General features: G+C 41.6%; 2 protein-coding genes and 3 long non-coding RNA genes across 6 annotated transcripts; 2 read left to right on the forward strand and 3 right to left on the reverse strand.

Moving 5' to 3' along the window:
- The first annotated feature begins 22,712 nt into the window (after positions 1-22,712).
- On the forward strand, positions 22,713-26,826 carry LOC121688775. The gene is made up of 3 exons (XR_006024686.1): positions 22,713-26,166; positions 26,331-26,503; positions 26,736-26,826. It is a non-coding gene; the product is annotated as an uncharacterized LOC121688775 (long non-coding RNA).
- Positions 26,827-49,399: 22,573 nt separating this feature from the next.
- LOC121688774 lies at positions 49,400-51,643 on the forward strand. The gene is made up of 2 exons (XR_006024685.1): positions 49,400-49,461; positions 49,889-51,643. It is a non-coding gene; the product is annotated as an uncharacterized LOC121688774 (long non-coding RNA).
- Positions 51,644-55,738: 4,095 nt separating this feature from the next.
- LOC121688245 lies at positions 55,739-62,829 on the reverse strand. The gene is made up of 6 exons (XR_006024533.1): positions 62,481-62,829; positions 61,193-61,273; positions 60,849-60,881; positions 59,668-59,815; positions 58,365-58,629; positions 55,739-56,171 (listed from the first exon to the last, which is right to left on the reverse strand). It is a non-coding gene; the product is annotated as an uncharacterized LOC121688245 (long non-coding RNA).
- A 2,439-nt stretch (positions 62,830-65,268) lies between these two features.
- On the reverse strand, positions 65,269-99,994 carry plod2 (procollagen-lysine, 2-oxoglutarate 5-dioxygenase 2). Of its 2 annotated transcripts, XM_042067711.1 has the most exons (20): positions 99,522-99,994; positions 88,002-88,093; positions 87,606-87,742; positions 85,681-85,844; positions 81,029-81,141; positions 80,673-80,736; positions 80,339-80,436; positions 78,472-78,573; positions 76,424-76,549; positions 75,982-76,103; positions 74,872-74,976; positions 73,607-73,732; positions 72,810-72,951; positions 71,839-71,901; positions 70,050-70,163; positions 69,746-69,811; positions 69,330-69,434; positions 68,575-68,721; positions 67,801-67,926; positions 65,269-66,308 (listed from the first exon to the last, which is right to left on the reverse strand). In XM_042067711.1, exons 1-20 carry the CDS (start codon positions 99,616-99,618, stop codon positions 66,153-66,155), a joined length of 2,265 nt encoding a protein of 754 aa, XP_041923645.1. In that variant the 5' UTR covers positions 99,619-99,994; the 3' UTR covers positions 65,269-66,152. The 2 variants fall into 2 exon arrangements, with proteins under 2 accessions (XP_041923645.1, XP_041923647.1); XM_042067713.1 differs by lacking the exon at positions 71,839-71,901 and having other exon boundaries at positions 99,522-99,991.
- A 12,016-nt stretch (positions 99,995-112,010) lies between these two features.
- Positions 112,011-131,051, reverse strand: si:ch73-206p6.1 (phospholipid scramblase 1). The gene is made up of 7 exons (XM_042068515.1): positions 130,978-131,051; positions 130,463-130,548; positions 130,279-130,321; positions 122,238-122,458; positions 121,364-121,525; positions 113,423-113,581; positions 112,011-113,274 (listed from the first exon to the last, which is right to left on the reverse strand). The coding sequence occupies exons 2-7, from the start codon at positions 130,529-130,531 to the stop codon at positions 113,242-113,244; spliced, it is 687 nt and encodes a 228-aa protein (XP_041924449.1). The 5' UTR covers positions 130,532-130,548; positions 130,978-131,051; the 3' UTR covers positions 112,011-113,241.
- Between the last annotated feature and the right edge of the window lie 13,128 nt (positions 131,052-144,179).

Raw genomic sequence — 144,179 nt, forward strand, 5'->3', positions numbered from 1 at the left:
CCATGATTCATAGCCTGCACATCGTCAAATCAGACAGATGGAAGAGCTCATGGGATACACAATGAGTCAGTCAGTAGTTTTTATTCCTCTCTTTCTTTCCCTCCCTCCCTCTCTCTCTCCCTCCTTCCGTCCCTCCCTCCCTCCCTCTCTCTCTCTCTAGCTGTCTATCTCTATTTTTTTGGCTCCTTCCCCCACTGTCTTCAGCTCAGCCAGTCTATCACTCCATCTACTTTTTTGCGTTCTTCCTTTCTTTGTCTCTTGTATGCATGCCATGAAGGCTGTGTATCCTGAGTCAACACTTTCTCTTTGTTTCAGGAACATACTGTATATCCTTTCCCCTACCTTTCCCCTCTCGTTATGACTGGGCACCAGACCCCACTAATTGGCTACTATAATTGAAGATGCTGCATATGATACAGGGAGTTGGGCATTAGCCTAATCAGGCCCCTGGTGACTTTCATGTGCATGGAGGACTCTTCAGGGTTTTTTTTAATAATGCAAGAGATTTAAATGAGATGACAAGAAACACAGCATTGTATAGAAGACAAAAACAAGTGCAAGATACGCTGTGGCTCTGGCTATGTGCTTGTGTGCATGCATGTGTATGGCTTTGTGGGTGTGCGTTTGTGGGTGTCCTCTTTGAATCGACCCTCACACCTAAAGCAGCCATTCCTACCATTGTGTGGCATCAACTCAAGGTTGAGAGGAGCCTGGACAAAAGCCCGCTGGACAAAAGACCTTCCGCCGTGCACAAACCAATCTTGCGCATAGTGTATCAGTTTGTGATTCACAGTGACACATGTCTCTGGAAGAGCCTTCACCAAAGCATACATTCACCTCCATCTCTCTTTCTCTCTCTCTCTCTCTCTCTCACACACACATTTCAGTATATTTTTGCTACCCACATTGTCCTAACTCTATAGTATATTCAGAGACCTTGGGTCCAACCTATAGTGTCCTCTTTCCTTCCTAATGGAGACTATTCCTTTTACCAGAGCTTGCACCTACTGCAGACAGATGCCTTCTCTCTTGTTGGACTCATTTAATGACTCTACCCTCCCACGCTGCTAGCCAACCCTTTCATGCCCCCCCCCCCGCTTCTCTCAACCCCACCCTCCTCCACCTCTCCCTGGCAAAAACCTGCTGAAACACTTCATCAGACCCCCGCTACCACCCACTCAAGCCCCACCCCACCACCACCCATCCCCAGACTCCCTCATTTGATGAATACCCTGCGAGGCTGGCGAAAGGTTAGCTGTTATTAGCAATCAGGCCCATCACTCCCCGACAGCCAGCTCAGCGCCAGACCTCAGCGAGGATTGAGGAAGCGCCGTGGCGACCGCCAGATTAACGCCGAGAGAGGGGGAGTCGTCCGCCACCGACGTCGGCTTGATGGGCTTGTCGCTTGGCGACAGAAAAAGTAAACACACTAAACGCTACGACAGACATTAATATTCATGCAGTCGTTGGCGGGCCCGTCGGTGGTGTAGTCCATGAAGCAGGTTAAACGGACACTCAGGTGTTTGATTAAGGTGAGATGAGAGGGTGTGCTGTGTTTTTCACCTCTCCTCTGCCCTCCCTCTCTCTCTCTCTCTCTCTGTTATTGATGATTGTTGCGTGCATGCTGACAAGCATCAATGCACATACAATACGATAGTAGCTGTAGGCACGATTGACAGTCCACTGCTATGAGCGAGACAAGGCTTATCACCGAGTGGTGACAAATCCAATCCAAAGAAGATGAAAACAAAAATGCTCCTCGGTGTGTCTTCAGGGCGTCTTTATGGCCAGTGTCCGATTCTGCAGCACAGCAGGGCAACTAAACTTGGTAAATAAAACTTGCTGTCCTTCTTGGTAAATAAAACTTTGCTGTCCTTCACTTTTGTGGAGAACTTCATAAATTATTATCTGAGGTCTCCACTCCTGGCTACAAATCCACCTGTGAAACCTCCAAGAGAATAACGATAATAACACCACATGCTTTTTCCCCCATTTGAAGTTGACAGGAACCGTCACTCCCTTTGATAAGGACATCTCTGTAATTCAGGAGCAGGAGTTTAGCGAGGCCAGCTTTTCATCTAGAGACAAAGTTACTGCCTGATTCAATCTTGGGTGAGGAATTATTGACAAGCTGTGGCTATCTCGCCAAAGGACAAGGCTACAGGTTTCCCGAGTCCTATACCTGAGATTCACACTTCTCTGTCAGACCCCTGCCAAGATAACACAGACACCATAAAAAGGCAGACAATTGATAAGAGCAACACTATGTTGTTATCCATGTAATAGGCATGGAGGTAGGCCACATTGATCGATGGTGGCCTCCGCTGTAATTCAGCTTGGAGGTGGTTACTGTCAGCTCTGGTGCAATCATATCAAAATGTCATTGAGTCCGGGGGGATCAGCCGCTCATGTAATTCAATTTATGGCCAAAGAAATCAATCATCACCAGCACCAAATCTATTGCTTTGACATGAAAAGAATTGGCAGTATGTCAGGGTTAAGATCCATGAAATCTCTCTTTGTGTAATTTCCCTGGCTCCACAGCTGGGGGTTCCTATGAAAGATTTTGTTTCTTGGATTGATTTCAGTTAGACATATCACAGATGGATCATTATGCCCCCCCGCCCCCACCTTCATTTTTTCACTCCTTGCTATCATCACACACACACTGGATCAGTCAATTTTCTGGACATATTTTCTGTCACTTTTCTTATACTTCCATGCAGGCAAAATTGTTTTTCTTTTCTTCATATTTCCTTATCAAACCTTTTACCAGCAGTTCAACACAGGCAGTCAGTGCCTTGTCCTGTGTTATGAGGAAGTGTCTCTTACGACCCCCCCTCCCCGCAATCTGTGCCGTTTTTGTGTGAACAGAATTTTGATCACACTCGGCACACAATGTTTAAGAGCCAACACGGTCGACTTCTCTGTGCTGGTGTCACAACCTGACAAAGTCATTTTGAGACATAAACTTCCCTCCCCCTGAACTACTTCTGAAGCCACACAATAATTGGATTTCGTAAGGGGCGAGAGAAAAGTGAATCAATATGCCCATATCGACATAAAAGGATTCATAACAAGTTTAGTATTTTTTAATCTTCGGAGTCTTTGAGTGGAGGGGGGGGGGGGGGGGGGGGGACGAAAAGTCTGAAATGAGATGGCCAGCAGAAGTCATCATCAAAGGCCAACTACCACTTCAAACATGAAATCTGTGCTTCCAGATGTCTGCAAAATCAGACCCCAAAATGAAAAAGTAATTGATTTGCATCAAATGTATTATTTTGGAGTTATAGGTATTGTGTTAACCCATGTTCTCTGTTATTATCATCAAGTCAGTTTCTCCTAAACTCTACAACAATGTGCAGAAAATACCTGTGAGTCCAACTGTTTGGCATGCAAGTATTTTTTAGAAAGCAGGTGTCAGTTTGGCATATTCACACTTTGATATTTCAAACAACACAGCTGCCTCTTTCATCATTCTGATCTCCATGGTAACATGAGAAACAGGATATGATGTTTGCATGAAAGGTGGCATCTGCTGAATTGATTTAGAAGTTGTTCAATGCCACGAAGATCCAAACATTGCTCAGTCATTCTGCAAGGATTATACATCATTAGACTACTCTTCTGCCAGAATACTGATACTCTCCAGTTTCACAAGAAAATGAATTATATAAATATACCATAAACACTTCTACTGAGCGCTTGAGGCACAGTCATTAAGAATTTCACTTAAGCTTTGCTTGTGTACAAAGTCTATCCCTAATCTCCTAGTTCAGGTGCTAATAGTGAAGAAGAGGCTCCAAGCAGGTTAAAAACTCCACAGATTCCTTCTGCCCCTGTATTGGCATCACTGCTAAGTGAGACTAACAACGGCAGTTACACCACAGACAGCTGATTTGATCACTCAAGATACAGTAACAGGCACCTTCATAAGTAGCCTACTGGTGTTTCTGCAAGGCTGAGGGAGAGCCTTACCATCTGTTTTATTATGATGCATGGCAAAAATATTACTGAGATATCAAGATCAATGGAATAAAATATTAATTAGCCTAGCTTATCATATAAAAAGATCACTCACACTGGCTCAGAATTCACATGGCACAGTGGGTAGGAAAGCTGAAAGCATAAGAATTTGATTTGTGAAAAGAGTTATCTGACTCTATTACAATACACATATTTAGGATGCAAGTGCTAGTACCGGAAAGCACATTTACTGAAAAAATGTGTGAAACTAGGGATCAGACAGGATATTTTTCTTCTCCGATAGGCATGTTGTCACTGAAGGTTTGCTTGCTTCACTGACATCCCTTTAATTGAGCTCTCATGGTCCTGTGTTGCGTTTGGCTGGAATAACACCAGAGCACACCACTCTGAAACTAATTTGAAAAGGGTTGGCAGGCTCTCTGCTGTGCTGTGTGCAGCAGTTGCTAGGCAGCAAGAAAAACATTTAGACATGACAGCCAACGCCATCATTTTCATCTGTGACTGTGCCACCAGAATCAGTCATATTCACCTCTTATACTTTTGTGATAATTCGGGTTTGGTGTGTTTGCTCAGGTAGAGTGACGTCCGTGTCCCTCTTGGCCTCTCACAAAGTGAAATCCCTTATTTCCTTATGTCTTTGTACAGTTAACACATACAGTAAGCTAAGTTGACATCGAGTGGAAATCACAGGAAACTTCTGTAGCTGTAAAGAAGCCTGGGCTAGTTGAAGCCTAGCATTGTTTTGGTTTAGTTGGAAGTATTATATCAACAGCCCCAAGTTGCTCCGTGGACAATGGCCCTTGTAATATAACTGACATATGTAAGTCCCTTTGGATAAAAGCATCTGCTAAATGAATAAATGTTATAGTGAGGTGACTGATTTCATGACCATTTTGCAGAACATCTGTGGTATAAATTATCAGACAGTCTGCATGAGACGATATCAAATATTTTCTGGCGAACCTGCGGTTTAAACTCTGTCATGATCTTGCCTGCCTCTGTGGTGGAGAAAGGGACTAGCCTTAGGCTTGCCAGAGAGCTGTGGCTAAGGTCATGAGGTCATCACTCTCAGTTTCTGCAAACTGGAGTGCCTCAAGGTTAGCAGATTCAAGTCTTTCATCATACTAGCACATTAGCAGGAACGTGTCCAGGGTGTATAATATTAAGGGAAGCTCTTGCCTAAATCCTAAAGTTTGTTTTTCGGTACACTCTCAAGAACTGGAATGAATGTCTAAATGATTCCACTGATGTATCCTTCAAGGTCATCTGAAAAAAACATAAGAGGATTTTCCAACCAATTATTGCTTTGGGATTACTGTTAGGCAGAGTGCTGGATCTTTGTCTGAAATGTTAGTGCTCTTGACAGTTTTCTGCTCTGCTCATTATCAATATCATTCTATTTATTTGTGTTTCTATTTTGATTTCATTTCCTCATGATCATTATCGCTGTGAGCAGACTAGCTCAACTCTACTATACTTGACAATAGATGACAGAGGATTTCAGCTTGGCAATGTTGCTAAAGATTCGCTCATCACATTGGGTCAATCTCAGTTGAAGAGGAAAGAAAAAAGTCTGTACTGGCCCATCTAGTTGTCGAGGGCTGTGGTTTGAAGGACATTTCAGTGGGAGTAACTCCTGAACAAATTTAGGAGGAGGGCTGTGCCGAAAGACCTTCAATCACCACAAGATTTTCAGCACAATTTTCAATCAGACCAGGGACATAAGGGCCCCTCTGACATCAAGCTTCAGCAATAAAGTACCATTCCAGAGCCACCCAGCCCAAAAGAGCCTTGCTTTGGAGTGTGTCCTCAACTGATATTCCTGTCTCCAAGTCTCTCTCAAGCAGGCACTCTGCACACACCAACAGCAAATCTGATGGCCACAACCTCTGAAGGATCAGAGCATCAGATTGAGTTTGACTGTGGCAGGAATCCAAATTTGGATTTAAGCATGGTAACAGTCCCTGAGGTCAAGTTCAACTTAAGCCCAGTACTTATGGATTGCTGATGCTTAAATCCAGAGTTAGCCTACTTGTGGATTGGTCTAATTCATGGTCTAATTAATATTAGTAATAGAACCATAATGTAAAATATTGCTGGTATAATTTCACCTGACTTTGCCCTTCAATGCCTTTTTTAAAGATCCTCTAACTTTGCATAGTCATAAATAGAAAATGCCCCAAAACCAAGAAAAGATATTAACGTAAAACACAGCCTCTGAGGCTCACAAAGGGCCTCTGCGTTCCCTCATAACCTCTTCATTTTCGGCGGTCCAGTTACATTTTAGGAGTTGGCCCCAGCGCAGCAAAATAAATGCTGTAAACACATCTTTATGAATGAATAAATTCGCCACCACAGACACCGGACCAGCAGCCGCTGTTAATAAACTGATTCACTGTGTAATACTCCCTCTCGGGCACGGGCAGACCTTTTTAATGCCTCCTGTTTATGTTTTGCTGTTCTCCCAGCGAAGCAGCCAGACGGAGCCATCCGAGGCAGAGGAAGAATTATGCTCCCTTTGATTTTATGGAATTTACGGAGCTTTTTGTCTCTTTTTTTTGGGGGGGGGGGGGGGGTTATTTTTTCCAGGCTTCGGCAGAACTTCCGCGGAAAGGGAGAGAAGGAGGAGCAGACAGGGATGGCACAGGCTTCCTCAGGCAGCCCTGATTAGGGCCCTTATGGTGCATATCTGTGACTATGGAGGAGCGTAAATCGGGGCTGCAGGGAGGAGTGATGGCAACCCTTTTGCCCCTCAGGAGAGTAGCCAGGATCACACTTAAGTGTGGTTATGACAAATGGCTGGCTCTCCCCCTGTTTTGTGTATGTGTGATTGAAACCGCTTAGCGGCAGAATTTTGCTGACCGAGGCAATTCTGTCAGGAGAGGCCGGCTCTGAGGAAATATTCAGAACTGTCCAAGAGCTCTGTTCTTGCTCTGCTGTAACAAATGGGAGAATGGAAAGACTATCTCTCAGCAAACATGTACTCTCGCACATTAGACGTCTCTGCCAGTGTCTGGAAAGGGTTTATGTATTTAAGGTTTTGACCACCAGAGCACAGAGAGCTAGTTTGTATTCACAATCATACAGAATAGCACAATGAAGCAGTATGCAAACTGTGGAAGAAAAGAAGAATGATAGATAAAGTTGACATATATTCTCAACTACAATGAAGTACAATCAAGCGGTATGCAAACTGCAGAAGAAAAGAGGAATTATAGACAGAAGTTTACATATTTTTTGAAGACCAGAAGATGAGCTTATACAAGAACACACCATTTCTCTCTCTGTCTCTGAAACACATATACACACATGCGCACACACACACACACACACAATAAGGAAACCACAAATATGGATGATTATGTGCAAACAGGATAGGATAGCATAGAAGTTCCTTTGGTTTAGGAGTGATTTAGTATGCAAATAGCAATCTGCAGCCTAGCGCTACTACTGCCACCATCTGTTAGTCTGAGTCACCGTACCCCCAGAGGGCATGGTGAGGAAGGGCCACAACAGTGACCAGGGAGGAGTCCTCACACCGCAGCAGCAGTGGCCAGGGAGGAGTCCTCACACCGCAGCAGCAGCAGCAGTGGCTGTCCACATGTTCCAGCTAGCCACCAGATACATAACATTACAGTGAGGCGTTGCTGACCAAGGTGCTGATAAACAGTGTGAGTATGTAGGAGAGGAGCTTTTTTTGATACGAGTGAGTGAGTGAGTGAGTGAGTGAGTGAGTGACTAATTCGGGGTTCACTGTGAGGCCTTGCTAATTATTGTATTTCATACTCTATTACACCCAAATCGAAATGGAAACAGGACAAAAATGACTGTGGAATAGGCAAAAAGTGGCAAGGGGAGACCATGGTAGACCTAAGAAACACCCATGAGATTATCTCAACACACTTGTTTGATTAACAAAAAAAACAAAAACTAACTATGTAGGGGCAAAACAGTTACTCCTTGTTCTGCCTTGTGGGGAAGGGCAGAAATAAAGGCTTCTTATTTCGTATGCGCTCTCTCAAATCACTTATCCTTAGTAATCTCCACTCCCAGACAGGTCCCATGGCTCATTAAAAGGTAGCGAAAGGATTGAGAGGGAAGGACACTTGCCATTCTGGTTGTTCAATTTTTATGAGACTGTTTCACAACCAGAACTAAAAAGCCTTGATGCAAATATATGTGGGTTTTTTTTTATTACTTTATCAGTGGACTGCATATAAATATTAGAAGTCATGGTAATTTCTGGGCATCCATAGCACACAATTCCACACAATAAAGCCTTGAGATGTTGAATTCAAGGCACAAGAGCATGGAAGAGAATAATGTTCTTTACTATTCATTTTTTTTTGGGGGGGTGTGAGTTGAGGCCTTTTCTATGGCTTTAATGCCACCTCATGCAGTGCTGTTGGCGTACTTCGAGCTCCTGCAAATTAAATGTTGCTGTCGATACCAATAACAGCAATTTGAAAGCGTATTGAGACAACATCTGCCATGCCAGTTGGAGTTACATGAATATTTCAGGCAGGATTTACTCTGTTAATGGATGAGATCAAAATTACATGCAACCATGTGCTATGCATGAAGTGAGAGCTTAGCTACATGATATCGCTAACTCAAGAAAAGGCTATGCATTTTGTAGACATCGGTGTGTGTGGGTTGTGTGTTTTGGTATTGTTTACAGTATTTCTGTATCTTTTGTCAGTGGACAAGCACACACACACACACAAACCTCAACTGCTGATGGAAGGAGACAGACATAAATAACCATAACAAACTGAATACCATAATTATATCACATGGATAAAAACATCGCAGATTTGAGACATAATCATAACTAAGAATTGCAAGATTTGAGACATAATCATAACTAAGAATTGCAATTGTGGCATACTGTTACTGTTTGTGTGCATTTACTGCTTGAAGGACCAGGGAGGCCATACATACACACATCATTTCTGAAAGCCTGTCAGTAATTAGATTATGATGGAAAATGATTCATGTCCATTGTGTTCAGATACAGATCTGTTCATGCTTCATGGTTATATCTTGGACAAAAAGACTCCCTTTACAAAATTATATTTAATGAATACTCTAGCCACACTGGTTTGTATTTCTCAATTGTCATGTATAATGTGCCTCAATTTCTCCTTAATCAGCGCAGCCAATTGCAATAGCCTCTGACCATACTGAACATCCAATATGGAGTTTTTGCACAGAAAACGAGATAACATACATATATGTTTATATATATATATATATATATATATATATATATATATATATATATATATATATATATATATATATATATATATATATTCAACCTGTTTAGTCCAGATTTCTAGGCAGAGTAATACCATCTTACCATCTACTGTAACATGCACTGCAATGACAGAAATGTACACAGGTTATGGCAATTTCAGTTAATTCAGTGAAAGTCTTTTGTGTCTTTTGTCACACATGTGTATTGAATGTATCACTGGAGTGGATGGATCTGAACATGTACCAATGACAATTCTATCAGGCATAACTAGTTCAGCGACAACATGAGCCTAAGACTGTCTAAAGCCATCCTTTCTTTATAGCTAACATATTACATTATACAGGGTGTGTCACTTTAACATTAACATCTTTTTTATTAGTTGAACAATTCCTCTTTCCTACTCTGTATGATTAGCCTTAAGCCATACCCAAGTAGCCTTAATCGAGGTAATGTTTAATTACGATTTATTTTGTTATTGAATTCGTAGGCTGGGATTCCTCTCGGTAACAATTACGTTTAAAGGTAGCCTAGCCTCCTGCTTTTTCAGAAGGGGCGGCAGTCAGGCTACTGAGAGAGCGATGTACAGTGGCAGAGCGATGCACAGTGGCTGAAAGTGGTACTAAAGCTTCACGCAGCTTCACGCCTCGTAATGCGTGACTGAAGTGGCCATTTGAAAGCGATGCCCATTACATTCACTCCCTTTCAAGACAATAACATAACTCAAGTTTGCTTCATTTTGTGGTATGCCAAAGAAAGTTAATGAAGCCAAAAAATGGCATTGACAAATGAGTGATAGATGTTTACTGGCATAGTTGGTACCATGGTACCATATTGGTATATAATATTTCAAAGGCCTTGCCCCAAGATGTTTGCCATTTCAGGATTCGAAACCAGTTATGAATGGTGTTTCTCTGTTGGTTTACTTTTTGTGTTTGTGTGTATGTGTACTGTATGTGTGTGTGTTAGAGGTGGTAGAAATGTACCATCTATCTTGGTTTTCAGGTCTACAGCAAAAAAGTGTTTTAAGGTCAAGCAATTAAAACAGTTTCAGGAACTCAAGAGTGTTACTTTAATGGTGACAACCGACTTATTATAGAGTCTTTGATTAATCTCTGTGTGTTCAGAAGCGAGAGAGATAAATTGGGCCTGTTGGACTGTTAGCACTGGTTGGGTGTTACTTACAAGCAATTGACCTAATTTACCCTGTATATTTGCTAGCACTTTCTCAACAATTATTTCCCCCCTGCAATGCTATGGATCTCCATATGTGGTCTAGCCTCATCCTAAAGTGTTGGAAAGATTTCACAAATCACATTTGTACCGGTACAAGTAAAGTAACACAAGTAAACTATCTCCTCTCCCCTCATTTTTTCATCTGTTTTTAATGAAGTCCACTTAAAAAAAATAGTAATTCTCTACTTGGACGCAGTACATTACCACTGTCCATTTTGAATAATGTATGCATGGTATCTCTCATCTTGGTTAATTGGAAATCTCTATTATGGAAATACCAACACACAGCCCCCACAATGGCAATCTGTTTCTGCTGAGCAACAACAAGTTTATCATTGGCGTCCGTATCCTTGACGGCTATGAAAACCCAGTAAATTTCACTGCCTCGTTGTGTCATCTTGATAGCTTTTGTGTTGGGCTGTTTCTATTTTTTCCATCCACTCGCTGAGATTAATTGCCTCAGCGTCGCCGGCTGACAACAGCGTTTATGAGAGGGAGGAACACTCAAGTGAAATGCCTGTATTTCAGGAAAACACTATTCTTCCTGCCTCTTTATCTCTCTCATCCCACCTTTCTCTCTCTCTACCTCTCTCTCTCTTTCTCTCTACCTCTCTCTCTCTACCACCCTCTCCTTCATTTCATCCTGCTGCTGAAATCTGATACGCTCCTGTGAGACATAGCCATTTCCAGCTTTGGCTCCTGCAACGTAAAGCAGACAGACCAATAGAAGATCCATAAAATCCCTCTTGAAGATCTTGGGAAGCCCTCCAGCAACCCTTATTTGTTTATTGTTTATTTTGTTTATTTGTTCATAATTTTTTGTCACAACTTACATCCTTATCTTTAGTTGTGGGGTGAAACACTCAAAGGAAGGGTCAAATGATACAGTGGCAGATCTTGGTATATGTTACAAATTATGTATTTGCCAAAAGCTCCATGTGCCCATCATTATGCTTACAACCGATATAGGAATTCTCAATGTGATCTCACTGTTGGTTATCAGCAGCAATGAGCTGCCCTCCCCTCATCAAACCACAGAGCTCTGTCCGTCTCTGAAGGCTTTGAACACAGGGAGGTGCAGGTGGCTCCCCGATTGATTTGCCAGTGCTGCCCGGCGCCAGGCGGGCTCCCAGGCCCCGGCTGGATTAGTTCCCCTCTGCTTCCCTCCTCCTCACCACCGAGAACACCATCACAGCGCCTCTTTATTATCAAAGAAACCGGGAAAGAATGCGCTCAGAAGCTCTCAGAGAAAGTGAGAGAGAGAGAAGGAGAGGGAGAGAGAGAAGATGCTAGTGCCGGGTATAAGTGGACTTTTCACACTGTTGTGGTGTGGCATGTGAGAATCGTTCATGAAATAAGTGAAGGGGTTTAATCCAATATGGTCTGAAGGCCACTCTGTAGAAATCTTATCTCCAATCCTTATCCTTACTCACTTTTTCCCCAATGATAAGGCCTTGGCTCAGATGACACTATTTTTTGCTCGTGTACTGTATCTCAGGTGGATGGATATTTAAAATGCAGACAGGGACTCAGGGACAAGCCACTTTCTAGCTGGACAGGGAAACAAGTGATGCTTGCCTACAAAAATGTAGACAAATCGACCCCCCCCCCCCCCCCCCCCCCCCCGTTTCCACCCTTTCACTCTGTCTCAAGGTGATTCATTTATCAGTCCATTCTGAGTAGAGAGAGAGCTCATCCTTTTCTTGGCTTCAGAAAGCCAAGAGGTAATTCTTTGTGTGAATAGAGGCCCTTTCAGTGGTCAATGACTTTTCCCTTAGCATTGTCACAGCAGTGAGGTAACAAGGGAAAAGACAGACACGAGAGGGTGAACATGAACAAAAGAAGAAAGAAAAGAAAGAAAAAAGAAATGAGTGAAACGAAAGCCTTTCTGCACTAAAGGATCCCTCACCTGAAAATGAAGGTTTTTGGTCCAGGCTCAGCTGCTCTGTGTTTAACAGACAGTCAAGGCAGACACAAGTTCATTTGATGGACAATTGATCAGCATCTGACCTCTCCACTTGTTAGGTGTGAGGAGAAAGCGCGCTTGCCCCAGTCTACTGTTTGAGTTCAAGCCCTGAGACTAGCAAACTTCACCGATAATGCCTCTCATGGAAACAACTCTCCAAAGCTTTCTACAACAATGCCTGCCCAGCTATCTGATACCCCACAGGGTTTATCAAGATAGAGAAAACACTTTATCATTGACCAGCGCCTTAAACAATGGCCGCTCGGTGAGTTTGATATTTTTCTGGCCGCCTGGCTCGGATTGCTCCTTGTGTCTCTGTCTGTGCGAAGCATGGCCCTCTGGGAACTGTAACCTCTTCTCTACTGAGAGGTTATTATGAACAAAACACCGGCAGAAGTGACATTTATAAGGCACAAAGAGTGAGCTGAAAGAGACCAATTCGGTTCTAGTTTGGCTTGCCTCAGGGCCTCGCAACGTGTTTGTCTCTCCAGGCAGTCGGTGGCGTGAGAGCGGGAGATTAGTAGGTCTTGGAGGGGACGCTGGCGTCTGGTGATGCTCTTGGGTGTGCTCTCATGTGACCCCCCCCCCTCCCACACACACACACACACACACACCACCACTACCCTCTAGCACATTCGGCGTGGCAGCACAGAATCAACCTTGGGAGAATCCTTCACGTTCTATTTTGCGCCGCAGTCTATGGCCAGGCCGGCCGCAGTCATCCATCTTACCTGTTGGGTCAGAGACAGAGAAAGGTTGCTCGCAGACAGTTGTAGGGCCATTAATCTGTGATGTCATCAGCACACTCCGTGACCTTCCACAAGGATGCTTAAAACATGATCCCCAGCACAGTCCATTATCATTCACTTTTCCATTTTATGGTCAACATTACCATTATAATGTTTGATAATTTCAACCAAGTAATTGTAGTATCTCATTTGAAGGATCATTTACATCATCACAATACTCAGGATGAAAACATTTTTGTGGTTTTTAGTCTGACAATCATCTGATTTTATTGAGATATAAGATTAACACATGGCTCATTGCCCATGCATATTGAAACAAATAATTTGTTTTCAAAGTGCTTTGAGAATAAGGACTTTGAGTGTGTAGAATATGCTGTTAAATCTGGCTTACATCAAATAACTTTACAGAAACTATGCCCATTACTGGAACAGCCTCTTCCTCTACAATATGTCACATGCCACCCACCCTCTACCTCTCTCTCTCCTCCTCCTGGGTTGTTTACCTTTCCCCTTGCTCCTTCTTCCCCTCAGTAATGTCACCCATCCACCAGATGAAACAGATTCATGCGTTTGTGTTGATTCACATTCTTACGCAGACTAAAATTCTGGAGGCAGATGCTTCTCAAACCCGGCCAACCCGACGCTGTTTATCTTTCCCGTTTAGCCCAGCTTTGAAGCCTCGGTGGTATTCTGGCACCCTGCTGATGAAAGAGATTGTGCAGGTCTCTCCTCCTAATGAACTTCCATTATTATTAAATGATGTTTGCGATTTATGACCTAGTTTACACCCAATGAATGGCTCAGGCATACCTAATCCACTAAGTCAATTACAGCTATAACTAGAGCAGTCATTAGTTATGAAGTTGGAGTGGGGCATAAGGCATCTTGGCAAGGTGTCTCAGCTCCCGTGTGTGGCTCAATGCTGCCACTGTGTGGTGTGGTGTGGTATGACTATTTTCTTCAAAATGTGAAATACACCTACAATATTATAATGTCTGGCATATTCAATTGCATTGGTGGTTTTATATATATATATATATATTGGTGGTATATTATATATATATCCAAATGTAATTATGTAACTCAGTCAAAAAAAATTATAAACAAGTATGCACTATAAAGGCCATTTTGTATACGGGTTTTGTTTCATTTGAATGATTGATCTGTATATCTTTCAAAAAACAGTACCTAATTCTTTTTAGTTGTCAAAATGTCAGACAAACCACTTATGCAGGCCTAATTTGCTGCAACCTTTTTGTAAAAAAAGTAAAACCACTAGATGGTGACAATCACATAGCACAGTTAAGGGTGTTCACAGGGCACAGTTGTCAGCAGTCCAGCACAGAGGGATAGACATTCTGAATAGAAGTATTAAAAAAAACTTTTATGAGATGATGAATATAGTCTTCTGGTAAGACTTCCTTGTATAAATAAACTTCCCCATGAATAGTACTTGTGTATGTGTTCAGATTCAGCTGGATAAGAAATAAAAGTGCATTATGTATTGTATATGAGGTATAATCTCAGTATCTTAAACTCACAATTATCCCCAGATGGGTGTGTACGTGTTCAGCCCAGAACTAGAACTAGGGTTCCTTTTGGTCTGTGGTAGGTAACTGGACTGGATACCCAGAGTTAGGACTTTTTGTTTTCATGGGAAATACGCATAGCCACTGAACCAGGACAGAATGGTTCGTACAGACATTTAAGTCATTACTCAAACAGGTGTCACTTCAAATATCCGGTTGTTGACTCAAGGCACCTGCCAAATATAGATGATCTTTGATACCCAGAAACATTCAGGACATATTTAGTCTACACTCTAAAAAGGGATCCAAAATAGCTCTCTTCGCCCCGGGAATAGCGCTGCTTCTATGAGGACGGCTGTATCTCCTCACCACCATGTTTACAGGAAAGTGACACCTTGTGGATGTTGGTCTGTGCTGGGAGCTATGAGTTAGGGTGCAGGTGTTTGGGTAAACCTGCGTAGCTCTCATAAGCCCTCAGGACAGGACAAGCGGCTGCAGCTGATATTTTAAACTAAACAAACTCACCATTCATAACATCTTCCATCCTGGCTACCCTCCAAACACACACACACACACACACACATCCAGAAGACCTCCTTCAGGCCTCAGGCTGGGAGAAAGTATACAATGAGGAGAATTTGGTTACGACATAAATACACCCTCTGTTTATCAGGCCCCTTCATGTAATACAATTATCACTGCGCAAGACAGGTTTAAATGACTGCAGTGTTTCGTGAAATAAAATTATCTCTGCACAAGGCAAGGTAAATGACTGCACTGCTTACCGAGGTGCCACAACTAATTCACACTAAATGGTTTACTGAACATGAAATGAAATATCACTGACATGTTATGCATCTAATTTCTTGCTTTCATTTGTGTGAAATGCAGATGTCGGAAGATTGACAGATATCAAGCCAGATTATGCTCCAGCTGATTTATAGATACCACTAATGGAATTCTGTCTACACGGAGTTAGTGAAGTCAAGCAGTGACATCATGTTGTGTCTGGTTTGCCTGTGTGTGTCGTGTTGCACTCTGCCAGACCAGCAGTGAGTGCCAGAGAGTGCATTAGCCTTATTAGAGCCTTTCCCCCATAGGCTTTGATGACGTCTCCTTGTGTGTGTGTGTGGAGTGAGTGTGTGAGACGAAATACGAAGCAGCCATCCGGGAAACTGGCGGCAGATGTCTTCTCGGAGCGCTGGAGATGACAGACTCTATTAGGAGAGCCGGCTTGATCCCACGTGGAAAAGGAGGAGATCCACTCTCTTCTGGAAGGACAGGGTCTGTCTCTGATTTCTTGCGTGGGGGTTTAATATCACTGACACCTTCCATTCATCATGTATCACAGACTCTAATCCTTTTAGATTCATTTTAGATTCAAGAAAAATAAATCCTCGGTGTCTTTCTCTCTTACACACTCTCTCTCTCTCTCTTCCACAGAAACTGGTGCAGCTGTTGCCTTGTCTTTTCTGTGATGCCAAAGTGGAAATGTTATGTGTCCAGCAGCTGTTAGAGCTATGCCGTAAATATGTGTAATATTTTTCAGCCCACAGGGGAAGGGAGTGTGAATAAGGCCCTAAGGGTGATTTCTACTCGCTGCTTGCATCAGTGAAGCATGCCACATATGGGGAATAATTCATCGTTTCTCTCATTCTCCGTCTATCTATCTGCCTGTCTTTCTGTCTGTCTGTCTCTCTTCCCCTCTCTCTCTCTCTCGTGCGCTCTCTCTCTCTCTCTTTGAAACACACACTCACCCGCTTGTACAACCACACAGAAATCTCTGTCTGGTGATGAATCTGTCTGGGGAAACCTGAGCGATGAGTCCTTTTTGTGTTTATTGCTTCCGCAGCCTTAGCCGACCGCACGGCACGTGCAGGAGTCATTACAGGAGTGCGAGGAGATGCTGTCACCCTAACCAGCACGTCATTTCTGATCCCTTCTCTCCTTCGTTCTTTTCCCCAACTGTCTGTCCGTGTTTTTTTTCTCTTCTTTCTCTACTCCCTCTTGTTTGTTTGCGGCACAAACTTTTCCCATCATGCCCTGTGCTTCGGTTGCACGACGTCGCCTGGCACACTCCAGCCGCACACGCACAACTCCCTGACCCCTGACATGGTCAGAGGTTTACCCGTTTACACCCAGTGCCATTTCACGCATCATAAGCAGCCGTGCCCACTGCTTGGCTGAGCAAATCCCAGAGAGAGATCTCGGGTGCGGAGCGATGCGGACGCTGCCGCCGCCACTTGCTGTTTTGCTCTGCTTCTCATTTATCCACCCAGAGTCAGACTAACCGAAAACACTCACAAAAGGCACTTGTAACTCACAAAAGGCACTTGTAAAAATATTTTTGGGCTGACATATTTGTTTGCCCATAGATTTTGAGTTCAGTGTCGAGCTGTGTGATGAGTGTCCCAAACAGCAGTGTGTGAGTAGTCACATGTGTCACGGGTTTGAATTAAGGGTAATGAGTAAAGCCACAGTGTGTTACTGTAGCTGTATACCAACAACCTCCTTAACTACATGATAGACTACTCTATTAGTGTATTCCAACTTGGCCTGTTCTAGTGTGATCTGGTTTTGTTTTTGCATGTTAGGGACATTTTATGTGACAAGAAACATCTAATATGACTATGAATTCAGTTGCATATGGTAATTCATAACTCTAAAGCATGTTTAGGTGATTTCATTATGTATTTATGTACAGACTATACTTATATTGCTTCTATTTCTATGGCAGTCAGATTTGCTGTTTGTTAGCATTGGCACGTCCACTAAAACATCAGGATTTCATGGAGCCCTAAATGCTTTGTTTTCAGTGTTCAAACACTCCAGTATTAGACTGTTATTTATCATTGCTTGATATATCCAACAGATGTTTATCGTAAGTAGAAATAAAGTATCAGATTTTGGGCTCTCTAACATTAATGACTCATTCTTGAATAGCTGCACTCCACCCAACGCTTTCATGAAGAATGTCCAGAATGCAAGGAGCACAATCTCGCTCCCACACTCAGATAAAATACAGATGTACACTTCCCTTCCTCTCACTGTATCAACACTGTTATAAGGCTCCAGCCACACAGCTAAAGTTGAGCAGCCAGAGGTTGCGCTGAACGTTGAGTTGAGCTTTATAAACCACACGGCATTTTTCTCAGCGATCTTTTGGCCGGTGCGCCTTGGCCTGTCGAGAGCTGTTCCATCTGCACATCTGCTGGGCAGCGGCGCCTGCCATCTAGAACGTTCCCTGGACTCGTATGCCGCGTCCTTGCAGCGTGGTGTGTGTGCCGGCCCCTGACCTTGTGAACCCAGCCCTGTGGCTTCACTGTAGTCTCATGCGAGGCCCTGCTTCTCAAAAGGCCGCAGTGGTTTCTTCTTTTGTTCTCGCTCTCTCTCTCGCCCTCTCATTTTCAGCACAACTCTATGTGTTTTTATGTATCTTTATGTGTGTGTTTGTGTGTGAGCATGTGTGTATGTGTTTATAATACGCGGCCGTCAAGAGTTACCACTACTAGACAGCCATTTTCCCAGGCCTTGGGAATTTTCAGTCGGCCTTTTCACAGAACTGCAAACTGACTCGCCTCACTTCTAAGACCTTACTATCCACGAAAATCACTACCTTGGAGCAACGTCTTGAACGTCTCACTCACCACCATCTAGCTGCATATGTATTTATATGTATTGTGAACAATCCAGGACCAATTTCCCATGCATCTAAATGCAAAACTGAAGTGGCAAATAATGATGAAATTACATCATGTCCATATTTATTTTATGCTGGTCTCTAGACTTTATTCTTCCACTGTTGCACTGTTGGACTTACTCATTTGCACCATCACCATGATGACACTCACTCATACAGAGCACCTTACCTTACTATGCACAGAGAATCACAGGCTCAGTCCCTGCCTCAGTCATTGCAAGCGCCTCTTGATTAATCACCCACTGTGTGGATACTGTTTTTAGAATTGATTTAGATTAAGTGTTATTTAGTATAATTTGTATTTTAGTATATTCTTTATCTTCTACAGTCCTTATTGCTTAGTTGTGTTTTTTATATTATATACTTTTAATTACTTTTTTCTGCTGTTGGTGAATGTGTGTGTGATGTCTGTATGCTACTGAGACCTTGAATTTCCCCTTGCGGATCAATAAAGTATCTATCTGTCTATCTATCTATCTATCTCTATCATTTATCAGCAAATTATTTTAAAAGGTGGAGCTAGCTGTGATTGGTTTCAATAAATGTTATTCAGAAGATGAGAGAAGCGCTGCTTTAAGGTGATGACTTTGTGGAATGTGACTCATTGCTTTGATTAGACCCACAGCCTGACAGGCAAAAATGCGCTTGTCATGAGAACTACTACTTCAAACTCAGAGTCTAACTACTGTAATAGCAGTGGGACAGACCCGTATAGAGAAAGGTCTGGCAGGCATCGGTGAGATCCCAGCACCTCTGGGAGTCAAATTGGAGGAGAGAAAGAGGGTGTTGAAACTCTGGGCAAGTAGATAGATAGGCCTCTGCTCATCTGAAATGGTATGACCTTTTGCGCTCCATTTGCAGTCTGTTTATTCTTCCACGGAATTGTTAGCGAAAGAATTGGAGGAAGAAATGGAGGGAATACAGCAAGAAAGACACTCATCATTCTGGCCAGACTAAATGTAAGCACTCTTCTTCTCTTCTGCTCTCTCTCTCTCTCTTTCTCTCTCTCTCTTTCTCTCTTTCTCTCTCTCCTATTGTTAAAATGGGCACTGGCAAAATGTGACTGGCAAAACACACAAAGGGGCATTGCCAATATTTCATAAAATAATACGAATACCATTCAATACACACTACAAACACATTATGAAAAAAATACACATTGATTGCATGTGTGTGTGTGTGTCACCACAGTTGGTAGTAACACTCCATAATAAGGTGCCATAATAAATAGCAAACTAGTAATTACCTAACCCTTTGTTAATATTTGTTAATTGTTACTAAAATATCTATTTGGCACAAGTTAAAGTTTTTTCATCATTAATTCAATATTAGTTGTTTGCATAAAATCTGTATGTTAATATTTTAACAAATCTATTAACTAATATTGTATTAATATGTGTTAATAGTTAACTAAATGTCTTTTTGGCACTAATTAACAGTTGTTTCTTACATCATATAAATGTTAACTGTTTATTTACAAACTATATACTAATATAAAAGTTAATGACATATTATTATTTATCTAGCTTTTCTGATTAGCTTTGTGGAGAATTTATGGAATTTATGGTTTATGGCTTTATGGTATTGTGGGGTGTATAAGGCACCCTACTGCCAGTGGTTGGTTGTGTGAGAGTCTGCACACCTCTTCTTCCACTTCATCCTTATTGGATACCTTTGTGGTTGGCTGTCCTGTAATTGGTGACCCTCTGTCTAGTGTTTGAAAGTAGTGTACTCTTTGCCTTTGGAAGTACTATTTGGTTGCTGCTTGAATTTAGTGAAATTCAGGGGAGGGGTGTAACAGAGTTAGAAATATAGTTTAGTGTTTGTATGTGATTTTGGCCGTAATTAAGCAGCTTTTTTTAGATTGGTGTTTTAGAGCCCCCTTTGGAGAAACGGTATACTGCAGCGCTGCTGCGTTTTGTCCTTGCATTGTTGCCATAGCTGATCAGAAGCGGTATGCTTTGCATTGGATAGGTTGACTGTATAAAGCACTTTCCACTTTGTTTTAATTTTGTAACTGTAAAATGTTGTTTACGTTGAAAACTTTGATATACCACCTGTATTATATTACTTTACATGAATTCTAGCAACTTAGAGAACGTTTATTAATGTTTTCATTATGACCACGAGTTCATACACGAGTCTAACGTGACTAGCTGTAAACTCCGCTAGCAAACTTCCATGCATTCAGTGTAGTTTAGCTTAGTGCTCATAGAAAGTGCAATTCAGTCTAGCAGGAAACGAATGTACATTTTGTTTAGCATTATGTTTATGCATTACCTCCGTATGGTCTACGTCTGGTCTACGTCCAAATAGCAAAAATTCTGGCTGTAGTTTGGCATATATGTGGCGTTTTTGGCTTTGTTTTGGCATAAAAGTAAGCAAGGTAAAGCTTTCGTATTAACTTTGGCATGATTATGGTTTGCCATAAAAGATAAAAAGGCGCCAGCGGAGAAATAACTATACGGGTGAGTTATGGCATATGTCTGGGTAGCCATAACACTGGGTGAAGAGCGGGATCATACAGTCTAGAGCGGGATAGCATCTAATGACGTATTATGGGCTCGTTTTGGCATCTTTGTGGTTAGCCAAAAGACGGAGCAAAGACCGGGAATAGAGCTGCACAGCCCCGCCCACAGCCGATGCCGGATGTAAAAATTCAATGCAATTTCTCCATTGACAATTGCGGTATAAGCCATAAAAACTTAACTGCACGTGGTAGACTTCAAACCAGCTACGGCTGTACTAAGCGATTGTATATGCTCCTATAGACACCAAGAGTTCATGGGGCACTAACCTTGTTTTGAGATAAATGCCTTTTATTCGCGATCTCTTGGATAAGTACTTCATTACCCACAATGCTGAACAATCCCACAGTGATGCCTCTGATTGGTGGAAAGGCCGTTATGGTCATAGTTTGAAACTTTCTCAGCAAAAAATATTGACAAAGATGGCGAAAATCTTAATGTGATTAAAAACTTTCTTGATGAATATTGGTACTTGTATCAACAAGGATTGGGGTTTATACATCACACGAACTTAGTCAGGGCCAATACACTATCAAATAGACCACTGTAAATGTTAGTTTAAACACTCAAACTTTTCAGGTTAACCTTTAGCATTTCTGACATTGTATGTCATTACATAATGCAGCTAACATTAGCCTACATGCTGCAACACAGGTATGAAATATATTATGTTTTAGTGAGTGTCCAAAGGGGTGAAAGCCACTTTAAATCGGGTCACATTATTGACTGTTGTGTGTCCGAGAGTCAGTTTGTGGGTTTTGTAAGGGCCAGCATTAGGGACAAGACCTACAAAGTTGTGGTGAGTTAAGCAGGGAGGTTGGTAACGTTAATGCTGCTAGCAGTGCTAGGTAACATTAGCTAGGCTACTGTAGCCTTCATACTGTATGATTCATATCAATCATTAACCTAGGAATACTTCGTGCATTTAATGAACATTTTGTGTAATAATTCACGGCAAATTAATAAACTGAATATGGTGGTCCAAGAGCAGACCATGCACCAGTCCATGCATCAGCCCGACTGAGCAGTGATGACAACATAGGATGAGTCAGGTAACGTTACGAAGCACTGCCATTAACGTTAACCGCTTTCACACACACACGATATAAAATACACGATGATAAATATAAAATTCAATATCAAAACAGTATTATTTACACGATTACTCCTAAAATAACTGCTATTAACTGCACAATCACTAGGGTTCACGTGCTGTCGCCGGTTGGAAATGGCAAAATAAATCGCGCCGATTTTGCCTATAGACCCTTTCAGGAGGCTTCCATTATCAGCATCATAGTTGGCCCCACAAGACTTCCGTTTTAACATTCCATATGTTATCTTAATGCAGAGGAAGTAGATTGGGGCCCAAATAGAATGTTCAAGCATTGTTTTTGTTTACCTTGTTGAAAGGGTCTATATTATTCAGTGAGGCGCGGTGGTTTATGGGATGAGTAGTTCCTTCGCTCGGAAATTAAAATATGTACACAGTCTTGTACCTTTGACTTTTTTTGAATTTTCTCTTCGTTTTTTCACTCGAAATGATATGTTGTATGCTTATGAGTTATGCCGTAGCTGGTTAGCCTAAGACATGCTGTAAAACTCTTTAGATACGGATTTTTCCAAACGTCAATGGGACAAATGAATGGGAATCTTACATCCGGCACCTAACCGCATTTTGGCTGTGGGCGGGACTGTGCAGCTCTATTTTCAGAATTACTACCCAGAGAAGAGCCCGCCTACATCACTCTTCCAGCGTTAACACTGAAGGTAAGTACATTATTCGTTCTCTAAATGTTATTTAGACTTGTATACAAATATAACATAGTCTTTTTCTACACAATAAACATTACAGAAAATGTATGTTTATAGCTTCGTTTTGAGAAATCGCTTTGTACCGATCCCCTATGCAAACAATACCGTTATTAATGATGTCTTAAGTGGGCTGCTAGTGAGTTAACGTTAGCTCCTAGGTAAAATTAGCAAGCTAAATGGAAGCAAAGTAATGAAACAGGCAGATTTAATAAGGCTTACATATTTTATTAAGTACGGATTCGACGGTCAGTCTTGCTTACTGTAAGAATGTTTAGAGTATCTCACCTATGAGCTTATGAGCCTTTCATCTACTGCTGCTGGCGTGTTCCTTTTGTAAGCTATCGTGCCGGTGTATATTCCAAGAGCGGCATTGTCCTTTCTGTTAAGTTCAGATCAGTCTTCCATAGTGCATCACTTTCGCATGCGACTGAAATATCTGACAATTCTGAGATAGGGCTAGCTCAGGATAATGATGTGGCAAACAGTAGTGCTGACAGTTCTCAGTTCCGTGATCTCATGGCTGAAGAGGCTTGTAGCATTGAAACTTCTGATGATGATGATGATGATGACAGTGATTCCCAGCCCGACTTGACATCTGTGTTATCAGACTGGGCCATTAGGTTTGGTGTTTCATTAGTTGCTCTTTCAGCACTTCTTTCTATACTCAGAGTTTTCCACCCTTGCCTTCCAAAGGATGGTCGGTCTTTGCTGAAAACTAAGACACATTATGTGGTGGAAAACTTAGCAGGTGGTTCTTTCTATTATTTTGGAATTCTGAATACACTCAGGACAACTTTTGAGAAATTGTCAAGCAAAGTCCAAGATAGACACTTGTTTAAAATACAGCTGAATATTGATGGTTTACCACTTTTTAAAAGTTCCTCTGTGCAGTTCTGGCCTGTCTTGGGTATGTTACAAGACATGAAAAGACCTGTATTGATTGCGCTGTTCTGTGGTAGATCCAAGCCTACATCCTTGCCAGAGTACCTCAGGGCTCTTATAAATGAGCTGAAAAAGTTGCCAGATGGAGTTGTCATAAGTGGAAAGACTGTTTTTGTTTAAGTGAGTTCAGTTATATGTGACGCTCCAGCTAGAGCTTACGTCAAAGCCATTAAGGGTCACACTGGGTATTCTGGATGTGATAAATGTGTTCAGCCAGGTGTTTACATTGAACATCGTATGACTTTCCCTGATATGCACGCTGTTCATAGGACTGATGAGTTTTTCAAGGGATGTAGTGATGAAGATTACCATCATGGGCGCTCACCTTTTTCTGAATTGAATATTGGCATGGTCAGCTGTTTTCCCCATGATTATATGCATTTGGTTTGTCTTGGTGTGGTACGCAAGCTTTTAGATTTATGGATGGGTACTGCTGGGCCTCGACGTTGTCGGATTTCTGCTGGTCAATGCAGTGTCGTATCTGACAAACTGACTAGTTTGAAAGCCTTTGTACCTACTGAGTTTGCCAGGAAACCAAGAGTGCTTACAGAGAGAGGTGGAAAGCAACTGAACTGAGACAATTTCTGTTGTACACAGGTCCAGTTGTTCTAAGGGGTGTATTATCTGAGGAGGTTTACAATAACTTCATGCTGCTTTCCGTTGCCATTCATGTTTTAGCTAGTCCTTTGTTATGTTTAGTGTGGAACGATTTTGCTAAGACATTACTGTACTCATTTGTAGACCATTTCAGTCAGTTGTATGGTGCCCAGTTTGTAGTATACAACATACATGGTCTAGTTCACCTCAGTGATGATGTCAAAGTTGATGGTCACGTAGACCTCATATCGGGATTTCCTTTTGAAAATTATTTACAGACATTAAAGAAAATGGTTAGGAAACCACACAGTCCTCTGACTCAAGTAATTAGACGTGTCTCCGAAATTGACAGGATCAGTGCTGAGAGCATTACTGAAAAACCCAGAAACGTAGCCAAAAGGCAGCACAGAGATGGACCTGTGCCTCAGTCAATGGACAGCACTGTCACACAGTTTAAACACGTAATTATTGATGGTGTGACTATCAGAACGTCATATGGTGATAACTGCCTTAGAATTGACAATGATGTTGCTTTAGTCCAAAACATTCTTCTGCATAAAGGGTTTTATTATGTGATGTATAAGCAGTACACAAAAACAGAGAGTTTTTTTTAGTTATCCTGTGGACTCTTCTGAACTAGGCATCCTGGTTGTTTCAGGTCTGTCACCACACTTTAAATGTGCAAGGCTTGACAAGAATATAAGAAAATATGTTAGAATTCCACTTGAGATTAGGGACAGCTTTGTTGTTTTACCTCTACTACACCTTAACTTTGTTTAATCCTCAATTTTAGTATATATTTGTTCATTAGACCTCCCATACTGTGTTGTTGGTATTTGCTGGTAGAGTGAAATGCTCTTGATGGCTGTTCTGGTGGTGATGTTGTTTGTTCCTGGTTGGGTTCTTTTCTCTGGGAGATTAGGCTATAGTTTTGCTTAGAGACCATGCCTTGGTTGGTTAAGAGTATTTGTATATTTTAATGTGGTAAGTTATATGGTGGCAACATGGGGTGCAAGCTAGAGTAATCTAACTGGCTCATTTGTTTTGTGTTTGTGACAAACTGTGCCTAGGTTGATGTTGGTTGGTTAGGGTTTTTATGGTTATGGTTCAGGCCACATCAACGGGACGGACCAACCTAACCAACCTAGACCATGCCTAGTGCTGTCTGGTTGGGTTTTTGACTGTCTGTTGCCTATTATTTGTAAAATAGTTTATTGAAAAAAGTGATTTTCATAGATTTATCTCATATTGTTCCTAAAGCTTTATTACTTTAAATACTGTTAATAGGCCTACATTTACCGATTATCTATATGCATGTTAAATGTTCAGATTTAACACAAATGCATTAGGCTATAGGCTATTCAGTGGAGTTCTTTACACTAACATTTTTTTGTATGTCTGTGTGAAGTTTGTCTCTGTCAGTGATTTTGTCTAAAAAATACACACAAAAAACAAAAAACAAAAAGAAAAAAAATGTCTTAACATTGTCTTCTGTCGTGTCTCGTCCTACTAACACCCCACTCGTAGCCTGTACCTTGACGTGGTGAGTGGGCTTACAACTAAACAGGTCTTGCTTTCATCAATGATGTTATATGTGGTGTGGACTCTGCAGTGTATCACAGCACCCCTAGACCATTCATTCTACTCACAAACTTTATACCATTTTCATTTTTTAATGTTGGTTAAGTTTAGATATTAGGATGTACCATATCATAAGTTTCGAAGATACAGCGGAGGTAGAGGTGGTGCCAGCCTTGTGGGTGAATGATGGCGACGGAAGTTGCCCCTCGCAGAGCAGCAGACCGATCTGCAGTCTGAGGCTGAGTGTGACCTTGGAAGGCCCAAAAAGAGGAAGATCAAGTAAGAATTTTGTGAATCTAAAAGTGCTTTTTTTCTTTTCGCCCAGTTATTGTATATTGTATATATCCTTACATATCCTTGCATCCATGTTGTTTGAACATGTTCCAACTCAGTCTTTGTTTAAACTTACGTCTTTGTCTTATATTATTTGTTTGTCTCCAAAGGCCAAAGACACATACTGGAGTCTGAGAGTGAGGATGACACTGTGGTGAAAAGAACTCTGCCAAAAGCCCCCACATTAGAGCAGCCATCGTTCAGGAGATACGTGGTATCCCAGGATACCAGGGGGTGTATTGAGATCCCTAAAGATAGTTCCTTGGATATCCCAGAATATCAGGTAGTAGTGGAAAATTTGGAATTATATTCAGACAAGTCATTTGTAGTGAAGTAAAAAGTTGTCCTTTATTCAGCTGTGTTTTAGTTCACAAGTTGATCGGTATGGTCCTTTATTAGCAGTAAAATCGTAATTGTATAAAAGTGAAATAAATATAATTGTTAGATGTTTAAATCGGTCATATTTAAGGATTCAAATCCTGACTGTTATGTATATTTTTCATACCCATTTCTAGCATGTGACCTTAGGGACTTCCCTTCGCCAGGCCATTGAGGTGACAAATGGTTCAGCTCAGTTAGGGGCCAGGAGCAGCTGGACCACTGGGCAAATGGTTTCAGGGGTAGGAAGCCAGGGACCTGTGAGGGGCTCCTCAGGGCCAGTGCCGTACCAGGGCGAGTCGGTCAGGGAGGTAGAGGCAAGCCAGGCAGCTCCCTCCATCTGGGAGCAACCTGAGCAGAGATTACGAAACATGCCCACCTGTGGCAACGTGTGTGGATGTAAGATTTATTATGTTACACTCCAGCCTTTACTTGTTACATATGGATTTGCATAGCTAAATAGATAAACAGGTGAATGGGTAAATACTGTCCTGAAATAGCAGTGTTTCCTCTACACTGATTTTGCCATGGTGGCCCCCCACAGTAAAATTATTGACCCCACTCTATCAGAATTAGGGCAGACGCCCAATGTAGTCACAGTTGCCTTTTAAATTAACCTGCCGACGTGTCCTCCCCCATGGCTGGCGTTCACATTGCAATTTAACAATAAGTAGAACTAGTGATACATAATTAGGGCCCGTCCAGTTTCACTTTTGTTGTGTGTATTGTTGTGTTGATTTGGTGGGGCGGAGCTGTGAGTTTGTGGACTGGCCTGTCCCCACTGCAAGAAACGAAAAAATCTAGAGGAAACACTGAAATAGATGGATGAACACAAACATACTGGAGTTTAAAAGGACTTATATGACTAACTTGTGCCTCGTTCGCTGTAGCCTACGAGAATATCCGCAGCACTTAACTGAGAAATTATTTAACTCTTTGTGTAGCGCATGTGAGCGCTTTTTCCCCCATTTCAACCTGAATATTGGTGGGGACATTTCAGTCGTAATTTGACATTGGTGTGGACACGTCCTTCGGTCCCCACGCAAATCTACGCCCCTGGTCTCAGAATATTAATAAACTCGTTCTGTGCACCTGAACATTCCATGTGGCACGTCTCCCTTGCTAGTAGGACAGTGATGGTATAGGAATCATGCATGTAATATAGCCCATTCAACTACTTCTTTTTATTTTGCTTGTGCAGATGCTGTTTTATGTATGCCAGTGCCTGAAGGCATGTTTTGTTTGAACTTTTCCTAAAGGAATAAATGTGATAAGCCAGTTTTGGTCTCAGTCCCTTCACTGTCTGACTAATAGTTATATATTACTAATATATTAATAAAGCTTAACCAATTTATTATAAGGGTCCCCCATACTGATAGTTATATATTACTAATATATTAATTAAGCTTAACCAACTTTATTATAAGGGTCCCCCATACTGATAGTTATATATTACTAATATATTAATTAAGCTCAACCAACTTTATTATAAGGGGCCCCACGCTTATAGCTATATACTACTAATATATTAATTAAGCTTAACCAACTTTATTATAAGGGGCCCCACGCTTATAGCTATATACTACTAATATATTAATTAAGCTTAACCAACTATTGCAAGCGTTTCTGGCGCCGACAAGAGTGGTGGCATGTCAAGGTAGCTCTGTGTTTTTTTCTTGAATTTCCCTTTCGCGATCAATAAAGTATCTATCTATCTATTATAAGGGTCCTATGGGGAGTGGTTCATATTGGGATAGGCAGAAGCACAGTTTAATATCAATTAGTTAAATAATAATAAGTCATTAACTTTTCTATTAACATATAGTTTGTAAATAAACATTTAACATTTAAATGATGTAAGAGTAATAACTATTAATTAGTGCCAAAAATACATTTAGTTAACTATTAACACATATTAATACAATATTAGTTAATAGATTTGCTAAAACATTAACGTACAGATTTTATGCAAACAACATATTTAATTGATGATGAAAAAACTATTAACTTGTGCCAAATAGATATGTTAGTAACAATTAACAAATATTAACAGTTTGCTATTTATTATGGCACCTTATTATGGAGTGTTACCCAGTTGGTTTTAGTTAAGATCACCATTCAGTAGGTGCCCAATGTTAGCTGAAGTTTATGTTTTTTTATGAGCATGAACAACTACCATTTATATTCACATAGAGTGTCATATGTGTGTGAGTGAATTAGATGATGGGCAAGTCGAGGGATGTCTTTGAAGTGATTTTTTGGGAAATGTCTTCCAGAGAAACTTGCTTGTGGGAATTTTCTGGTAAACATATGTGAGGACATTTGTGTGTGTGTGTGTGTGTGTGTGTGTGTGCGTGTGTGTGTGTGTCACCACAGTTGGTTTTAGTTAAGATCACCATTCAGTATAGGTGCCCAATATTAGCTGAAGTTGATGTTTTTTTTATGAGCATGAAAATGCAGATCCAGATGAAATGCAATGCTTGATGGAATTTTCTGGAGAACATGAGCATTGGTGTGTGTAAAGTTGCAAAAGCCAAAAGAAACATATAATACATCTTATGGATGTTGAAGGCCATTTTTGCTCAACTCGAGTTTATGTCAAAACAGAGACATAAACTACAGTACACACTAGCATGATACCACTGGGTAGCCTTGATCGGAATGATCCCCCTGCCTGTCAAGGTCCGTGGAGAAACTTTAAGACACACCGGCCTGCCCTGGACTTGCCCACAGCAAATCTTGCCCACAGCAAAACACCTGAGTTGGCGTGGAATCATTGATTGTTTGATCTCCACCTGAGTAAGGTGCCATGCGATTTGAAATTAAAGTTTGTTGTGTGGGTTACAGCACTGAATCCCCTTACCTGTGTCTGTCCATGGGCAGCCTCCCTGGATTGCTGTTCCCTTCTTTCTCTCTCATTCTTCTGATTGCCGCTCGTAACTTCCAGCGATAGTAGGCTATTCCAAGTTTGGACGGCAGCTGTGAGACTGTCGTGGAAAAACTGTCCACTCTCTAATCCAATTAACAATCAATCACTTAACTATTTACTAATTATCACTCTGGAACAAGACGTCCAAAGGAAACGATGTAGACAGGAGATCTCTGAAGACTGTTGATCTTTATTCACCGTATTGCAGTGATAGCACAGCCCAACCAAAGTCCAGACCATCCATCAAAGCAATATGGAGGAGATGTCATCAGCTGGGGCCCCCGACGAGATCTGACTTAAAGATGTCTGCGGTCTATCTTTTATACCCCTTGGCCTTCGAGAAGTGCCCTCTCCTCACGCCATTCTCGAAAGACACCTTTTGGCCAATCAGCATCTGACAGGGTTACTAATATTGTTGCAAGTCAGAGGCGTGCTCAGTCCCTTTGGAGAATTGTGAAAAAAAGATGTGTTCTGGTGGGTGCTCTTTGGTTCAAGGTGCTTGTTTGTCCAAAATTAGTTGAAAAGAAAAAACTTTTCTTCACCAAGGCACTCCAAGGAGTATTGTAAAATGTCTTTATTATTATGACATGTCCACTAAGGACTTTAAAGTTGCCCACGCGTAGCGGCGATTGGGCCTTCTTCAGGGCAGGCCTTTGTCAAAGTCCAGGCTGGCATATTTGGTCTCAGGTGTGCCCACCCCATCCAGGGTCCGAGCACACTCTACTCATATTGTTTCTACCTCATAGGCCTTGTGGCGGAGACCTTCTCTCCACCATATGCGCAGCAGCTACCTGGTCATCTCACTCCACATTTTTGAGATTTTACAGCCTCAACATGGCAGCTAGGCCTTCCTTTGGGGAGCATGTGCTGGGGGTGGCTTGCAGATAAACACAGAGCCCTTGGCCCCCTGTTTGACTTTGTGTCTGCAGAGCAACCTAGGCAGCAGTTCTGCCCTCAGGCCTTGGCCTTTGCACCTTGCAGGGAGCGGAGCTTGGTGTGTATGTAAATGGTGTATATTTATAAATAGTTCATTGGCACTATGATGTTCTGGATTATGGGTTGCAGTGTCTCTTCGCGGGGTGTCTTAAAGTTTATCCACGGACCTTGACAGGCAGGGGGATCATTTCCCGTGCATATGGAATATATGTAACGGAGAGATAGTCTCTTCACTCTGAGAACCCAGGTTACAAAGTAACCAACCGTTCCTTAAATCTTAACAGCTAGCAAGACTGTAGTTAGAGGCTTTAAACCTCTGTAGATACTCTGAAAAACATTTGATTTGTCTCTAGCTGATACAAAGGAACTTAAACCTTCATCTGATTCCAATCATCCACTGTCATGTCGCTTTGTGTTTGAGCTGAGTTCACATATTTGGCCTACTCTAAGCCTCAGATAGAGAGCTGACAACCACAGAGATCACTGGAGCGGATGGAAAAGTCTCAAAATCTCAAAAATCTCAGAACTTTGTCTAGAAGCAATTACATGTCAAGCAATTACCTTTTTCAACAAACCTCTCTTTGAGCTGATTGCCCAAATTATATAAAAATCTCTTCCTCCGTCTCCACCTCTTCTCCTTTACTTACATTGTTCCTTTTCTTCTCTTCTTCTTTTTCTTCCCTTTCTTCCTCTCTTCTTCTCTTTCCTCCTCTCTTCTTCTCTTTCCTCCTCCAGTTTTTGCTCTTCATGGTCCTTCACTAAGACTGGCACGCTCTCTGCCTCTCTGCTCCATAGTTCATTCCCATGTGGTTGCTTTCCTGGAAGCCTCCTCTTGTTGCCATTAGCCATTGTGCTCTGTTTACAGGACCTGGCGAGAGACATCATGACTCTCCCCATCCATGTGTCCACAGTCTGGCGCATAGTGGCCAGGCCGAGTTAAAAATATCATTTCTGGACACAAATGACAGAAAAATGGAAGTCATGAGACAAATGTAGCGACAATGTGCAATGTGGCTGTGGGTTTTGGCCTTGTCCATAAATTGCATCAACTGTCAGCAATTGCTAAAGCACATCAAGTTATGCCATAAATTGCCTTTCACCTCTCTCATATGCAAAATACATATTAAGATGTATTACACACTACATTTCAGACACACACACACACACACTCAGAGACACATGTGTACACAGGCAAACACACACACACACACACACTCAGAGACACATGTGTACACAGGCAAAGATGTGGCAGGAAAGGAGAGCAATGGACTGTGGACTGGGATTCGAAAAGCAAACACTGACTGCGACAAGACAGAACCTCAAGCTTTGGCTCCAGGATCCACAGCGACCGTATTTTATGGAGACACGCAAATGAGGACCCTTTCCAGAAAGAAAGAAAGGAAGACAGAAAGCTAAAAGATGGAGAGAGAGAGAAAAAAATCACACAGCACTTGTGGGCAACCTTTTTATTCGCTAGCCAGGGGAGGCATGGGATTAGGCTACGACCGCAGAGCAGGACTGTGGCTGCTTTTGTCGTCTCTGGGGCAAGCCAACGACAGAGAGCTGGATGTGGCCGCCTCGTTTTTTAGGAACCGATGGCAGGCAGGTTCACACAGCATCTGGCCATATGGAGCAGCTGGGTAGTGCTGGCCCCACCACAACAGCCTCCGAGGACTTGCATGCATGCGATGGGGACTTGAAAAAGTGCTAGGAACAAATCCCAACGAGAGCCACGTTACTGGGTAGTGTGCAATTATGTCATTGGATGGGGGGGCATGCACCATCACTGGCCGGCTGTGGGCACAGGCGTCTGGGTAAGCTCCAGGCGAATGAAAATCTACCAGTCAGGATTGTGTCTCTGGATCTCGGGATTGTTTTTACAGAACAGAGAAATAAACAGTCGCATCTATTTCTTTCCCTCTCTCCCCTGTTGTTTTTCATTCACTCTTTCTCTGTCACATTTTTTGTTTCAGTCATTCATCTCTCTCTCTTTCTGCCACCATCATTCCCTCTGCACCACCAAGGACTTGCAAACCACTAGTTGCCCCGATTGCTATCTTTAGCCACCGTGTGATGGCGTCTCTAATCATAGCTGTGGCTCAGAGTGGGGCTGATGGTCAGGGGTATCTGGTGTTCTTGAAACACCGCAGATGGATGGGTGGGGATCCCTCACTCTGACTGCTGTTGTGATACAGATCAGTCACAGACAAACGTATCGTAAACAAAACATTCATCATCTTCATCAGCCACAAAGGTCTCGAGTTTCCCTCACACAGAAAAAAAAACATGGGAGTTGATCGTATGAACAGAGACACACAGCCGCCCAACACGTGAAAGTTTTATGATGCCAAGCCGTTTTAATTGAAAGGTTTCTTTCAAAGGGGTTGTCTGTGCGACTACTGTTTGGCTCCTCTGAGGTTTTCACAGACAGTGCATGGGTGGCCAGTGATCATTACTAATAAACACAGAAGAGGCTTCATGCTGTCAGAGAAGCTAGATGAAAGCAGCTCCGTCAGACAGTGACTGTAAATAAACATGACAGGGGAAGCGCTGATTGGAGACCAAATCTTGTCAGGAAATGAGATTTTTTCCCAGTGTGGTCAACAGCACATCAATAATTTGTGTGAAGCGCACACTAGGCAGGGATACTCCTGGGGCAGACACGTTTATGCTGTCAAATAAACAACACTTTTGTGTGTCAATGTCGGACAGTAAATTATCTGATTATTAAAGAGATATCTACTATCTGCTTAATCACCCCTAAGCACCAGGGCTCCGAACCGGTTCAAGGAACGAAAACGAACGGAATTTTACAGAATTTTACGAGGAACGGAAACGAAAACGAAAACAAAATAGTCTTCAACTGTTCCGGAACAGAAACGTTATTCTCAAATCCACAAAACCGGTTAATAACGTTTTTTTTTTTGTTCTCTATATATTTTTATAAAATTTCACAAAAGCATATCCTAAGTGTTCTACTCGTTTGATTGTAGGCGAACAGCCTAATAATTTGATTTCTGCAGTTTGAAAAAAAAAAACGAATAAATGGACCTTTGGTCCAAATGTGTATATTTTGTCTTGCTGTTGTAATGTAACCTATCCGTCTGCCACTTCGGATCTTAGGCCACCTCGTAGCGTAGGCTACTGAAACTGATTTGGAAATTGTTTGTAGCCTATGCGTAATAGCCTATTTTTTGCCTGTCCACGCCTTGCCGTTTTAAAGTCGGGATTTGAAATGTTTGCGCAATTATAGCCTTTTCTATATAGAAGAGTTAAACGGGAAATTTGAGATAGGCCTTGTCAGCAACAGACAGGTTCGTTTATAAACAGGGTTGGAATTATAGCGCAAGCCTTTGAAGAACTCCATATGGATAAAACTTCAACCAGGTAAGGAGTTTAGCACGTATCCAGAAATATTTTTGATAAGAAATTATTTATAGGCATAGGTTAGGCCTACAGTAAGTCTGTAGGCTATGGGATGGATAGCCCATCTGAATGTTTTTGGATGCCGCCTGTGATTTATTATTTTTGGGCATAGCTACGGTATAGGCTAAATCAAGGGGAAATAATGAGTACGTCTATTCTAAGGTAAAGTCCACAAAAATAGACTTGATAGGCCCGCCAAACACTGCCGGAACTTTAAGAACGAACAATATTTTGCGTTCCGAACCGGTTCAAGACCGATATGTTGGTGGCGGAACGCATGCAAGAACGAAAACGTTAAACATAGGCCTACCTGAACCGTTCGGAACGGAACGTTTGAAAAATAATTTCGTTTTCAAGCCCTGCTAAGCACACTATGTGGATACTGTTTTAGACTTGATTTAGATTCAGTGTTATTTAGTATAGTTTGTATTTTAGTACTACTGTCCTTATTGCTTAGTTGTGTTTTTTATATTATATACTTTTATTACTTTATGCTGTTAGTGAATGTTGTGTGTGATGTCTGTATGCTACTGAGACCTTGAATTTTCCCTTGGGGATCAATAAAGTATCTATCTATCTATCTATCTAGCACTTCCATTTAATCCATTAAAGGATTGAGACATTGTTTGCAGTTTCCAGTCTTCTTTGTTTTCATGATTAATCTTCAGGCAAGTATGCACATGCACACACACACACACACACACACACATACACACACACACATATGCACAAAAGCTCTGTTCTCTATGGATAGATTGAAAAGATCAGATGGCAAACATTTCAGGCCAACTATTCTTCAGCCTGAGGCTTTCATCCTTCATCTGGTGGGGTTGAGCAAAGGATGAGATCAGCACTAAGCAATGATTTCCCTGTTCCCCTCCATCCCTTGAAACCGCACGGTGGGGTGGGTGTGTGAACACATCTGTGTTTGAGTGTGTGTGTGATGTGTCCCCTTCATGCTCAGCTGAGTAGGACTGTTTGACGAACAAACATGGCCGGGACATGTCCGTATGCAGTGCCCAGGCTCCCTGCTGTTCCTTCCCTTGTCTCCCGACACACACACACACATGCACACACACATTCCCGAGCAGTCACACCAACATCAACATCGTTAAACCCCCCGCTCTGCCCTCTCTAGCGTGAGCGTGAGCAGACTCCATAAATCCCGCACCGGATATTCCAGGAGGGAAAAACGCCTCTCCAAAAAGAGGTTAAATCTAGACACCACCACACTTTCCTTTTCAGAGGAAGACATTTGCCATCGTGGCCCTTCAGACATCTCTCTCCTCTCATCCCTTTGCTCTCTTCTTCTCTCCTCTTTGGGGGCATTACTTTCCAAATATCAGTCTGTCTGGTTGCGCTAGGCCTCTGATTGTTTTTCCAGTGCACTGCTGTGTAATTTGGCTAAATGGAGTCTACCCCCAAATTTACAGTGGCCTGGTAAACAGTCTCTCTGCTGAAAAATGAATGTGCCGATAGGCGCCGCAACTGTACAATCAACGGTAATTGCTATTTGGCAAAAAGCAAGGGGCACTGAGCACACCTGAATTAGTTGTGTCGGGCCGTGAGCCATGATAATACAGGGGGCTATTTCAGGGATCATGGGATACACTCTAGTGCTCTTGCTCTAAACACCCGAGCCCCGACTTGTTTACGCTGTGGTCGAGGGAAGTGGGCCTGAAGTGACACGCACGCTGGTCTGCCTCCTTACATTCACAGCCAAGCCTGCCATGAGAATGCAGGGATTTTATGGGATGTTGGCTACTGTGCTCATGAGGCCCCAAGGCTGCTGGTCTTGTGGGTGCCGGGACTGCCATTTTGCTGCATTTCAAGCAAGAGAGGCAAAGGGGCATTGTGGACTGTAGACTCGCATTTTGATTCTCTCACGCTTTATTTCAGATTAATGAAAGACTGCTCTGATATGGAGGGCTGGGTCCTGGGAGTAGTGTGCTGTGTTGCCCTGAGGGGAGTTGGGAAGAGAGGAAAAAACCTTCACAATGGGATCTCTGTACTCCTGGGCATGTGGCCTACACGGAGCGAGGACAAGAATCTCTCACCCTCAACCACACACACACACACACACACACACACACATACACTTGCATGCATTCACACACACGTACACGCACACACACACACACACACGTACACGCATACACATACACACACACTGTACACACACACACACACTTGCATGCATTCACGCACACATACGCACGCGTACACACGTACACACACATTGTACACACACACACACACAAACAAATTCACAAACATGCCGAAAAGAACTCTAATTACATGGATGGGCTAATCCTCTGTCTGACACTCCTCAATTTAAAACTCATCTTCAACGGGGAGCCAGGGAATCCAGACTGCAGCCGAGTGCTGGCCGTGCCAAAGAGTATACTCTTTAATATAAAAAGAGGAATTAAATTTAACTTGCAGGATACTAATTAACACACACACAAGTACATACTAGCAATAGTCATTTGAAAGATCTATGACTGCTCCAAAGCACCACTCTCTGAGACACAGCATTAAATCCTCCGTTCACACTCTTGCACAATAATGTAACCTCTTCAAAAAGGTTAAGTTATCTCAGGTTATGAACTCCTCCCTCAATATCTGATGCCTATCTGCTCATCCTTTCTCTTCTCTTTCTCTCTCTCTGTGCCTTTTCTCCAGTACTTTTCCACCGGCTGAAATAGGCGCTGACTCACCCACTCCCTCCCTCCCGTTAGCCCAGAGCCTCAGCCCCAGTAGCTGCCAGAGTGTGGCGAGAAACTCCACTCAGATGCTCCACAAGGCCTCCCCTCATCAAACAAATATTTACATGCCCACGCCTGGAAATCCAACAACCCCAAGTTCCGCAAGTTCATCTGAGCAGGAGAGGTCATAAACCTCCCCTCATGGTCCTCGGGTTTTTTATCTCCACACATCTTCTCTGAGCACTCCGAAACCTCTGCTTGAGGCCTCTGGGATGTAGGGATATTGCGTATATGCCATGGGGAAAGCAGGGGAGGGGAGCGAGGGGTATCGTGTGATTCGGAAAACCTGCAGTGCCAAGTCGCAAAACGGAGAAGTCGAAGAGCATTTTCCACCAACTGCTGTAATGTGAAAATGTCTACTTAAACACATTAGATGGAGCTCGCAGGAGGAAACCTCCAGTTCAAATCCTCCTGGGAGACGGAAAGAAGTAATAAGTTGAAATTTTCACAGTAATTACCCTAAAACGCTCTCACGTTTCTGAACACAGCTTGACTGCTCTCTCAGCATAAGACTGGACGGCTAGAGTTTCGTTTTTTCACCCGACGTCTGGGCATATGTGTGCCAGGCCTGTGGCGGCTAAAGGATGCCATGGGTGGCGCTGCCCGCTGGGCACCACCCACTCCCCATCCCTCTGTTGCCGAGCCCAATGCCACACAGAGGATGGACCACGGGGTGGCACCTCCTGCAGCGAGCTTTAAAGCTCTTGCAACACAACAAATAGCCTCTTACTATGCATATCTGTGTGTGTGTGTGTGTGTGTGTGTGTGTGTGTGGCAACATGCATATGCTTGCAAACACCCTTGCAGGTGTGTGCACAAGCTTTCTGGATGCGTGTGTGTGTGTTCCCCTTGGCCTCCCAGCGCGCCGTAAACACACAGGGCGGCCTGCGTGGCCACGCGGTTGGGGCAGTTATGTGTGCCACACTGCACATAATCACCGTCTGTCAGCGGGCAGTCTGCACTTACAGTCCATACTAACTGGGCCCCCGCGAACTAGCGATCATGTTTCACATCTATTTTCCCATACCAAGCAGACCAGGCAGCCTTTGACCTCAAATGATACCCAGACACACTGGTCTCAGGCTGCAAGGAGATAAGCAAGCTGAGTTGTATTTAGAAAACATTTCTAGAGGACTACAAGCATTTCAATGAGGTTCAGTTGAACTTACCGTACTTGCATGACACAGCCTTACCTTACACAAGATACTGAATAACCAATATAAGTTTCATGACAGAGTTCAACCACTACTGTTTTCCTGTTTGTGTCACATTGAAATATGAAGTGCTCTATTAGGAAATAGTCTCTTGCATATCTCTCCAGCTTTGAAGTAGAACAGTAATGCTCTTTCCAGCTGACTTTTCGTCCCTAGGGTGATACCCCAAGGGAATGGACAGTCAGGAAGAACAACCCGATACTGCCGGCCCTGTATATAGATAAGAGCTCCCAGAGTCATCATTGTAACCAGCTGTGCATACGTCATTCATCTTTGCCCTGACTAATCTGTCATCTGGACCCTGACTATTCTGTCATCTGGACCCTGACTAATTGTTTTTTGCTGACTATGCTACCTGACTGGTGCGTAGGCTATGGCTCTTTTACTGTCAGGCCGTCACCTGGCATCATGCAATCTACACACTTTAATAAACCGTCAAACGATTCACTCGTCTGTGATCTTTCTGTGAGCGCTGGCATTTGCAACAGATTCTTTCAAAGCATCCCAATGCAGTAGTGGACAGAAGGAGAAAAAAAAGCTGGTGAGCTGAGGTCCATGCAGGTCCACTCTACAGTGACTAACTGACATCACACCTTCAATGCTCATGCAGTTCTCTTACAAGGCAAACTAGAAGTGGGAACACACTTCCATTTCTCTCTCTCTCTCTCTCTCTGTCTCTCTCTTGCTCCCTCACTCTCCCTTTCCTGCTCTCGGGACTTGATAGCTTGTCCTCTGAGAAACGGGCCAGATTATTAACTGGGCTGGCTTCCTGTGCTGCTGGCCTGGATCAATGTCAGCTTTGAGAGCAGCAGACGGGGGCGGTCCTGGGATGGGATTGGGGCAGTGGCCGAAGGCCACAAAGAGGCCTTTCTGTTCGCAGCTGACCTAGATCCCCCTCCTGCCACACGGCCGAGTGGGACAACGTGCGAGCAGTCAGGGACTGACTCTGCCAGGGGGGGGGAGGGGCACGTACACATGCACTCATGTTCACCTACACTTACACTCCCATGTAAATAAACAGGTACAGTAGGCAGCCTATATAACACACACACACACACAGCAGGACCGCGGGCTGTGCACAGTCTTCAACTTCCGACGATCAGTCCCAGGAACTTGGGTATTTTGGGATCCGGCTCGAAGGACCAAGTAATGTCATGGAAATTACCTCAACATATAGACACAAGAACCACAACACGTAGTATTGATTTGCTCACAAACTCTTGGCGTCACGAGGAGAGCGTGCTAGTGAAAGGTATGAAACCTTTCACCATCAGTCTCTAAATCTGCAGCCCAAAAGCAGTGTCTTATATTGTACAGATGCACACAGAAAACAGGAAGCAAGACATATCTCCTTTAGCGCGACTTCCTCAAAACACACACCCAGACACACACCGAGACAGGGGCCTCTTCCTGTGTGTCACAAACTTAACTTGAACTCTGTGTTCTTGAAACTCAGCATGATATTTCTGCTTACACAGATGGTTATACAGTGGGCATCGCTTTCAAATGGCCACTTCAGTCGCGCATTACGAGGCGTGAAGCTGCGTGAAGCTTTAGTACCACTTTCAGCCACTGTGCGTCGCTCTGCCACTGTACATCGCTCTGTCAGTAGCCTGACTGCCGCCCCTTCTGAAAAAGCAGGAGGCTAGGCTACCTTTAAACGTAATTGTTACCGAGAGGAATCCCAGCCTACGAATTCAATAACAAAATAAATCGTAATTAAACATTACCTCGATTAAGGCTACTTGGGTATGGCTTAAGGCTTGACTACACGGTGGTAGCGAAAATCGAAATCTGCTTTTGATAGCCTACCGGTGCCGCTCCACAAAACGAAAAAATATCTGAATTTGCTGTCTATGTTATTGTCAGTGTTGGGGGTAACGCAACTACGCAAATCAAAACGTGTCTTAATTTGCCCTACTTCTTGACTGCAATATAGTCAATTGACTGCTTGACATGTCATTTTTATTTTTCTGTACAATAAACAAATACATCTGCTTTATGCCGCAGAATTACATTCATATTTGGCTGACTGCAGACGCGCCACTTCCCTCCCCATATTCCAAGATTAAGATAGTAGCCTATACAAAAAGCACTTCATACTATCATAAAAAAAATCATTAAAACGAATAGCTATTTGTAATTTGACAAAACACTGGTCCTCATTTTGCGAATGCGAGGACGATATGAGCCTGTTGCATTTAGTTAGATGTCCGAGTCACACATAATGTTTGAAAACCACTGGCTCGTAATCACAATAATTTAACACACGACAGTTGGATACATCATGTCCCCATGCCTACATTTTTGTGAGTAGCATAGAGATTGTTAAAAACAATAAAGTATGGCTCTCCGTTTGGGACATCGAAAACTTATATTTTTAATTGACTACCGTCGAAGATGCTGACTTGCAAAAGCCTCGGGATAACACGTTATCTCCACTATCATCAGTCATGCCCCTTGATCAAAGTGGGGAATGAAATAAAAGTTTGAGAACCACTGGCTTAACAAGTTACCTGCAGTCCAGAACACAGAATCTGTTATATTCTGATGATCGGCGATGATATTGGCAAATGTTTGTTTTCCAAAGAATTTCACTTCACTATGCACCTTCGACAATGAATAGCTCATTACACTTGTTAGGTACTGTTAAACGTAGGCCTACCTGGTATCATTACAAACATTATTCTGTGTCCTAAAACTGGCATATTTTATGGCATTGTGTCATGTAAGTTCGTTGCAAAATCTAGAGAAATGTGTGAGGTTTTCAGTGGGGGACAATTGAGACACACATTGGATTGTGTTATTACTTGAACATTCCACACTATCCACAGCTGTGGTAGGCCTATCAGGGGCAGGAGGATTACTGTTAGCGCAGGCTTTATATAAAATTCTTCAACAGAAGGCCTCGAACGTTGTCTTGTTTGTGGAGCGCTTTGCTTCGCTTCTGTAATCTCGGCTTCATTGAAAATGAGGGCTTCCCTCAATGTCCCTCCGAGAATAAATAAAGGTTGAATGAATGAATGAATGAATGAATGAATGCCCAAAATAAAGGCCTGTGGTTTGCGCAGCCTACAGTAAATAACAGACCCGCCAGAATGTGCGTTATGATGCTTTTTTACGAGCAAGATGTTTTTGGTACCCTACGCACACTGCATGTTCTTAAATAACAATGATCATCAGTAATATTCGACCATTAATTTGGGTAAATGGGCAAGTGTGACCACCTTGATTGGCTGATGATTGTAACGCGGGCATGATTCCAAACGCCTCCCTTACGATGATGAGTGACAGGTGACAGGTCTCAGAATGCGTGCGCTACACAAGGACGGAAGATGATGAATAACTGGGGCCGTAGGCTATTCACAAAGGCTTTTATCTTACTACTAGGAGTAGGCTACTCCTAAATCGCACTTAAAGATTTTAGCTTGGAGTTTTCTCTTAAAAGTTATTCACAAAGCCTGACGCTGAGATTTACAGGATGTAATACCATACCAAATCGCACTTCATGTTTTTTTTTTTTACCATTGCGGAAATATAAACGTTGTGCGCATAACGTCGCGGTGACCATTACAGGATGTCCTCTCAAAGTCTCGTGGACGTCTTTTAGACCTCCCGAACAGAGGTCCGCGGGACGTAGAGGGAACCCTACACAATGTCGAGGAGGTGACGTTCGCCAGGGGACCTTTAGGGGACGTCGCCAGGACTTTATTTTGTTTACTGGGTGGTCTGTTTTTAACATTTCTCTAGTGTTATTGCATCGTATTCAGCTCCAAAAGTCGGTTCAGTCCCAATTCGGCCGTGTGTGTGTTTCTGAAAATAAAACAGATAATAAGTACGTGACTATGTTAAATAAACCACTGCCTATTTAGAGCATGTTACATGCATCACGTAATGACAGTTCTCTGAAGAAATGCGCATTGTAGGCTAAGCTAGAAGCTAAGAACAGCGACTTTGCTAACGTTACACCAAGCATCACATCAGCTAACATGAATTTGATCAAATCCCTTCCCAAGTTTGTAACGTTATCCATTAACGTTAAACTCAAAATGTATGTGATACATAATTCAGCATGTCTGCATATGCAGACATGCTGAATTATGTAGCACATAGGCCTACATTTTAACAACCCTTTTCCCAGTTTATGAAACTGTAAGATATGTTGCCTTAGACTACGGTACATAAACTGTATGATATGTTGCCTTAGACTACGGTAGGCTAATGCATCTACTGCTAGAGAGACAGACTAGATAGATAGATACTTTAGTCATCCCCAGACGTGTAACGTGAAGTCGTGCATGGATGTGATGTCTTGCAGGCGGTAGCCAGAGCACTCTCAACTCCGCTGCAAACGTCCCCCCCATATCCCCAAAAACAAACGTCCCCCCCATGTCCCCGGTATAACGTTATTGTTGGGTCCTTAGAAGGTATTTGAAATGACCAAATGCAAATGTCATCCGAGGGACCTGACGGTGACGTCCCCAGAAAGTCCTGCACCGGACGTCACGCAATAACCAAACGATAACTTGCTCCGGACGTCAATAAGGTCACCGGAACGTCCGCTAGAGAACATGACGTTCGGGACCAATCGTGGACGTCGTGAATGTCTGCATAAGGTCCGGGGGACGTCCCGTGTTTGTCGGGTAAGGCACGAGCGCATCTGTGAGTGTTTACAACTAACATTCCATTTAATTAAACTGCTTTATAGGCTATGCCGAAATAGTTTTCAACATTTGAATATTAGTGTCGGGTGAATTGAAATGTTCTCAAAGTAGCTTTATGGCTGAAAGCTGCTTGGGATCCCCCCCCCGTCAAGCAATATAACCATACAAACGCGCTTCCTGCACTCATTGTTTCAAAAGGAGTAATTTTGGCTTTGTCAGAACTGAAGAGCTGTGGATGGCACGGTATGCCCAATGAAAATAAATTAACGCAACGCAACACTACACAGACCCTGCTTCTCTCGCGTCAGTCATTGACATGAACGAAACACAGAACCCGCTTCTCTCACGGCAGTCACTGACAGTAACCTAGAATAAATGCATGGGGAAAAACACTTCCCCATGACAAAGACATCGTAAAACACTGAAAGTTAATATTTTGTCACTAACAACATACATCTGTCCTTTGTCAAATGTATTATGTTCCAAGTAGCCATATGCGTAATTCTGCCTCATAAAGTTGAACAAATACATTTGCTTATTTCACAGAAAAATATAAATAACCAGTTAGGGTCTACAGTGTAGAGTTGGTAAGTTATGGTAGGCCAACTTGCAGTGAACATACAAACAGGGGACATCCTTGCGCACGTAGACATAAGAACATGCAAGCGCCATAGAATCGTGCTCTCAAGACAATCACGCCGTTAAACTTAAATAGGTTAACATCACTCTAAGTTCGCCTTCAAGCAAGGAAAACGATGATTTGAAGACATCTGTTTCGTTGGAAGGGCAAGGGGTAGCAACAGGGCAACACAGAGACAGGCCCGATGGCAGGGCTGTTATGAGAGTATTAAAATATGGGATATTCTACGGGAAAACATTAAAACGGCAAGACAGCGGGGGAAAGTTAAAATACGTGATAAACACGGAAAAAGTTGGCATGCATTGTTTCGGTCCCCGCGCACAGGGATTATTTGTCACATTATTAATCACATATGATTATTTGTGAAATTGTGCAAACGGGCGCAACAAATTTGAAAAGGAAGGACTGGTAGCATGCAAGCTTACGGGAAAGATTGATTTAAGAACGTTATCACAGTGTGTGGCTGTGGCGCGGGCGGAAGACAGCGACAGTTGGCAGGGGAGGGTCATGTCTTTTTTAACAATTCTGTCGGAGGGTCATTGAACAATTTCTAGCAGGCAAGAGAGGGTCATGCAACTTGCAACTGAAGCACTCAAAATTCCTCCGGTGGCCCCTTCAATAAATAACGAACAGTCCCTAGATTGCTGCTGGGCTCAACCCAGTCTCACGTCTGAACGTGTCACTGTCACGTTAATTAATCTATTGGGACGTGTTGTGTAACACGTTTCCTTGTTAAAAAACGTGTTGAGCAGGACGTAATTATCGTGTTACTATCACGTTGTATTTCGCATTCAATGAGCCAACAGAACCACGTCATCTGTCAAAAAAGCCCGACCCAAAATGGCGAGAATGTTATTTGATGCTTTTGACGTGCAGTTTCATACTCTTAAGCCTGCTTTGAGTTGTGGGTTAGAAGGAGCCACCTTCTAGCTAGCAGTTTTAAAAGGCTGAACCCCAGAATCCAGAAACAAGAACCGAGCAGGGACGGAGAAAAAAGAAGAATCCAAATGGGAAATGAGGTGAGCCTTGCTACTGCCGCTAGCATGATCATTTTGCTAGCAATTGAGCAAAACATTTTAAAGTTGATTTAACATGAAATAGTAGCCTATGCATGGGCAATACTGTGAATTCAGAGTAGGCTTGCACAACTTATAATTTAGCTAACGTGCATGATGTAATGTTACATTAATCTGTAAAACAGCTGTTGTCTGTGTAAATTAACATTGTAGCCTAATATTGTTAGTGTGGGCTAAAGCTAACAGCTGGGAGGTAGCCTATCAGCCAGGCATGTATAATCGATAATCATGATGAACGTGAATAGATTTCGTTGCGAAAACGCGCATTGTTTTAGGCCACATATCAGCTATAAAACAATTGTATTCTGATACAGCAGTTCTCAGATGTTAGATATTCACTTATATTATAATATAATTTTGTATTTCTTTAACCTGATTAAGAGAGGGGTTTAATTCAATAGAGAATTGCAATGTGTGTAGCCCATAATATTAGAGATTAGATTAGGCTAGATTTAGATTAGATTCAACTTTATTGTAATTTAAAAGAGTAGGCTACAGGTACAGAGCCAATGAAATGCAGTTGACATCCAACCAGAAGTGCAAAGAAGCAGTTATGTAGACGATCAAGATTAATTATGTACAACAGTTAGATAAATAGGCAAGTTTTCCAGATGACATGTGTACAGTGACAGAAATAGCCTATACAGTGAATATGGAATGTGTGTCTAGCCTATAACAAAACAAATTGATAATAATACATAATAATGATAATAATAGCAGTAATTACAGTAGGCCACTCGCACTGTTGTTGGTGACGTGTCTGTTTCCTATTATTCCATGCCACTCTCCTACTGTCTCCTTTACTGCCCTGCGCCACTTGCCTACTATCTTTTGCCTCTTGCCTACTGTCCAGCACCACTCGTCTACCGTCTCCTATGCTGACCCACGCCACTCACCTACTGTTTCCTGACACAATCTTGCTGCACGGTTACTTATCTGCATGCAATCACTATTGCCAGCTGTTATGAGTAAACATTATATTGGGACACCAATATATTTCTGATTCACGGGCAGTGTATTTGCTACTGAAGAAAATGAGAACACATAGTAATTGTTCTTGGATGGGGATTTAGAGTAAGGTTTCTATTGATCTTTTTCAGATAAGGCCTCTTCATTTTCAACTGTGAAGGATCTACATGGACTTGGTCTGGATAGCCTTTCCTGTTTTGATGAGCCAGTCGGTATGTATTTGACATTCTTTAGGATAAAAGGAGCCATATGTTATCAAAAATTCTACACCCATATGTAGAAAAGCTTTATTGCTGTTTGTTATTGTTGTTGTTGAAAACTACGTTGAATGTAAAGATATGCATATGTCCCTTGGGAGGAGAGGGATGAGTGTGGATGATTGATTTGTCCAACAGACATAAAAATATGATTGTGTATGATTGTGTTTGTGTCTGTATATGATTTTTTGTACTTGTTGCATTTTAAGCATGCATACTTTACGCCATGGTGGTCTAAATTGTCTTTATTGCCACTTGCAGGGTCTAGAGGGAAAACCCTATATGAGCCCCAGGGTGAGTAGTGTATAATTACTTTATCCCAAGATTGATTTTCGTAGAAAGGTGTTCAAACCAAAATCAAACCAAAATCTTCTAAAATAATAGATAGATAGATAGATAGATAGATAGATAGATTTATTATTTGTCCTTTCGGAAAATTGTTCTGCGCCATACAGTAGACAGTTAGACAAGACTGAATACAAGACGGAATATAGACCAGAATTTCCCTCACCCCAACCGCCCCCACCCTACCACACTCCCACACATACACAACATCAGGGCAGAAGGCACAGACCCCACTACACATTTATAGAATGATAAAGTGCAGTTGTGCATACTGTGATAGTCCAGCTGGAAAGAAAGTGCATGGTCCTGCAGGTAACGTCTTGTTCATCAATGTAATGCTAGTTGGAATGAATTACCTACTGGCTCAATTTGTTTGGAAAGAAGGTAGCCTGAACCTCCCTGATGGCAACACCTCATATGCCTGGTGTATGGGATGTGACATATCTCTATTATTTGCATGACCTTTCTTCAACACCCTTCTTTCACAGGTCGTAGCAATACTGTCTGGTTTTTGCCCCTCAACCTTGCTGGCCATGTTAACTATCTTGCTCAGTTTGGTTTTTTTTGGTCACTGACAAAGAGAAATACCAGGTAACACAACAAAAAAGTAGCATGCTCTTCACAAATGAATGATAGAAAGGTAATATATCTCTATCCACTCTAAATTGTCTTAGTTTGCACATAAAATGCAGCCTCTGCAGCCCCTTTTTATAGATGGTGTTGGTATTACTGTCCCATTGCAACTTATTATCTATTATTGTGCCCAGAGGCGATTCTAGAGTCTGTGGGGGCCCCAAGCAAAAATTCCAAGAGGGCCCTACCGACAAGTGTTATCACCATTATGTTATATCACCATTAGGTTATTATGTTAAATAATAAAAATACAAAAGCGTATTATAAAAATTGTTATATTTTGACATGTACTGCAAGCTGGCAGCTCGACTTGCCTTACAGTATGCGTGTGTAGATCAGACTGTCCTGAATCTGGCAAAATCATTGCCATGGTGGAGGGATTCTCTGGGGCTGAGCAATTTACAGACATATGTGGTGTGCGCCTTACAGAAATAAATGGCATTTCTTTTAATTTAGTGATGAAAAATGACCTCTCTGCGCTCTATATCTGTGACACGAACTGATCTGACCTGACTTGACCCGAGTTTGCGTGTTAGCCTGTGTGCCTATGTTGTATGCACTCATAATGGTTCTCTACAACAACTTTTTTAACTGCATTGCCATGAACAAAGTAGAGGCAAAAACGGGGTTTCTTTGTTGAACAAATTGGGATGCAATGTGAGCCTTGAATTGGATGCCACGCAGGAATTTGCTAGGATCTCAAAACCGGATTATGAACATGCTTTGCCATAGAGAAACACACGATAAAGTTGCATCATAAACATGCTTTGTCATAAAAACAGACAAAAACGTGGGGTAAGTCCAGCGATATGAAGTTATTATTTTGCTATCACTTCGTCTGTTGTATAACCCAGAAGGATATACATGGTACCAATGGATAGCCCTGTGTCTCTTCTTTCATCTGATATGCTTGCCATATCTATGCGATCACGGGTTCGCGAGTAATTCAAACGAAAGTAATGGGTACGCAGGTAAAAAGAACTGTAGACTGTAAATATGATGCAATTTGATTTAATTTCATGATTTTTTCCCCCATACCCATACTTGATCGTACAGGCAAGTGTGTAGTCTCGTTGGAAAGCCCCACTTCTGCTCTTAAAGGTTTCATCTCGCTGCGATGAACAGTTCCGGAGCAATGTAACAAAGAAGAAATGTTGTGTTTTTGGAGCACTTTGCGTCAATCGGGTTCTAAAAAATTAACGCGTATGCTTGGTCCTTACTGCATCGTGATTAACATGTTATGGCTGACAGCCCTATTACAAACATAACGTTAACCGTCTCCTTGCTTAACTAGTTGTAACTGTTACTGTAACTAGCTAGCTGAAGTTTACTGGCGTATAGATGTAGCAAACCATGTTCAATCTTTCTGTCAATTAACATTAGCCTAACTTCATTGAGTAGGCTAAATGCCAAACTCCGATGTTGATCCGTCATCACTGCACCCTCGATTGACGTTTAGGCTACCACAGTAGCCTAAATATGTGCGGATTCTTTTAACTCTTTTGAACTCAGATCCGCTGTTTATAAGGCCATAGCATAGGGCCTACATATGTACAGATGTAGCCTACTGTTTGTACAACAGGACAGGAGCACGCAAAATAAATATATCATTCAATCTCTATGGACGAAATTCTCGCTCGACCCACCGGCAAACGCGCTGAGACCAGGTCGAGGGCCCCTTAGTGGCTTGGGGCTCCAAACAGTTGCCTGCCTTGCCTGTTGACAAGGTGCGCCTCTGATTGTGCCTAAGTACTTGTACTCGACTACAATCACAACATCCTCACCATTTTTAACCATACACTGGGGGGACTGGCTCCCAGTTCTGTACTGTAGTCTATTATTATTTGCTTTGTTTTCTGTATATTTAGAAGAAGACAGCTGGACCTACACCATTTCGCAAATTGATCCACCCAGGCCCTGTAGTTGGTCTCCTCCCTATTCTGTATTAACCCCACTATTGCTGTGTCATCTGCAGATTTTATGAGTTATGTAAACGCTTTAAAAACACCGAAGAGCCCCGTATAAGAGCCCCAGTGTGATAGGCTGGTTGCTGTCATGTGACACATCATTGTTAAATCATGATTGACAATTAAATAAATCATTGTTCACGACACGTTATGGTTAAATTATCTAAATGAATGCGATGGTGATACAATCCTGCTTTTCAATTAGTTGACATGGTGTTTGACATTAAATTATAATGAGGTCAGTTTCATGTAATAAGCTATTTGTTTCTTTGGGTCTGGGTAATTGAAATTAGCAATATCTTAGTTCAATTCAATGTCTTATAATGGTAAAAGATGTGGACAAATACATGATAATTAGCCAAATAAATCGTTGTTCACGACACGTTATGGTTAAATTATCGGAATGAGTGTGATGGTGATACAATCCTGATTTTCAATTAGTTGAGATGTTGTTTGACATTAAATTATAAGCAGGTCAGTTTCACGTAATAAGCTATTTGTTTCTTTGGGTCTGGGTAATTCATGTGACAAAAAATTCTGTTATAGGCTACTACCGTTTTTCTGAAAAACAAAGCAGTACAACATTTCTATCTCCAAAATAATGCATTGTATGCATGTGTGTACTACGTAGTGCATGCAGCTTTTAATGTTCAAAGTAGCCTATACTGATTTTCCTGCAGAAGAACTACAAATACAAATTGACACCTGAAGTTGTGGAGTTATATTTTAGTAGCCTATTCTATAATAGCATAAATACCCACATCGGTTTTACCCTTGTCTCACCTGTATACAACATATGTCTATGAATTGCAGTAGTGATCAAATGAAAAAGGAAAGAAAGGTGTCCTGATGTGTTGTTTAGGGATGGTCCTGCAATGTTTTCTCGACATATCTTTATGTCTTTTTTTTCTCCCCTCTACTTATGTTTTCACAGATCCTTGCTCCTGATATCCTGATGTATGGGTTGCACTTCATTATATGACTCCAACAGAACACTCACAGAAAGGAGAGTGGTGCCAAACTACAAGACAGCCAGCATGTAAGCAAGGCCTTGTTTGTCCTTGTTTGGCTACTCATTTGTCTACTTCCTGAAGAGGCTGAAGCATGCTGGCCTTGACACCTCAGTCACACTAGTGTGCCCCGGCACAGTGGTTGAAAAACACTGACCTAAACCATATATTTTCTGAAAGCCTATAGCCTCTAGATGTCAATTAATATACATTAGGACATGTCCCACCTTTCTACTGACTTTGACAATATACAAAATAGTGCCATGTATACATTTATATCCTCCAAAGTTTGCAGGAAGGTGGGCCATGTGCTAGTGTATGTTAACTCACATGTACAAGTGACAGGCTTTAAGAAAATATATGGTTTGCATGGCTGAAACTGCTTTGCCTTTGTGTTGGAGCTCAAAATGTTCTAAACATATCTTAAATTTCTCTCTTCTACTTATGTTTTCACAGATCCTCGCTCCTGATATCCTGATGTATGCATTCCATTTCATTATATGACTCCAACAGGACACCTACACAAAGGAGCTGTTAAAGCAGTGTCCTTCTACAAACAACAAGACAGCGAGCATGTAAACAAGGCCTTGTTTGTCCACTTCCTGAAGGGGCTGAAGCATGATGGCCTTGACACCTCAGTCCTTGCTTCCATTTACAGCTGTGTTGTGGAGCGCATTCTCACATCCTATGGTCTGCAGCGGGTGGTGTCATCGTGTTATTTATCATCGTTTGTGTAAATCTTACACATCTTACACAAAAGTCTAAAATAATCTAAACTTCATTTACTCTCCATGTATAGATCAAGATAGACTTGCAGAACAGGCTGCAGGGCAACAGTCTGATAGCCTGCATGAAAGCATAAATGGTCCGCACTTGTTAAAGAGTGCAATTATCAAAGGGCCCTTGAATTGTGTTTTTTTAAACCAAGGAGGATGGCTGTAGCGATGCTGTCAGCTCTGCCATAAGCAGTGACTGTGATTACGTTTGCACATTTTGAAAATGTTGTTTTTCTTTTGCATTCTTTTCCACTTCATTGTTGTATAGTTTGTATATTGTTTGTTAAAGTTGCACACATTAATTCACTGTTCTTATTTGTAAAAAATTGTATAGTGTGGTATAGTTTGTATGGTGGAGTCTTTATTGTATCGTACAAACAAGAACACCCCACCCCACCATACCACTTTGACTAACCAATTTTCTGCGGGGAACCCTGGAGGCTTTCTACAGGTATTTTGTGAAACATAGGGGTTTCTATGGTAGTGGTTGCTAAGCTATTGCTAGGGTAACTGAGAAGGTTGCTATGGTGTTGCTACAGGATATATAGTGGTTGCTATGCAGGTTTATAGGGTAATCATGTTGGTTGCTAGGTTGGTGATAGAGTAACTGAGAAGGTTGCTAGGGTGTTGCTAGAGTAGATATGGTGGTGGCTATACTAAATTAAGTGGTTGCTATGCTGGTTGCTAGGGTAATTGAGATGGTTGCGAGGCTAGTCATGTTGGTTGACTATCAAAGTGGTTGCTAGGTTGGCATTGTACAGGTGGTTGCTAGGTTGTTGATAGGGTAACCAAGAAGGTTGCTAGGGTGTTGCTAGGGTAGATATGGTGGTTGCTATTCCAAATAAAGTGGTTGCTATGCTGGTTGCAAGGTTAATCATGTTGGTTGCAATGGTGGTTGCTCGGTTGACATTGTGGTGGTAGTTGTGAGGTTGTTGGTAGGGTAATTAATATGGTTGCTAGGTTGTTGCTATGGTTCTTATGTTGGTTGCTAGGTTGTTGCTAGGGTAACTTAGAAGAATTTTGTTCAGCTAATACATTTTGGCCTACACTATTAAGGGACAGCTGAATTGACCATCTAAACCATATATTTTCTTAAAGCCTATAGTCTGTAGATGTCAATTAATATGAATTAAGACATGTCCAACATTCCTACTTACTTTGGTGCATCATATAGGCTTAAGCAATACTGCTATTTTTGCTCTTAGACTATAAAAATCCATAATCACTTTAAAAACGCTAATTTTTTAGTTTTTGAAAGTCAATTTCTTTAAATCATGCTTAAAATTGTAACCATATTCTTTATTGAGTTATGTTAATTGACTATAATACTATTGTATTGTCATCCTTCTTTGGGACTTGAGTACTTCAATATCCCCTTCATGTATCAATGTACATTAAAGCATCTTTGATAGTAAAGGACTCTCCATGTAAATAATTACTTGAATTGTCTTTCACTTGTACTGGTTCTATATGTTTGGACCACTGATTGACTGCACTCTGGTTTTCATCAGCAAGGTCAAGGCTTAAATTAACCTCAGATAAGTCTGTTTTCATCACATGCATTATATGTGCTAATGTTGTGAAGTAATTGGTGTGACCGTACAAAGGCCTGTCTGACCTATGACCTAATAACCTAGGGTTAGTAAATATGGGATCGGAGTGAAATTACTTCACACATTCAGAAACCTCAAAGTGAAATGACCTCACACATCCAGGAAGCTACAGCAATACAAACTCAGCTACAGGTCTCAAATACGGCAAACCAGTTGCCAATTTCTATGCCCTTTATATCAATTTGTGCCACATGTTATTAGTTGAAAATTACTGGTGTAAGCTTATCTGACCTGTCTGACCTTTGCAATTCATGGACATGTACACATTGGTTTCACATTTCTAACAAGAATATGACTGATTAAATTTGACATGTAACATCCTTGGATGACACAAAATATAGTGAAATGGACTCAACCCTCACATATTCACAGACTCTGTAGCACCCCCTACAAATCCTTTTTTTTTTTTTCAATCTTTGGCTCCGCCTCCTGGCAACACACAAGCAGCTATATTTGAGTATGTAGTTAAATCGCATCTCACATATTCACAGACTCTATAGCACCCCCTAGAAATCCAATATTTCCTATATTTGGCTCCGCCTCCTGGCAACACACAAGTCATTAGATGTCCCAAATTTGACAAACTAGTTTGTTATCATCCCGTGTATCAAAATATGTGCCACATGTTGGTACTATCTTGAATTAACTAGTGTAATCCTATCAAGGCCTGTCTGACCTATGCAAATTATGGCCATCTAAACCTAGGGTTAGCATTTCTAACTTGCATACCTCATAAACAGACTAAATTTAGCATGTGACATCTATCTATGACATAAAATATATGAGATACGTAAAATCACACCTCACACATTCATAGACTCTATAGCGCCCCCTAGAAATCTACATTTTCCAATCTTTGGCTCCGCCTCCTGACAACATACAAGCAGCTGGAGGTCTCAAATTTGACAAACAAGTTTGTTATCATTACCTGTATCAAAATATGTGCCACATGTTGGTACTATCTTGAATTAACTGGTGTAATCCTATCAAGGCCTGTCTGACCTATGCAAAATATGGCCATCTAAACCTAGGGTTAGCATTTCTAACTTGCATACCTCATAAACAGACTAAATTTGGCATGTGACATCTATCTATGACATAAAATATATGAGATACGTAAAATCACACCTCACACATTCATAGACTCTATAGCGCCCCCTAGAAATCTACATTTTCCAATCTTTGGCTCCGCCTCCTGACAACATACAAGCAGCTAGAGGTCTCAAATTTGACAAACACGTTTGTTATCATTCCCTGTATCAAAATATGTGCCACATGTTGACATTTCATGAAATAATGGGTGTGACACTTACCTAGGCCGGTCTGGCCATATGGGTGTTTCAATTGTAGTTTCTGAGTATGTCCGGTGCATCAAACTTGCCATGGCAGGTAAGATCAGTGAAATTGGGTTTATTTCAGCACAGCACACCTCTGTGTATCATATTCAATCAAAATATGGATGTTTTAATGGTTTGTTTATGATTTAATAACTTTTGTTGGTCAACATCTGTCAAAAAATGCTCTCTGAACGGCCATTTCTGAAGATTTCTTGTGCATCACAATTCCCACAGCACCTTAGATTAGTGAAATTGGGTTTATTTCAGCACAGCACACCTCTGTGTATCATATTCAATCAAAATATGGATGTTTTAATGGTTTGTGTATGATTTAAGAACTTTTATTGGTCAACATCTGTCAAAAAATGCTCTCTGAACGGCCATTTCTGAAGATTTCTTGTGCATCAAAATTCCCACCGCACCTAAGATAAGTGAAATTGGGTTTATTTCAGCACAACACACCTCTGTGTATCATATTCAATCAAAATATGGATGTTTTAATGGTTTGTGTATGATTTAAGAACTTTTGTTGATCAACATCTGTCAAAACAATGCTCTCTGAACGCCCATTTCTTAAGATTTCTTGTGCATCAAAAGTACCACAGCACCTAAGATAAGTGAAATTGGGTTTATTTCAGCACAACACACCTCTGTGTATCATATTCAATAAAAATATGGATGTTTTAATGGTTTGTGTATGATTTAAGAACTTTTGTTGGTCAACATCTGTCAAAACAATGCTCTCTGAACGGCCATTTCTTAAGATTTTGTGTGCATCAAAAGTCCCACAGCACCTAAGATAAGTGAAATTGGGTTTATTTCAGCACAACACACATCTGTGTATCAAGATCAATCAAAATATGTAAGTTTGTGATTGCTTTAAACAGGGGGTTGTCCAATACACATAAAACAAACAGCAAAGGTATATGCTAATACAAAGCACTACAGGCACTAAATAATAATTTACATTTGATCAGCTTCACTTTTATTGTCATTGTGCAGAGTAAAAGTACAAACAGGGTTCCCACTCTAAGTCAAATGTAAAATTCTATGACTTTTCCCTGACAAAACACCTGAATTTCCATGACTTACAATATACCGACCAATGATTTCAGAGCACCCGCATCAAGAGTCTTTTACTTTTTTAGAGCGGGAGATGAATAAATAGGCATTGAATTAACACAGTTGGGCTACTCAAGCAAGCTGTAAAGCTAATAACCAGATATACACCAATACTATGTGGAAATATGTTATGCATTTTGGCTAGTACATCATAAACTACTACGACAAAATTCCCTGATATTCCATGACTTTGCCCCCAAAATGATAAAAATTCCCTGACTTTCCATGTCTGGAATAGACTTCTATTACCCGTGGGAACCCTGTACAAAGCAAAAGTGCAATGTGATATACAAAGTATAGACAGATGGTGCATAGGCAGGACAAGAAATACTGTATAGTGTCGTGTAGACAGTAATATGCAGTTGGTTTACAGCAGGTGGTTTAGAGTAATATACATTAGATATAAATATGGGCAGTGTATTAACAGAACATATGAGAAAAACAGAATAAATATGGATATTCAGTATGAACCATATAGACAGATATGTGCAGTGTGGTAACAGTACCATTGTAGCGCAGAAACAGTAACATTATAAGAGCATGAAGAGCAGTAGAATATGGTTATGTATAATTGTAATTACAGTATGTGCATTTGTAAATAAATAACACTATGGGTGGGATAGGGTATTTGGGGGCTTAGTTGATTGGTTGTCACCGGTGGGGTATACTACGAAGCACGTTAGACATATCTAGGTTATGTCTACATATCGAGGCTTGACAAAGCCTTGACTCAGGGGTATATGTTAAGTGATACTACGATAGCAGTTATGTGATATATTTGTCAAACTAGGCTTCCAGCTCAGATTTGTGCACGTTCTCGGTGTTGGGATGACGTTGGCCAATCGTGAAACGTGGAGACGCACAAGACCGCCTCTATTTAAAAACAATTACTTCCGCATTCATGAGCGATAGCTTAATCTACACTGCGGTAATTTTTTGTGTCTAACCTATAACATCAAATAAATCAACTGTCATCAGTTGTTGTATGGTATGCACGTCCATAGTAGGATATTTGCACGCACAGCACTATTAAAGTGCATCCGAGATCCAAAATGTTAGTAGAGGTGGAGCTCCACCTGTACGATATATGACAGAATCCTACACGTGAGATAACTTCGTTTCTAAGACAATTGATTGGTCAGTGGGCGGTAGATTACACGATTTGAGCTATAACTTAGCACATAACCTCCTCCCGACCAGGTTTGGTTGACAGCATAAGATACCATGGTGATACAGCGACACTAAAACAGATCCACTTTCGTGTCACAGCATACCCTGGCTTTGAGCGCAACATACCTCGCTAACCGACTAATCGAGATTCGTAGTATACACCACGGGATACAGAGCTACAGTCCAGTCGGGTGACAGCCACAGAAAAGAAGCTTCCTCTGAACCTGCTGGTTCGGGTGCAGAGAGACCTGTAATAATAATAATAATAATAATAATAATAATAATAATAATAATAATAATAATAATAAAGACAGTAATATTTTTCAAGACCATAGAGAATGCTGTACTCCAGTCTTGAGGCGATGAGGGCATGGATGAGAATGATGCATTGTTGAGCCGTCTGGTCACAGTAACACAAGACCCATCCTGTCAGACTAGGCCAGAAGTCCCGTCACCGGAATGATGTAGAGGACTTTGAGACAGTCATGTGGCGCCTTTGACCAGTGGTCACAATACAGAGGACCCCTGGCCAGTCAATGAGCAGTGCTTGACAAACATCATGTGTAGAAGACCCATTTTGCAAAACGATGTAGACACCCATCTATTCTCAGGAGCAGTCCTTCTATAACGGGCAGGAACAGCTGCAGAAAAATCCCCGGGCTTTGCCTTGCTCCTTCCTGGCATGTCTTTCTGCTTTGGGGATAACCAAACAGCTGACAACCTGGAAATTAGAAATAGAGATAAAACAAGTGTACAAAGAAAGAAACCACAATCTCAGTGTATCTCTTGACATGTTCAAACATACTGATGACTATAAAGTCCACTTATAAAATGCAGGTCTATGCCTTTCATATAGTGTGCCAAAGTATTTAAGGAGGGTGGGCCAAGTCCTAGTATGGTTTAGGTGGTTGAATCAGCTGTCCCTTAATAGTGTACGCCAAATTGTATCAACTGAACAATTTGTTTCTCGACCTACAATATGGGCCTATGTATGCTTTATCATATGCCAGAGTAAGTAGGAAGGTGGGAAATGTCTTAATTAATATTAATTGACATCTAGAGGCAATGGGTTTTCAGAAAATATGTGGTTTAGGTGGTCAATTCAGCTGTCCCTTAATACACTAGCACATGGCCCACCTTCCTGCAAACTTTGGAGGACATAAATGTATACATCGCACTATTTTGTAAATTGGCGAATGAATGGGGCATATGATAGGTTTTGAGCTCCAACATAAAGGCAAAGCAGTTTTAGCCATGCAAAGCATATATTTTCTTAAAGCTTGTCACTTATACATGTGAGTTAACATACATTAGCACATGGTCCACCTTCCTGCAAACGCCTTATGATGCACCAAAGTAAGTAGGAAGGTGGGACATGTCTTAATGTATATTAATTGACATCTAGAGGCTATTTGCTTTCAGAAAATATATGGTTTAGGTGGTCAATTCAGCTGTCCCTTAATAGTATAGCCCAAGATGTATCAGCTGTACAATGTGTTTCTCGATCTACAATATGGGCCTATGTACGCCTTATGATGCACCAAAGTCAGTAGGAAGGTGGGACATGTCTTAATGTATATTAATTGACATCTAGAGGCTATAGGCTTTCAGAAAATATATTGTTTAGGTGGTCAATTCAGCTGTCCCTTAATAGTATAGCCCAAGATATATCAGCTGTACAATGCGTTTCTCGATCTACAATATAGGCCTATATACGCCTTATGATATGTCAAAGTCAGTAGGAAGGTGGGACATGTCTTAATATATATTAATTGACATCTATAGGCTATAGGCTTTCAGAAAATATATGGTGTAGGTGGTCAATTCAGCTGTCCCTTAATATTATAGCCCAAGATGTATCAGCTGTACAATGCGTTTCTCGATCTACATTATGGGCCTATGTACGCCTTATGATGCACCAAAGTCAGTAGGAAGGTGGGGCATGTCTTAATGTATATTAATTGACATCTAGAGGCTATAGGCTTTCAGAAAATATATCGTTTAGGTTGTCAATTCAGCTGTCCCTTAATAGTATAGCCCAAGATGTATCCGCTGTACAATGCGTTTCTCAATCTACAAAATGGGCCTATGTACGCCTTATGATATGTCAAAGTCAGTAGGAAGGTGGGACATGTCTTAATGTATATTAATTGACATCTAGAGGTTATAGGCTTTCAGAAAATATATGGTTTAGGTGGTCAATTCAGCTGTCCCTTAATATTATAGCCCTAGATGTATCAGCTGTACAATGTGTTTCTTGATCTACATTATGGGCCTATGTACGCCTTATGATGCACCAAAGTCAGTAGGAAGGTGGGGCATGTCTTAATGTATATTAATTGACATCTAGAGGCTATAGGCTTTCAGAAAATATATGGTTTAGGTGGTCAATTCAGCTGTCCCTTAATAGTATAGCCCAAGATGTATCCGCTGTACAATGCGTTTCTCGATCTACAAAATGGGCCTATGTACGCCTTATGATATGTCAAAGTCAGTAGGAAGGTGGGACATGTCTTAATGTATATTAATTGACATCTAGAGGTTATAGGCTTTCAGAAAAGATATGGTTTAGGTGGTCAATTCAGCTGTCCCTTAATATTATAGCCCTAGATGTATCAGCTGTACAATGTGTTTCTTGATCTACATTATGGGCCTATGTACGCCTTATGATGCACCAAAGTCAGTAGGAAGGTGGGACATGTCTTAATGTATATTAATTGACATCTAGAGGCTATAGGCTTTCAGAAAATATATGATTTAGGTGGTCAATACAGCTGTCCCTTAATAGTATAGCCCAAGATGTATCAGCTGTACAATGCGTTTCTCGATCTACAATATGGGCCTATATTTAGCACAGCGACAACCATATCTAGCAAAATCACAGTAAAAGTAATGTAAAAGTGACGTAAAATACCTGCCAATTGTCCTCTGTATCCACCGCTGCAGTAGACCATGATGTGAGGATGCACTCCATAACACAGCTGTTAATGGAAGCAAGGAGGCCAGCATGCTTCAGCCTCTTCAGGAAGTAGACAAATGAGTAGCCAAACAAGGACAAACAAGGCCTTGCTTACATGCTGGCTGTCTTGTAGTTTGATACTACTCTCCTTTCTGTGAGTGTTCTGTTGGAGTCATATAATGAAGTGCAACCCATACATCAGGATATCAGGAGCAAGGATCTGTGAAAACATAAGTAGAGGGGAGAAAAAAAAGACATAAAGATATGTCGAGAAAACATTGCAGGACCATCCCTAAACAACACATCAGGACACCTTTCTTTCCTTTTTCATTTGATCACTACTGCAATTCATAGACATATGTTGTATACAGGTGGGACAAAGGTAAAACCGATGTGGGTATTTATGCTATTATAGAATAGGCTACTAAAATATAACTCCACAACTTCAAGTGTCAACACTGTAGTTTTGGAGGAGTATTTGTAGTTCTTATGCAGGAAAATCAGTATACGCTACTTTGGACATTAAAAGCTGCATGCACTACGTAGTACACACAAGCGTACAATGCATTATTTTGGAGATAGAAATGTTGTACTGCTTTGTTTTTCAGAAAAACAGTAGTAGCGTATAACAGAATTTTTTGTCACATGAATTACCCAGACCCAAAGAAACAAATAGCTTATTACGTGAAACTGACCTGCTTATAATTTAATGTCAAACACCATCTCAACTAATTGAAAAGCAGGATTGTATCACCATCGCACTCATTCCAATAATTTAACCATAACGTGTCGTGAACAACGATTTATTTGGCTAATTATCATGTATTTGTCCACGTCTTTTACCATTATAAGACATTGAATTGTACTAAGAAATTGCTAATTTCAATTAACCAGACCCAAAGAAACAAATAGCTTATTACATGAAACTGACCTCATTATAATTTAATGTCAAACATCATGTCAACTAATTGAAAAGCAGGATTGTATCACCATCGCATTCATTTCAATAATTTAACCATAACGTGTAGTGAACAATGATTTATTTAGCTAATTATTACGTAGGCTATTTGTCCACGTCTTTTACACTTATAAGACATTGACTAAGAAATTGCACTGATTTCGCATGATTCTAGCTGTTTTACAGCATGAAGGAGTTTTGGTCAGGATAAGTATCTCTATATTTTGTTCGAAACAACAAAAAACAACTATTTGTTATAATTATTATTATTATTTACTAAATTTACGTAGTTTAACTTACCTTACCCCACACGGCCAGCTCTCGCTCTACGATGCGTTTCCGCTTTCTTGTGGTGGCGTGTGTCACATGACAGCAACCAGCCTATCACACTGGGGCTCTTATACGGGGCTCTTCGGCGTTTTTCGAACGTTTACATACCACATAAAATCTGCAGATGACACAGCAATAGTGGGGTTAATACAGAATAGCGAGGAGACCAACTACAGGGCCTGGGTGGATCAATTCGCGAAATGGTGTAGGTCCAGCTGTCATCTTCTAAATATACAGAAAACAAAGCAAATAATAATAGACTACAGTACAGAACTGGGAGCCAGCCCCCCCAGTGTATGGTTAAAAATGGTGAGGATGTTGTGATTGTAGTCGAGTACAAGTACTTAGGCACAATAATAGATAATAAGTTGCAATGGGACAGTAATACCAACACCATCTATAAAAAGGGGCTGCAGAGGCTGCATTTTATGTGCAAACTAAGACAATTTAGAGTGGATAGAGATATATTACCTTTCTATCATTCATTTGTGAAGAGCATGCTACTTTTTTGTTGTGTTACCTGGTATTTCTCTTTGTCAGTGACCAAAAAAAACTAAACTGAGCAAGATAGTTAACATGGCCAGCAAGGTTGAGGGGCAAAAACCAGACAGTATTGCTACGACCTGTGAAAGAAGGGTGTTGAAGAAAGGTCATGCAAATAATAGAGATATGTCACATCCCATACACCAGGCATATGAGGTGTTGCCATCAGGGAGGTTCAGGCTACCTTCTTTCCAAACAAATTGAGCCAGTAGGTAATTCATTCCAACTAGCATTACATTGATGAACAAGACGTTACCTGCAGGACCATGCACTTTCTTTCCAGCTGGACTATCACAGTATGCACAACTGCACTTTATCATTCTATAAATGTGTAGTGGGGTCTGTGCCTTCTGCCCTGATGTTGTGTATGTGTGGGAGTGTGGTAGGGTGGGGGCGGTTGGGGTGAGGGAAATTCTGGTCTATATTCCGTCTTGTATTCAGTCTTGTCTAACTGTCTACTGTATGGCGCAGAACAATTTTCCGAAAGGACAAATAATAAATCTATCTATCTATCTATCTATCTATCTATCTTTTATTTTAGAAGATTTTGGTTTGAACACCTTTCTACGAAAATCAATCTTGGGATAAAGTAATTATACACTACTCACCCTGGGGCTCATATAGGGTTTTTCCTCTAGACCCTGCAAGTGGCAATAAAGACAATTTAGACCACCATGGCGTAAAGTATATAAGCATGCTTAAAATGCAACAAGTACAAAAAAATCATATACAGACACAAACACAATCATACACAGTCATATTTTTATGTCTGTTGGACAATTCAATCATCCACACTCATCCCTCTCCTCCCAAGGGACATATGCATCTCTTTGCATTCAACGTAGTTTTCAACAACAACAATAACAAACAGCAACAAAGCTTTTCTACATATGGGTGTAGAATTTTTGATAACATATGGCTCCTTTTATCCTAAAGAATGTCAAATACATACCGACTGGCTCATCAAAACTGGAAAGGCTATCCAGACCAAGTCCATGTAGATCCTTCACAGTTGAAAATGAAGAGGCCTTATCTGAAAAAGATCAATAGAAACCTTACTCTAAATCTCAATCCAAGAACAATTACTATGTGTTCTCCTTTTCTTCAGTAGCAAATACACTGCCCGTGAATCAGAAATCAGAAATATATTGGTGTCCCAATATAATGTTTACTCATAACAGCTGGCAATAGTGATTGCATGCAGATAAGTAACCGTGCAGCAAGATTGTGTCAGCTTAATGTTACAGTTTGCGGCATTGGACAGTTAGGAAACAGTAGGTGAGTGGCGTGGGTCAGCATAGGAGATGGTAGACGAGTGGTGCTGGACAGTAGGCAAGAGGCAAAAGATAGTAGGCAAGTGGCGCAGGGCAGTAAAGGAGACAGTAGGAGAGTGGCATGGAATAATAGGAAACAGACACGTCACCAACAACAGTGCGAGTGGCCTACTGTAATTACTGCTATTATTATCATTATTATGTATTATTTATGTATTATTATCAATTTGTTTTGTTATAGGCTAGACACACATTCCATATTCACTGTATAGGCTATTTCTGTCACTGTACACATGTCATCTGGAAAACTTGCCTATTTATCTAACTGTTGTACATAATTAATCTTGATCGTCTACATAACTGCTTCTTTGCACTTCTGGTTGGATGTCAACTGCATTTCATTGGCTCTGTACCTGTAGCCTACTCTTTTAAATTACAATAAAGTTGAATCTAATCTAAATCTAGCCTAATCTCTCTAATATTATGGGCTACACACATTGCAATTCTCTATTGAATTAAACCCCTCTCTTAATCAGGTTAAAGAAATACAATATTATATTATAATATAAGTGAATATCTAACATCTGGAGAACTGCTGTATCAGAATACAATTGTTTTATAGCTGATATGTGGCCTAAAACAATGCGCGTTTTCGCAACAAAATCTATTCACGTTCATCATGATTATCGATTATACATGCCTGGCTGATAGGCTACCTCCCAGCTGTTAGCTGTAGCCCACACTAACAATATTAGGCTACAATGTTAATTTACACAGACAACAGCTGTTTTACAGATTAATGTAACATTACATCATGCACGTTAGCTAAATTATAAGTTGTGCAAGCCTACTCTGAATTCACAGTATTGCCCATGCATAGGCTACTATTTCATGTTAAATCAACTTTAAAATGTTTTGCTCAATTGCTAGCAAAATGATCATGCTAGCGGCAGTAGCAAGGCTCACCTCATTTCCCATTTGGATTCTTCTTTTTTCTCCGTCCCTGCTCGGTTCTTGTTTCTGGATTCTGGGGTTCAGCCTTCTAAAACTGCTAGCTAGAAGGTGGCTCCTTCTAACCCACAACTCAAAGCAGGCTTAAGAGTATGAAACTGCACGTCAAAAGCATGAAATAACATTCTAGCCATTTTGGGTCGGGCTTTTTTGACAGATGACGTGGTTCTGGCTGAATGCGAAATACAACGTGATAGTAACACGATAATTACGTCCTGCTCAACACGTTTTTTAACAAGGAAACGTGTTACACAACACGTCCCAATAGATTAATTAACGTGACAGTGACACGTTCAGACGTGAGACTGGGTATGTCTTGGTTCATGTCTGTTAACAACTCATTGCCGTCAAACGCATAGCCTATCTTGCGGTTGCATCCATTACAAACAAACAAGCAATGTGAACGTCTGGGATTGGGGAGAGCACTAAATGCTCTACTGAATAAGCACGAAGTCAAACCTTTAAATGAAAAACACTCTTTAATAATAATAAAAAAAAATAAACCGCTAATGAAGTAAACTTGCATAATCAAAAATCGTTCAACTCCGTGATAACAGGACGTAACAGGAAGGCATTTGGCTGAGCAACGGAGGTTAATATGCTATATATTTTGTCCAAATTATGTCTGTCTATCATCGTTGCACTCGGAGAAAACCAGAATGTTTAATTTGTCCTGCGTTTCTTCTACGGCTGCAAACGGGATTCACTCGCAGTTAACCAAATATTTCTTTATTAGGGCAGGGCAGGCATATTTCTAAACCAGTCTGCTAAAGTCTGTAGTGAAGTCTGTGTAGGGTTTTCCAGGCTCCATTTCTATTCACCCCTTGCAGACACGTGACTTAAGTCACGTGACGGCTCCATGCTGGACGGCAAAAAGATGGGAGACTGACGGCAAATTACATTATGTCATAAAGATTATGATGAACTGAACACCATTACTATAACATCTTTGTAGTTCAATGTATTGCTGTTTGGGGTCTGATAGTCAAAGAAGATGCCAGTGGTGTTGTTAGATGAAATGTTGTCATGATCGCAAATGTAAAGTTATTAAAACTGGTGGTAACAGCAAGGGGAGATAACATTACGTTAGGCTACTGTAATTAACATTATGGTAAATGAACACCCATACGTATTTCTGGACTAAAATATTGCAAAGCGATTTGGTTACTTTATTTGTCTTGCTTTTATCAGTTGTAACATAGTCAAAATGTTAAGAATGTCATATCAGAACATGAAATAATAACTAGCTGCCACACTTAGAAGCTAGCTATTCTAGCTAACGTTTATCGTAGCTCATAGTGCTAGGGCTAATGTAACTCGTCAGTTTGTACGTTGCCCAGCGAATAAACTTACTTCTTACATGTTTTAAGTTAAAGAATTGAAAGAAATAGGAAATAAAAAAAAAACTTGAACGGTATTATCTGTTTACATTCAGATCTTGCCAAAGACTTTGCCTAAGTGCTATCTGCCGTCCTGTTCAGAGTCTATGGTTGCTATAGCAACCGCTGCTGTGCTTCATACAGTGAGGAGATAAGCATGCAATTGTGGTTGAAATACTCCCGAAACACAAAGAAAACAAACCAAAATATATCTATGCAAGAACATGGGATGTTGTTGTATTCCAAACAATAAGCCAACAGTAGTGGAAGGGCATTACTACGGTTAAATCTCACTATAATCTCCTAGCTGTGCGATATGTCCCATTACAACCCATTGATTTGATTCGTGTTCTTGCCGTCCACTAGGCTATTTTGCTGTGGCGCGAACAAAACGTGACGTCACTTGCAAGGGGTGAATTTACGAGACACCCTGCTCACTTGAGCCATCTACCGGTTGTTTGGGTTGTTGCAGCGTCTCACTGGAAAAATACAAATTAAAGTCGCGTGATACCGCGTGATCCCACGCGCAGACCGCGAGTGAAGCTGGCCAAGTCGAAGCACTGCCCACTGTACAATGATAATAATAATTCATTTACAACACTGAATGGTGATCTGAGCTGAAACCAACTGTGCTGACCTCATCCTGCAAAAATAAATAAATAAATAAGTGCAGCTTAAACCCCAGATGTGCCAGAAATGCAAACATAACAGCCAGTCCCCTATTGTTCCTGGACTGGGGCCCACGTCATCAATCTTGGCTGTGCACACATGTGCAGCTGGCCTGTGTGGAGTGACAGGGTAGCACTCTGGGCCCTACTCCTCTCTCAGACATGTACATCAACACAGAGCCCTCCGCCTCTCTGCACAGCACCATTCCTCTGAAGCCCAGGAATCTTCAGGGAGGCTAAAACACCAAAAACGTATAGTTACAGTGGTTGTGTGTCTCTCGTGTGTGTGTGTGTCTGTGTGCACGCATGCTGTGTATGAGCCTTAGCATGCAAGATCACGGAACTACTCTTTCATTTCATCCATTGACTTTGAAAGGGTATCGGCTACTTTTTCTATAAAAAATCTTTATTTGCTTTGTGGTTATTTTTAATCATTTTATCCATTTTTCTGTGACTTTTTTGTTCTGGTCAGATCTGAGACTATCAACAAGCCATAACCCTCTTAAAGATTTATTGTTTTAGCAATTCAGCTAACCGAGTCCCTGACGGTTGTTTACATATGGTTAAGTCAGCCTGACATCATGGTATAAAGGAATGTTAATACTTCAAAAGCATAGATTCGCCCACTGCACTGCATACCTCATAAAGAAAACAGTCCATGTGTATATAGTGCATCTAACAGAGGGTACAACTATCAAATTTCTTCAAAATATTTAATTTTCATAATTTTCATCCATTTCAGAAATAAGTTAAGAGATTCCACGGGTCTGAGGCTCAAAGTTCATTCATACAACAACTTTCAAAGAAAGCAGACATGAGGCATCTCCAAAATGTTTTCAGTCCAGAAACCTTCAAAGGCACTTAGATGTATTTCTTGTGGTGAAAAACATTTCAAGTAAAACTTGGAATTGAACTTCATTAACAGAATTCATATTAAATCCTGCTGTCATGTGTATTTCTCCTGCTGTGCAAATTTACAAAAATATAACATTTCTCTCTTTACACACAAGTAACCATGCTCTTTTCTGTGGAAAAAAAAGAAACAGATAGGGAGCACAAGGAACATCAGTTACAACTTCAAACATAAAAAAAACCCTAAATCCAACAAAACTACATAAAACTGACAAAACCTTTTGTGGACTCGACAGCAGATGAACTTTTCAACCTTTTGATATTCATGACAGATGGAGATGGATATGTTACAGCCATTAGTGGGTGATATGACATTACTCGGTTGATGGTATTGAATGAAGCATTGACAATTTTGGCCCCGAAGACTAACAGCGATGACAGGAGAGTCCAGTCTTTCTCATTTGTGTTGTTAAACACATGTTGAAACAGACAGACAGTACTACAGTACATGGGATTGGTTGGAAAGATGTTTCAGTCTGTGTGCTTGTGTGCGCAGTACTTTTCACTGTGTTTTTCCTGTGAATTCTTACAGTAAATTGCAGCAGTACAAATAGCTGTCTAACAAAAAAAACAAAAAAAAAACAAATACAGCTACAAAAATGATTCACACTCTCACATGAGACTTTCATAAAGATTCTATTTTATCTAAGTCAAAAAAGAGGCGAGGTTCAAGGGTCGATGAATGATACTGCGATGTAGCGTGTGCCGTTGGTAGTGGGCAGCCCCTCGTGGAGATGAGTCAGTCGGCCTGGGTGCATGAAGCTCCATCCTTTTCTGGGGGACTCTATGGAGCAGTTATACCTGTGGAAGCGGCAGCCCCCTCCCTGGAGAAAGAACACGGCCGGGGTAAACACAACCAGCAGGGGACCACCCGTCATCATTCACGAACCACTTCAGACTAAATATTTATGCCTTTGCGCATATGTTTGCTCTGTGGAGAACGTTATGTGTGCTCAGTGATGAAGACTTGTCAGTAGATGTTTAGCACAGTGTGAGGCTTTGGGGAGTTTGAAGCAACATCTCTATAAGCAGCTATGTGTGTGACAATGGAATTGTGTATGGTGCATTGTTCAACTCAAATGGCATTACACATGACTGAAATAAATCTAAACTAAATTAACCAAGAAGTTGATTCTCATTGCAAATACTGCTTGTCTAACCTAGTGTTATTAAAGTGTAATTCCAGCGAAAATTGACCCAAGGGTGTTTTCCTGCATTAAAACACATCACATAAGCCGTGGAGACAGTATTTTTCATTGATCAACCACTACAGAGCTTGGCCCGGTATATACTATAGCCCCAATCGCAAACAGTGGATTAGCTAAGGGCCATGAGTGAAACGCTACCCAAATAGCATTTTTTTAACCAGTAATATTGTTCAAAACAGCATCAAACCTCGTTAGTAGCTTGCTCAGGGTCCCTAAATCGAAGCACCAACAACGTAGTTAACAAACCCGGAGTTTATTACAGAAGACTGTTAATCTCACAGAAGACTGAGATCTCACACAGAGCATGTCTTCTGTAATAAACTCCGGGTTCGCTAACTACAGTTTTGTTTTTAGTATAAAGACACAATGCTTTCTTGTAAAATCATTTGACTTAATATAATAAGAGTTTGACTTATCAACATATTATCAAAAAACAAGCAAATTTGGCTACCATTGTTGCGTTAATCAAATTTGTCTTAAAAACAGGCAAATTTGGCTGCCAGTGTGTTAAGCAAATTTATCTAGATAAGACGTCTTAAAATAAGTCAAACTCTTATTAAACTCAAAAATTAAAGTCAAAATGAGCTAGGTAAGTCTCTTCACTAATACACACTAAAAACAATACAGACTAGATTTTTTTATCTTAAAGCAACACCAAAGAGTTTTTTGTACCTTAAAATAATGTTTCCAAAATCGTTTCAGTGGTTCATCAACTTGTAACATGGTGAACGGCACTTCTGTATTCGCTTCGCAGCCCTCTATCGGCTATAACCGCGCTATGTAAGTTTGCCAGATCGGGTAGCGGATCTGTACTTCGATGGAATGAGACATAAGAAACTACAAATTTGACTTGCGTTTGATGTCGCAATACATCGTACTTTCATAAATCATGCAACATATTCTACCTTGTCTGTGGACATTGTTATTTGCAAAGCCGGTGATGGATAAACATATAGCGTGCGTGCGACAGAGGGAAAGTTCTTTGGTGTTGCTTTAATATAAGATTAATAACACTTGGTTAGATACGTTTTTTTGTAGTGATCAAATTGCACAAGATTATTCTTCTTCTTTGATTCTGAATCAAAAATGATATGTTAAGTGAGCATACCAGGAAGTCGGTTCCTTTGCTATTGAGAGCAATGTTGATGGTGAATGTGGAGGAGTCATGGTGGGGCCTCAGGTAGGCTTGCCTTTCAGGGGTGTACTTCACCACAAAGTTCATGATGGCATAGGCCTGTGTGCAGGAGAGATTGAGGCATTGTGAAAGGGATGGTGAGACAGAGAGAAGTCAGTTAAAAGTTAGCAGAAAGCTGGGTCTTTTGTAATCCTAAAACATGTTGGAATTTCACAGTAGGACTACAAAACATGTTGGAATTTCACAGTAACTGAAGCATGGTGAAACAGGATCCTTTTGGCCTAGAGATTAGTCAAGGGAGTGGGCACCCTCCTAAAGTGACTGCTGAGGAGTTTTGAAATGTCAAGTTTGTGATGTGATGGACATACAGTATATCGAGGAATGTTCACTACATGTTGGAGCACATGCAGCAGGACAAGGGAACGACCATGAAAGCCTTAAACAGTTTCAAATATCTCAGGGTATTTCTTCTCTCGTTATGAGTCTACCATATAACGAAGTGTGCAGACATTGACAACACTCTAGGAGTAAAAATATCTGAGGTTAGGGGCAAATGTTCCAGGAGGGAGTAGGTCAGTATGCTGTGTCAAGGGATGCTTTTATGGCCTGTAACTGGGGCCTCAGTCAGGGAGAAAGAGAGACATGATCTCATGTTATTTGGGTCCTATCCTTGGCCATCTGTTAGTTAGAACACAGACCGGCCAGTCGTCTGAGTCCAGTTTTGGTCAGGCCACTTGCTGGCCTCACCTTGGTGTAGTAGCCAGAGAAGACCTTGAGTGTAACGGGCGCAATGAACTCGCGGATGAAGTGAAGCCACTCCTTGTCATAGTTGATCTGCTTCATGTGGATGTCGTCCGTGGGGACACTCTCGTAGCCTCCCGTGATACGCTTATCCTGAAGGACCACACAGACCAACAATGAGCTATTCAATATCAAAGACAATATCAAATATATAGACAATATTTTTAATATATAATATAATATTTAATATAAATACGAAAATGCAGCATTTAGTTTTTAGGCCAAAGTCTGTGACTTACTTACATTTACATTTATTAATTTAGCAGAGGCCTTTATCCAAAGCGACTTACATTTGTCAATTATATTACAAGGGCTATTGTCCTCGTAGCACCTCAGGGTTAAGTGGCACATACTGTAGGTGCGTGAATATCAGGCTATTTATACAAATGTACTTAACGAACTCTATGAAGAGTGCCTGTCTGTGCATCTCTGTGTGTGTTTCGTGCACATGGTAAACCACCATCCACGTCTGCTCAACGTTTGAGCTGAGCAAGTGTAATCAGCAGTGACAAATAAAAAGCAGACTTGTTTTCCATAATTCCATAATTTGAATTTCATTCATCCAAGTGTCAGAGGGCTTAGAGCTTAGCTCTTTCCTTGGATAAGGGACGATAATAAACAGCCCGTTTCAATATGGAAGTAATGAGTTTTTAACAATTTTATGCTCCTTAACCCATCCGTTTCAGTTTTTTTGGGCTGACCTCATGCCTGCCTCCAGACCATGAGCCGAGGCTTTCCATCTCCTCAACCAGCTCATCACAGGCTTTCTCTGAGAACACCGGGAACCAGAACACATCTGGACATGGCTAAAAATGCACAACAAAAGATACTTATGAATCACCATGTGTATTAAGCATACATTAAATGGGATACCAGAAAGGTACCACTTCAGAAACACAATGCATAAAACAATCTTAGACTTCTGTTCTTTAATACTTTAATACTTCTGACTTTTAATACTGTTGTTCTGCTCTTTAATACTTTCAGAATTATCAGAATTCAGAATCACACTCCTGTGCCACTATTACATCAGGCCTACAGTATTTTCACTAAAGCTCTGAAATATGTTTTGATAACATCACGGTTCATCCATCATTTGTTTCAGGCATGCTCTTACCTGCTCCAGAATGTTCTCTGTGAAGATGCGCACATAGTCTGGGTGAATGTATTTTGCCTTCCAGTCCTATGGAAAATCATGGAGAGGTGTTGGTGGGGAGGGTAGAACATGTCTTACTTGTAGCTGATTTGCATGCACAGGCTTCTGGCTTGGGTCCCACATTACACATTCTCAAAGCCAAACTCTTTAAAAAAATATCCCTATAACCTTATCTTTTATGTTATCTTTTCTGTCCAACACTGCTTTAATTAATCTCCAGAATGGCTGCAAAAATGAGTAAGAGGGGCTTTTTTGGCCGACTTACCACTGGGTTCTGAAAGATTTGCCACAGGTCGCTGTTTCTGTGTGAAGTGTTATAGTTAGCTGTGGATATCAGTCTTCCAAACTCCTGGCGGTTTGTAATATACATGAAAATCCCCTACAGCCCCCAAGGAAAACAATGTTAGGTTCCAAAGCAAACAAAGAAGAGAACAAAACAATGACGACAGAACTGTTAACATTTAAGAATGTACGAGAGGCATATAACTTAAAACAAGAACAGACAGAAACTGACATTAGCTTTCAAAAATACCCTATGTTCCACAGCTATGGGTCTCTGTGTGGGAGTTTAAACTGACAGAGGGGTCATCAGAGAGATTTTAAAAGTAAATAAATAATCTGTGATTATTTATGCAGTGGAGAGACTGGGTAGGTCAGGGAATAGGATCAGGAGGATGCTGGGAAGTTGGAGGATACAGCCGATTCCGGGAATCATATTCCCTGTATGAGGAAGCATCGCTAGGGCCATAAACGGGTTTAGGGTAAGTATATGAGTCAACCTAGGCTTTTTCTCTTTTTTCTCTCATTCAAGGTTTTAGATTAAATATTTCAATGGTTGGTACAGCAGATGTTTTGACAAGGAATGGGCCCAGATGTTGTTTTTCTGAGAGATTTCGCAGGAAGTGTCATGAGTAGCCTAGGCTGAGATATGGTCAAGGCAATTGGAGAGATGAGGTGAGCAGGGGGAGGGGGCAGTTTTGGTTACTTGTGTGCTTGGGGGGGGGGGGGGCATTGTTGAGACCAAAAGCAACTTGGATTACTGCCAGGGGCTCCTGGGAACGCAGGCATGGGCGTTACCGCCGAGCGTTATTTCATCCTTCTCAGAACTTATGCGAGACTACGAGCTCACGGGCGATACACTCTCACGGCCCCACTTCCATCTGCTCTGTCCCTTATTTACATCCAGGCTCACTCACTTGTAACAGGCTATGGAATCTATCACAATCAGTGAGCCAACAGCATATTTCCAAAAGGTTTCCTCCTGACTTGATGAAATGCGTCTGTCCAGAAGAAGCAGATTGTATTCTGCAACGTTTTAAACTCATCCTCATTGCACCATGAATGGGGGTTGGACTTGGCATGGCGATTTGCAACACTTGGGGCTTCAACATGTTCCAAACGAGAACCAACAATCATTTAGCAATTATATCCATTCTCTTCAATTTAGAGACTGCATTGGTTCTCCACAAGTCCCTTTTAAAGTATCTTTTTAGTGGGACTGCAATGATCTGCAATCACCATCTAAACTCCCCAATCAGCGTACTCAGAGACTGTGTATGAGGCCAGTGCTATTTTATCATTTCAGATTGTGAACAAATGAGATCAAATCTACAAGCCGTGACAACAAATGATTCCTTTTCGATGCTCTCTGTAGTAATTCTGAGGAGATAGTCAGCCACTACTTTTAAAGACATGGCACAGAATGGTCCTGGCTTCTACTGTAAGGGAAGTGAGGCTTCTATCTTCCCAGGCAACACAACACAGCTCCGTAGGAGGGTAGTAAAGTTTTGATACCAGAGAGCACTTCAAATGCATTGCGCTAAAATCCTAAGAAAAAGCATATGGTGTTGCATATTATAATTTCAAACATCTTTGCTGATTTAATCAGATTCTGGATATGTTCATCAAAATCTCAAATCATATCTCAAAACAGTCATTTTAATGTCTGCAGTTTGAGAGAGTCAGATAACCTCCTTAAGGAAATCAGCTGTTGGCTGCTTATTTGAATCTCAAAGAGCAAAAACAGAGCAAAGGATAATAGTCAAGAATGGAACCTTGGGGGGTCTGAGCATATGGAATGATTCCGGAGAAGGAGAGTCTTTTTCTCTCTGTCTCGTCTAAAAGTGAAGGAAAAGCACCATTATGAGACCTCATTAACATGAATGCTTTCTTTTGAGAAGGAGAGGAGAGCGAAAGGTGGAAGGGTTGGATTATTAACAAAAACAAATGTGTACGTCACAGAACATGGAGCTCTTGATTGACAGAGGATGCGCCCGCGCACAAGACAGCAAATTCCCCTAACGGAAAGCCAGTGTAGTGGGGAGGTTACAGTCCATAATACCCTGCATGCTGGCGAAATAAGACCCCAGGAAACGGAACGAAAACCAAACGAAATTTGAAGTGGGCCCAAGCAGTGTGAATGCTGGTCGGTGTTAAAGAGTTAGGAGGATGTGTTTAGGGGGAGAGAGAAGAGTACAGGCGAGAGGGGTAGAGGAGGGGGGAGAAGGAGGAGCCAATACACAGCAGCCTTCTGGGCATTCGTGGATGGCTGCTACAAGATGGGGCTCAAGACAACACAGGACTAGGAGAAGGTGGGGGTATGGTGGGATACGGCTGGAGGCGCACCACAAAGGCTACCATAAACAGAGACATGGAGAGAGAGAGAGACAGGGGGGTCATGCCCTTAGGAGGACAGGGAGCGATTCTACACAGAATACTTGCCCAGCAGCTCCTGGCATGTCAGAGGAGCTGCGAAACTTTAAGGATCAAACAAGGCACATGTTGCACATCTAAGGCTAAATAGTTTGCATATTGCATAGCTAAGATGAATATACTGTACAGAGGCTTTAGGCCTTTTTATAAAGATACCATGAGAAATGCATTGAACAGACACGTTAACTAAATACACTAGATATTCTAATTACACTAGATATAAATAAGGCTAAAATCACTTCCATGGATAATATCTCTAACTCTATAAAATCTCTAACCCCTAACTTACAGCCCACACATTACGAGGTCTTACCAACTCCCTGGCATTTCGGCAGAGAGCCATGTCCGGGTCCAGTTTCTCCAGAACAAAGTAGTTCCTCTCCTTCATTTCTCTACGCAGTAACTCACCCTGCACTAGGTAAATATGTGCCATGAATGGAATGTTCCACACACCACTGCAAGAGAGGGAAGGTTGGAGAACGACAGACAAAAGGGAGAGGAAGAGGGATGTGTGTGTTAGAGAGAGAGACAGAGAGAGACAGAGAGACAGAGAGAGAGAGAGACAGAGAGAGCGGTTAAAATGTATACTTAGAGCTAACACTGGCTTTTCATTATATTGTCCACCTCGTCCATGACAGAAGAACTGATCCAGTATTGTTTTGTAAGGGACAGAAACCAACAGTGGAAATCCTTGCCACTGTGTGTCTCTGTATGTATGTGTCTGTCAGCCACGAAACACATGTTATCCATCCAACCCGCCTGTGTCTGCGGCAGGATGCGACTGCTATGATCACAGATTATCCTCTTGTCTGACTCTCATTCTCTCTCTCTCTCTCTCTCTCTCACACACACACACACACACACAAAGACACACATACTCATAAACTCTCTATGCGTCGCTTGACTGGGTCACCAAATGGAGGCCTGTTGGACCCTAATGGGATGAGGAGCCTGTGATTTTCACACTGTGGTCACGCTCCCCAGATATATTTTGAACTATGTAAAGCTTCATAAATTTCCATCATCATGGATAATGTAGGCACACATGTAAACGTCGGCTGTAAGCATGTGTTTTTTTCATTTGTTTGGATGCTGGCCAAGTTTACTTACACTCGCTTGCCCTGCACAATGTCAATGTAGTCCTCTGACCGTGCATAATAACCATCCAAGCTAAGGGCTCCCCAGAAGTTGGACCACAGTTTGCCATGGCGAGTGACAAGAGGACCAATTATTTTCCTGAGGAGAGAGGGAGAAAGAAGGTATCTGTCAGGAAGCATAAAAATCAGTGATGTCTTGTGGGTGGAATCCATTTTTTTTTTGTGGCGCAACGTTAAGTGCAGCCTTATGAAAACTTTAACACCAGACCAGACAAACTAAAAACTGCAAGACTTGTAATTTACGCATCCGACATAATCAAGTGCCACAAGTGTTTAACAGCCCGTAGAAACTCTAAATCAGTGTACATTTGTGCATCTCATTTGTGCTTCACAAGTTCCTCCAATGAACTTGACAAACTTGCTAAAATGTCCATGTCAAATATACCCTAGTCTGAAAATTCCTGATAATATTATAAAGTACTTAGCCTCAATTACTGTTATACCCAATCTAGCCAATGGTTGTACCAGCTGCCAGCAGTAAATATTCAGTTGAGGAACAACTATGCCCTCTTAAAGAAAGATCAATGCTATTCTATTGAGACTGCAGGAGTGAACTCTTATGAAACCACATTGCTTAGTGATGAAAAATGAAACTATCATCAGTCAAGCCTGTCACTAAAAAAAAAAAAAGTGGAAATTACAGAGCCTGAACACAGTATGCGACAATAAAACGGCATTTTTTGCTGTTGAGATATACTTTCCCTTCTGCAACGTATTTTGCAGACACACATATACACAAAGCAACACTAGCCCAAATGCCAAAGAATTCCCATGCTGTCTTTAAATATCTCGCCATGGGCTTCCTCCAAGGGTGTGCACGACAGCCAACGAATGCTTGAGGGAACAACAGGGAGAGTGTGCCATGGAGACCTCTGTTTAAAGTGACCCTTTCTTAAAAAGCTAACATGGGAACGAGACAGAAACAAGTTCTTTTGTCTTTGGTGTCTTTGGTGTAATGTAACACGGAAGGCCTTCTCAGGCATTTCCAACTGGGATGCCCCTATACTACAGCTGCTGCTTCCATAGAGTCAAGAAAAACAGGAAGTTATGCGGGCCTATTTTTAAAACCATGAGGAGTCTTTTTTTTCATTCGCCCGGCTATAATGTTCTTGTGGCTTTGCCACATTCAGGCAAACAGGCGGCCCCATGGGATTTTAGAAAATTCTGGAATGGCTTGAGTTGCCCATGCTATGGTGCAGGGCGTGTCGTGGTACATACCTGTTCTGTTCAATGAGGACCTTCAGAGTCTGCTTGTTAGTGAGCTGCACATCGGCATCAATGCTGAAGTAGTAGTCACAATGCACGTCCTTCCGGCACAGATCCCTGCGTGAGAGCAAAACACAACGACATGACCTTAGAAAATCATTTCATCCCTGCTTTCAGAACAGCTCAAATGCAAATTGACAGGCCATTAAAATGCATAACCTGACATGCACATTTTGCAGAGCCACACATTTGCATAAACCCTAAATATACACCGGCCAAGTTCCTCAGAGGAGAGATCTGCTTCTCAATTACCAAACTTCAGGCACCGCAGATGACAAAGTAAGCATCTGAAAATGAAAGATTCCTGTAAAGTCTTGCATTATCATGTCCCACGTCTTGGCTCCTTTTACTCAAAGGGAAATGCATTTCTCCCCTATGTTCCTCTCTTTCTCTTCTCTATCTCTCTCCCTTACCATTCCCTCCATACTTGTGTTAGCTGACAGCAATATATGTGTTGCTATGTCAGCAGATCATCGCTCAATCAACACCTGGAGGCACTGAGGGGTAAGGTGTACTATGGCTGTGGGGGCCTGAGGCATGGAATAGGCTCAGCAGGTGTGACCCCTACCTGCTGTGTACACCACAGTCAACGAGCCAGCGCATCATAAATCAGTATTAGCGTCTGGAGGGACGCGAGGGACTGATGACCACCCACCCCTCTCACACACCAGCATACACAAACAGACACTCACAGTGGGTAGATTTGTCAGGATTTGAGGAGAGGAAAGCCTTCATCCTCAGACTTGCCAGGATTGGTTCACTGTGGTGGGGAAAAGCCTGGGCCACTAGGCTTGGGTCACATATTGTGCTATGTGATATCATGCTGTGTATTGTAGGGAGAAGATGCCATGTTGCTGTTCATATGGCTAAGCAGACATGAGCTAAACTGTATAGTGCCGTTCAGGAAGTGTCTGACTTCTTTTGGTTTGGATCTGGAATTCGAATGCTGCTCTGCCGTCATAATACTGTAATTTAGACCTGTAATCTGTGTGTGTTTGTGTATGTGTTTTTTCTCTTTTTCAAAGCATCCCTCTGAAATTATGCGAGAAGGAAACAACTCACATGCCCATATTCCTCGCCTCGCCCTCAGTCAAGTACTCCTCCGGCCCCACAACCTTGAAGCTGGCAAACGTATTCTTGTTGTCCTCCCAGAACCTCTGGATGTGTCTCTCATGATAAACCTCCTGCAATCGCCAAATGAGAGATGCACACAAATAAAGGTATACAGCTATAGAAGATGTACACAAATAAAGGTATACAGCTATAGAAGATGTACACAAATATATAAAGCTATAGAAGATGTACACAAATAAAGGTATACAGCTATAGAAGATGTACACAAATAAAGGTATACAGTTATAGAAGATGTACACAAATGAAGGTATACAGCTATAGAAGATAGACACACAAAGACCCAAATGCAGTGACTCGGGTAATACATTGTGTCAGCCAGCTTGATATGGTCGATGAAACCCCATTTCTAGCCACATACTCAGACACTCACATTGTTGTGGATGAAGATGTTCAGTTTTTTTTTCGGATAATCCAGGTCAAGAAGTCTCTGGAAGAATTCAGGCACGAAAGGAGTCGGCTGCTCGATAAATATACCAACCGTCACGCTGGGGTATTCCTGTTTAGATAAAGCAAAAGTTTGTTTACCATAACTATGACCTCACAGAAAGCTGCTTAAGATCTTCCCTCTTTGTCATGGCAGACTAATTACTCCACTGACCTTTCAGTACTGCAAAGAACCGCACTTCAGCCAAACACTATAGGCAATCTGGAGCATACGTTATATATATTACCCTTCGATTTGGTGTGCACTCCGCCAAATAATAAACACCGGGAGGGAGATGGACGATTCTCCTCGTTATCCTAAGTCCTGGATGTGCAGCCCTAAGGTCAGTTACACACAGTACTTTCCCATGACATTGTGTAGGCCTTGAGATAGTATAGCTTGGTCAGTGAGGGCCATTTTCCAGGCATTGACCAGAACATACAGATGCCAAGGCCTGGATGAAACAGAGTCCGAGCTCAAGCATGTAATTTGCAAGTTCCGTGATGGCTCGGCCATCCTGGGAGTGCCCCTGCAGAGATCAAGACAGTGGGCCTTTTAAAATTGGTACTGCTGGAGAAAACCGTGGAGGGGTGGAGACGGGTCGCTGAACGAGGCAAGAGACGAGACTGAACACAGACTCGGACGGCTGCTGTCTGTCCCTTCAAAAGGGCCTCAGACGCAGACCCATCCTGCTTGGCGAAGCCAAACCAGAAACCACAGACGGCAAAGCTCACAAGCAGCACTAACCCCGAAAGGGGAGGGTTCCCATACCGAGCCTCCGCAATAACAGAGATTTTTCAAGGCTCCTACTGGGTGATCCATTGGCTGATGCAACAACTTTAGCAGAAGTCCTTTCCTCATCAACAGTGCACTGGCCCAACTAGGAGAATATGGAATATGGCAATTCAAGTATCATTATTTTAATTTCAAAGGAACAGTAGAACAATTAGCACAAAATACATCCTTTCACCCAGAATTAAAAAGATGATGATGAGATACATGACTAAACGCAACTGAATGCTCAAAACATCAAAATACCAAAACATTCATTACCTCACCAGAATGTGCTAAATTAAACGGTAATTTGTGTTTGGTTATGCAAAAGGCGCTCTTTATTGGAACTGTAAATGTTCTCATCAAAGGATCATGGCTAGCTTGCAGTGGTTCTCTGGTTCTGGTGTGACTGCACAGTATCATAATTTTGTGAGCAATATGACCTTCGACACATTTATGGCTCGGTTTAAGAGGTGCTGTAAAGATGTCAACACGGCCGTCCAATCTTTAATTCGACAGTCCTTGTTCACCTTCTGTCTGACCTACAGTACATGTGGTTGCAATCATCCTGGCAAGAATGATTGGAGGTGAGGGATGTCTGTCTAGAAAGAGTTTAAAAAAAAAACACAGGAAGGATGTAGAGGGCTGTGCCAAGACGGTCCGACGGTTCCTGCTTTGCCAGCCTTGGCTGAACCCTTTGACAAATTTTCGGGGCAACCGCGGCAACTTACCCAGCGGGTTAAACCCATACAGAGAAGCCCACTAAAAAGCAGTCTGGTTGACAGTGACACCCCTTTAAGTGAACCCTTCAAAAAACCAGAGAAGCCATTTCCTGGGCCACAGTCGCAATGTGCTTCTGTCTTCCTCAAGCAGCTCGGCTGAGACACTTATGCACTTTTAATAAGGGTCCGCAGGGCATTCAGACTGTTGTTGTTGGACAGTGAAATGGAGATGGGATATGTTCAGGGAATGGAAGGTTTTGGACACTCTCAGATAGGCCAAAGTCTGGATTCCTAATGCCCATCCCTGCTTGTTTCTCTCTGAGATGGCGAGGACATTTACTGATGCATTCATGGATAGAGCACAAAAGATGGGATTCAAGTTTAAAACTGCCTTTCATGTGTTAACTTTGGAAACCTTTATTCAGACTTATAACCCTGGTGTTTGTAGAGAGAGAAGAAAATCAAAGCCAGTATGGCTTTTTTCACTGTTTGACTCACATTGGCCTGAGACAAGTCCATCATGTTCTGGTCACAGTTGCCACAGCCTTGTTCATAATTCCAGGCATCGGGTACGTAGTTGGCCAAGTGGTTCAAGTAAATCTGTAAGAAAATAAAAACAGTGAGAGAGAATCAAATAAAGAAAGAGGGGAACGATTTGAACTATCAACAGCACACAACACAGCATGCACATTATACAAAGCCAAGGACAGCAAACCAGTGGATGCATGAAATACAGTGAGTTTATCTGTTGGAATTCCACATCTGCCTATTTGGTCTCTCGTGCTTTAGGGAGGGGAAGAGATGTGTCCACCCTCGTGAGTTAGAGGGGCCACTCACAGGTCAGGCCCAAAAATGGTAAACCAAGATAGTCAGTCAGTCAAATACAGTATACATTGACGGAAGGGACAGTAATTACTCCTTTGCACCCACGTTCTAGTCATAAAATATGGCTGACAGTATCATATAGATGATATCTTAGCAGAGGTTATTTTAGACTGTCCCATCTAAGACGTCATCAAAAATGTTCCCAAATTTGAAGGACGTTAGTGGAAACTCACTCAGAGACGAATATTCCATCAGCCTAAGTGCAGCGCTATGATTTGGGTACACCCTTATACAGCAAGACAGTTCCATTCATCAACCTGTTTTGCCTGTGGGTTCTCGTAAAGCAAGATTCCATGATTTACGATATTAGTGGGATCTCTCTGAAAAGATAGACAGGCGGAAAAAAATAAAATAGTCACTCTATTTCAGCCAGCAGATGGAACCCAGATGTATGTACAGTATGCTTCTCCCAGTTGACTCCCAGCAAAGCTCTTTAAAGAAGAGCCTAGATTATACTAAATGATGCGCTTCGCCATTACTATTTGCTCTATGCAACCAGTTTACAGGTCAGTAAAAAATGACTCAGAGGCTGGTGTGGAAAGAATGCTCTCTCTATCCCTCCCTCTCTTTTCCTTCCCAAAATCAAGGAGGGCATCAACAGCAGACCGCTGTCTGCCGAGGGAACGGACACAAAGCAGTTCTTCACGGACCTGCTGCACAGTAGTTTTACAAGGCCTTGTGCGTGAGCCTGAGCCAAACAAGCCGGAGCAGACAGCACAGCTCTGCTTGGTGGCGTCGTGTCTACGAAACCTGGAGTGTGCCAGCGAGAGAGTGACAGAGAGATAGAGTGAGGGAGAGAGAGAGATGTAGAGACAGAGTGAGAGAGAGAAGGTAAATGGAGAGGGAGACAGAGAGAGAGAGATAGAGTGAGGAGAGAGATATATAGAGAGAGAGAGATAGAGTGAGGAGAGAGAGATATATAGAGAGAGAGAGATAGAGTGCTAATGAGGCTGCTGACTACTCATTACCCGTCGGAGTCTGTGGAGAGAATGACTCAGCACTGGTGGAGGGGAGAGGGGACGGATGGAGGGAAGTGATTGCCTGTGAACACCATAGATAGGATGGGGTGAGGCGGGAGGGGGAAATTACCCTATCTAGCAGACATCCGTCCCACCACTTGCCGTTCTGGGGCCAAACCGCTGAATGTGTGAGGCAATAACGAGGTTTGGCCGAGTTTGACCTCATTCGCCAAGGAACCATCTGGATTCCTAAAACCCTTAGTCCTACCCCCCAAGGAGATTTCTTAAGAATATCAAAACCGGGTCTGTGTTCTGAAAGTCATCACTGCACACTTCTGTGGAAGCCAAACCCCAAGACAAGCAAGCACATATGGACACGCACTTTCACAGAAAATCAGACTGTTGCCAAACAGGAAAATCAGTCACACATCTTTCAAATGATCTGTTTATCTTTCTCCTTCTGTTGTGGAGAAAGGGAGAGAGAAAGAGAGCAGGACAGTGTCAGAAAAAAACCCACTGACCTTAGTGTTGATGTTGCCGTGAACGACCACAGGAAGGGTGTCATACATGGTGTTCCTCACACGCACCCTGTCTGTTGCGAATTTGAGCATAACCTCATCTGCAAGGGACATGAAAACAGGGCAATGATAGGATCTTAAAATACTCAGCGAAATATGCACATGGCTTTGGCATTTGTAGTAATGTCAATGGAAGAGCAAGGCTGTAAATCACTTAGGTCAATGACAAGGGAGAGGATAATTGTACTGACAAAATGCGAAACAACCAACACATTAAAAGGAAATAGAACAAAATGTTTCAGAATGTGACATGGTAGATTTTACTAATATTGCTCACCAATTGCTCCATTTAAATTCTGGAAAATCTGGCACTTGTGATCCAGGGTCATGTTTAAACTCTCCTATAAGCAAGTGAAAAGAGATTGAGAGAGAGCAACACAGAAAGAAGGAGAGAGAAAAAGAGAAAAAAAAAGAGAGTGAGATGGAGGAAATTCTCAGACTGTCTGTCCCCGAGTGACCGATGCGCAGTATTTTTAACCTGTTTGTTTGTTTTCTGAGGGTGTGATGTGTTTCCATGCATTTTATAAGTACATACGACGGGATTACAAGCTCGCTTGTAACTTTGGTGCTCGTAACTTTTTTTGCACGCAGCCCAACCCTTCACCCAGCATCTGACCCACAAATGCCTCTTACCCGCTGACGAGGGTCCACGTAAAGCTTGGTGTAGAAGAGTTGGTCATCATCGTTATCGTGCAGGTCCCACTGTTTAACGAGCCGGTTGATGTAGGGAGCGTAGCCGATGATGCCTGTGAAAGAAATCAGACCCTCTCAACACTTATGGCTCAATAAAGTCAAAGTATAGGTTGCAAAAACCGAGTATGTAAAGAAGTTGACGTTCCTGGGGCACCCAGAGTGCCGTGGTCCTCCTATGTGTCAATTAGGGGGGACTGTAAAAGTGCTGGAGGGCTCAAACAGGCAGGCTTAGCCTGGCTCCGTGCCAAGCACCTTCCACAAGAGTGCAACCTCTGGCGAGGGCTCCAGATAAACAGGCTGCAAGTGATGGGCAGCACCATGGCCCTTGGCCGTCAAGCCGCAGAGGAGGGACAGCTGGAGCTTCAGACCCTTTCTGCCTGGTTCTTAGAGGCCCATAAGCTAGATTTTTGGCTCCCTTGAATTTCAACAGAAGACTTGCATCTATTACCTCTCTTAAAACCCGCATACACTCACACTCACACACACACACACACGCACACACACACGCACACACACATACACACACACACACACACACACACATAATTAAACTCTTTGCTTATGTCTCTCTATCTTTCTCTCTTTTTCTAACAGCTTTCAATCGTTGTCATCTGCCTCCCTGGAACACATTGACCACAACAGAAAATTGCAAGGTTTGGCTATGTCACTGGTCTCCGTGCAGTTTTAGGTACCGTCATTAAAATGCCCTCAGACACTGTAAACACAAAGAGGGGAACAAACACTGCACTTGTGAAAAACGAATGAAAGAAAGGAAAAGTAGAGACAAAAAAAAAGAAATTTCCAATTGTTTGGCAAAAGAGATGTGCTAACTTCTATTTGTTTCCATGCAAACAACCCCAGAGCCAAGGAATTGCAAACACCACCCTCTGTGCCAAAGCTATAGTTATATATATAGTAAAACAATAGTTCTGTCTGCACAAATCTGAAATGACTAAATATTTGACTCTGATACAACCTGATGTATGAGTTTGCCTTTAATCAGAGCATGTTTTCTAATTTCAAATGGAGACTATGAATGAATCTGAAGCTTTCTGCACAACAAACCAAATTAGAGAGCTCTTCAACTGGTGGCTACCAAATTATTAGTAGGAAGAAAGCCCTCCTGGCTCTCAAATGTGGAAGTAAAGTGGGCTGATTTTACTATAAAAAGAGTGAGAAGAAACGATCACTCTACTCTTAAAATAGGTATGGGTGAATGACATCACTGCATACATTTGGGGTTTACTGCAGGCTTTGATGCCCAAGATAGCATTTAAAGAGATCAGTGTTTGGAACAGCAGTAGTGTGTGTGTGTGTGTGTGTGTGTGTGTGTGTGTGTGTGTGTGTGTGTGTGTGTGTGTGCGTGTGTGTTTGTGTGTGTGCGTGCATGTGTGTGTGCGCGTGTGTGTGTGTGTGTGGGCCTCAGAGGTTGGATGTCTGGACCAGCCAAGGGTCCTGACAAGGGAGTCATAAATCATTAATCTCTGAAAATTTCCAGCTCGAGCCTTTTCATGTGACAATAATAAATAACTTGGATATCTTCTGTGGTCAGCTCCGTTCCAATAGACTACAGTAAGAAGCGCCTGGAGACAACACAATTGAAGACTTGCCGAATATGTTTGAGCTAGATAGATAGATAGATAGATAGATACTTTATTGATCCCCAGGGGAAATTCAAGCTCATTGGGTTTTTACGATGGCATGTAAAACTCAAATCATCCTGAAATGGCTGATAAATAACTATACACAGCTTACTGGGGCTTTATTGCCAGGCTGTAAAATACAAGCCCTATTTCATACGGTAGTGTCATGTAGAAGTGTTAAAGGACTCCAGCATGTGGTTATAATGAAGCTCCTCCCCTTGTCTTTCTCGGAAGTAATTCATCACATTCAGGCCTCCAGGGCTCAGGACAAGTCAGCATGCCAAGTGCTGCTCACTCCCTCTCTCACCTCACCCCCTGCATCCTGGATACTTATAGACCCTTTCAACAATAAAAACAAAAACAATGCTTGAACATTCTATTTGGTTCCCAATCTACTTCCTGTGCATTAAGATAACATATGGAATGTTAAAACGGAAGCCTTGTGGGGCCAACTATGATGCTGATAATGGAACTCTCTTTAAAGGGTCTGGGACCAGGGAGGACAACTGTCCATCCCTTTTACAAAGTCCAAGTGAAATGTCCGAGTGAGACGAAAAACAGCCACCGCTGAGATTTGGACGGTGAAACCGACTATGCCACGACCAACCTTCAATTTTATGTGACTGGTTCGGACGGCAAAACCAAAACAAACATACATGTCATGTTAATGACATCAATTTCTCAGCACTCTGACAGGGCTAACAGGAGTATGACTCACAAAGGGACAATTACAGCGGCCAGGGTAGCAATTCTGCCCTTCCAAATAGTAAGGCAACCGAATGAGCTATGGGTTTTCCAAACACCAGAAACCATAGTTTGATAATTGTCTTATCGATAAATAAACATAGCTCAGTGTGGTGCTGCCCATTTTAAGTTTCCTGAGCGCATGGATCAACAGAGGGTGAAAGTGGGCCACATAAATGAATGCGCTATTCACCTAATCCTCAAGCCCTGAATGGACCAGTATACCCAAATGTCCTCCAGGAAATTCCGCGACTGAGTAACTGGCCAATTGCAACCGGCGTTGAGAGCAAACACTTTCTCTATCTGCTGTTTTCTTTGGAAGAGCAAAGATAATGAAAACCCCCTCTCTCTGGCGGCACTGTATAATCTTGTTGCTTACACAGTATTCTAAATTCTGCCTTGACCAAACAATGGTAGACAGCAATATGGAGGAGAAGGTAAACAATGGTTGGGTTGACAGGTCAGGCTGGAAAGGGTCATGACCTTCATAGTGTTGGCTGTGCGGTGATACTCTAAGCTGGTCAGGCTGGATTTCTCCATAGACAGAAAGGTTATTCAAGGACAAAAGAGGATAAGTATATATACTCTTTTGATCCCGTGAGGGAAATTTGGTCTCTGCATTTATCCCAATCCGTGAATTAGTGAAACACACTCAGCACAAAGTGAACACACAGTGAGGTGGAGCACACACTAATCCCGGCGCAGTGAGCAGTGAGGGGTTAGGTGCCTTCCTACTGGTCGGTGTTCGAACCGGCAACCCTCCGGTTACAAGTCCGAAGTGCTAACCAGTAGGCCACGGCTGCCCTATCTGTATGAACTAAGGTGTAAGTGTATTTTTGCACTGTGTGCTGTGTGTGTGCTGTGTGTGTGTGTGTGTGTGTGTGTGTGTGTGTGTGTGTGTGTGTGTGTGTGTGTGTGTGTGTGTGTGTGTGTGTGTGTGTGTGTGTGTGTGTACAGTATGTTCTATCTGTGCATGTGTATCTGGATCTTGGTTAATACTTGAGTGTGAATGTGTGTGTTTTTATAGTCTAGCAGTGCAGGAGTACAAAGAGGGATAATGTGTGAGATGATTACTGTCTTTATTTTTCTGATAAATCAGAATTCCTATTGGATGAATGTGTCGGCATGCACTTTTGTGTGTGTGTGTGTGTGTGTGTGTTTGTATGTTTGTGTGTGTGTGAATTACATACAGTATGTTAGAGGCGTGGTTTAAGGGTCCACAGAGGAATATTTCCCACAGCCAGAGGGAATGGCGAGGTGCTGAAGGTGCTGGGTTTCAGGGAACCACAAGATGGATCAGCTGTGAGCTCATGCTGCAGGCAGCAGAGCGCTCTACTGTAGCCCTCACAGCCAACCCAGTCCTCGGGACAGATACGCTACAGTAGGCTTGTTTCAAAAGAACAGCTTAGCACCGATTCCACAGGGTTCTGTATGCCAGGCTCACTCAACAGCCTGTAAACAGCATTACAGAGGTCCATTCCATTCAGACATTTCCTCTCAACATTTGCATTTAAGCAATCGGAAGCACACCACTGGACTCCTAAGATGTTTGTCAATCAAAGTCGCAAAGAGCAGGGAGAACGAGGGAGAGAGGAGGATGTTGTTATATCTTTCAGTGTTTTACACTTTTCAAGCATGAGTAATAAAAAAAATTACATCCTTGTATTCCGAATACAGCTCTTATATTCCTTGCATACCTTGGGAACGAACACTCTCTCTAGCATTCAGTATGCGGACACCCGACAGAATACTCTCATGTATTCCTGGACGCTTAAATGACGAGCTCTGATCATAGAGAGGAAAAGATTCAAAGACAGGACTGGGATGCCATAAGACACACTAACAACAGTATTCTCACAAGCTTCAATGTTTATTACAGGAATCAACCAGTCTGTATCTAACCAATCGACCAACCGAAGTCCGTACAATTGCTGGAGAGGCAAAGTTCAGAGTGATTTTAATTGGAAGAGACTGCTAAACTGCTGCTATTGTTGTTTTGGCTGAAGTTGATCAGTGGTGAACCAGTTGGACCAGTGGTGGTGGTGCTTCTGGGAAAGTGCTTTGAGGCCATTTCCGCTGATGGTCTGTCAGTCCACAGCAGGAAAATACAAACATTTTGAGGCACACGACACATTCTGGGGCCTCTAAAGAAACAAACACAAGTTCCCATGATGCCCTAGCAGACAGAGTTTGAGTTGTACCCACCTCCAGAGTTGAGGAAGCGCTTCCCACTGCGAACAGAAGGGTACTTCTCTACGAGCTTCTTATCGGGCCAAATCAGGCCCTCGGCAGCAAACACAACCTTATGATTGGCCTGCTGAAACTTCCTCAGAAGCTCTTCGGGGCTGCCAGCAAAGATAACATCATAGCTGCGGAGAGAAAGAGAAAGAGAGAGAGGGAGAGAGAGAGAGAAAGAGAGAGTGAGAAAGAGAGAGACAAAGAAAGAGAAAGACATACATTCCATGCTAGAGCCATCTTAATCATTATAGGCCTCTGCTGGGAACATCCAGGTTGCTTTTGTCTCTTTAAAACCCTAGAGTCCCTTATTACACAAGTGCAAAGGAATGCTGAACCCCTCAGTCCCTTAGACCAGTTTACTTAATGTCAGCTGAAGATAGATGGTGAAGAACGTGTCAAAATGACATAGAGCTGTAGCTCAAATCTCTCCATACGTTCAGCCTGAGCTTCTGTATCAACAGAAACACAGGCATAACCTGGAGGGAGGGTGGAGGTGTTCACTGTGCAGGTCTTAAGGGCACACATTACAAGCACCATCAATATTCCTCAGCGTGAGGGCTACCGGTAGACTCATCAGCCCCAATCCAGGTGAGGAGAGGACATCTGGAGAGCATATGAAGTCAGTAGACATGTTGATGCTCCTCTGTCGTTGGCATGAAACAAAGTCCCATCCCCAGAATAAGCCTATTAAAGTCAATGGAAAAGCCAGTGGTGAAGCACTGTAGTGGTGGGTGCCAATTATCTGTAGCGAGAAAGAAATCTCTCCACAGCTTTCCTCCCTGAGAGCAGAAAGGAGGATAGAGGGCACCGGAGGGAATTTTCACTTTGATGTTTGTTTAAGTGAGTTGCTGAACGTACAGAAAAAGCCACAATTCATATGCGTTCAGTTTGTTATCAATATAAACTGAGCTCTGATCTGGGAGCCTTCTTAAAGTAACCATAAATAAAGCAGCACGCCTTCACCTTTCATTTACCTTAACGTGTAATTACTGGCTTCATGGTTGGTCCTATAATAAGAACTTGTGTATGGGAGGGCATCATTTATCACTTTCTATCATCAACAAAAAGCAGCTTGTGCAGCAGGTAAAAGAGCACTGTTGTGTTGAATTTCAACTGTTTCACACTCAGATCGTTATAATTGACGGTTATGCTCCGTTTTCTGGATTGCAGTGGCAGAAATGGGAGTTGTCTCACTTCAGACTCTCATTATACATGGACGTCCTGCAATTTCGCATGGTATATAACTACGGGATATTACTGAAGGAGCCTTCATTATGCCTGATTAAGTAAATTGACCTAAACACTAATGTTTGGGCGGAGGCAATCATTTACAAGAGCCTATAGCTATCACTGCATTACATCTGTAAAAAATGCTTTGGATCTCTTATTTTAGTTTTTAGTTTGGCTGGCACCTAAGCACTAACACGCAAAAACATGCGCTCTTGTGCTCACACAAATATAAAAGGAGCTTAAATTGATGCTTTTGTAATCCCAATGACCTTTTATAAATGGCAATAAAAAGTCCACACCAAAAATGTGTGGTAGAAGTTTTTTCACTTCCTGTGTCAGTGAAGCAGTTCCAGTGAAAAGGTAACCTAATATATAACCATTTCGGTCATGGCAGAACGATATATAATAGGGGCATCTGGTTTCTATAAAGAGTGAAAATGGAGCAAAAAATGTACTACTGCCCTTCTGAACCTTCTCATTCTTAATTAGCAGCACCCCATGGAATACAGTATGGCTGCTGTGAACAGCCTATAAACACTGTCAGATGTGTGTTAGTCTGAAGAAAGCAAGCTTAAACAAATGACTGCAGCGGGTGCCGCCTGCTCTCGCTTCGGCCCTGGCTGGGTCTCATTTCCTGATCATGACACCTCCACATTCCGTACCTGTCCACGGTCAAGACCACCAGGTCCTCTTGGTCGGCTAGGCTCTCCATGGCCTCCTTCAGTAGTCTGACTTTCTGCCCGCCGCCGATAGACCTGCCCACGTCTCCGCCTCTCCAGTCCTCTCCCATGCCCAGCACCTGTAACAACACAGAGAGCGCTGCCGGTTAAATCCTTTGGGTTCAAGGTGCATCTCCTTTCACCATCATCAAAAACACCAAGACTGGGGCACAGTGTGAAGGGGAGTTCATATAAGGAAAACAAACTGCATATGGATTCGCTTAACATTCTCCCTTGATGATAGAACTGATTGCTGGAAATTGGGAGGTTATCTTAGTTAGGACTAATGAGTGTATTGGGGGCGTTTCATGTAGGAGCCAGAATATGAGCTTGGCTTACCTTCACTGTATAGTTGAAATAGTTTGCGGACTGCATGAAGCGACGAAAGCCATCGGTTTCTTGTGTAGCAACAGTGAGTACAAGCAATTTGTCTGCAGACATACAAGAGACACAGAGAGGAAAAAAGCCAGTCATGAATGAACACATCTAAAGCCTGTCAAGTTTCTCCAGGCTCCCTGTGAAGCATACAACAGGCCTAACCAAAGGCATACATGGATACTAGATCATACTCTTGAGTACAAGAAACCAGAAAAATGCACTAACCAAACTCCTGGCTCCATTTACAAGAGACACTTCACCAAAATGTATATAGGCTGTTATTTTTTTGCTCCTGAAGTAGAGGGTATACAGTTACTCTAAACCAGACCACAACCGAACCTCAGACCTATGTAAACACGTCACAAACTGGTCTGCACTGCACAAGAGCATCTCAACATAAAGGAATATCTCAGGTTCCCGCAACATTTCCGCTAGGATTTGGAGAACACGGAAGACCAAAGGGAAGTGGGCAGCACAGCCTCATGAGAAAACAAATCCAAGGGCCAAGGACGTGATCTGGACCTAGTCTGGCCAATCGTAAATCATCCTTAAGAACCGACTGGGGAACAGTCCCAGAGAAATCTTAAGAAAACAGCAAAGTGACGATTGGGAGCTGGGGGTTGTGTACACCATACATCACAGGTAACACTATCCAGTGTGGAGCGTCTTTGGAGTGTTTTTTCAGAGGGGTAGAGGGATGAAGGTGGCGGAGAAAAGCTCTGCCGTGCGAGAGGAAGAAACAAGCACAGAAGAAAAGACATAGCTGTACTAGTAGTATCATAAACTGCTTCACTGTTCTGCTTTTCTTCCAATAGTATACTGTGTACAGTAAAGTAAGTATGCTGTCTCTATTTTCTCTATTCTTTCACAGTGGAAAAAAAACTTCCGACTCAAGTATGACCAGTGGAAAAAGCAGGATGATTTCTCATGACGCAACCATCACACTACTATGTCTTCCAGAGACTTCCAGGAACCCTCATTAAAAAAACAAAGTGGGTGGAAAACTAAAAGGGAAGCCGTAATACTCTTTATACATTTTTGCCGTTACCCATTTTTTTGTGTGTTCCCTCCTTTGATCACTAACAGGAAACCGTGATTTCACTCTCAGCAACAATAAATCACTTCAGCAGGCATGGGGTTGGGGGGAGGAGGTAACGGATATATCCCGGCCTAATCCTGGGCCATTTCTGAGAGCTGCGGAGTCATAAAGCTTGACGGCGTGTCATGGCGCAGATACGCCACAGGGGGAGGTAATAAATAATCCAGCGGTGATAAGGAAAGCGTCATGCAGACTCTAACATTACCGATTCACACTGCTCGAGGCTTTCTCAAAACAAGAGGTGGACGGCTGATACCTAGTACAACTGCTTATCTGGTCAACATGGCAACTGATTTATTCAGCTCTGGCAGGGATTCTTCCATCTCTGTGTTATGCAGAGTGAAATTCCACATAAGCTGACCGAAGAAATGAGACAGCTTTGTTGAATTATTAGTATTTATAATTGATAAATAATAATTGTTTATTAACAATTAATAATTCATTGGTAAATTATTGCCACACAGATTGAATAAGAAAGATCACTGGCATCATTAACTTGTGCTATCATGTGTTATAAAGTGTCGAGGGATTTTAATAAAAGAGGGAGGTGAAGCTAAGACTGTTGGAATACTTTATCAAGGTGCACAGAGGACAGAGCTGTGGAGTGGGGAGGTGTCCAACGGGGGAACTGATTTGAGCGAAGCCAGACACGGAGTTCGTGACTCAAGGTCCAGTGGGATACTCCGAAAGAAACGAGCCTTTGCCTCTCGTTTCCACCCCGAAGGTCGGCCCCCCCCACCCGTCTGCATTGCTCTGCCATTCGCTCACGCCGGTCTGCTTTTCTGCCACGATTCTATTATGAGGTGTATTAAGACTCCGTCTAGACCTGTAACCAGGCCACTGGGATGGCAGCCGACCATGAGTTAGCGCGAATCTGGACAGGGAAAGGCTCGAGTCATACCTGCTGAGCGCTTAACCAGGGCCAGGAGAACACTGGTTGGGTGTGATCACATAATGATCTCACAAATAAACCCCCACCCACCCACCGCCTCCACCCCCACCACTCTTTCTCTGGGGCGTAGTGCCATCAGAGAGGACAGAACCAACAACAGGCAGTGAAAGTAGTGGAAGAGCAGTAAAGAAAGAAGTCTATTTGTGTGTGTGTGTGTGTGTGTGTGTGGTGTGTGTGTGTGTGTGTGTGTGTGTGTGTGTGTGTGTGTGTGTGTGTAAGGAGGGGGGCTTAGCTGACATCTGTGGAGCTCGTTTGTAACCCTCACCGTGGAGCAGCTGTGTTGAGTAAAACATAAGGGGGCCGTTACAGTGCCATAGTATTATCACAGAGCTGAAGAGTAATGCTACAGCCGCCTTCCCTCAAACATGCTTATACACTGGTGCCCCTCGACTACATTATGTCAGTAGAAGTTTCATAAATCTTGCCTGAGGCAGACACTTCTTCAGTCTGGAATTCTGTTGCCGTAATGAATATGAGGCCGCTGGAAGGAAACATGGAATTTAAACTCACTCTGTTCATTTCTCCAAAACTGCTCAGGATCATTTCCTGTCGGAATGTTGACTGTAAGCGACATTAGAGCTGAATACTGATCTAGTTTTGTTACAAAATAATCCTTTCTTACAATCTGATGTCAAATTATTGCAACCTAAATTTGGAAAAAGGTAATTCTGTTTTGAAGAGGAGATTAATTGATATTAATACTGTCGAAACATTGTCATTTTTGTTAATGATGTTAATAATGATTTCCACATTTGCACACCTCTCATATTTCTTTTAAGCAGCTTCTTTTTGTTACTTTCAAAGATCAGACTAAAGTACTTTCATGTGTTCCATACTGACAGAAAAACAATGAAAAAGCTTTAGGCTTTTCAAAACAGTATTTTTGCTCAATGTTCTAAATCTAAAACATTTGGTTATACAGTAGCTTTTTGATTGCCTCATCACTGTTGTCTTATTGCCTTCTTGAGCTGTGGATATGGTATGTCTACCCATCCCTATGTTGCATACTGTATCCTCGGTTAAGCCATCAGAGGCATCTTTCCATTATTAGTTTTGACAGGCTGGATTGAGGAAGACCACAGAAAGCTGAAAGGTTACATGGCTCCCTACATAGTTTGTCTTCTTCTTCTTTTTGCCAGAGCCAGGCTGTCGACTTGCCAGCCATTAGTCAGTGCAGCTGAGAAGGGTTGCGTCTCATTGCCTTGCAAGGAACTGTACGATTGCACCACCTCCTCCACATCAGGAATTCAAGGAATGCAAAGTAAGCCATTCCACTGTGTCGGGCAGCAAGTCTATGAGAGCCCCTGGAGACAAATGTTGTCCACACGGCTCGTGAAATAAGAGGACAAATTACTCCTGACCTCTCCGTGACCCGACCCTTTGTTGCCTCTTTGCCTATCGTAAACAAACAAAACCACTAGGCACTTCTCAACACACACTGCAGCCTGGCTGATTCAAAGCAGACACACCGTTTAGTTTTTTTTTTTTCTGCGATTGAATCTTCTAAGACACAGGTAAACAAACATGTTCTAAACAGAGAGTATCTGGCAGTACAGGGCCACTGTTCCAGGGTGTACAGTAACAGGGGCTCAGCTCCAAGTGCTAAGATGGCTAACCCTTTAAACCAATCTTTTTTTCTATTTCAACGATAAATCCGCTTTCAAAATGTTAAGGAGAAAAATGCCACATTTGGTTGCCAGGTCGTCTACAGCTGAATTCATTTTTACTCCAATTGCTTCCCCTCTCTCCACCAGGCCTGTATTTACTGATGGTGATCTGTGAACCGCAGTGTGACTTTATTCCATAGTTTCTTGGAGACTGGCAACACAGAAGCATCCCCAGAAGGATAAAATCATAATTTGTTTTGTATTCTATTGTTTTCTGGGTCAGAGTTTTCTGCCAGCCTCCGAGGCATAAAACAAAAGAACAGGAATAAGTCACAATTTCGGATGGAAAGACACAAATAAATCATATGCTGCATATAATAAACTAACTAAGCCAGAAAAGTGAATCGTAATTTCTAAGCGCTTTTCCTCTAATTAAATATTAATGCACTCTCTCATGTGGTTTGTGATATATGATGATTTTCCCATGCTCCATATGTGAGTCCATTACTGTTTCTATTGCAGCGGCGTGTTTATAAGCCTCCATATTATAGCCGTACATTGTCCATGTGTTGATTGAGTCCACAGGCAGTTCGAGAAGCATTTTACGGCTTAGAAAATGCTATGTTAGAAAATGCACTCACCAGACGTCTTCAGACATCAAAAAACAGAGACCCAGTAGTACATAACAAAGTGTCATTAGAGTCACAAATTGTGACCCTCAGCATTAGTGAAAATCCAATTCAGGTTCACATTCAAGCATTAACAGTTGTTATATGTTATTATTTAAAAAATCAAAAAGGGATAGTAGAGCTACAATTTTGAAAAATGAGTGTCTTGTTAGTGCAAACAGACGAGGAAGAGTGCTTGACATCCTCCTGCCAACAGCTCCAAAGTCCAAATTCTCAGATGCAGTCGCAGTAAATCTTCAGGGAGAAAGACTATGCTATGTATACTATGACTCATGGGTAGACTTCTGCTTTCTGTTCTACTGAAAGTGATAAAAGTACAGTCCCCTGTTCCCCCACTCCCCATCAGAATTACCGGGCAGGCCAACAGTACAAGTTTTGTCTCTCACGTCTGTTATGTCTTGGCTCAGGACACCTTGGCAAACCCAGAATGATTCTCGAGAAAGAGTCTGCTCAAGTTTCTTCTTTGCTTCTGTCCTCGGAGTGCAGATGGCCGGTGTGTTCCATTCTTCAGAGAGCACTGACACAGACACAGTCAGCCAAGAGCACATCTGTGCCAGGTGGCAGGTGAATTTCTTTTTAGGTCTACTTCACAAATTATATTGCTCTGAGCAGGATATGGAGGGGAAGGTTTGGGTGTCAGTTGGGGGTGGGATTAGGATCAACATGTGAGAGTAAAATTTATGTTCCACCTGTTGCCATTCATCATGGATCATGGGACTCAGCCGCTGACTCTAACAAGACCAGTGTCAGATTTATAATGTGTTTGTGTTGCTTTTCTGAAATTTCATCGGTGTGTCAGAGAGTAAAGCAACCCATGTATTAGAGCCAGTCCTTGCAACCACCAAGAGTTATAATTCAAAATGAAATAAGGCCCAGCGGGAGCCGGGGAAAGGGGATGACTATTCTATAGAGATGCACCTTACTAGCACTATTATACTGATGGTGGTCTCATAAATCAGCCCTGTAAAGCATGGCATGAGATCAGCTCTGGCACAGAGAGCTGTTTGTTGGAGAACGCCTCTCACCAATCCGTCCAAAGCCGACTGGGCTTCCCTTTCGCCCGTTCATCAGAGGGACCAGAGAGCTCTGGGACCAGGTCATAAAGTGTTATAAATAAACACCCACCTCTGTCTGCCATGGAACTCTATGAGAGAACACTTGCCATAAAGAAGTGAAATTCTTTTCATAAATGAAATCCGACAATGATAATTAGGCTCATTAGGACACCACTGCAGGTTTATATGGCTAGTCGAATTATTCTGTTTCGACCACGATGTAAGAATCTCAGACATACAAACAGACCAAGAATGGCTAGGTTCCCTACAGTGAGCGAATAGGGAGAAAATCTGACCACTTTCAGACCTGCGTCAATGGCTGAGCAGCATTTATTCCCATTTTGTGTCGCAGCTTTGGAAAGAGAACAGGACAGGCCTGGAAAGCACCTTAACAACATAACAGTTCCTTTCCCTTTATATGGGCATGTATGCTGAACACCAACCGACAAGTCTCTTTGCTCACCCCGGCCCCCGACAAAAAAGATGCCAGACTGGAGCTCACCCTACTATTACAACGAGAGGCAAACAACCTTGCAACCTCACAGCCTCAAAACGGGAAGAATTTTAATGTGACCACAAGGCAGCACTGGCACACGAATGACAGCCACAGTACCTGTGAGCCTGGAAAGTAGACATGGTCACAGACATTCCTTCTCACGTAACAAACACCCCGATCTCCTACCAAGGTAGGTGAGCTTCCTAGTGGCCTAGTTCCACTGCCTACACTAAAAGGCCTCACTTGACGTCTTGGACTAACCTGGGAGCGGACAAAACAGATGGCAGGATGGCAATCGTTAGTCAGACATTATTTCAGCTGTCGGCAGCAAAAAATAGAATTCCGTTTCTCGCGGCCCACAGTGCTCCCCATGATGGGTAAAACACACACACACACACACACACACACACACACACACACACACACACACAGACAGAGCTCCTGCTTGTTGCACATCCGCAGCAGGGCCCTGGGCCTCAGATTGCATGTCTGCATCGCAGCCATAGAAACCTCAACCTCGGAGTACTGCATGACATCATCGGCATCTGCCCAGGCTGTAACTTACGAGTCTCTCTCTCTCCGCAAAAGCAGGACTTGGGTTAGCACACTCCCGTGTGCCCTTCTATTTGCTTTCCCCATAGTGGAAAAACAATCAACAGGGTTAAATCGAGAGAGTGTACGGGCAATTGGGTGATGTCACACACCCATTCAGAGAGGTAATGATAGCAATTATTGTGGTCACTTCCTGCGGCAGACAGGCTGGTCTGTTGCCATAGTGCCCGGCATGGAGTGTTTGAGGAATGGCTAACATACATCATGAGTGCTAGAGAGCCGTCCCTTCTCCCCTCACACAGTGCACTAGAGCACGACGAGCCTATGGAGACATGACGTGTGCCACAGAAAACTCTTACATTTTCTAAATATGCAACAGGATCAATATGGCTCCAAAAACTATTTATAAACATAAAACTTTGTCTGAAGACATTCAGGCTAATACAGGGCGACCTCATTTCAGTCAGTAGAGAGAGAGGGCTTAATTTAGCAAACAGCTTCATGAATAAGTTGCAAAATTGCTTCATGCCTCTACCAATACTCCCATACTGGCATAAGTATTACAACAGTTAAAAAATTATGTTGTCTAATTTGTCTAATTGAACATTTCTGTTATAAAGCAATGATAATTTGAACCAGGAAAATAGCTTCTGGCATCTGTATGTAACAAAGACATCAGACTGAAGGTTGCTGGTTGGCTCATTAATCTGTTGTTACCTTAGGGACCATGCACTCAAAGAATAAGATGTAGCATTTGTTGTTCTACTGAACACGGGCAGAATGAAAGCATGTGGTAAATTACAACTGAAGAGTTGTTTGTTTATTTTCATCACACAGATAGTTGTACCGACAGATATGAAAAAAGAAAGAAAGAAAGAAAAGCAGAGAAAGAAAGAAAGAAAGAAAACAGTGAAATGAGAGGAGAATAGAAAAAAACATACATTACTGCCATAGAATGCCACAAACTCAAACTTGCCACTTCAACTGTGTTCCCAAACTTGAAAAAGAGAATATGCACAAACCCAAATCAGCTCGTTACCATGCCACTTACAAACACTCCGCGGTTTAAGGAAAACACAAAAACAAAACAGGAAAACAGGACCATAGCCTATCACATGTGTTTACAGGAAGTGGGTCATTTCATGAAGGGCATGGTGATATGCCAGCCAGCTCCAGAGGACCAATTACAGGTTTGGCCAGCCAAGCCGGATTGTTAGCACGGATGAAAAGCTTATAATCCATCGCTGCTCTCCCATATAGACATACAATTTATTGTCATATGAATGTCAGCCTGTGGCCAAAACCTATAGCACAGTAATTCATATCCAGAGAAGACTGCCCAGACCATTGGTGGCCCAGGGCTAAGGAATTGCATATGTATTGTGTGTGTGTGTGTGTGTGTGTGTGTGTGTGTGTGTGTGTGTGTGAGAGAGAGAGAGAGAGAGAGAGAGAGAGAGAGAGAGAGAGAGAGAGAGAGAGAGTGTGAGCATAAGGGAGTATCCAGACCTCGAAGGGAGGGCAAGGTCTCTCAGTCCAGTTGGCCACAAGCATTTGTGAGGAGACAAGTTCCAGATCCTTCGGCAGCCTAGCTACAGGATGGTTATTTAAACCTTCCCTATAACACACCAGCAGTGCTGGCCAGTTTTAAGAGCTGTCATGATGTAATTTGCCAGTGCCAGTAAAATGCCTTCCACATAGACCGGTAGTATCCACCAGATGCAGTCTCACAGCGGTCTTTGCTAATGACTATGGCATAATTACCATGGATTAACAAAAGTATAAGCGCGCATACGCACACACACACACACACACACACACACACACACACACACACACACACCACACACACAAACACACACACACAGTCACACCATGTTCTTTGGCCATCAAAAACAATCACCTTTTAAACTGCATGCTACTTTAAGGCCTGCTGTGTTGGCAAATAATGTTTGGGACTTCAGGCCATGTGTGAGTGTGTGAGAGACAGAGCATTCTACTGAGATCTCTGGGTTCTGATCAGCCTTAAAGCAATCTGGGTGTAGTCAGCATTCCACTGATACTTAAAAGATCATGATAAGGAAATCAAACTAAAGTGGGGAATCACATAATAGATGAGACAATGGTTATGGCAAAGCATAGAAATGTTGCATAGGAGAACAGTGACCAAAAGGGCCATACTGCAATAAATTCACATTCTTACAGAATATGACACACTGCTGAACAGTATAAATGTGTCAGGTCTACTGTGATCCAATCAACTCTGCAAATAGCAAATAGTGACCCCCCCAGGTACAGTAATTATATTTCTTAAGTAAAAGTAAGGTAGCACTAATAACTTGTCAACTTTTTTATCAAATCCGGCCAGCATATGGTTGGATTTATGTTTGCTGGAGACCGCTGACTGCCAAACATAAATGTAACAGGAAAGAGCAAATCTGCACATTTTGTGAGGTCTGATTGCAGTGTCTTGCACCACTAAGAGCTGGGTAGCATTCGATGTTACTAGCAAATACAGACTGCGCTTTCAACACACGATGAATGATGACATTTAACCATGCTGTAACATATACATGGATGATGAGCAATGTGTTATTCACAATTAATGCCAGAGATTTCAAACTATCTAGTTATATAACCCAGAAGGTGTTCAAAAAGCTCATTAAGTCATAGCTAAGATGGTTGGTGCTTGCCAATCAAAGAGGTGAGACAATACAGCATATGAACTTTATGGTCTTTCAGAGTTTCTGGTCTGTGCATCCCGATTAAAAAAAAGTTAGACTAAAGACTGCATGCAGCCAGCTGGCAAAAAGGACACTGTATGGCCATCTACATCTACTGTTGATATACACAAAACCTCAGAGAGACACTGTTCAAAATATGGTGCATGAACCAGGTTTCTTTCTTTCTTTCAATGTGTTGATGTAATCATGATAGTGAGAGCAACAATGAAGACCTGGGCACATAGATACGACACTTTCTGCCACCTGTCCACATACACCAGCACCAATATTTGTAACTGTCAAGCACTAAATAAATAATAGATTTTATTCAGTGGCTCTCGCAAAAATAAAACTGAATCGTAATTTACATGACGGTGGTGGAAGGGTTTGGCTGTGGTGTGCGGGCTTGTATTGAAAACAATGGAATCTAATGTCATCCAACATCGAAAGCCAACTGTGCCACACTCATGTCGGCACACCTATGTGTGGGGTTCTTAAGAGTAGGCCTACCATCGACACAACTGTCACAGGGCGCAGTCACACTATGTCATCCATACCGTACCTGAGGACGTTTGGCCGCCAAACTCCGGTTCGTTTGACCAGTGTGATCGTTCCGGTGGACTCTTGGCACGGTACGGTTGGGCTTATGATGGTAATGAAACACACGCCTAGATGCATGCAAAGATTCTAGAGCACAGCAGCTCAACCTTGCCTGGGTAAAGTTTGATAGTATGCCTTGTGAGTGCGGACCAAGAACGTGGGAGAACCGTAGTCCGGCAAAGTACAAGTGAACCGTGCCCAGTGCGAGTACGCTCATAGGGACTCTTGAGGTGTCTGTGTGGCCCTTGGGACCAGAGGAATTTGGCTTGATATGTCACAGAGCCCTCTGAAGCTGAACATACAGGGTGAGCTTTTTTGTCATACAACCCTCCATTCTAAGCACTGCATTCACCCCACTGTTTCAAGGGAACACATAGCCTACTGATTGTGCTCTTTAGCATGTTACACATAAGAAATGCCTGATCCTGGAAAGCAGACCTATGGGGCCCATATGGTTTCACTCAGCTTCTGGCACAAGCGTTACATACGCTGTGGTCTACTTAAATGATTTTGAGAGTTAATGAGAAAGCAATTTTAGTGACACTTGCCACTTTAGTTAGGTTGGGATTATTCAAACAAGGGCTGTAAAGTTCTAACCCTCTTTTAACATTCAAATAGGATTTTCACGTATCTCTAAACATATATAACAATGACCAGCTGAAAGAGAAACAGCTGGACTTGGTTCACACTTCACCACTGCTATCAGATTCTGCTAATCTCTGGATTTTCTATAAAACTCACATTTACTTATACATACTGTAACATATTACCAACAACCCTTCCTTAATGTAGTTCAAGGACATATCTGAGCATTTTGTTTTAATTCGTTTGTATCAACGCAACAGAATAACAGACTAATAACATCTGAATATTCGGAAATAAAAATGCCCTGAAACTCATTAGTCTGCAACCCAGTTGTATTTCTGGCATGCTAATAAAATGAAAAATAAAGCATGCAATTTAAGTATGACCAGCCTACGTCTTATAAATGGATAATAATGTGTATTGAAGTTTTATGTTCACACCCAAAAGTTGTTTGTACGTCACACAGCAGTGTAAAACCAAATACCAGGCCTATTCCTCTTAAAGTTATGCTTCAGTTGCTTAACAGATTTTAGAGCCTCGAGATGATGCGAAGTTCAGTGCAAATTATTTGTTTTCTGCGCACCAATTAGTCGAAGATCTACTGTACCTGACATGCTTGCTTTATATACACTTAGATGAGAAATTCAAAGCAGAGGTTAAATAATCTGTGAATTGTGCGAAATTTTCCTTGGTAGTCAGGAGCATGAGACTATAACGCAACCGTGTAATTTTGACATCACCGTGTTCCAGTTTGCAGAGGCAGTAAGACGTCTCATTTTCCCACACACTTTGAGAGTGAACTCGTAGCCTATGTTCTCAGACTCAAGCGTATGTTGTCGCGCAAAGTGAACTTCTGTGACGCATCCACACAAGTCCATATCAACCAATTTACAATAATGATAGCCATAGCCTACGTAAAAAGTTATTTTGCTTTAGAACAGTCACAGTTGGTAGTCTACTTAAGCATTTTACAACATTCCAGGTTTTTCCAACAGGCTTAACATTAATCTACCAAGTCGAACAACAACTAATCATTCCATCAATTATTTGAATAGTCATTGGTGAAACTATAAAAAAATATTATGGTGTGAAGAGGTGAGTGAGCGCATATGAAATAGGTCCTTACCTTTAGGAATAGATGCTTGATTCGTGTTCAAACCATGGACGTTATAAAATGAATGAACAAATAACCAGATTAAGAGAAGTCTCCGGGGGTACTCCATCGTCGCTCTTACTGACTCGTATGCCTCCCGGACAGAAGTCGGAGTGTAAGAGGACTAAGCCACAGTGTGTGTTTGTCCCTCGTTCGGCACCGAGGTAGTGGTCAGTGAAGACTTTGTTTGTACACCCTCGGGGTCGAAGGCTCTCGCGATAATTAAATAATGAAGAAAAAGTTTATGGGAACTTCTCCCGAGAGAACGGTGCCCAGGAGTTAGAGAAAGCTGTCCAAGCCGGAGCTCTGGAGAATAAACTGTAATAGATACAGTTATAGCCCACTGAGAGAGCACCAGGCGAAAGGCGTGGTTCCTTAATTGTAAGTGTAGCCACTTGCCACTTCCCTACCGAAGGAATGAAAAACAGTGAAGATAAAGGATGTAAACTGCTGCTATAAGGGAGGGTGGCGGACCGGGGCACGTACACTCTGTAAGTTTGATTGAACAAGTACAGCTGTGTTTGACGAACCCCCACCCTTTTTAAATCTTCTCCACCCATCCCTCTTCGCAAGTTCCTTTAAACACCATGATTATGTTATATTAAGCGGGGATTGCTCGAATGTAGCAGTTTCAAGTGATACGAAAGAGAAATCAGTAAGATTTGTTTTATTTCTATTCAAATGCATGAATAATGTATTATTTAATTGATTAATCACGAGGGGAACTTGGAACTTCCTGATCTTGTGCACTTGTTACCTAAGGATTCTAAATGTCCAGTAAATATAAACGACACACACCACCCCATAAATACTTATTACAGATAGAAGTTTGTTTATAGTTCAGTTTTATGCACTGAAATGACTCGTTGTCCAAAGTAGTCATTAATACTGCCTGAAATGAAAAGTTTTTGATGACAGCTGGTTCTATGTAAGAAGTAAAGAATGAAACGGTGACCTGTGAAAGGTGTTGGAATGAATGCATAAGTGTGGCCTGAGCGCCACTAGTGTGGCACTTATGTGCAGACCTTTGCCTAGGCCAAATTGTCTTTAGCAACTGTGCAATTGTAGCTTATTTAAATATAACTAAACACTGTTTTTTTTTATTATTATTTTTTATTACAGAGCTGGAAATCTGCCAGTTTCAGTCACATCCTCTCCCAGTGGAGAACTGGTGTTAGACTTAACCTCTGGTTGCATGAGTTTGTTTTTATGAGTCCCTTGAACTGCGCTTGTTAATGATTCCAGCATCTGGTACTTGGACTTATTATTGTGCCTTTAATATACGTTGTCAAATCCCCTGCTTTTGGTCGCCTCTGAGGACATATTTGAAAGTTTTATTTGGTCCTTTGTCTGTCCCCTACCCTTTCTGTATTCTTGTGGAGGGGGAGGGCCGGCCGTGTGTGTGTGTGTTGAGATCTGTTTGCCCTAATGTCTGCCTAACAACTTCCAGAGTGGCATAGGACATGACATCATTTGTGTTACAGGTGCTTTGAGAGAATCACATTTATGGGCATAGAGATTTAGTTTAGAGGGAGGTTGTTGTAAAGGGCTTGTTGCCTTTTAATGAAAACCACATGGCTCACTTAGAGCGTGACCACACTACTTTTGTTTTTCATCATGAGATTTGAGGAAGTATTAGAAGTTCCTAATGAAATGCTCTCAAGATTAGTTTGGTGTCTCTCTGAACACACACACACACTGCAGTCAGAGCCTACAAAATGTTATTGCTGCTGTACAAGCACACAGTGTACACACTGCATTCTGGAGCCAGTCCCCCACACTCAGCTAAAATGTGTGCTTTACCAGAGACACCTCTACCCAGAATCACTCACGCATTTCTGTGTTTAGTCACAGATTGTGGTCAGGCAGCTAGAAAACATACAACTGCACATTTTGATAATGGAAATGGAAATGTCTCTGGTTTCAGTTAAGTTCAACTGTCTTCATCATCCATTAGAAGAACACGGCATCCTCATCTTCCAGTTAACTTAGATTGATCAAGAAATACTGCGGCTTGGCCTGAAAATGGACTCCAAGAACTGAGGTTGGTCATGAGCCCCTACCAATACCCACTGTTGAGGAAGGCAGTGGCTAACTTGTTGAGGCAATGGCAGCCATCTGGAAAACTAACAATAGGTGGTTGCACAGTGGCGTTTGTCGTTGACATGTGCTGTTGATTAGTTGGAAAACAGGACCCCTCTCCTCATGCACACAGCTCATTGTCTAAGGCCGTCTAATCCAGTCCCTGTACTGCACTGGTTTTGCCCTCCAATAAACAGTGAGAAGATAAATGTTTTCCAGATGATTTATGTTCCCCAGGATTACTGTTGGTATGGAAGTTGGTATGGAAAAAACGAAAACAATCGGTTTTACCAAGCTTGAGTTGCTGCAGCCAGGCAGCTACAGCGCTACACTCTGGGGGCATGTCCAGTGTTTCCCATACATTGATTAATCTGTGATTAATCGGCCGCCACAGATTAATATTCTATATTTAATTTAATTTAATTTAATTTAATTTAAATTAAATATAAGGTCAAATCCTTGCATTGCCATTGAGCTGCGCTTTTTACGCACGCAGCCTTTCCTTGCCCCGCCCCGCTCTCTCTCGTAGCCCGCTGCCACTCTTCTGCATGTGCATTTAACAAAATATTCACGATTGTTGAAGGATTGTTGTTGCCACATAGAAGCATTGCATAGAAGACGTCTAGCTAAATTGCTATTAAATCCGTGCATCATGGTGCATCGTGACCATGCTGCGCAAATTTGTTCAAAATTGCTGCATTGAAGTGAACTCTGCTAAGGTCTTATCACAACATAGGCTACATTGAAGAGCCTAAACTAAGTTAAGTTATGAAATCAAGCAGTATCTCAAAGCTGACGTTAGAATACTGTTTGGATGTCGAATTTAGCATGCTTAGCCTACTTACTGCTTGTCAATATCGTTGAAGGGCTCATTTTATTGACTCTGACACTGAATATTTGCAAAATCCCGATGTAAATGGAAAAGTGTTTTCCAAAATTCAAAAGTGCTTGTCCCAAGGAGAAGTACGTGAACCTTTATTTTAACTATGTAGAAAACGTTATGAATTGCATCCACACATCAGCAGCCTTTCAACTGTGTTACAATTGCAAGGGTTCCCTCAAACGTCTTAAAGTGACAGGCACTGAATTAGACCTATACACTACCAACACGATCTTAATTCCCCCCCCCCCCCCATCCTATCCGCCGACCGAAGCAGGATCAGTTTACAGCACAGAGGCAGGCTAACGAAACGCTAGAGATTGTTGCAAACGTGTGTATAATGGCAGAGCCGGCGAAGATGTTATAGACCTTGTTCTGGCTGGATGGCAAGTGGGTGTGGGTTCGCACGTGTGCCAGTGCCTATGTATATGTGTGTGTGTGTGCCTGTGTGCATAGCAGATGTTTGGAATATATTGCTGATTTTATTAGACAGTTTCTCATCAGATTGACTCATTAAACAAGGAAGAGAATGTTTTTATAAGGCATTGTGTAAACAGTAGGATGGTGCAAAGCTTTTGTATTTATATTAAATGTATGATTTCAACTACTGTGAGGTCCTAGACAGTGAAATATGACTGACTATTGAATTTCTATGTGGTTTAATATTCCATCACTGCTGTAGTAATTTGGATTGTGTTGTACTTTTTAATGTCTAAATTAGTCTGAACAGACTCCTAGAGGTGGAATTGCTATACTACTTCAAAGTCTTAATGCCGGGAATCATAGAGCCAGGCCGACCCCAAAAGTTGGACACTGGGAAATATGGAATATCCTCGGGTTCATGAAAACCACAGAGCCATGATTCATGCCTCTATTGCATTAGCCTGTCCTCATTCATTTCCACTGCTCAGATGCTTCCCATTCAGATTGAAAATAGCTTCGAAAGCTTCCTCATTCAGGTTAATGGCGCCACTACAATATGCTTTTTAAAAAGTAATAAAATCCCCCAGCAGACACTCTGGCCTCTCCCTGCAAATAACAATACAAGGCATCTTTACAGAAATGGGACCTCTTGGCATTTTCCCTTTGAGAGGAAAGCCGCTTTAACCATTCCCTGTGTCTGACTTGGTGCTTATGGCAGCCCTGGCCATTTGGTTTCTCCATCACAATAGCACGTCACCCTGCCTCACTGGCTTAGTCCTGCGGAATGGGGACATAATTGCTTCTGGGGATCGTTTTTTATTTCTATTTTGAATGGGCGCCTTTAATCATCCTCCATGGGTTTAATTGCTAGCTGTGATCGATGGAAGACAACTCTTTCCTTCTTCCCATGCGTCAGTTTTCCTTATATGACAATCTGTCTCTCCATCTCCTTAAACTGTCTCTCTGTCTCAACATCTCCTTAAACTTAGACTGTCTGTCTCCCTCCTCCCTCCCTCTCTCTCTCCTCCCTCCCCCTCTCTCACTCTTTTGCTCCCCCTCTCTCTTTCTCTCTCTTCTGTGGCCGGTCAAAAGGAAAGGGTGGAGTGTGTGAAGGATGATGGGGCATGGGATAGGGGGCCCCATCTGAGACAGCCACCCAGACCCAGTCTGCATTTAAACCCATTAAGATCTGAGACACAGGAAGCACATTGCTCATTGCACCCTGAATGCCCGTTTCAAGGTGAAAGTAAACATTGGCTCAGTATGGGTGGCTCCTGGAGAGGTGGCTGGGCCACGGCTACCCACGGGTACCCACGCCTATCCAGGCCGCCTATTTCTCGGGAGCCAGTGCGACAAAATTGGAGGGAAAAGACAGATGAAGATGAACCACAGTCCGGTCTGCAGCCCTTGAGGTTTTTAGGTAGAAATTTTAGGTGGACAGCTTGATGACCCATGGGAGCCTCTCTTAAATTACACAGGATGAACGTGCAGGACTGGCCTTTAATTAGTGTAATACCAAATGTGATCATCAGGGCGGCCAGCCTGAAATCAAAAGGTCATAAAGAACATCTATTTTTATGCACCACGCCCCCCAATGTGCATTGTCAGCTGGATCAAAACAGTCAAATGCATTTTAAGATACAGTGGATAAAAAAATAAAAGACATGTCAGTGGTGAATATGAAATACAAGACGATGTAGGATGGAAGGAAAAAACCTTTGAGGTTTTGATGGAGACATGTATTTCTTATTAGTGCAGCACCCTTTCCTTGGAATGCTTTTTGGACTTGGACTGTACAGATATTTGTGGATTAGTTTCATGCCTGTGAAGACATTGCACGGACACAGGAAATTCCAGTCAGACTTTTGTCTAAAGAATCCCCAGAGGTGGGGCTGACATCAGTCCATTCAACACTCTGACCAGCTGCATACCTCACCTCTCCAAATATTTATCAATACACATAACATTAATGTCCCTGTATGTGCAATGAGGCATGGAGCGGTCCCATACCTACTTCAGTTTACAGGGCCTGGAAATCTGCTCTGCAGTATATAAACAATGTACGTCATGGTGAAATGTTCTCCTTTACAAGTCTATGAAAGCATTGTCTGCACTTTTTATGCAGAGTAATCCAGAGAGACTCAAACGTGTGGTTTGAATTTATAGACAGTCTTTAAGAAGGTGAGACAAAGCAGACACAAGTGTTTATTGAGAAGTGAGTGTAAAAAAACAAAAAAACAGTGTATATTTATTAACCATATGTCTCTTCACTCCATGGGTATCACAAGACTCCCTTTACTGTAGCACATGCCCCAGTAATATGTTTTTAACTAGCTCCTGCCCATTTGACTGGGAATTATTATTATCATTCTTAGATTGATAGTAACGGGAATAGAATGAAATGTAAAGATGTAAAGATGGTCCTTGCAATGGAATGCAAACATTACCCTGAATATACTTGGAAAAATGAAAGAAAAGGGAACTTGGCCTTATTCCTTATTTTGTAGGATTTGTTCATGTATTTGTCAAATAATGTGCAACACAAGATGAAGTAATGCGCAATCAAGATGAAATATTTGTGCTAGCACTCTGGATAATAAACCAGTCAACATCACAGGCTGTAAAAGCCAACTGACAAAAGTTCAAAAGGGCAGAGAGTTCAAACTCAAGTAAGGGAGTCTAATCTCCCAAGGAACCTCATAGCTGTCTACAACAGCATACACAAAAGCCCATAGCCAAAGTTTCACTATAACAACAAGAGAAATGCTGCACCAACCCATGAGTACCAGGCCAGACTTTGTGAAAGATCACCAACTGTGAAAAGGATATGTTTGTTAGTGTGTGTTCTTTGAGTTTTCTTCTTTCTTTTCTGGAAATAGATGCAGTGCACTGATGCATCAGTGAACTTTTTAAGAAATACTGAGCACAGAGATGTGAATGACATCCACATTTGCCCTTCTAAGACATATTTTAGCACAATCCGCTTTGACCAAAAGCAGGTTTTTAGCAGATAACTGACCCTTCCACTGCTTTGTCTAGGTATACATTTGGGCTTCTGCCTTTGTGTAGATAAGACAGTGACAATAATCGAGTGTGAGAAAGAGAGATGGGGCGGGATCCTGAGGGCAGGATTCAAATACAGGCCCACCATGGGCACTTTGACCTGAATGTAGTACAGCAACAGTCTTACAACGAATCGTTGAAATGGATTAACATACATTTCAGTTTAACGACTCATTGTGAGGGTGGGTTGCGTACAGACTGTACTTCTTCTGTACTTCTTACTTGGACAGACCGCTCAAAAGAATGACTGTAAATGAGTGGGTGAAAAATGGGGTTTGCGGGTTTGGGAAATGACTCAAACCCAGTTCCCCATTGGCTCACAATCAGTATCAGAAAGTGATTAATTTGGCCAAGCGAGTTAGTACACACATCTGTGTGCACACATTAAGTCTTCTCCTCAGATTTTATTACTGACAATTTACAGGCCTCCAAAACATTCAGCAGAAGTTTTTCTTGAAGAGCTTGGTGAACTGCTATCAGTCGTTTGCATAGAGTTTGACTGTCTTATTATATCAGGGGATCTAAACTTGCATGTGGATAATCCTGAAAACAATTACGCCAAGGAATTCATTGCACTAATCGATACTTTCTCCCTAACACAGCATGTACAGGGGCCAACACACTCTCTCGGCCATACCCTCGACCTTGTTATCACAAAGGGTCTCGATGTCTCTACAGCTGTTAAAACCTGGCCTTATTGGTGGTGGCCTCAGTGGTTATGCACCCTGGCCATTTCTGCGTGTTCTTTGATGTGTCTATGTCCCCACACACTCAAAACACAGCTATGATGGTAAAAAGGAGAATCATAAATGATCAGACAAGTGCTCTCTTTGAGCAAGCACTTTCACTAAAGTCAAGTCAACTGTCAGACTCTGTAGAAGACTTATTTGATCACTTTAATGCAAAAATGGCAAACATTATGGATGACATTGCTCCATTACAATTCAAGAAAGTTAAGGACAAACAGAAAGCACCATGGAGGCAAAATCCAGCAGTTAAACTGCAGAATGTCAGCTCCTCCACATGTGTCTTAGACACACTGCCTACCAATTTCTTCAAAACTGTTTTTCACCTCATAGCGGCGGATGTCCTTCAAATTGTAAATGTCTCACTGCTGTTGGCACTTTTCCTAAGTCACTGAAAACAGCTGTTATAAAGCCACTTCTCAAGAAGAATAACCTGGATGCCTCCATGCTAAACAATTACAGGCCCATATCCAATCTACCTTTTATTGGCAAAATTATTGAAAAAGTAGTCTTTAATCAATTAACCACGTTCCTAACATCAAATGGGTATTTTGATTACTTTCAGTCTGGTTTTCGGGCAAATCACACTGAAACATCTCTCATTAAAGTTTCCAATGACATACGCCTCAACACAGATTCAGGTAAAACATCAGTCCTAGTGCTACTGGACCTTAGTGCAGCATTTGACACTGTTGATCACAATATTTTACTACACAGACTAGAACACTGGGTTGGATTTACAGGCATAGTTATCAGCTGGCTAAAATCATATCTACAAGAAAGGAGCTTCTTTGTTGCCATCGGAAACTGTACCTCAACACCAACGTCCTTGACCTGTGGTGTTCCCCAGGGGTCGATCTTGGGGCCACTATTATTCAACCTCTATATGCTCCCACTTGGACAAATCATCCAAAACAATTTAATTCATAGCTATGCAGATGACACACAAATTTACTTAGCTCTGTCACCAAACGACTATGGTCATCTTGAATCTATGTGTCAGTGTATAGAACAAATCAACACCTGGATGTCTCAAACTTTTCTTCAGCTGAACAAAGAAAAAACTGAAGTAATTATATTTGGTAAAAAGGAAGAAAGACTTAGGGTTGCCACTCTCCTTGACACAAAAGGGTTGAAGGCAAAGGATACAGTTAAAAATCTTGGTGTATTAATTGACATTGATCTAAATTTCAACAGCCACATGAAAGCGATAACTAAATCAGCTTTTTACCACCTCGAAAATATTGCCAAACTCAGAGGGCTGATGTCAAAATATGACTTAGAAAAATTAATTCATGCATTTATCTCCAGCAGGGTTGATTACTACAATGGACTGTTCACAGGCCTTCCTAAAAAGACTATTAAACAGCTTCAGGTGATACAAAATGCAGCAGCTAGGATTCTAACAAAAACTAAAAGAACTGACCACATTACTCCAATTCTTAAGTCCTTGCACTGGCTTCCATTAAGTCACAGAATTGACTTTAAATCACTATTGCTTGTTTATAAATCAGTAAATGGAGCAGGACCTAAATACCTGTCAGACATGTTTCAGCAGTACACACCCTCTCGTCCTCTCAGGTCCCAGGTGAAAAACCTGCTAGTAAAACCTACTGTCTAACTAAACATGGTGAAGCAGCTTTTTAGCTGCTATGCAGCTTAGGACCATGTCAACCAACTTTCGGATGACATCAAAAAAGCCCCAACTGTAGCTAGTTTTAAATCTAGACTTAAGACCAAACTGTTCTCAGATGCTTTCTGCTAACTGTGCCGAGTTACAAATTCTGAATCTGCCTTGATAATTATTCTACCTCGTCTTTTATTACTTTTTTACTACTTTTGCCTTTGTTTTTGCTTACTAATTATTTTTTATTTTGAAATGATTTTACCTTGTGTTTTATGTTTTCTTTTCATTATGATCTTTACCTTTAACTATTCTTTGACTATATTGCCTTTCTATGCTTTTATTTGTTATTATTGTTTGGTTTTGTTTATGTAAAGCACATTGAATGACCTCTGTGTATGAAATGCGCTATATAAATAAACTTGACTTGACTTGACACAAGGAATTTGTTTCAGGCCGATGGTGTCGATGGTGTCAGGCCGATCGTGTCACTCAAGAATGAAGATGAATTTGGAACAGGATTAGAAAACTGTCAAAACGTTAAATGACTTTGCAATAAAGGACAGCTGCATTTGATTATGTGTGCTGTCAAGTGTCCCCCAGTGGTTATGCACGTTGGTTGCATTTGTGAGCAATTGAGTTTGAAAACAGCTCTGAGGAAAATTCACTTTTATTGGTAACTCGAGAATACAAGGAATATGGCACATTTGACATTTGATGTACTGTAGCAATCTTTCTCTTATTCCTCTAGTATAGGGTTTTCTAGGGATAGCCCTACATTAGAGGCAATCTGTTTATTTGCATCACACATGAATGTTGTATACAATGTCACGGATCATGGTATTTGTTTTTACGAGACTTTCGGCTGGCAATGCCGCTGGACACAGCACAAAAGTCCGGGGGTGGTTTGTAATGTTTGCTCGAGCCCAACCAGCTAAGGAAACAAATGGCTTGCCGACAGCTTGGGCTTTGCCCTTCATCCCCGGAGGGCAGCCAAATGTTAGTGCAGAGCTCTGGACCCTGCAGCGGCACTCCCTGTCATCTGGGCAACTCGCGGCCTTCTCCCTGTTCTTAGGACCTGAAAGTGCACGCATGGGAAACACTACAATAAAAAAGGCAACAGCGGGAAAGACACGCTGGATCTGTGTGCTATGCCTTGATCCTGCGTCAGAAAAGAGAACTCCTGAACACACACACACACACGCACACAGAGAACCCATTCTGTCTTTCCTCATAATAATTCGCTTTATCCTGTCGGTCAGCTTTCCGGGCAGCCTGGACTTGATCAGTTCCACTAACTCCCCTGCAAAGAACCTTGCTGCTCTGTGGGCAGTGCTACGACAAAACAGCCCAAGAGAACAATCATCTATTTCTGCTGCTTTATGGATGTAAGGCAGACAGACTTGACATGTTTAGTTCAAATACATCCTCCTGGCATTGCCAGTGTCCCATGTGTGTTGTGGAACCCAATGTAAAAGTTTAGATGATGGTTGGTTTAATGATTCAGGGGGCAGAGAAGTAAACCAAGGCCCTATGGCATGCACACTGCAGTACACACAGGGTGGAACTCCTTGGGATTCTTTTCCAGATGGCCCAAAATTCCCAGCTACACCCCTGGACCCATGTGCCCTATGCATTTCATTTTGCAGGGACCACTAACCACTCATATAATCAATGAAGACGAGGTTCGCTTCAGCTGTCCCAAACAACGATAAATGACAGAGGGTCTGAAATAATTTCCCATCTTCTCAGTGTATGATTGTGTATTTCCCATGGATTTCCATTGCATCAGTGCTAGGCTGTGAATCACATTTCGGCATGTTAAAGGAACCATATGTAAGATTGTGGCCAAAACTGGTACTGCAATCACTTTCAAATTACTGTAGAGCTATGTATCCCCTCCCCCTCCCCCCTGACTCGAGGTTGCCAACCCAGATGCCGAAACACTACCGACTTTGTGATTAGTAGATAGGTGGAGGGTGGCGCATCAGGCCAAAACACAACATGACATGACAAAACACAACATCAACATCAGTTGAGGGCTGCAACTTCACTTTTTAAATGACAATATCCTGGCCGGACTACTGTTGTCAGTGATATAAGTATTTGAAATGAACATGATTACTTAATGTCTAGTGACATATCAGGGCCATTTTATGATTAATTGAAATACATTTCTTACATACGGTTCCTTTAACTAGCCATGTGATTTGTATAGTGGCCTGGAAGTGCAAAAAAAATAAATAACAATGGTAAAGTTTAAAAACCAATGTACAAGTTTTTAAACAAATGTACAATGTTTTAAGCAAATTTACAATTTTTTAAACAAATTTACAAGTTTTAAACAAATTTACAATGAGTGAACAAATTTACTAGCCTCGTGAGACCATCCTGATCTCGCGAGTTTTCAAGGTTTCACTCGCAGATCAGTCTGGCAACTTTTCGTTAAAGAGAAGTTCACCAAACGAACGTCCAATCAGCGTTGGCTTTGAGGCGGGTTGAGGTGTGACGCAACGAACAACATGACGGCATCCACAGATGAGATGAGCATAGCTATTATATCGCGCAAGTTTTATTCAAATTAGAAAGTATTCCTGGGTAAGCTGTGCAGCTATGAGTCTCAGCCATGCAGCTGGGAGGAATGAACGACACAGACATCCTCCACGGCCGATTCCAGTTCATAATGGAGGAATATACTTTCTTCAGAAGTGTAGGGCCTACCGTGAAAACTTGATGGGAATTGTCGTTGATTAGGTTCATGTCACATACAAATAAGTTAAAACATCTTAACGTTAGTTACGTTACCTAACTTAATTGTATGTTAAACGAAGGCATTAGAAGAACACTTTGTTCATCTAATTGGTTGATTTGGCCCGTCGATAATAGACAGATGGTTTATCCAATCAGCTAACCAGTATTTCCGCCCCTTCCCAAAAGTTCTTCAATGAAAAGTTCCCAGATGGATATGCGGAGCAAATCCATCTGGCAGTCAGGTTACAAATTTACAAGTTTTTAAACAAATGTAAGTTTTTTACGGAAAGGGTAGGTACAATAGACGAAAGTAGTGGCTACAGGAAGTGAGGTCTTGGTGAGGAACTTGACGCCTTATCGTCTCCATAGGGCAGAAATGTTAGGCATTTGCCACATTACTGGCAGAAATGGCCACGGTTGGTGGGGGTGCCGCAGCAGGGGCAGAACATGGTGATACCAGAGAATGTACGTTGGCTGTTGCTCTGTGCTGTCTGACTGATAGAAAGCTCACGCAGCTTACCAGGCTCACGCTACTGTTCGAAAAGACCTCTCGACCTTTCCGTAAAAAATGTACATTTGTTTAAAAACTTGTACATTTGTTCACTCATTGTCAATTTGTTTAAAACTTGTAAATTTGTTTAAAAAAATGTAAATTTGCTTAAAACATTGTACATTTGTTTAAAAACTTGTACATTTGTTTTTAAACTTGTACATTTGTTTTTAATCTTGTAAATAATTCATTTAGCATTGTATGTTACCACTGTATGTTCTTCATGTGATGTCTTCCTGCTGGGACAAATAATAAACTGAACTGAATTGAACTGAACTGAGGAGTTCTTTATTTTAGTGTTTAGTGCCATTGTCACTTTTGTGAAACTCATGATACACAAGAGTGAAAATATACATATATTTTAATAACAAAACATAGAGTGCACACATTTGAGCTACATTCATAACATCCACAACTGTCATTTCCACCACAACAGAAGCTCACCTGAGTCATAATGTAAATAGTTATCCTACATTTCAGTTTGAGTTTTGTTTGCTTCGGGCTGCAGTTATGTGAACTGAAAATGGATTTGTACATGTGGGGAAAAAGATAGGATAAAAATACCAAGAAAAAGTGGATGAAATTTATTTTGACATGCTGTAATTAAGGATGTAATGTCATAAACAGATGTTGCATAAAGTAGGCTATATTACCATTGTCACATGAATTCTTGCATTGCTTATTCACTTACATTTATCCCTTGGTCACAAATGATTCACCATGCAAACATTGTTTGCATACATCACACATTGTGGACGACGTTTGTATTTTTAAAATTAATAAAAAACAATGTTTATGAAATACACTCAAGTATGAAAGGAATATGGTAACAAAATAATGTCAATGTTGTTATTCTAGTCTTGCTTGAGAGTCATGTATTTGTCTGTATTTGTACAGTAGTTTCAGAGCTAGATCCCTATGCTAAAGCACACATTTAGAACACAAGCATTAAGTCATGTAAAATAAATAAACATGATTCGCTTTGGAAAAAAATAAAAATTAAAAATAATAATAATAAATAAATATCAGGTCAAAAGACTGCTTAAACATTTAAAATATTAAATATCAAAACCTATGAATGTGATCTCTGTGTTTAAATACAAGACTGACTTCCTCTTAAAGGCATGACTTAGCCCATCTATGTGCTAAAGTTGAGCAGAATAAGATGACTTGTTTGGTCGCAGTTATGTTCTTGCAAACCCTCGTCATGTTATTGTAAGTACCAAGTATCAGAGTTCTGATGTTACGTGCAACATTCTTATCATCAAAAACTGTTGATGTCTGCAGTGACACACAGTATACACGGCACAAACACAGGAAGGGCTCTTAGCAATCTACTTTTGCATCAAAGAGCTGATCCAAAGGTGAAACACCCACTGCTCCCCTCCAAAGAATGCTTTCTAACACAGACAAGCTATGCACTACATTCCCAAACTCTCCCCGGTTCCTACTGCCTTCTCCGGACGCTCCCTGTTTTTCACCTCATCGGATTCAGCTCCAGGGCACTGTCATGCTGCGTCTGCTGCGTCATGGCAACCATCCGCAGAAGTGTGTGCCACCATGGTCATGGTGCCCTAGTTATTGGTGCTCTCAAAAAACATGAAGTCCTGCACAGAGAAGCCGTCAAACAACGATGAATGATGGGAAGGCTTATCAATAGGGGAAAGGTACATTTTACTGAAAGATGCTTGACTGAATGGAACAAATAACAAAATGCACTGACGTTTTGTCACTGACGTTTTGTTCAGAACTTACTATGAGGAAGCAGGCTCCTATCATGACAGCCTTCATCCTGACATCCAAGTCCAAGGGGAACTGGATACCAAAGTTGTCGGAGTCTGTGAATGCCTCTCGAAGTAGCCCTGTCCACTGTTTACTTATCTTCCCAATTTTGGTCTCATCCATGGTCAGAATCTATAAGGCCATGGGAAGAAGGAAAATGTATTATTATTTATTCATTTTATTTAATAGGGACACTTTTTAACATAAATGTTGCCATTTGATGCATTGTACCAGATTTAGCCATATAGGGTAATTTATATCTGCAGTCCCTAGGCAGGGCAGTTTAATATCCAACAGACAACATTTAACAAACAAGACAGATCACATATCACATCAATATAATGCAGATTGTCCATTGTGTGATGGCTTTAACCGAAAATGTCAAAAGTTATATAACGAAAGGGTGCGGTACACTTATGTATGGAGGCCATTCTAGATCTAACAAAACGAACATAGTGGAAACAAACAAAATCATGTAAATAGGTGGGAACCAAGCCATGTAGAATTGTGTACACTATACACAGATTTGAAAAAACTCTAAAAGTTATGACAGTGAGATCACAGCTTACAGTTAACAATGCTTTACAGTTGATGCAAATCTTCATCTGTGTCAATATGTTCATGTGCCCACACAAGTATGGGTCAGGCCATGTTAAATCTAAAGTGATTACCTGGCGCCATCTGCTGGATACTGGCTAACACTGTCTACATGCCCTCAGGCATCATCATATATATCGTACATGCAGTATACTGTATATATCATAAGCATGTTGGATCAACTCCTGTTTTAAATGTGCTACACAAATAAAGCAACTTGACTTGACTATAGTGTACTGACAAAAACATATACCACATTGTTTTTGCTTAACAAGCATTTTTCTTTTCGTATAGTGGCTGGGTTCCCACTCAATTTATAGTGCTGTATGTCTTGACTAAACAGACACGACATGAGATTATATGCTGCACAGCCGCTTAGAGGAAAGCATTCCAGAGGGTCATCAACACTGCCCAAAAGATCGCGGCTGCCCTCTCCCCACACTGAAAGAACTACAAGTTCCCACTGTCTCAAAAAAGCCCAGAACATTATAAAGGACACCCACCATCCCGATCACTCCCTGTTTGAACTGTTGCCTTCAGGCAGACGGTACAGATCAATTAACGCAAGGACAAATACAGTAGACTCAAACACAGTTTTTATCCAACTGCAATAACCACCCTCAATGCTAAACAAAAATAATGTGCAATATGGAATCTGATGTGAAATGGATCAATCCAATGACAGAAAGTATGGATGTCTGTAGATGTATGTTCATACTGTTTTTATGCAATGACTGGGTGTGTATGACTTTGTGTGTTTGTGTATGCTGCTAATGCTGTTATATGTTTCTATTTATTATTTGTTAAGTAACACTAGCACTTACATTATATTTTTATAGACTCAATGAATAATGCACTGACTGGATAGCACTTTACATTTATTTGTACCTGAGACAATAACAATAAAGACCTATTCTATATGCTCTAGACGTTTAGAATATGAAGGTTTACATTAGACAAAGCCACATATATGGTAGAAGTCAATGTTTACTACACAAGAGCCTCACATAAAGAACTGTGTGGTCTGTAACATATTAATGCTTACAATCTCTTAGAAATGTCTCCAAAATCTAGAATGAAGTCAGCAACCAGGCATTTCCATTTCAGTCTAAACCTGTGCAACGTCACTGATAATCATTTTCCCCAGTTACATATTTTACACTCCAGATCTGAGACACTGCAGGAATGGCAAGTCCTAAGATAATTTGGACTGTTTACAGATTTATATAAACAAAGAAATAATGCATTGGAGTGAAACTAGGAAAAAAAAACACCATAAGCGTAACCTACACAGCAAGACTGAAAACTGGAAAAATTATTGTGAGGCTGTGCCATTTGCGAGGTCCAATGTCCATTGTGACAGGTTGGTAATAGACAGCCCAATCTGTTCCCCTCAGCGCCACTTGTGCCATTAAAGTACTGAAGTCTGAAGTACTTGAAATGCTTTAATTTGATTGAATGTCTATCACATCACTATGTGATATGGATGACCTACTTGCCTCCATGTCAATTTACTTACTTGATTGGCCATTAGGATTGCATTATGCAGCTGCAGTTGCCGATTATTCAGACTGGAACGTTTTTGTCCCTAGTAGAATTCTGGACTCAGTAAGATGGGGAAAATAGGGCCCACGATAAAAAAAAATAATTAAAAAAAAAACTCACACATACGCACATTTTCCTTTAACGTCCTGTGTGAACACTTTGATTACTCACAGAAAACTGTCACAGAAAGTTGGTTTAACACAACTGGTGGTCAACAAGAATAGCTGGTTAAATATTTATGTTTATGTGCTCTCTCATGCAGAACTAGTATGACAGACACCACCCATGTTTACCCCCTGCCAACAGAAATAATCTTCTCTGATATTTTGAAGCTGTTGCAGCACGCTTTCACAATTATCAATATTCCAAAACAGATGTGCCCATTGGCACTTAAAACCTCTCTCATAATTTCAGTTGGTGTTCCTTCAAGTATAAAGGAGTGAAACCTCTCTGCAAAAGCCAGGCTGACTTGCTGTGTCCTTGCTGAGGCCTTTTGTCTCTACATCATAGATCTAGTAATGTTGCCATTGTCTGGTTTGTTTAATATGACATCAACTTATAATGTTCCTCAAAACTAAGAAGCATTTCCAAATTGCTGATGAAAAGACTTGTGATTATTATTGGGACTCTAGAGCTGAACAATTCCGCAAATTTGCTTGCAACTGTCAGCTGTGGCACTAGGGGCCATCAAAATAAAACTATGGTTGTAAATGTAAATGATAGCTTCAGCGAAAGTTCTACTAGGAAGACTCGTAGTGTAGCCTTTACTCCTCCCATGCTTACATGGAGCCAATCCTAGCTTTGCCTACTTTTCGGGAAAGCCCTGCAATCTGATCATTCACTCATTCAATCAGCGCTAGCCTATAGGAATTCAGTGGGCTCTTTAAATATGTTCCACCTAACACTGCTTTTGCTTCTCAGTACGCCGACTTTGACGTCCTAGCTCAGGCTTCCGCGTGGACCTGGGCTCTCTGCATTTTTACATTCGCCCCTTCTGCCCTCAGTGGCGTTACTTGTTACAATCCAACCGCGCTCATTCGCTGCGCTGTTCAGACATGTGCGTCCTTCGGTCAGGGCCACTGCATGCCGCTTCATCGCTAATCTCTGCATATCGGAGCCAGTCACGCTCACGCTGTTGCAGCCTTCACTTCACGGTAACCTACTGCCGGGTCGCTGTCCTCGCGCAACTCTGTTGCAGGCCCATGTCGTTTCGGCAACGATTTCTCAAGCTTCAGCGTCTGGTTGGTAAGGTTATTGTGCTCTCTTCCCAAGCTCCTCGGGCTGGGCTACACTCTACCCACAGTCATGCAACCTGCTTGCCAACGCTATTCGGCGGGCAGCAAACAAACTGACTTGACTGACACGGTTTAACTTTCACTTAGGCCTCCTTACAATAATTCCTGCTGATTTCATAATCCCTGCAATTTGTGCTGTTAATTACTAGCCTGCACCACGCTGCCGTTGAACCCGGCCCTGTATTAAGACCTGTTTAATTGATGTTCTACACTCACTGTGGTTATCTCAATGTCTACCTTGGTTGAGCGTCATCAAACCAGTTGTCTTTTTGTATAGCCTCTTAATTTGTCTCGCGGCTCGTTGGGCTGCATATTTAGGCTAGGCTACTCGGCTGCTGGAACTTCGGTTCAGGTATCACTCCTTGTGCATGGCTGCGGGAAGCCAGTTCATTCGTTGCATTTGTTTAATCATCTGGGATTGCGTCCCATACCTTCTGGTGGGAAGTCTACACGGCCTTCCTCGGGTGATTCTCTGCATGCACTGCTCAAGTCCTCCTCAGTCGGTCTTGTATGCGAGTTTGCACTTCAGCTTGCTCACGTGGCACGGGCTGTTGATTGCTAGTTGTCGTTGATCAAACTACTCTCAGCTACCGCTGATCTGTCATGTCCCAGGTATGCTGTGACGTCCCCGACGTTCTCTGCTATCTGGGTTCTCAGTTTTGGGGGGTCTTACACCAAAGCTTGAACCAAAATGACGGTGCGCCGGCCCATGGTCATCAATTGCCAGTATGTCACACAAGCTATTATCTAGGCAATAATAGGTGTTTTCTTTTCAATGCCCGTAGGCTACTATGTCTGTGTTCATGAGCTGACACCACAGTGATGGGCTCATGCCCACATGGTGTTGGTTGAGCTTTTAATTAAGAAGCTGTGTCATTTGTGTATTTAACATATCCTTCTAGCGTCTTTTGTATGTTTGAAATGTCTTTTCTGATTCTGTATTGTGTATTGGGTTCCTAGGAATTCTATGGCAGGCCTCACTTTGCTCACTGCCCACCAGTGGGTCGCTTCAGCACTCCATATATTGGTGTTAATGGTTACCGGCTTTTCATGATTATGTCGGCAATTTTACATTTTGCTAGTTGTGGTTTAAGTGGTGGCCTATGCTGGAAGTTTGTTGATCACGACTACCAACGTAGCCGTTGGCTGACTGTTTTACCAATGACGATGCTACATGTCACCTGTCTAACCACTCCTTCCTTCTCGCAGGTCAAACGGAGCGGTCCATCATCAATGGCAGACTCAAGTCTCCTTCAGGCCGATGCTGCGCCCTTCATGCACTCTCTTTAAACACAACGGGTCTCTGCGTGTCCATGTGATTTCAGCCCATCTAGTCACGCCATCCGTCACATTGATTGTTGACTCGAATTGCCGTTTTAGCAGGATCCTCTGCAAATAATGTATACTCTAATTTCCATTCTCCTATTTTGCCTTGGCTGTTTTGTTTTTGGCAGATATGCTCACCCAAAGTGATCGCGCCAGGGAGGACGTGCAAGTTCCTTTTACATTCTCCTGCCAATCTTTAATTTGCTAACCCCTGCAGGTGCATCATGCCTCCCCTCTTCCGTTGAGGGGATGCAGTTCGTCAATGGAGAAGCAGTTCCACATATCACACTAACATCTACTTTCTTACAGGGATGGCAGTGCCGGTTCACGGAATCACGCAATCGCGTGAATCATGTTTCCAGTTCATACTGGAGTGGGGTCATCCCTCAGTCTTCTCAGTCTCAATTCTCCCGAAGGCCAGCGCTTTCGAGGATATCTCCTCTTGTGGCACAGCTTCAAAACTAGCCTTACTAATCCCAGCACTTATCACCTGTCTAGAACTAACTCTTGTCTGTAAAACTCACTGATGCACTTTTCGTTATTGTGCTCTACCTTCTAAATTGTTTTTAATTGCACTGGCATTGTGGGAGAATTGTTTTAGCTTTAACCTGTTTACCGCATTGTCAGTAGCCTGGAGGACCTGACCCAATCTGACTAAGGGATCAAAGGCAATTAAGGGAAACGGATAACGCTATACGGTCAATGTTAACTTCGACGCAATGGGATGACACTACGTCAGTCATCTGTTTAGATCACCTCTGGCCCGCTATATCAGCTACACAGATATGATTGGTTCCCCACGATGCAAGGGGCGATGCCAGACTCGAGTCTCTCCCTGAGCAAACGCTTACGTGAGAACTTTGGATTCCCAGGGTACATTGTCAGTCGCTTTGATTAAAATGTGCCGGCCACATGTAATGTCACGTGTATGCACACCCCTCCACTCATCACTCAGGGGCGCATGACTGATATAATTTCTGCATCCAGTTGGGCGATATTTATTGCTTATTCTCTCCTCATTGCTACCTTTACTCATTGTCTCTCCAGCAGCCAGTTCTAAACTGTACTATCCTGCCACAGTTGGTGCAGCTGGTATAGCGAGGTCTCGTTACGTCACTCAGAGCTCCTCTGCACTCTGAGATGCTAGGCACCAATGGTACCCCAGCACTCATCTGTTCGTTGTCTTGTCATATTTCAGTTACATATGTTTCTTCCTCCTGTCACATACAGGCATGAATTGTCCTGAGAAGTCCTTTGTCTACGTCGCAAGGTCATGCTTCCCTCGCATTACTGATGCTGCTCATCTTATTTTGGGGGGCTTTCCAAGAGCAGGTGCTAAGGTGTAGCTCTCACGCATCCATCTTGGCCTTGGGTCTGCAGCTCAATGCATTCATCTCACTCTAGCTGCTGCAGATGAGCTATCGAACCAGAACACACATCTGGCTTCACAAGCACTAGTCTTCCACAAAACTAGTCATAATGCTCATCTGTCCTAAATATTAAACCACATGTCTTCGATGCGTATATACTCAAGCACCCATATCAACTAACTCATTGCTCTGGTCCCAAGCATCTGCAACCACAAGCTCTATTCCCCTGCATTGATCCTGAGTAAAGCATGTTTAACCTTTTAACCCTAACCATGTTTTGCTTCCCTGGTCCCCGTTCACTACCTTAAACTACGGCTCACACTTTACCTGATTTTCAGCAGCCATCTAGCTAACGTGCTGCTTAAATGTAACCTCTCTCCAAAGAGGTTCACTTCTCACTCATTCCGCATCATGTTAACTCGGGTACCTCATTTTACCTTCACAAATCCTGGTGGCGGTGGTTAAATTCTGGCATTCGCCTTGCACTAATCGCTGAAACATACTGGGGCCCAGCATGCCGGTAGCTTGTGGTGATTTAGTCTCAGCCATGGGCATGTTGCTCTTTTCACTGGTTGCCCAGCTCGTTCGACGCTTATGGTTTAGGTCACTTCTCGCCGGTTGCCCGGCTCGTGACGCTCGTCTAGGTTGCCCTAGACGCTGGTTGCCCAGTTCGGTCCAGGTTGACCTGGATGCCGGTCGCCCGGCCGTCACGTTGGTCTAGGTTGCCCTAGACGCTGGTTGCCCAGCTCACTGTCCAGGTTGCCTTGGACGCCGGTTGCCCGGCTCATGACGCTCGTCTAGGTTGCCCTAGACGCTGGTTGCCCAGTTCGGTCCAGGTTGCCCTGGATGCCGGTCGCCCGGCCGTCACGTTGGTCTAGGTTGCCCTAGACGCTGGTTGCCCAGCTAATGGTCCAGGTTGCCTTGGATGCCGGTTGCCCGGCACGTCTCGTGGTCTAGGTTGCCCTAGATGCTGGTTGCCCAGCTCGCATAAGCACTAAAGTCCAGGTTGCTCTGGATGCCGGTTGCCTGGCTCATCACGATGTACTAGCTTGCTAGTCACTGGGCGCCCAGATCGTGAAGTGCTTATGGTCCAGGTTGCCCTGGAAGCCGGTTGCCCGGCCACCGCATTGGTCTAGGTTGCCCTAGACGCTGGTTGCCCAGCTCGTCAAGCTTCTAAATCCCACTATAGCGAAAGCATGCTGCGGGGCCCCAATGCAACCCTAGGTTAAATGGTTAACACCTAGCCACTTTAAAATTCTGTCGGCGTCCTGGCACAACCTCATCACCTCTGCCCAGACATGCTGTTTAAATTATCTTGTATGTATACTAATGTCTTTGTTCCTCTCAGAACCAGGTTACTGAGTCACCACCCTGGCGGGCATCACTTTTGGGGGTAGGCTCCCCGCCCCTGCCTTCATCCATCGGCAGGAGATGAGATCCGCTTATCGCTGGACGGATCCGAGACGGGGCCTACGCCAAAGACTGTAACCTATTCAGGACTCTATAATGCTTGTATCCAAGCCGTTCCTTTACTAATTAAATTGTTAACTGATTCTATTCTGTCTGCTGAGTCTTTCTGGAAGAACTGTTGCTCTGAATATGAATGGCAGATGAGCAGATCCCTTGGTCGCAGTGAACGTATTGTAAAAGAGGAGGTTATTTGTACAATATCTTCTACCTATGTTACCTGGACAAAGAGGGTCATATGTATTTAATCCATAGCTTATCAGCAAATTGATCCTTTTGTATTAATATCTAGGCTACCAATACAGAGAACTCACCTCAAAATCCACATCAGGCAAGCAGCTCCATCCACAAAAAGGCCCCTGAAGTTTCAGAACAGGCTGATGGTGTTCGTTCTCAATGGTGAACTTGGGGATAAACGGGTGCCACTGCTGGATCACATAGCCTACAGTATTTCCTGGTGGAGCTTGGATCTCAAGCTAAGACATTCAATGAGAAAATAATTTAGGTTACCTCTATTGACACAAATTCAGATAATCAAAACCATTCAGCTCTTAAAAACTGCCCAATGGCTCCAGTATTGTTGCTACTGTATGTTTCACTGAGTCAACTCAATTGGACACTAGAATTCCTGCTACCTTATTACAGTCACAGATATAGACATAATGTCATATCACTGTTCTGCCTCAATGACAGAGAAACCTGAAGACAGATTATAATCAATAGAAACTACTGCTACTTTCATAGTAGTAGTAATAATAATAATAATAATAATTCCTTGCCCCTGTTACTCATGGGCTCTCTGAATGTTTAACACACTGCAAAGCGCCATGAGACATGTGTAATGTTTTGGCGCTCTAGAAGTGAAATTAAATTGAAATTGAACTTAAGCTTTATTTGTATAGCACCTTTCATACACAGAATGCAGCTCAAGGTGCTTTACATTTTGGAACATTTAACACAATAATAGAGAAGATGATATTATTATTATTATTATTATTAACAACAACAACAACAACAATAATACAATTTGAGGCTAACGCAGCAAGTTGTTGTGGTAGTATATATATATAAGCTTTGCTAACAAATGCTTAGGCCCTATTGATGTGGACTGAGGCCCTATTGATGTGGACTGATGCGGTTAGCCCTAGTATGTTCTTAGTAGTGTACCCTGATGGCACAAGGTCTCACCTCCTGCAGACAACAGGGGAAGAAGCAAGACATACACTTCAGAGGTCTGGAGACTGTGATGATCTCCTGGCCGTAGTTATCCAATACTCGGATTGTGAATGAGCGCAGGGGACCACAACATTGGCGACTTAGGCAGTCATTTTCCTCCACTGCGTAAAAAACATTCTGACCCATGGAGTTGCGAATCTCATACTTGTTATTGCTTTCAAAACCAACAAGGGCTGCAGATAAATGAGAAAATGCATATTTTAATGAATGCATTTAGATTTTTACAAGTTATTGCATGTTACTGCAGTTATTGCAAATGTTATAAGAATCTCACTAAAACAGTCAAATTAAAGGTGCAGTGTATTGTATAAACAATGTCAAGTAATTCATATTCACACCAATACTATACCAAAGACATGGTGAATAAATGTTTCTCATATAAAACATAATAGCTTTCCTCACTTAAAGCAATAGTTCGGGGTAAATTCCACCCTAGGGTCATTTGCACGATGACCCGAGCCAAACACACCCCCATTGCTTTAAAATGTTTAGTACCTGTAAGTAGAACTCAGTTTTTGTCTTTTGTTGAGATTACTTGCCTAAAATGAGTGTCACTTAATTTTGAGGTGGAAAAGTAAACAATTAAGTAAACTATACTTGAATTGCTGAAGTTTGTGCTACACTGTAAGTTTGTTAACCTCACTTAACCTGTTAGTTAACCTTACCTTTACATGCAAACCAATTGCCCTTGAAATTAAAGACTAATCTGGAATAGGAATTGTAAATTGTGTTATGTTTCATGGTCCACGCTGCACCAGATAGATAGATAGATAGATAGATAGATAAATAGATAGATACTTTATTGATTCCCAAGGGGAAATTCAACAGCACCAGGCTGTTTTTGTTGCCGTTTTTGGAGCCTGGGCTGTCTACAGAGACCACTTTTTTTACAATGTAATCAGGGGACAGGCAGCTAGCAGATTGTGAGGAGATGTTTGTATGCAACAGCAAACCCTGTCTCTGCTAAATTACTTAGGCTAAGCAGGTGCAGGCTTGATTAGTATGGGAGACCTCCTTGGAAAACTAAGTTCCTGCTGGAAGTGGTGGTGGTGGCTTGCCAATAAATGGCACTCTTCTCTCTGGTCAAACAATCAATCTCAATGCCTCAGTAACGTGACTGACCTTCAAATGCAACATTAAACAAAGGTCCTGACTCACTGTGGTCATTAAAGATTAGGGGGTGGCTAAATTCCCAAACTGGCTCTCTCAATCTGGTCCCCTAATGATCCTCCAGTGTAATTGGTTCATTCACTGCCTCACTCTCCACCTCAAGCTGATGTTTGGCGAGCATTCTGGCACATAATGGCTGCCGTGCATGATTGATGGTTGATGGTGTGATACAGTACAGTACATCAACATAAATTACACAACAACAGTATATAAAGCCTTTAGTGTCACTGCCACTTTTTTTTATTGTAATTTAAGATTGAATTTCAGTAAGGATTAATATGTGGGCAGTTCCAGCGTTATGGATGTGACAATTGGACTCATATTGGTAAACAAAATGCCTTAGAGTGGGGGAAAAATTAGTATCAGTGAATTAATTTGCATAACTTTTAATGTAACCTCTGTCCTCTGAATGCTGAGATATCCTCAAATTTCATATAATCAATTTCATCCTATAGAATATAAGGCATTTTATCAGCGTTATGGATGTGACATGAAATGGACACACTTTTGTGAGAGATTACAGGTTTTCTACAAACTCTGTGAATTTTGAAGGAAACTGCTGAAACTATGATATATGTAGCATGAAGGAGACTTGAATGAACACAAAAAGTGTGTTTTTGAAACTATGCGTCATTTTTGTAATGCATTATGTAGGAAAAACTGGCGTTATGGATGTGACGTTTTCACGTTATGGATGTAACGTGTCTGAACCAGTCCTCGACAAACTACATAAAACACATAATTAAGTAGTGAATTTTGATATGAAACAATTTAAATAGTAATCATGAAAAACTAGCGATGAAATTATTGCTTCCTCAGTGCCCACTAAGATCCACAGGAAGAATCAGAACAACAAGTCATTTAAAATATAAAAAAGAAATGTATTTTTTTTATTTTACCGTCATTCATTTTGGTCAGTGATTCCCGGGTTACTGAAACACCAGGGAACATGTAACTTGGTGGCCACTCACCTAAATAACTATCCCTACCTGAACCGTTGCACCCAAGATGACAAAATATTTATGGTATGTTAGTCTCAAGAGCCCGGATCAACCTAACCCATACCCACTCATTTGTGATTTGCACACATACTGTAAAGTACATGCACGCGCACACACGCACATGCACACACACGCACATGCGCACACACACACACACACACGCAAGCACGCACGCACAGTCGCACACATACAGACAGGCAAGCACATACACACACAGACAGGCAAGCACACACACACACATAAACACATACAAACAGGCAAGCACACACACACACGCAAGCACGCACGCACAGTCGCACACATACAGACAGGCAAGCACATACACACACAGACAGGCAAGCACACACACACACATAAACACATACAAACAGGCAAGCACACACACACACACACAGGAATGCAGACACATAAACATACACACAGGCACGCATACGCATGTGCGCATGCAAACACACACACAAACACACACACACATAAACACACAAACACAGGAACGCATACGCACACTCTTATAAACAAAAGCAAACTCACATATGCACACACTCATTTACATGCACATGAGTTGCAGAAGTAGGAGATGAAGACAAATTGACAAGTGTGATTTATTTTTGCGAAGAGAATATGCAGGACTGAGAGGCGGTCATATTTTGTACTGCTATGCGGTACATCTAGTTTATTGCTGCCATTACTATGTTACTCTGTGGGTATTAGCTACAGAGGACCTGACACTTCAAATGCTGGCATATCGCGTCACATTTAAAATTAAACTGTGTTAAGCAGACGTGAACGGCAGGCTGAACAGATCTGCAACAGAAGGAGGTTGCTATGTTAACTCCAGCTGCAAAGTCAGCCATCTTCACCAGCTAACACGATAATCCAGTTACTGTACAACAACAGTATGACATTTACAGGAAGATAATTAGGCCACTTGAAAATAGGCTATGGCTAGGCTAATCACTGGAGGTATTTTAATATTATGTTTGTTTTGCTAATGGTTAGGCAAGGCCTCCCTGTGGTTTTGATCAACCTAATAATCTTTGAAATGTCAATTGTAAACACTAAGGTGAAATGCGTTGAAACTGACATGCCACCAGAACAGACGTTTTATCGGCTTTGAGGTATAATAAAGTCTCCAGTCTTGTAAATTTACATTATGTAACATCCATAACGTCACATCCATAACGCACCATTAAAGGTTTTAAAAGTAAGAAAGGGGCACAATTTGGTCATCACACTTTACATTGATATAAATCAGCTTTGCACAGACACTATGGACATTGTCGCATCAACACTGTATGTGTAGCATAAACTTTTCCTATAAAACGTTATGGATGTGACATGGCCATGGAACTTGCTGACTTAAAAACGAAAGCCTTACAAATGTAAGGAGTTGTGCTCTTAAAGGCAAGCTGAGCATAGACATTGCTCTACCATTCCCTTGTCAATCTGGAATTTGTCAAATGACACAATTTGTTTGAACCTTGGGTCCATTTATTCACTTTTTAAATATGTATAATATTACCATGTGAAAAATGTTGTTTTTGTATGGTTGCACACCATATTTATGATGTAAAAAGAGTGTAATTCTCCATCAAATTCAATCAGATCAGTTACAAACAATAAAATATAGACCTAAATGAAGATTTTAACAACAGTTCTATTTGCGTATGCACAACTTTTTTTTCCATGGTAAGGATGACCTTTGCATGGAATTGCCCATGTGATATATTTACAAATATGCTGTGGCATTCTGGAAATGCATTGTGGGAAATGTAACACTAGTTAGCATAGGGTTTCTCAACGGGGGCGGTACGGTTAAAATATTTTTGGTGCAAAAATAGGCTACCTGAAATAAATAGGCTATTTTCACTCATGGGTTTCTAACCCCTCTACTGTCCCAGCTACATTTAACTGTTTATCTATGCTCAGTGGTCATACAGTGCAGTTTGGGCCTGCACACGCCCGGACTCACATCCCCCAGCCCCAGCTATCGTCATCTCTATAGTAACGCCGATAAACATAACCCAAATTCGCGGCTTAACAGTTCAATAACCAATAAAAATGTACACAATTCACTGTGACGTCTTCATCTTTAATAAAACAACACAAACAAACATGGTGGATAGCAAGAAAAAGTGCCGACAGTATAATGCAAATTACATCATTTATGGATTTATTCCTTCACCGATGAACACTACTTTACCTATGTGCCTGCTCTGCGATCACATTTTGTCGAATGAGGCCATGAAACCCTCGCGGTTACAGGAACATTTAATTCAAAAACATCCCGACAAAGCATCCAAAGATCCGGCCTACTTCAAGTCTCTGAGGGATCAGCAGTCAAGGCGTCCTACCATCAACACCCTGTTTGCCCAGAATGTCAATCAAAGTGAGAACAGGTCTTATAATATTGCTATTAGTGGTTTTTTTTTACCCAACCAGTCTCCTATTGCTTCTAACAGTGGGCTAAATCTGCTTAATAATAAAATAGGCTCATAGGGACATTTTCTTATAATTCCAGAAGAAACCAAAACAGCACAGAAATGGGCTCGTTTTTTTATTTAAGCAATATAGCATGAGTGTGAGTGGCCTATAGCCTACCCAGGGGTGTAGTTTTTTTATTTTTTATTGTATGTGTGTGTGTGTGTGTGTGTGTGTGGGGGGGGGGGGGGGCGCCTGAAGATCAAAGTAAGGTCAGGGGGGCGTTTGCTCAAAAAAGGTTGAGAACCACTGAGTTAGCACAACTCAGGGGCGCAGGAGGCACGGGGGACGTGGGGGATATGTCCCCCGCAGTGCTGAAGAGACGGCCGTCATCCCCCTCACTTTTGATAAGGAAAAAAAGCCTTATAGGTACGCTAAATAAATAATAACCTATAGGGTTTGCGCTAACTATGTAAAACTCCCCATTAACAGCATCACATCACTAACCACAGCCATCTACAGTACTGTAAGACTGCACAATCTCATATTCACTCTGTTGGATATCTGAAGCCAGTTTAACAACCATCATTAGAGATGCTTTTCGTTTGGAGCGGCATACTGGTAGGCCATCAAAAGCATAACATTTTCGGTTTGGTTTGGGATCTAATTTACTTTTGGACTGTTTGATTATATTGCTAAATGTTGGGACTGATGGGCACTGAGCTCTGGGAGATATTTGATGGTTCACTGTAATGTTTCATGCAGTTGAAAAAGTGTCGGGATTTCCACCGCTGTTTATTGCGAGACAAGGCAGCCATTCATTGAATAGGGGTTGTGCTGTAATAGAAACTTTTTTGCGTAGCCAAGTAGCCTAAATTGAGTTATTGTTTAATTATGCATGATTTAGTAGGCTACTTTTTATTAAATTCGTAGGCTGGAATGCCTTGAGTCACGCAACAATTAAATGTAGTAGGCTTCACCCTCTGGCAATTAGCTCGAAAGGGGCGGCAAGACAATGAGCTTGAGAACGTGTGTTGGAGACCCATGGTAGGAAAACGACTTTATTAATCCAACCAACAATATAATAAAATATTAAGAAGAGGTGTTATTTCATTGACTTAAATCGAAGCAATGTCTTCTAGTGCTGGTGGACTGATGGCAATTGCTGGTATGGTATAGGCAAAAATGGGAACCTGCCTTTATTTGTCCGGGCCAGTCCGGCTATAAATAGAATCAATCCCGGGCATAATTTGAGGATTTATGGTAGCCTATCTCCTGCTCAACATGACATTAGCTGTTATGTTTATTGATAACAAACTCAACTAGCCTACTGATCAACTCGTTTTCACTAGCCTAACTATAAAATACAAGTACTGTATATAGGCCTACCCAAAGTTTTTGTTATAAGACCTTTATTTCAAACATAATTTCAAGACACAAATTGGATACTTCAGTTACCTTGGTGCATAAATCCCAGAGAGTAGGTGACCACACCCCAGAGTGATGGGCCTTTCTTACGCGTTCAGTGTGGGGTATAAACAAGCTGAGAATTTAGCGGTGTCACGTCTGGCTGTCACAGACATGGGGAGCTCTTTGAAGCTTGGGATAATGTGGTACAGTTACTACAGTAACAGTATTTTATTTTACTTCTTATGTAATATATATATTTTTTCAATTTTATAAATGCTTTGTTTAAATGCTGTTGGAACAAATAGTTGATTATAAAGGCAACTTTCTGTTGCAATTTTCTGTGTGTTCTGGACTGGTAACTTGTTAAGCCAACATGTTCTAACATTGCATAAATATTAACTGCAGACACATAGTGGAGAGTTGATTTGGTTTATACCAGACAATTTAGGTACTGTAGGCCTAACTAGGCTATTTGATCATGTAGTCTATGTTTGGATCATAGGCATGATGATTCATTCATGGCTTCATAAAATATCAACATCATGTTGCTTTTAGAGTATTCTACCATTGGCCCAAGTAGTGTAAAATAAATCTAAAAAAATTAGTAGAATTGCACATAGCACACAGCAAGAAGCTGGTCTGAGGGCAGATCTGGCGTTGTGCTCATCTCACAGTTTTGACAATTTTAATCAAACAATATTTTGAAAACAATCAATGGTATTATCTTAATATTCTGGCAAGTTTAAAATATGATGGTCGAAAGTGGGCCAGAGGTGGCGATCCGATATCTGGAAATCTGATTTCACTATGGGTTTGTGTTCACAATTTGGTCCCCCTCACTTTCAAAATATCTCCTGCGCCCCTGGCACAACTTCAATACACGTGTTGTGTTTATTGAACACACAGTATACTTGTAATGACCTAGGTGAAATAGGAATTCTCAGTAGTGTAAGAACACTACACCAAGTAAGCATTTATTTGCACAACTTGCCATTACTATTCCAGATTAGTCTGTAATTTCAAGGCAATCCGTTTGCATGCTTTTTAAAAGTAAGGTTAACTAACAGGTTAAGTAAGGTTAACTAACTAATTTACAGTGTAGCACAAACTTCAGCAATTCAAGTATTTACTTTTCCACCTCAACATTAAATTGCACTCTTTTTAGGCAAGTAATCTCAACAGACAAAATCAACAAATGACAAAAATTGAGTTATACATACTAAACATTTTAAGTAAGGATAGCTGTTTTTACAGTGATATTGCATGGAATAAAATACATAAATAGATAAAAACTATATTCAGCATGGGATGTATGGAGCAGTGGTTCTTTAACTTTTTGTCTAGTGACCCCCCAAAAACATTGGCCAAGTCTTGCGACCACCTTCTCTCCAACTGGCAAATATTATTTTCACTTTGGATGACAAATGAGATTGCCATTGGTGGCGGAGGACAATCTGAATTATTGACAATCTGAATTATTATTTTCCAATGAATAACTAGCACTCATCCAATGTATAACTGGCACTCAAAAGAAGGCTGCATATAGTGTTCTGTCACTGGTAAACTCACGCACAGCTGTTCAGCAGGAGCAGAGGTCATTAGAAGGAAAATACCTAGGCACATACTGTATGTACTTCCTAATGTAGTAAAAGACGACACAGGAGATATTTTCTATTCAGAGTTCACACAAACAAGTGACGACATGAGAAGGAAGGGTATAAGACCCATGCACAAAATATCAGATGTAGCTGGCTTCGCAAACCTATGCTCTGGAATGTATTAAAGCCATCATCTGCAGTATTCATCTACGTTGTTTGGAATTCTTTTGAGTTTGTATTATTTATTTATCTAGGACTACTGAATTTTGCTTTAATTTTGGTGACCCTCCCAGTTAAAGAACCACATAGAGACCTTCTGCAATAGTTTATATCATTACTGTATCCTTCCCACTACACATGCTATAAATGAATATATATTATATCTTCACATACCTTCAATGATTTCAACCTTTTGCTTGATCAGTAATTGGTCGAGCTAATTGTAGGGTACAACAAATGGCAAAAACATTGTTACACATAGGCCTCAACAGCAAAGAATACACTGTGCTGGCTTAATACATCTACACCCAAAACAATATAAATAACCTTGTAATCAAATAATTTCCAAGTGCATTACCTGTGTCAGGTATTCGAGTCCTGGTGGACAGCCTGGTATACCAGGGTTAGGCACCATGTACATATTCATTTTGTTTCTGAGATTCCCTGGATCAAATGAACGGTTGGTGAGTAGGCTATTTAATTCATGACGAGCGGTAAAAGGCCACGGTTCGGTAGCCTGTAAAATTATTTTAACATGAAATAAGTTCATATAGGCTAACTGAGATAGCCTACCCTAGGCCTACATCATTGTTTATGTCTGTGGCGTAGAACGTTTGATCATCGATGTTATTACTTTGTATCCACATAAGACATTATCGCAGTCTCCCCAACCAAGCAAGCAGCACACAAAAACAAAACACGAACACGCCTTATCTGAATATATCGCGACAAGTAACCGAATGTCTTTAGAAAACACAGACTAGGAAAACATAGCCTACATGAAAGAATAAAACATGATCTGTGATAATAACAATGACTAGTATTTTTGGCAATAAATAAGACAGAAATCGACATGAATAAGATAAATCTCACCAGGTCCTCCTTGCAATGAATCCTGACGGATTGAGGCAAGTGCCTCCGCACCATATAAACCATGTGCGCGATTGGTTAACGTCACTGCCAGTGCTACTCCTACTCCAGTCAACTCCTTTGAAGCGACTATGACTGGCCAATAGTCACAGATTGCGCTGTGGATGCCTGGAAGTAGGGCAGTAGCACTATGGTATGCTACAGCTTAGCCTAGAGTGGGCGGCCGATACACGAATCACTAAAGCTACGGTAATACTCCTAACCCTGTTAGACGTAAGAGGGACTTTACGACCCGGGATGATGCCTTAAACCAGGGATCCCCAAACTACGGCCCGCGGGCGAATAGCCTACGGCTTGCCACCTCATTTTAGGTGGCCCCCCAAAACACGTTCACATGAGTACGAAAACGTCAAACTATAACCTCCTTAATATACCCCATTAATTCTCTATGGCGAGTCTTAACAATACACGTGTACTACTTTTTTGTCCACTGGTGGTTGTTTTGGCGCTGTTTCGAGTTTTGTCATTAAAAAGGAATGAAATGTAGGCCTACCTGCAAACAATGTAGCAGCCTACCTGATGTGACAGATTGTATCGCTACAAATTACACATATTTGTCCTCAGATGGCTACTCTATTTATAAATATATTTAGTGACCATCGCAACCATTCACACATTTTGAATAAAATATACTTTTGGGAATGCTAAATATTTTTATTAGTATTATTTCATTTGAGCTATTTCCATGTTGAACTACATTTTATATTAATATGGTATGATGTCTATATATAATAAACATTGCTAACAATGGTAGTAGATTGCAATAGCCTGATTAAATGTCATGGATTAATATTCAACTAAGGTAGACTGCTGTTGTTCGCAGCACTAAACTATTTATTCATAACATAACTAGGCAGTTAACGCTCCATCCATATCAGTAGGCATCATTGGTCTATTTACCTTGTATGCATAATAACAATTATCTGTAATCAAAACAGTGTGTGTGTGTGTGAAGGGCTGTGTTGAAGAAGTGTAACCTAGGTGTGTTTAGCTTTAGGAATTCATTAATGACCAAATGTAAAATAAAATTAGGAAAATATTCACAGGAAATATGTGAATATGTTGGGAAGCATATAGCAAAAATGAAGGAGGAGTGTTAAGAAAGTCCATCCAAACGTGATCATCTTAAAAGATAAAATGAAAAGGACAACACACAAAAGAATTCAATTCATCCAAAGTCACTCTACCAGGGAGTCATTACTGGAATTTCCTGCATTACATCAGATCATTGTATCACTGATTCTTGAAACTTTGGCAAAAACATGTCCCACTAAGAAAAGTGCTCATTCTGTTGGAAATGAATAGCATTTTCATGAATAAAAAGAATCAAGGTTATAATGAGGGCGTTGTTTGCACATATGTAAGGTTCTTTTAGGTTTATTTTTATTTTTTATTAATTTAATGATTATATGCTGGCCCATTGCCTACAAAATCAGTTGTCCTCAGATAGGAGATAATAATCTCAATTTGATTAAAAAAGCAAAAAGTAATAATTGAATTGAATAATATATTTACCACATGAAAGAGTACATTGTAATATGTATTATTTTGTGGTTGCTCAAAATGTGTCCCAAATATTCGTCACCACCGTCAGATATTTATAAAAAGCAATTAAATCAGGCAACTACAAGGTCAACTACATTCCTGCCGACCCCATTTTCAAACTTTCAGCTCTACTGCATGCTTCAAGGTCAGCCAAGCTCCATAAGTTTGCTATTTTGTCTTGTAACGGTGTTAATAAAGTGCTCCATATAGTTCATGTTAAATCCTGCTAAATGGGTCAAGACTTTTATTTTGGAATTATTCTGTACAGTAGTTGCATGTACTGCAGTGGGTGTACTGCAGCAGAAGGGAAGTTAACTGCTGCAGGTAAACTGGGCAAAAAGAGGGTCCGCATTAAAAATCATTAAAAGTGTTATAAATTGTATTATATATGTCCTATATCTATTGTTAAAATCATTATGTATGTTCATCCACATAACTCGCGTTTCAGCGATGTTTTATATTGTCTTGTAACTTTTATTTGGTTTTGTATTTTCGTTTGACCTTGAAGCATACTAGTAGCCTATATGGCTTTAGTGGAAATTTTAATGACATTTATTTTGTTCAGGCGGACCAGATCTCTATGTCTTCCCTCACTTTCCTGACCCATGCAGGTAACCAATTGTATTTGTTGTTTTAATTTTATGTTTCGTGAATGTTTTATGTTTCACTCGTAGCATGGCTATCATTCGCCAGCTAGAATGACTAGCCATTAACGTCTTGGTCGCGTTCTAAATGCAGTACCGCTGTATCACCACAAGAGTGGAGTGTTTACCTTTTTATGAGCGCTGTTTTGTAGTATTTGTATGTGGTATATCGAATTCACTCTCTGATTGAATGTTTACATATTCTACTGTTTATATTTATTTTATCATACTGGATGATCACCCCCATGTAAGAATATAATTAGATCTAATTAGAAATATAACAGATTTCAACAGATTAGATATACAAGTAGTTTACTTATACAGTTACTGTACATACATTTACACATTCATACTATTCCCTTTTGGAATTTATTTTGTATTATTTTATTGACACACCTCACTTCATACTGTACCTGAAATGAAATAACAATATGCTTAGATACTTAGTGTAGTAATAGAATTGTGTCTGAGAGCAGAAGGGAAGTTAACTGCTGCAGGCGGACCAGATCTCTATGTCTTCCCTCACTTTTGTATTTCCTGACCCATGCAGACAAATAAAACTGCTTCATCCACAATCATCGTCTCAGAGTGTATCACCAGTCAAACACAACACAAGTCATACTAGCAACAGAGGGCAAACAAGATGGCTAATGTGAACAACTCATGCATATCATGTGAGAGTAAGTTTTTGTCACCACCGTCAGGTTTTCTGACTGACGGTGTTGACAAAAACAAAGTAATAACTAGAAAAACGCCTGTATACAAAATGGGGAGCTGACACCGGTACATTGCTGAACAGCCAAGACCTTGGTCTATAATGATATACCTTTAGATGTTGTAATTTAAACAACTTTTTATTTTCCAAATTAAAACCTGTTTTATCCAAATTCCCAAGAATCAGTGGTAAAATGTTATGCCTATTAAGTTGAGCTGTGGGCTATTTTTTTCATAGTGTTATCTTCTTTTAGAAGAATTTGTTGTCTGTGGTATATCTGTGAAATTATTGTTTTACTTTTATTTATTTATTACTTTTCAGATTTTCTCAGAAATTGAAGATAAATATAACATCGACCTGGACAAGATGCTGCTGCACAGCCTGGGGAGGGCAGCAGAGAAGATTCTTGAGCAGGTGATAGGGATGGCACGGTTTTTGAAAAATGCTCCGAACCGTGCGGATGGCATGACACGGTTCGGAGTGTGTGTTCGTCGTACGGTCCTACGGTTCAGGCTAGTTATGGCATGCGCAGTTGATTCCCATGTGACAATGTGTTTCCCTTTCGCGCGAGAGTAGGAGTATAGTTTTGAGTGCTGCGCGCGACTGGAGTCTTTAGAAATGGCAAGTGCGTGAGACAAAGACTCCCGGGAGTTGCAGGATGCGCCAGCCTCTTATAGGTCTGGTGTGTGGGAACATTTCGGATTTGAGGTTACCTATGATGATAGAGGAGTTAAGACGACAGAAAAGACTGCGACTGTGTGCAAACATTGTGCAACACGTGTTCAGTATGCTCTTGGCAACACTTCGAACATGCTAGGTCATATGAAAAGACGTCACCCCAATGTGTCTGTAGACAGTTTAAGGAAGAAAGAGCCGCAGGCTACCCAACAACTTCTGTCCTCAGCATTTAAGCAGCCTCTCAGTGATAACTCGGCCAGGGCAATGGCCATAACGAAAGCAATCGGGATGTTTATTGCAAAAGATATGATGCCATATAGTGTGATTGAGGGTGAAGGATTTCGTCAGTTGATGAAAATACTCGAGCCCCGCTACAACATTCCCTCCCGCCGACACTTCGGCACCTCTGTAGTTCCAAAACTATACGACGAGACACGAGAAAAACTTGTCAAAGAATTGTCCGACACGGCCCACGTAGCTCTCACCACCGATGGATTGCATTTATTGATAGCCACTAGCCAGCATGTTTTTTAATATTTAAAATATTACAGTGGCACTTTTACTTTAGATAAGAACTTTATGTTTCCAAATACTGCACTTTAATTTAAGAATTTAATTTAAGCTGCAAGAGTTACACTTTCTTTCTTTGTGTGCCAAAAAGGGGCATACGTTCCTGCAGATGGCAATAGTACACATTCTGACTTTTATGCCAAATAAATGAAAAGATTGTTGAAATTATCAATGTCTTCCCTCTTGCTGTATCAAAATCTCAACTGTAGCTTAACGTTTCCTCAGACAATAATGTGCTTTATGTGAAGTCAAATTCAGTTTGTGCATTATTACATGATAACTATTCTTTAAATAGGCCTACTCTAGCCTAATTGTGGATGATTAAGCTATATGCTGAAATGTTTCTGGAGTGTGAAAGATTAAAAGAAAAAATAACAACAAGAACCGTACCGAACCGAAAACCGTGACCCTAAACCGTGATACAAACCGAACCGTAGATTTTGTGAACCGTGCCACCCCTAGCAGGTGACAAAAAGAAGCTCGGAACTGACATTCTTTCCCAATATGAGATGGCACTTGGTGAAGCTTGTGAGGAATTCCACTGAATCTTTCAGTAAGATGTATTCTGTCTTTGTTAGTACAAAGCTAATCTAAGGTGCCTTTAACTTTAGGACTCAACATTTTTGCTGTAGCACTCATGCTCTTGCATCTGTTCAATGAAAACCCTGGAGAATTTTGAATGATTGGCTTTGCTGAATATTTAAAAAGCTGAATTGTGTCTGTCATTGAGTTTTTATAAGTGAAGACAATTAAAAAAAAAAAAAAAAAACAACTAAAATTAAATCCGAAAAAACAGAATTTGAGAAAAAATATAACGGAATTTGGAAAATAATAAGCGCTCCACTGTCACACGCGATAATCTAAAGCCTGCTATATGAACTTATTGCCTGCAAATGTACAAAAGGCTGTATTAAGCAATGCAAATGCAGAGCAGCATCACTGCAGTGTACTGCTTTATGTTTATGTGAGGGAGAATGTCAGAGAGTGTAAAGCTGTGTTAATCATTGTTTTGATTCTTGACCGAGACAAAAGTGGTCATTGAATTTAGCATGGAATTTTTTAATTTTAGAACATCTTATATGTTATGTTATTAATTAAATCTCAAAGCTCAACTGATGAAGAGTTAAGCTACTGGTTCTTTGTTCTGTTTCTTGTTATGCAGGCTTACATTAAAAAGACAAAAAAAAAACAACAAAAAAAAAAAACATGTCAATGTTACCTTTTACCTGTATCTGACAGTAATTCTGCATTGTAGACACATACGAGGAAGCCTGGGGAGGTACCTTAAACAGCAGTGGGACACAACTGACATGGAGTCAGATGCGGAAAAACATACCGCTGGAAGATTTAAGAGGTTTCCTTTAATTCCACAAATTCAAAAACCATGCATGTTTTCTGTACTTACAGTAACTGAAGGTGAAAACAGCATTTATGAATGAATTATTATTTTACTTTTTAGAGCAAATCAAATCTATGCTCAAGATGAATTTGACCATGAAAGCCAATGCCAGCCCCCATCCAAACCCGCACAACCACCTACACCCAAAGTTTCATTGCCAGGTATGGCAAGCTGGATTTGTGTGCGTGTGTGTGTGTAAACGTCAGTACAATGGCTTGTAGGCTGCGGGCCAAACAGGGTCAGAGTGCACCCCCCCCCAATGAAACCAACTTTTTTTGCATGCTCGGGCCATGCCGAATGTGAATTTGAATGTTAACAGTAAACATTTTGGGATGCACTACCTGTTTCAGCCATGCCCATTGAAACCCATTGTTTTTACAGCCATTTAATTCCATTAAAATACACTAGAAAACTATGGATAGTCCATGGGATGGAGGAAGTTGGGACAGGTCTCAACTGCATGTTAAATCACATCTACAGGTTATAAGCTTTTAGAAAATATGTATGTAGCAGGATGCAGCTGCCTGGCTCACGATGTGCTTAACTTGCTCTGCTCTGAGTGGCTCTGGGCAGTTAACTGCGAGCCAACCGTGATGGCCAAGCCCCTTTATAAACTGGGACTCTTCTTTGGACATGTGACGTCACTGGCACGCAATGCGCGTCTTGTTTACCCGTCCAGTGATCCGACGTTGGCCTTGGTTATCCGTTCCACCTTAGTGCCGCAGGTATGACCAGCTCCGTTTCTCCTTCCACTCATTTGACTTCATAACTTAGGCTTATAGGGGATATTTCGTGTTGTGCTGCAGCTGCCCTTTCACCAGCTGAGTGTGTGCCCTGCAAATCAGCAATCAGAGCTTAGGGCCTGTGACTCAACGCTGTTACTCAGGTATGTTGCCACTCCGCGTATCAGTTGAATGGTTAATGTAAGGCACGTTTTTAAAGTAGACATTTTATGTATTTCCGGGAGTGCTATTTAGCTGTGGTGCGACCGCCAGTTGGCTACAGTACATCGGTGCTGAACACCTGCTGCTTTGCTTGGATGTTTTCCACGCTACGTTTGGTCTACGAGTGGCTTTGTTGCGCCTGGCTGCTCGAGATTGTCTGACCTGTGGCTAGCTCAAGTTATCCGGTGGCTAGCTTGTTACTTGCACTGTGTTGGATTTCTTATACCTGTCCTTGTTGTGAATGCAAGCCATAAAAAGGTTAACCTGACCCTAGCCAGATGAATTTCGCTCCGCCTAGCTCCACTCATCCATCTGGAACCGATCCATTGAAGTGTTGCTTCAGAAGGCTGGGCCTAATCAAAAAATGCTTGCATATGATTGAATAAGCCACTTGTCCGTCATCTATTGACGTGCTACTTCAACCACTCACATCGAAGCCAACCCGTGACGCTAATAACAGTGTCACAGTCGCTTCTACGCTATGTCACATCTATGAAACTCCCGCCCTGCGTCCTGATTGGCTGAACCATAAAGTCGGTTGCAGAAATCACTCTCAATGGAAGAGGTCCCAGATGGATGTGAGTGAAGCTAGGCGGAGCTATAGCGGAACGAAATTCATCTGGCTAGGGTCAGGTTACGTTAACCATACATGGTAGACTTATAATCAGCTACGGCTGTACTAAGCGTTTGTATATGCTCATATAGAGGGCGAAAAATTCAAGGGGCACCAACCTTGTTTTGAGATAAATGTCTTTTATTCGCGATGTTTGGATAAGTATTTCATTACCCACAATCCTGAACAATCCCACAGTGATGCCTCTGATTGGTTGAAAGTGCGTATTAACTTTCTCAGTCTTTTGCCTATGGCGAAAATCTTCATGTGAATAAAAACTTTTTAGACGAAAATTGGTACTTCTATCCACAAGGATTGTGGTTAATATATCACATGAATTTAGTCAGGGCCAATACACCATGAAATGGAACACTGTAAATGCTAGTTTAAACACTTAACTTTTCAGGTAGCCGATAGGCTAATCATTAGCCTTTCAGACATTAGAATGTCATTATAATGCTGCTAACATTAGCCTACATCAGGGATGGGCAACTAGCGGCCCGCCTCCTCACTCAGTGCGGCCCGCGGGTCAATTTTCAAATGCCATAGAAATGTTGGTTTCACGGGTTTTGCCCATCGGCCTGGCCGATTATTAGGGCCGATATTTAGCATTTTTATAATAATTGGTATCGGTCATTTTTTCCACCGATAAGCCGATATTGAAATGGATAAAGAATGAAACGCGCTACTTTGTCTGTAAAGCGTCTCTCACTCCCTGAATTTGCTACTCTGTGATCAAGAGCATTGTCCCGCCCACTACACCGTCTGATTTGTTAGTTAGCACGAATGCAGCCAATCAGGATCGAAGACTGAACACCCGCGAATTCCCGATTGATGCACGTTACTGATGCTGTTTACTAGTTATCCCACAAACTCGGGTGCTGCGCGTTGGGAGTTCTCTGCCTCCGCCTCGTTCGTTAATTGTGAATAACGGGACACCTCGGCGGACATAGTACAGAGAAGTCCTAAATTATGCGATAGCGAACGTCAAAAAGTTAATTGCTCCTTTTTGAAACGGACTGTCAGAAAAGACTACATGCACCCAGGGCCAACCGTAATTTAATCCGACCTGAACAAAATCGTGTCCTGAGCTGGCTATTAACGTGCCTTTTAGGCTCTCAAAAGTGTAGCTTATAGCCTACATATGGACACTAATTGCATGCTTAAACAGCCTAAGAACTATTTTAAAACTGTTTTGTTAAACTATTCAACCGTAACACTTGCCATCACGCAAGCACCTCTTCCTCTCCCTCTCGTGCACTCACACACACGATGGCAAAGCATCCTCTTTGTGACAGGTCCCTTAACAATCACATAGCCCATTGTGCAGGCCTACTCTATGAAAATAATTGCTATCACTCAGCTCTTGGATTAACATGATACACAGGATTTACACTTGCAAAGTGATGCAAGTTGATAGACAATTGTGTATCAAAAGAAGAAAGAAAAGAAAAGTATAAAAGATATCTTGTCTAAATTTTATTTTTATTTGCAAATTATGCAATCTCCATAGCACTCCTCAGCAACCCTCAAACATGCACTCTTCCATTTTTTTGCATGGCTGGGATTTGAATGATAGGAAAGAGCACCAGTGAGATGTTTTAACTAGGCAAGCACAGTCGCCTTTAGTCAAAAAAATACAGTGTAAATCCTCTGTAAAGACTGACAACTGTTCATAATAGTTAGTGACAAAGTACTTTTTTTACAGAAAAATGAGCAGTCACCTACTATTGTATCAATTTATTATCAAGGAATCTATTTTGCTTCTAAACGTCATACTGAATTTTAGCTATTATTTCAATTTATATTTTAATTTTATCTTATTTTCATTTGCTACTTGAGGGTCATTGGGGTAATTCCTGTCCTGTCCTACAACATATCTGATACATAAAGAGTATATTAATGCCTTATCTTTTGCAATTCCTATGATATCTGATGGCAAAACCAAAAAGTATGTGAATTATGCTAATTAGCCAGCTTAAAACTCAAAATTGAGCTTGGTAAACAAAATATTTGAATTCAGCACCCTCAAATTGTGTGAAATAGCCCCTTTACCGACTTTTCCTCAAATTGGCCAACAGGACTTTTTCTGAACGTTTGTTAGCTATCTGCTCTCCCTCTATATAGGCTGGAGCTAAAAGTGATATCGCCAGATTCAAAGAACGAAAATCAATTGTTTAACTCAAGGGAAGGTAGAAAATGAGTGTAATTTCCCAAATGGTGGAATATCCCTTTACTATTAACTGCTCAACTTTAAGCAAATTCGCTATGAGACGTTTAAGCAGTAAATAAAATATCAGTGGGCACCTCATGTCGCTCTGATGAGCAATTGGAGTGACATGATCGACATTCAACGTTTTCCATCCCACTGTCTGAACCAAGTCAGACTTAGTGTCCTTTGTAGCAATACTTCAGGCAATAGGAAACAATATTGGGCAATAGCTGTGTTGAAAACAATACATTTTCCGCGGTCATTGCATCTGCATTCTGAGCGCATTAACCGGCGCAGACGCTAAACAGCATGAAAGGACAGACAGCAAAGTTATCACAACACAGTGATCAAAACTGTCAGGAACACTGGCATCAAGTTAAGGCAATATCACTGATCCAATACAAATTCCAGACGGTGTTCCAGATCACAACAAAAATGTAATCATCTGATCGTTGTCCTATACCTGAAAATTTTATCCAAATCTGTGCAGTAGGCTACTTTGAGTTATCTTGTACACAAACAAATAGACAAACGCCAGCGAAAACATAACCTAATATAATAGCCTACATCAGTTGCTCAAAGTGTGTAATTTCTCCAAAAATGCCGAAAATGTGTTTTGTGTTATTATGTGTTTCAGATGCCATCATCCAGGTGCTGTCATGAATGACTTTTCATTTGCTCAAACCTAGGGCTGGGACAACGCGGCGACGTAACCGATGACGTTGACGCAAAAAATACGCCGACGCAAAATATGCGCGTCGATTCGTCAAGCATAACGTGTGCTGCTAAATATTTTTAATTTTACACCTTCAGTGTTTCCAATACGTTGACTGGCTGGGCACCCACCACACATTGATGTTCTAGATAGATAAGATAAGATAAAATAATTTCATTGAGCTGCACTTTTTACTGACGCAGCCTTTCCTCGCCCGCCCGCTCTCTCTCGCACGAGCCCGCTGCTCCTCCTCTGCATGTGCATTTAACAAAATATTCACGATTGCTGAAGGATTGTTGTTGCCACATAGAAGCACTGCATTCACCCCTTGCAGACACGTGACTTAAGTCACGTGACGGGCTCCATGCTGGACGGCAAAAAGATGGGAGACGGACGGCAAATTACATTATGTCATAAAGATTAGGATGAACTGAACACCATTACTATAACATCTTTGTAGTTCAATGTATTGCTTTTTGGGGTCTGATAGTCAAAGAAGATGCCAGTGGTGTTGTTAGATGAAATGGGTCATGATCGCAAATGTAAAGTTATTAAAACTGGTGGTAACAGCAAGGGGAGATAACGTTACGTTAGGCTACTGTAATTAACATTATGGTAAATGAACACCCATAAGTATTTCTGGACTAAAATATTGCAAAGCGATTTGGTTACTTTATTTGTCTTGCTTTTATCAGTTGTAACATAGTCAAAATGTTAAGAATGTCATATCAGAACATGAAATAATAACTAGCTGCCACACTTAGAAGCTAGCTATTCTAGCTAACGTTTATCGTAGCTCATAGTGCTAGGGCTAATGTAACTCGTCAGTTTGTACGTTGCCCAGCGAATAAACTTACTTCTTACATGTCTTAAGTTAAAGAATTGAAAGAAATAGGAAATCTTGAACGGTATTATCTGTTTACATTCAGATCTTGCCTAAGTGCTATCTGCCGTCCTGTTCAGAGTCTATGGTTGCTATAGCAACCGCTGCTGTGCTTCATACACTGAGGAGATAAGCATGCAATTGTGGTTGAAATACTCCCGAAACACAAAGAAAACAAACCAAAATATGTCTATGCAAGAACATGGGATGTTGTTGTATTCCAAACAATAAGCCAACAGTCATGGAAGGGCATTACTACGGTTAAATCTCACTATAATCTCCTAGCTGTGCGATATGTCCCATTACAACCCATTGATTTGATTCGTGTTCTTGCCGTCCACTAGGCTATTTTGCTGTGGCGCGAACAAAACGTGACGTCACTTGCAAGGGGTGAATAGAACACAGCGGGCTAAATTGCTATTAAATCCGCTTAGCATTGTGACCATGCTGCGCAAATTTGTTCAAAACTGCTGCATTAAAGTTAAAGCAAACTCTGCTAATGTCTTATCATAACATAGTACATTGAGGAGACTAAACTAAGTTAAGTTATGCAATCAAGCAGTATCTCAAAGCTAACGTTAGAATACTGTTTGGATGTCAAGTTTAGCATGCTTACTTACAGCTGCTTGTATTTCGTTACTCATGCAGGGCTCATTTTATTGTAGTGATGAGCAAATGAAGCTTTGGTGAACCACTAAACCACAGCAGTGTGAAGCTAGCAACACTAATGAAAAAATCATATATGGCTGCCACATGTAGATTTTTCAACATAAAAGTCCTTACCCAAACCAGTATATGTAACCAAAAATATTGGTTTGCTAAGGACTTTTATGTTGAAAAATGTATGTGTGGCAGCCATCTTTTTGCTTTTCAGCTAGTGTCGCTAGGTTCACACTGCTGTGGTTTAGTGGTTCACAAAAGCTTCATTTGCCCATCACTATTTTATTGACTCTGAATGTTTGCAAAATCCCGATGTAAATGGAAAAGTGTTTTCCAAGACTCAAAAGTGCTTGTCCCAAGGAGAAGTACGAACCGTTATTTGATCTAACTATGTTATGAATTGCATCCACACATCCGCAGCCTTTTAACTGTGTTAATGTTAATTGCAAGGATTCCCTCACGAACTCTTAAAGTGACAGGCACTCAATTAGACCTATACACTACTGAACTTTATTGAATGCATTACTTTGCACTTGTCTTTTATTTTGGAATCAAGAGCAATAAACATATATTGCAATGTTAAAGAATTCATGTTTTTTCATTCAAATATGTAAATCAACATGTATAAGTTGCTATTAGTCAATTAATGGGGAGATAATCGAATCGGACTGAAAAAATGAATCGTTAGATTAATCGATGCATCGAAAAAATAATCGCTAGAATAATCGGTTAAAAAATAATCGTTTATCCCAGCCCTACTCAAACCGTACAGAAGTGGCTTCGCTACATGCCAGAACGAGCAAGGAGTTGGGCGTGGTGGAACTGACTTTCCAAATGAAAATTAAATGAAATTAAATAAAGTTGATTAATTAAAAAAAAAAAAAAAAAAAAAAAAATATATATATATATATATATATATATATATATATATATATATATATGTGTGTGTGTGTGTGTTTGCTTTTTTTTACTACATCAAAATTGACTTCTAAATTAAAAAAGGACATCCTGACTGTAGATAAAGCAGGATATAGGTTGTAGTATCTTTATGTAGTAGTTTTAAATTACTAAACTATTTCTACTGGTATTATTAATTGAAAGTCAAAAGTCTTCTCGGTCAAAAATGAGAACTTTGCTGAGTGAATGCTCTCCGCACGTAGTATATGTAAATAAAATCATTTTGCTTTAAAAAAAAAAAAAAAAAACGAATGCACTTTAATAGTGTGTGTACAAATATCCCACTATGGACGTGCATACCATTCAACAACTGATGACAATCGATTTATTTTATGTTATAGGTTAGACACTAAAAATGACCGCAGTGTAGATTACGCTATCACTCATAAATCCGGAAGTAATTGTTTTTTTTAATATAGGCGATCTTGTGCGTCTCCATGTTTCACGATTGGCTTACATCATCCCAGCACCGAGAACGTGCACAGATCTGAGCTGAAAGCCTAGTTTGACAAATATATCACATAACTGGTATCATAGTATCACTTAACTTATACCCCTGAGTCAAGGCTTTGTGAAGCCTCAATATGTCTGGATAGCCTAGATATGTCTA

Source organism: Alosa sapidissima, chromosome 17 (genome assembly GCF_018492685.1).
Source record: "Alosa sapidissima isolate fAloSap1 chromosome 17, fAloSap1.pri, whole genome shotgun sequence".
Taxonomy (NCBI): domain Eukaryota; kingdom Metazoa; phylum Chordata; class Actinopteri; order Clupeiformes; family Clupeidae; genus Alosa; species Alosa sapidissima.

What these genes read in the sequence shown, in the direction of transcription:
- plod2 (XM_042067711.1), bottom strand. Translation starts at nt 99,618, where the DNA reads ATGGAGTACCCCCGGAGACTTCTCTTAATCTGGTTATTTGTTCATTCA. An exon ending in ATTGTGCAGGGCAAGCGAGT is followed by an intron (nt 72,952 to 73,606) that starts GTAAGTAAACTT and finishes CCTCTCTTGCAG; the next exon opens with TGGTGTGTGGAACATTCCAT. An exon ending in TCTCTGGCTACTACACCAAG is followed by an intron (nt 67,927 to 68,574) that starts GTGAGGCCAGCA and finishes TCCTGCACACAG; the next exon opens with GCCTATGCCATCATGAACTT.
- si:ch73-206p6.1 (XM_042068515.1), bottom strand. Translation starts at nt 130,531, where the DNA reads ATGAATATGTACATGGTGCCTAACCCTGGTATACCAGGCTGTCCACCA. An exon ending in GACTCGAATACCTGACACAG is followed by an intron (nt 130,322 to 130,462) that starts GTAATGCACTTG and finishes CCCTACAATTAG; the next exon opens with CTCGACCAATTACTGATCAA. An exon ending in TGCCTGATGTGGATTTTGAG is followed by an intron (nt 113,582 to 121,363) that starts GTGAGTTCTCTG and finishes ATGGCCTTATAG; the next exon opens with ATTCTGACCATGGATGAGAC.